The following is a 141,479-nucleotide window of genomic DNA, read 5'->3' on the forward strand; positions in this document are numbered from 1 at the left end:
AATAACCAATGGATCAATGAACAAATTAAAAGAGATCAAGCAATATATGGAAAAAAATGACAACAACAACACAAAGCCCCAACTTCTGTGGGACGCAGTGAAAGCAATCTTAAGAGTAAAGTATATAGCAATTCAAGCATATTTAAAGAAGGAAGAACAATCCCAAATAGTCGAATGTCACAATTATCGAAATTGGAAAAAGAAGAAAAAATGAGTCCTAAGATTAGCAGAAGGAGGGACATAATAAAGATGAGAGAAGAAATAAATAAAATTGAGAAGAATAAAACAATAGAAAAAATCAATGAAATCAAGAGCTGGTTCTTCAAGAAAATAAACAAAATAGATAAGCATCTAGCCAGAGTAATTAAGAGAAAAAGAGAATCAACACACATCAACAGAATCAGAAATGAGAAGGGAAAATCACGACAGACCCCACAGAAATACAAAGAATTATTAGAGAATACTATGAAAACCTAAATGCTAACAAGCTGGAAAACCTAAAAGAAATGGACAACTTCCTAGAAAAATACAATCTTCCAAGACTGGCCCACGAAGAAACAGAAAATCTAAACAGACCAATTACCACCAACAAAATTGAAGCAGTAATAAAAAAACTACCCAAGAACAAAACCCCTGGGCCACATGGAATTACCTCGGAATTTCATCAGACATACAGAAAAGACATAATACCCATTCTCCTTAAAGTTTTCCAAAAAATATAGGAGGAGGGAATACTTCCAAACTAATTCTATGAAGCCAACATCACCGTAATTCCAAAACCAGCAAAGACCCCACCAAAAAAGAAAACTACAGACCAGTATTCCTGATGAACATAGATGCAAAAATATTCAAAATATTCGCAAACCGAATTCAAAAGTACATGAAAAGGATCATACATGATGACGAAGTGGGATTCATCCCAAGGATGCAAGGATGGTACAACATTCGAAAATTCAGCAACATCATCCACCACATCAACAAAAAGAAGGACAAAAACCACATGATCATCTCCATAGATGCTGAAAAAGCATTCGACAAATTCAACATCCATTCATGATAAACTCTCAACAAAATGGGTATAGAGGGCAAGGACCTCAACACAACAAAGACCATATATGATAAACCCACAGCCAACATCATACTGAACAGTGAGAAGCTGAAAGCTTTTCCTCTGAGATCGGGATCATGACAGTGATGCCCACTCTCCCCACTGTTATTCAACATAGTACTGGAGGTCCTAGCCACAGCAATTAGACAAAACAAAGAAATACAAAGAATCCAGATTGGTAAAGAAGAAGTCAAACTGTCACTATTTGCAGATGATATTGTATATAAAAACCCCTAAATACTCCACTCCAAAACTACTAGAACTGATATTGGAAGTCAGCAAAGTTGCAGGATACAAAATACACAGAAATCTGTGGCTTTCCTATACATTAACAATGAACTAATAGAAAGAGAAATCAGGAAAAGAATTCCATTCACAATAGCATCAAAGAGAATAAAATACCTAGGAATAAACCTAACCAAGGAAGTGAAAGACCTATACCCTGAAAACTATAAGACACTCTTAAGAGAAATTAAAGAGGTCACTAACAAATGGAAACTCATCCCATGCTCTTGGCTAGGAAGAATTAATATTGTCAAAATGGCCATCCTGCCCCAAACAATATATATAGAATTGATGCAATACCTATCAACTTACCAACATCTTTCTTCAATGAACTGGAACAAATAGTTCAAAAATTCATATGGAACCACCAAAGACCCCAAATAGCCAAAGCAATCCTGAGAAGGAGGAATAAATTGGGAGGGATCTTACTCCCCAACTTCAAGCTCTACTACAAAGCCACAGTAACCAAGACAATTTGGTACTGGCACAAGAACAGAGCCACAGACCAGTGGAAGAGATTAGAGACTCCAGACATTAACCCAAACATATGTGGTCAATTAATATACAATAAAGGAGTCATGGGCATACAATGGGGAAATGACAGTCTCTTCAACAGATGGTGCTGGCAAAACTGGACAGCTACATGTAAGAGAATGAAACTGGATCACTGTCTAACCCCATACACAAAAGTAAATTCAAAATGGATCAAAGACCTGAATGTAAGTCATGAAACCATAAAATTCCTAGAAAAAAACATAGGCAAAAATCTCTTGGATGTGAACATTAGCGACTTCTTCAGGAATATATCTCCCCGGGCAAGGAAAACAAAAGCAAAAATGAACAAGTGGGATTATATCAAGCTGAAAAGCTTCTGTACAGCAAAGGACACCATCAATAGAACAAAAAGGTACCCTACAGTATGGGAGAATATTTTCGCAAATGACAGATCCGATAAAGACTTGACATCCAAAATATATAAAGAGCTCACAATCCTCAACAAACAAAAAGCAAATAATCCAATTAAAAAATGGGCAGAGATGCTGAACAGTTCTCCAAAGAAGAAATTCAGATGGACAACAGACACATGAAAAGTTGCTCCACATTGCTAGTTATCAGCAAAATGCAAATTAAAACCACAATGAGATATCACCTCACACCAGTAAGGATGGCCACCATCCAAAAGACAAACAACAACAAATGTTGGCAAGGCTGCAGATAAAAGGGAACCCCCCTACACTGCTGGTGGGAATGTAAATTAGTTCAACCATTGTAGAAAGCAATATGGAGGTTCCTCAAAATGCTCAAAATAGAGTTACCATTTGACCCAGGAATTCCACTTCTAGGAATTTACCCTAAGGATGCAGCACTCCAGTTTGAAAAAGACAGATGCACCCCTATGTTTATTGCAGCACTATTTACAATAGCCAAGAAATGGAAGCAACCTAAGTGTCCATCAGTAGATGAATGGATAAAGAAGATGTGGTACATATACACAATGGAATATTACTCAGCCATAAGAAGAAAACACATCCTACCATTTGCAACAACATGGATAGAGCTAGAGGGTATTATGCTCAGTGAAATAAGCCAAGTGGAGAAAGACAAATACCAAATGATTTCACTCATCTGTGGAGTATAAGAACAAAAGAACAACTGAAGGAACAAAACAGCAGCAGAATCACAGAACCTAAGAATGGACTAACAGTTACCAAAGAGAAAGAGACTGGTGAGAATGGGAGGGTAGCGAGGGATAAGGGCAGGGAAGAAGAAAGGGGGTATTATGATTAGCATGTATAATGTGGGGAGTGGGGGAAAGGGGAGGGCTTTGCAACACAGAGTAGACAAGTAGTGATTCTACAGCGTCTTGCTATGCTGATGGACAGTGACTGTAATGGGGTTTGTGGGGGGGACTTGGGGTAGGGGAGAGCCTAGTAAACATAATGTTCTTCAAAAAATTAAAAATAAATAAATTTTAAAAAAAGATGGTGCTAGCTGCCATCCAAAAGACAAACAACAACAAATGTTGGCGAGGCTGTGGAGAAAGGGGAACCCTCCTACACTGCTGGTGGGAATGTAAATTAGTTCAACCATTGTGGAAAGCAGTATGGAGGTGCATCAAAATGCTCAAAACAGACCTACCATTTGACCCAGGAATTCCACTCCTAGGAATTTACCCTAAGAACGCAGCAATCAAGTTTGAGAAAGACAGATGCACTCCTATGTTTATCGCAGCACTATTTACAATAGCCAAGAATTGGAAGCAACCTAAATGTCCATCTGTAGATGAATGGATAAAGAAGATGTGGTACATATACACAATGGAATACTACTCAGCCATAAGAAGTGGAAAAATCCAACCATTTGCAGCAACATGGATGGAGCTGGAGAGTATTATGCTCAGTGAAATAAGCCAAGCGGAGAAAGAGAAATACCAAATGATTTCACTCATCTGAGGAGTATAGGAACAAAGGAAAAACTGAAGGAACAAAGCAGCAGCAGAATTACAGAACCCAAAAATGGACTAACAGGTACCAAAGGGAAAGGAACTGGGGAGGATGGGTGGGCAGGGAGGGATAAGGGGGGGGAAGAAGAAGGGGGGTATTAAGATTAGCATGCATGGGGGGGAGGGAGCAAGGGGAGGGTGGGCTGCACAACACAGAGAGGACAAGTAGTGACTCTACCACATTTTGCTAAGCTGATGGACAGTAACCGTAATGGGGTTGTTAGGGGGGACCTGATATAGGGGAGAGCATAGTAAACATAGTATTCTTCATGTAAGGGTAGATTAAAAATTTAAAAAAAAAAAAAAAGAAAGAAAGAAAGAAAGAAAAGGGGGATTACTCGTTAACAGGATAAAACTATTGGTAAATCAAAGATCAACGCATGCTTTAAATATCCTTAATGTTGATCACTTAAAGGGTGTCAGATGATCAGCTATGGAGGTACTCTTTTCTGATAATATTCCTTTCTCTTAATTAAAAAAAAAAAAAAAAGCAGTTACTGTGTGCTGACCTCCAATGAGTTCTGCACAGTGGTATAGAGGGCATGTCAAAGTGTGGGCAAAGGGTCTGTTTGTTTCTATGCAGAAGATCAAGGCCTAGCTTGGATACCCAGAAAATGAACTAAGATACGATATGAGGAGGAGCTTCCGGCATCAGCACTCTCTGGAGGACTCGTGCCGGGGGATGATCATCAAAAAGCCTCCACAGGGATCCGGGCGATGCTGCGGTTGTGGCTGCATCCAGCCCACCGTCTCCTGGACTTGCCATAAGAAGGAGGAGGGAGATGTCTAGGCTGGCATGTGCATACAGTGAGACAACGAATTTGACTGGATCTGTACTGTTGGAACTCAACCAGGAGTTGGGAGGGGTGCAAGTTGTAGCACCCCAAAATCTCATGACTATAGACTATCTATGGTTAAAAGAACATATGGGATGTGAACAGATCCCAGAAATGGGCTGCTTTAATTTGTCTGATGGTTCAAGTACAGTTCGAAAATATCCATCATATCATAGATAAATTTTCACAAATGCCTAGGGTGCCTAAATGGTTTTCTTGGCTTCACTGGAGATGGCTGGTAATTATAGATTTGCTTTGTTTATGTCACCGTATTCCTATTATGTTAATATGTGTGTGCAAATTAGTTAGTAGTTTAAAACCTATACATACTTAAGGTACTATACAAGAAGATATGTCAAAGAAATAATCAATCCTCCCAAGTTTCCTTCATATGCTACATCTATAGCTTTTCTTCTTCCTTTCTAATTACAAACCTTAAATAGAATTCGTGCCTCATATCGAATTTACCGAGTATCATAATTCCTCCAGGTGGTAAAGATACCTCGAGACAAGTGCTGGGCATAGAAGCCACAGGGCATAAATCTGCAAAGAAGTAAAAAGCTAACCTTTGCAAACAATATGGCTTCTCTCTCACTTACCAACTTTACATTTCCCTGTATGGCCCCGGAAGATGACTGGTTAGCCAGAGACGGGTAAGATTCCTCAAGGGAGGAACAACCTAAGACAGGCACAGTCGCAGGGGGGCCATCAGGTGAGAATTTGGGGATCAACAGAGGTGAGGCTCAGAACCTCACCCCCCCTGCTTTGAGAGAAATCTTCTGCATCCGTGGATGTCTTGCTGCCCTTGTCTAGCCTGGATTAATACTTAGTCCATAGGCACACACCTGATCATCTGATCATCTACATTTGCCTTCTTACAGCACTAAACTATGTTTTCTACCTTTATCTTGCATCTACCTACCACTTCAGCATTTTATTAAAAATAAAAATAATAATAATAATAGGAGAAATGTGGGATCAACATATAAATCAAGTACAAAAATCAAATGAATATTCATATTTGACCTGATGGTTTATAGGTCATATTGCATGATCAAAACCGAAAGTTTCTGTGATGAATGCCCTTGTACTGTTCACCATGTAAGAATTTATTCACTCTGTAAGAATTCGTTCACCATGTAAGAACTTGTTCGTTATGCTTCAGAAGATTGAAGACTGACGAGAATTAGGCTTGAGATGGATTAATGATTGTACATTGAGCATTGACCCCCCTATACTGAATTTTATTGTTGTTAACAACCATTTGATCAATAAATATGAGAGATGCCCTCTCAAAAAAAAAAAAAAAAAAAAAAAAAACTAAAATATGCAGGGAAGAACAATTAAAAAAAAAAAAAAAAAAAAGATGGTGCTGACAAAACTGGACAGCTACATGTAAGAAATGAAACTGGATCACTGCCTAACACCATACATAAAAGTAAATTTGAAATCGATCAAAGACTTGAACGTAAATCATGAAACCATAAAACTCTTAGAGAAAAACATAGGCAAAAATCTCTTAGACATAAACATGAGTGACCTCTTCTTGAATATACCTCCCCAGGCAAGGAAAACAAAAGCAAAAGTGAACAAGTGGCACTATATCAAGCTGAAAAGCTTCTGTACAGCAAAGGACACACACCATCAATAGAACAAAAAGGTACCCTACAGTATGGGAGAATATATTCATAAATGACAGATCCAATAAAGGGTTGACATCCAAAATATATAAAGAGCTCACACACCTCAACAAACAAAAAGCAAATAATCCAATTAAAAATGGGCAGAGGAGGTGAATAGATAATTCTCTAAAGGAGAAATTTACATGGCCAACAGACACATGAAAAGATGCTCCACATTGCTTGTCATCAGAGAAATGCAAATTAAAACCACAATGAGATATCACCTCACACCAGTAAGGATGTCTGCCATCCAAAAGACAAACAACAACAAATGTTGGTGAGGCTGTGGAGAAAGGGGAACCCTCCTACACTGCTGGTGGGAATGCAAATTAGTTCAACCATTGTGAAAAGCAGTATGGAGGTTCCTCAAAAAGCTCAAAATAGAAATGCCATTTGACCCAGGAATTCCACTTCTAGAAATTTACCCTAAGAATGCAGCAGCCCAGTTTGAGAAAGACAAATGCACCCTATGTTTATTGCAGCACTATTTACAATAGCCAAGAAATGGAAGCAACCAAAATGTCCATCAGTAGATGAATGGATAAAGAAGATGTGGTATATATACACAATGGAACATTATTCAGCCATAAGAAGAAAACAAATCCTACCATTTACAATATGCATGGAGCTAGAGGGTATTATGCCTAGTGAAATAAGCCAGGCAGAGTAAGACAAGTACCAAATGATTTCAGTCATATGTGGAGTATAAGAACAAAGAAAACCTGAAGGAACAAAACAGCAGCAGAATCACAGAACCCAAGAGTGGACTAACAGTTACCAAAGGGAAAGGGACTGGGGAAGATGGGTGGGAAGGGAGGGATAAGGATGGGGAAAAACAGGGCAGTACAATTAGCATGTATAGTGTTGGGGGGGGGGTTATGGGGAATGCTATACAACACAGAGAAGACAGGTGGTGATTGTACAGCATCTTGCTATGCTGATGGACAGTGAGTGTAGTGGGGTGGGGGTGGGGGACTTGGTGAAGGGGGAGCCTGGTAAACATAGTGTTCTTCATGTAATTGTAGATTTATGATACCAAAATTTAAAAATAAATAAATAAATAAACTCAAAATAGATTTAAGACTTAAAAACTTGAAACCATAATACTAGAAGAAAACCCTAGCAGTAAGCTCTTTCACATTGGTCTTACCAATATTTTTTTGATATCTGTCTTCTCAGGCAAGGACCACAAAAGCAAAAATAAACAAATGGGATTATGTCAAATTAAAAGGCTTTTGCTCAGCAAAGAAAACAACCAACCACGAAAATGAAAATTCAACGTACTGAATGGGAGGTGCTCACAAATGATATATCCCTTAAAGGTTTAACATCCAAAATATATAAGGAACTAATAAAATTCAACATAGAAAAGAAACAACCTGATTTAAAAATGGGCAGATGACCCAAATAAACATTTTCCCAAATAAGACATACAGATGGCCAACATGCACATGAAAAGATGCTCATCATCACTATTTATCAGAGAAATGCAAATGAAAACCAGAATGACAAATCACCTTATACCTGTCAGGATGGCTAGTATCAAAAAGACAAGAAATAACAAGTGTAGGTGAGGATGTGGAGAATACGGAACCCTCATGAACTGTTGGTGAGAAAGTAATCTGGTATAGCAGTATGGAAAAGAGAATGGAGTTTCCTCAAAAAATTAAAAATATAACTATCATATAATCCATCAATTTCCCTTCTAGGCATTTATCCAAACAAGATGAAAACACTATTTCAAAAAGACTAATGCATCCCTATGTTCATCACAGTATTATTTACAATAATTTATAGAAGCAAACTGTCTATTGATAGTTGGATAAAAAGGATGTGGTGTGTGTGTGTACACACACACACACACACACACACACACACACATATATATATATACACAATACATATGGAATGGAATGGAATGAAATACTATGGAATATATAGTATACAGTGGAATACTACTCAGCTATAAAAAAGAATAGACCATTACCATTTGCAACAACATCAATGGATCTAGAGGGTATTATGCTAAGCGAAATAAATGAAAGACATATACTGTATGACCTCACTTATATGCAACAACTAAAAAGCAAAACAGAAAGACTACAATAATTTATAATTATATATTTGGTTATTCAGATTGCCAAAATATATTTCACAGATATATTTGGTTTTTATCCAGTTTCTAAAAATGCTGCAGAGCCATAAAGGTGAAATGGGTGTCTTATTAATGAAGGTACTTTTTTGACCCCACCCAATGGCCAGGGCTAGTTGCCTAGAGGATCAACCACATGACTGGAGGGTTGGAACTCTCAGTCCCCACTCCAACCTCCAGAGAGGGAAGAGGGATTGGAGGTTGAATCAGCCAATAGCCAATGACCTAGTCAACTATGACTATGTGATGAATCCTCCATAAAAATCCAAGAGAACACCTTTTTGGTCTCCTTTGCAGGGTGCTTCAATGCTTGGAGAACCAAAGCCCTTTCACATGCCATTGAATCAGGCCCTAACCTCAGGACAGAAGCTTCCTTGTCATCAACTTTATGCCTTTCTTCATCTGGCTATTGATATGTATCCTTTAACATATACTTTAACAAACTGGCAAACATTAAGTATCCCCATGAGTTCTGTGAGCTGCTCAAGCAAATTAATCCAACCTAAAGAGATCACTGGAACCTCAAATCTCTACTTAGTTGGTCAGAAGCACAGTTAACAGCCTGGGGTTGGGACTAGCATCTGAAGTGGGGGTTGAGGAAATGTAGCCCTGGATGCTTAACCTGTGGAATCTGATGCTATCTTTGGATAGATAGTGTCAGAATTGAATTGAATTTTCAGCCTGCTGGTGTTTTGTGTGTGGGAACAGTTACTCAGATAATATTTATTACTCCATATCCACACAAATACACTCAACTGATCTTTGAAAAAGCAGCAAAAGCAATTTAGTAGAAAAAGGAGTACTTTCAACAAATGGCGCTACACCATATTTAAAAAATACTTTAGACACAGAGCTTATACCTTTCACAAATATTGTCTCAAAGTGAAAAACACACCTAAATACAAAACACAAAACTATAAAAATACCTAGAAGATAACAAAGGAGAAAATGTAGGTGACCTTTAGTTTGGCAATGACTTTTTATATATAATACCAAAAACATAATCTGTGCAAGACAGAATGGGTAATTTAGATGAATAAAATAAAAAACTCTGCTCTGCAAAAGACAAATGTTAAAAGAATATGAAAAGATACTCATGTCATTAGGGAACTGCAATTTAAAGCAAAAGTGGCAATACCACTACACACCTATTTGAATGGCTAAAATCCAAAACAGATACTAGCAAGTGCTGATGAGGATATGGAGCAACAGGAACTCTCATTCAGTGCTAGTGGCAATGCAGAATGGCACAGCCACTTTGGAAAACATTTTCTTACAACATTAAACATACTCTTACTATATAATCCAGCAAGTCAACCCTCCCTCCTTGGGGTGTACCCAAAAGAGTTAAAAATTTATGTTCACACAAGATCTACGCACATACGTATCTTGCTGGTATATGCATCATTGCCAAAACTTGGAAGCAACCAAAATGTCCTTCAGTAAGTGAATAAATAAGTGTGGTACAACCATACAATGGAATGTTAATTAAGTGATAACTTAAACATAAATCTGCATAGCAGCTTTATTTGTAAACATCCCAAAACTGGAAAAAAAAAAAAAAACAGAACTCCAGGAACAACTGAATGGATAAAAAATAATTGTGGTATATCCCTACAAGGTAATAATACTCAACAATACAAATGAACAAACTATTGATACATGCAACAAGATGAATTCTCAAAATAGTTAAGATTAGTGAAAAAGACCAAAGACCTTAATCTCTATAAAGTATTCCACATGATTCCATTTTTAAAACTGTAGAAAATGCTTGCTGTTGCTTGGAAATTATGGGGAAGAGATTGCTGGAAAGGACTGGGAGGAAAAAATTATTACAAAGGGACACAAGGAATCTTTTGGTTGTGTTGATATGTTCATTATTTTGATTGTGGTGAAGCCTTCACAGGTATGTACACATGTTAAAGCATAACACATTTTATACTTCACAAATGTGCAGTTTATTTCATCTTAATAAAAGCTGTTAAGAACTAAATGTTCCCCATAAAAATCCATATTTACCATCCCTCTCAGAAAGTCACATCTGCCACCTAGTTTGGTTGTATCATATCACTCTCCTTGTAATTTGGGAGGGTGGACCCTGCCTCAATGTCAGCAAAAACTGGACAGCAATGAAGTCCATGGGTCAAAAAAGCCCCATCCTATCATCTCTGTTTTGTCAGTGCTTGGATCCCCGCCTGTGCAGATTGTCATAACAACAGTCAGAGAGGTAAAGGAATCCACAAACCTTTAGATAATTTACTCTAATAGTGGCCTTGGTCCCAGAAGACACAGATGTAGGAAATTCCTTAGAATTCCCATACGCTCTTACCCCATACAGCCAAAATTGCATGGACATGTGTAGATGCCTTCTTTAGGATAGATACCTCCTCTCATTTGTCACAGTCATTCCTACCCCATTACCTCAATGTTTCTGTACCAATTATGATTCCCACATAGCTCTTCCAGTCAATGGCAGATGTATATGCTATTGTAGACATCAAGGACGGGCTCCTGTACAGGTCCAGGAGAGAGAAACCGCTCAAAAGTGCTGGGGGAAATGGGACAGTCCCTAGAAACAAGGGACCCAATTCATGTTGCTTCCAGAAGCACTGGAGATTTTCACACCACCTATGCCCTCCTCAGAATGAACTCTGGGCTCACAGGAAATCCTGACATCCAGGTCACAGGATCAGGTACACAAAACTCTTCAGTCTTTCCCAGAAAGCCTTGGGCAACAATGCAAATTACACCAATCTAGATTGAGAACTATTCTCTTCCATCCTGCTATCCCTTCTGAGGTACATAAAGTTGGTGTTGACAAAAGGTGTTCCTCCCTTCTTGGTGGCAGAACCCAATTTTTTCTCAATCCATTCCACACAGTGAACAGCTTCCCCTCCCTCCACCCCCAAGTAAAGACTGCCACACCAGGCCTTTATCACTGTGCAAACTGGAGCAGCATACAGCAGGCAGTTCCAAAGCTGGGTGATTTGGAAGTAGGACATATAAGTCACTGCTATCATGTTTATAGTCAACACTGTCCATGAAGGGAAATGCCTGGAGACCCCCAAGAGACTACAGGTCAGATCCTTTTGGCCGGCAAGCGGTCATGGGGAAGGAAATGAGGACCTTCAGTGGGCTCAGATGCTCATGATTCCCCCTACAGAATAGGAGAGAAAGTGCAAAGGTCTGCCTTCCCTGAGCATACCAGAGTGACTGACACACACTTTGGGTGGAGGATCTTGACATTTGGCAGCAATGAGATGGCTTCTACCCCAGGCACTGGCAGGAATGCAAGTCTGTCAAGAGCCCAGAACATTTTAGAAAGTGCAATGTGCCTCATGAAAGCTTCTCACATGGGTGGTACTTTTTAGGACTCTCCCCAGGATGGATGAATCAATGTACAAGGTTCACCTGCTGGCTGCTGGTTCCCTCACAAAGGGTACTCACAGAGCTTTTCTCTGGTATGACTCCTATTTGGTTGAACAAGGAGATGGCATGTTTTCCACATTCATAAGGCCTTTCTCTAGTATGAACTTTCTGGTTTAAACAAGTTTAAGAGATGCAGTTAAAGATCCACTGAAACTGTTGCATTCACGAGGTCTTTCCCCAGTGTGAACTTTCTGGTGCCGAACAAGATGGGAACTTCTGCTGTAGGCTTTCCCACATTCTCTGCACACATAAGGCTTTTCTCCAGTATGAACCCTCTGGTGTAGAATGAGGCTAGAGTTGCGGCTAAAGAACTTACCACATTCACTGCACTCATAAGGTCTTGCTCCAGTATGAACTTTCTTGTGCTGAACAAGGTGGGAGCTACTAATGTAGGCTTTTCCACATTCACTGCACACATAAGGTCTTGCTCCGGTGTGAACTCTCTGGTGTAGAATGAGGCTGGAGTTGTGGCTAAAGCACTTCCCACATTCACTGCATTTGTAAGGCTTTGCCCCAGTGTGAATTCTCTGGTGAACAATAAGGTTGGAGCTATGGCTAAAGAATTTTCCACATTCACCACACTCATAAGGCCTTTCTCCAGTGTGGATTTTCTGGTGCTGCACAAGGGTATCTTTACGGCTGAAGGCCTTCGCACATTCACTGCACTCATAAGGCCTTGCTCCAGTATGAATTATCTGGTGCTGAACAAGTGTGTCTTTGCAGCTGAAAGCTTTCCCACATTTGCTGCACACGTAAGACCTGGCTCCTGTGTGGACTCTTCGATGTTTAATGAGACTGGAGTTATGGCTAAAGAACTTCCCACATTCAATGCACTCATAAGGCCTTGCCCCAGTGTGAATTCTCCAGTGCTCAATAAGGTGAGAGCTTTGGCTGAAGAACTTCCCACATTCACTGCACTCATAAGGTCTTTCTCCAGTGTGGAATCTCTGGTGCTGAACAAGTGTATCTTTACGGCTGAAGGCTTTTCCACATTCACTGCACTTATAAGGCCTTTCTCCAGTGTGAATTCTCTGGTGCTGAACAAGGTGGGAACTTCTGCTGTAGGCTTTTCCACATTTGCTGCAATCATAAGACCTTTCTCCAGTATGAACTCTCTGGTGCTGAACAAGTGTGTCTTTGCGGCTAAAGGCCTTCCCACATTCACTGCATGTGTAATGTCTTTTTCCAGTATGGAATTTCTGGTGCATTTTTAAGTGGGACAGGTGAATGAAGGTCTTTCCACACTCCTTACAAACATGTGATGTTTCTCCACTGTGAATTTTTCTGTGATTAAGAAGAGCTGACTTCTCCTTGGACATACTTCCATATGGTAGGCAAGGAAAGGGTCTTACTTCAGTGTGAGGTATCTGGTTGTCAAGGAGAGTGACAGTGTTCAGGAAGGCTCGCCCACTGTCACTGCAACTGAAAAGCATTAATCCCTCTTGGTCTCCCTGGTTTCGCCCGAGACTGGAGCTGGGTGGGAAAGACTCTATGAACCCAATCCTCTTGTATGGACTCATCCCATTGTGAGTAGTCTGGTGCTGGAAGAGGCCAGAGCCGTCCGGCAAGTCCATCCCTTCTTCCCTGTAGGTAATGGGTTGCCCGAACATGTGGACTGCACAGCTCTTCCCAAAGGAGGCTCCACCATCATCCCCTCTGAAGGGAGCCTCTCCACTGCATCGCTTCTGGAAAAAGTCGGCACTGCACAGGCATCCTCTCCCAAACAGGCCGCAGGTGTATGGTTTCTGAGAGGGGCGGGATCCCTGGTGCTCAACCAGCTGCAAAATGTCTTTCAAGAGTGGGTCACACATCTCACCTGGCCAGGCTTCCTGGGTGAGTGGACCTGACTCAGGAGCCCTGACCTGTGGCACTCCTACAGAAGCGAACTGCTCAGAAGGGGCCCCTTCATTGTCTGCTTCACGCCAACAACCTAAAAGCAAAGAAATGCTGGTGAGGTGCGTGCTGACTTCGGCCGGAAGGAGCAACTCCATCACATATGTGTTTGTGACATACCAAAGGATGAGTCCACTGGCTTGTTGGCAGCACAAGAGAGCCAGGATCAGGGTGTGAGAGGGCCCACAGCCAGTCACAGGCCTCTGAAGATCACAGCGTGGGGAAGGGTGGGTGGAGACAAGACGATGAGCTATGGCATCGGGCAGAGAGGCAAGGCGTGCAGCGCGCGCTCTCCTGAATGGGCCGAGCAGGGCCTCGGCTGCTGGTGGCAGGTGAGCTCTGTGCAGGGGGCGTGTCCAGGCTCAGGAAAACCTGACCACAAGTAGGTAGCTGGTTCTTCAGGCCAACTTGAGGGTGCCACTCACTGCACACTCAAGTGAGCCAGCATTGCCCGGCACTGGGAAGCGAGCAGAGGAGAATGAGACACGGAGGCAGGGAAGCGGGGAAACAGCCAAGGGATGGAAGACAGAAACGAAATGACAAGGAGGCCAAGTGCCTAGAATGGGGAAGGAGAGGCAGAAACATGGTGTGCGGTGAGCCTTGCAAAGAAGACACTGGTGAAAACAGCGCAGGCTGAAGGTACGATGAGCCCTGACATGACTCTCCCGCAGCTCCCACACTGATGGCCAAGCCCTTCTGGGCCTCTTTCACTGTGGCTGAGTTGGGTCTGCCCCACCAGGCACCCAGGACTTTTGACCCCCTCCAGCTGGGCCACTATGTGGGACCTGGGAGACAGAAGTTGTAAGACACACACAGGGCAGATGAGACGTCTGAGCAGGACTATGTCAGTACATGCAGTTCCTGGCACAACCCATCCCCAGGAAATGCTCGCTAGGGAATGAGAGCATAACCTGGGACACAGAGGTGCCACAGAGACAGTCACCAGCCAGGGAATACCCAAGCCAAGTAGAGTCTGTCGAGCAAACTGAAGAATCCCTGGACCCCTAACTCATTCCTGCAAGGCTTCAGGCAGCAGGTGTTGGGACTGCTCAGCAAGGAAGGGGATACTGCACATGGCCCAGCCATGGCACCCGAGCACCTGCGGTGGGAACCAAAGAAGGGAGGCAGGAGTCACTGATCTGGCTGGACAGAATGAGCTGCCTCTAGGGGAAAGGAGAATAACCAATCCCTAAGGACACTGTGGAAGGCAGCCCCTAGGATGGCCCCCAGGAGTGTCTACCTCCCAACATTCTTGCCCTAAGTAAGCCTCTTCCCTTGATTGTAGGCTGGACTGAATGACCCATTTTCAAGGAATAGAATATGACAAAAATGATCAGATATCACTTCCAAGGTCAAGTTAGCTAAGGACCAGCTTCCACCATGAGCATTCTCTCTTGCTTCCCTTTCTCACAGAGAAGCAGCTTCTGTGTTACAAGGGACACTACAGAAAGGTCAATATGCCAATGGACTGATGGACTTTGGCCTAAGCCAGTGAGAAACTAACGCTCACAGTTCAACGAGTTGCAAGAAACTAACTCTTGCAAACAACCACATTAGTGACTTTTTAAGGGCCACAGTCTCTTCCTGAGACTCGTCTTCAGAAAACACAGCTCTTGCTGACAGCCTGACTGAACCTCATGAAAGACCCTAAGTAAGTAGCACCCAGGTAAGCTGTGATCAGATTCCATACTGAATCTAAGAGAATAAATTTTTATTGTTTTAAGCCAATAAATTGGGGTGATCTGCCATGTACCAATAGACAACTTAACCCAGTTATCTATAATAGGGACTTACCCAGTGAGGTCACAAGTGCAAAGTTCTCCAGCATCACATCGCGGTACAGGCATCTCTGAGCCTCCTCAAGGAGCCCCCACTCCTCCTGGGAGAGGTACACGAACACATCCTCGAAGGTGACACCGCCCTGTCACGATGGCAATAGTTGAGTCCACAAGCAACAGGACGCCCTTGTCTGTCTGCTCACATACCCATGCCTTGGTCCCCCTCCTCCCCAGTCACCCACCTTAAGGAGACACCAGGCCCTGGCACCACTAGCACCTGCTCTCATATCCCTCTGATCACTGTGCCCAGCCCAGAGCCGAACCAGGCTCTTGGGAAGACAGATAGTATATAAACCATGGGTCTGGCATAAAGGGCACCAGATGCTCTCCTGACAGCCAGGTTCTGGTGTCGTCCAGACCACGCCTCCAAGAGACAACCTTAAGGCCCGCAGTTCCCATGCCTCCCAGTGGGCGCATCATGCTTTGAATCACACCTTCCTCACATCTAGGACCCCCACTACCACCACCAACCTTCTGGTGCTCACCTTATGCACCTTCAAGGCACCCCCCACCATGCCACTCTACACACAGAACCTAGGAAGTGCTCAGATGTCTTTATGACAGGCACCCCTACCACCCAAGTACCTAAACAAAAGACCCAGTCCTCAGTCCCAAGTTTCCACTTTTTTGTTATTAACAGCACTTCCACCATGACCTGAAGATACTCCTACATGTAACCCACAGCTCCACCCCACCTCCACACCTTTTGAACTTCTTCAACCAGAACCTCTCCCCATAATTAAAACCCTCTGTCCAGCTTGATGCCTCAACTAAGAGGTCCCTGGGACTTTTAAACTAAACATGACAAAAACCTAAATCTAACCTTCAAGATAGCCACTGAAAATAACTCCTGTCACCAACTTCTCTGTCTCTGTTGATGACACTTCCATTATTCTACCTGCTAAAGCAAATTAAAAAAAACACCCTGGAGTCATCCACGACTCTTCTCTTTCTCTCATTCTCCCTTCCCATCAGAAAATTCAGTTACCCTTATTAAGACACAGACTTAAAACCCCACCTACTTATCTCACTTCCACAGCCACCTCTCCTCTGCTCATGTACGGGGAGAGGTACTCCAGCTGGGCCACTATGTGTGGGCCGCTACATGTCTTTCACCACCGTCAGAATAGACGCCCAGCTTCTCAGCCTGCCATTCCTGCCTGACTCCTGTTCCCAATAGACATAATTAAGACCTGTGCTTCCGTAAAGACGCCCAACATTCATACATGCCGTTCCTGGGCTGAAAAAACCCTTCCACTCCTCACTGGCTGGCCAGAAGTAGGAACTTCTCCCTATAACTCTAGGCCAGGTTCCAGGATGCTGGGTTAGAAAAGACCCCTCTTTAGGGCTCCCAGCTTTAAGTATAAAGAGAAGAAAAAGTTAAGATTCCCCAAATATCACAATTTCTCATCAGAAAATCTGGCCGGCCCTGCTTTGAAAGCATATACAAAACCCAAACTCTTCGACTGCCACCATCCTGGTCCATCCACCACGGACAGGCACCTGGATCCCTGCAGTAGACTACGTCCTGGTCTCCTGCTCACCCATATACTCCCCAGCGCTCCCATTCTTCAGCCAGAGGGAGCCTGCTAACACCTAAGTTAGGTCACTTTGTTCTCAGTTCCAAACCTTCCACGGCTCCCACCGCCGTCAGAACAGAGGTCCAGCTCCTCAGGCTCCCACTCCAGGCCTGGCCCCGTGGCCACCTGCTCTCTGTTCCCACTGAACCTAACAAAGGCTTGCGGTCCCCGAGACACTCCGAGTTCACTGTCACCCTCAGGTGTTCTACCAACAAGCTCTTGGGCCTTAGAAACCCCCACACCTCATCCTATCGATATAGAAATGGGAACCTCGTCATACAGCCGTCGGGTGCGCCGTCCTCCACCGCCTTCATACTCAGAGCGGGGAGCGAGGAAGATGAAGTGGTGACGGTCCTAGCACACACCAGCCCCTACCTCCGAGTCGTCGAAGGCTCGAGGGACCCTCCACTCACCTGAGTCCGGTCCACCGGCGCTGCGGCCGCCATGGGATCCTGTGAGCAGAACGGCTCTAAAGAAGGGCGAACAGGGCGCGCCCTGCAGGCTCAGCCGAAGCCCCACAGCCCCCGGACGGGTGACCTCTGGCTGACCGTCGCGCTCCGAGCCTCCGTGTCTCCGCATACAAGGCTCGGGGGGCCGCCCGCGGGGGCCGCCGAAGACAGAGGGCGGGCGAGAAGGCCTGGGAAAGAGCGCAGCCCCGGCGGCGACCCCTGCGCCAAGACCGCCAGCCCCAGGAAGAGGATCGTGGATGGTGATACAGACGCGGAGCGAGGTCTGTCCGTTCTGCTGTTCTTCTCTGCTTGGTTCCGAAGAGCCGCTTGGACAGATCACCCCATCCGACTCGGAGCCTCCACAGCCTGTGTGGACAGCCCCGGCGCAGGCATAAGACATCACCGCGGGGACGCAGGAAGTCCCGCCCCGGCCGCCGTATCAGGAAACGCCCATCTTCCGGGTTGTCTATCGCTCAAGGCCGATGCACCGTCGGGCACAGACTTCTGGGTAATGTAGTTTGTGCCCTGTATCGACCAGGCAGCGGGCATGTTTCTGTTTTGCCCTGGCAACAGGAAAACCGGAAGGCCAGTCGCTGGAAAGAGACCGAGACCGCGAAGCTCTAGGGTCCCGGAGTGTCAAAGCGCCTCTTAAAGGTGACGCTCCCAGATTTCCACGCATGGTCCCCTGCGACGATGCCACGTCCTCACAGGTGTCCAGCTGTTTCACCTCTTCGAGCTTTCGAGGCTGAGATTTAAATTGAACAACGAATACACCTCGCTCGTGGGGATTTTGTGTAGTAACATTAAATGTTACGCGAATTCGTTGATTCCCAAATTCAGGACCCTGATACGGCGATATCAGCATCACCTGTCTGTGAACCTTTTAAAATGCAAGTTCTTGAATCCAGTCTTCATCTTCATACACAGAAACCCTGGGTCTGGAGCCTTAGCTCAAGCTTGAGAGCTGGAGTTCTGTTTAAAGTCATTCACACCCCACCCCCACCAGAGCCCAGTAACTAAAATGGGAAAAGATACAGCTGACCTCACGGGATGTAAGACGAAAAGTCTTTAACACAGAACCTACTACTAACCACATACAAACTATTACTGGTATTATTCATTGTCAGCGCAAGGTTTTCACATATACTGCTATAGGGGAATGTCAGAGGCCCCTTTTTAAAAATACAAATTTTAGTGTAATTTTAAAAATATAAAACAATCGCTTTTCACATATACTGCTATAGGGGAATGTCAGAGGCCCCTTTTTAAAAATACAAATTTTAGTGTAATTTTAAAAATATAAAACAATCGCTTTTCACATATACTGCTATAGGGGAATGTCAGAGGCCCCTTTTTAAAAATACAAATTTTAGTGTAATTTTAAAAATATAAAACAATCACTTTCTCAGCAAGTAGCATCATAGGTAATGGTTAGAATTTTTGCATAAAGTACACCTTATGTCTTCAGACTCATTTAGTCTTTTTTAAACTAATCACATTCAGTAGAGCTTCATCAACTACAGGTAGGTCTGTTGTCCCATGACTCAAAACGTAGGACTATCAAGATTAATTGCCTTTAGGCTTAAGTGGACAACGGAGCTAACATGGTTTCATATTATCTTCAAGTTTTGTTTTGTTTTGTTTTTAACCAGTAAAAATGGGTTTATTGGGATTAGCAGAGAACTACGATTTGGACAACCAAGCTATGGCAAAAACCATAGGCTAGTCCAACAAAGGAGAGGAGAGTTATTTTATGGAGGAGAAAATTGGGCCGGTTTGTTTGAATTAAAAATCCATTGAAGAAAAGCAAGAATTCAGTGTGATGGTGGCGTCCCCCTGGCTGGGCTGTCGGGGTAGCTGATTTCTTGTGGGTGACTGACACAAGGTACATCTTTTCCTAGTGGGGCCTGTAGTGGATGATTCTTTGCTGTTGAGGATTTTGGGGGTTCTGGAATTGACAATGCTCGAGTAGTATGGTGTGAGGACTCCCCCTACTGGCCTCCTGACTCCATTTCAGTGTGGTTTCTCTATTAATTTTCATCTTTTCCTCTTTTGATCAACATCTTTCTCTGAATGCATGCCTGATAAAAGTCAGGTTTTCTTAACTTATTGCCCTTTTGTCCCTCAGTACCAGGAAGGATCTTTTCTGAGTGTCATGTCCCATATTAGAGGAAATTGTACAGACTGGAAACCTACTGAGGTCACATGTAACAAGGAATGTATATAGTACCAAGTAGTAGCATTTAAGAATTTCTGGTAGGGATGGATTGTTATTTGATCCAACCAGAGTTCTTTTTCTTGAACCAACAATTATTAGACTATGAGATTTCCAATATTGTTTTTCCTTTCTGGGGCCAATTATTGGACATCTCTTGTCAATTTTTCTAAATCATCATTTGGCAGGACATCCCTTTGTACCATAACAGAGGTGTGGCTACTGATTCCCTTGAGAGCAGCATTCTGGCACAACTATAGGCGAGGCGGATTCCTCTGGAGTGATCGAGTGTGGTATGCCCAGGAAATTTAAGAATAGCCAGAACTGCCAGCAAAGGTATGGCATTTCATGGACTTTGGACATAGAAGCCAATTTTAGTTTTATCCTCATTGGAAGTTAAGGAAATCTCGCTGTTACTGTAACATTCCAAAGTCATGAGCTATGCCAAATGCATACTGACTATCAATATAAATGTCTGCGTTTTCACCCTTGGCTAAGGTACAAACCCGAGTAAGGGAGTGCAACTCTGCCTGTTATGCTGAAGTAGCTGGGGCAGAGGGGCCGCCTCAGTGACCGCAGGGGTCATGGTGGCACGCCCAGCATGACACTCGTCATCTTCACCCTTTAAATAAGAGCCACCAGTAAACCATGAAAAATCTGCAGTGGTTAGAGGAGTTTCTTGTAAATTGCCACCGGGAGCCAAAAGGTGATCTGTCAGCATTAAGTAGTCATGAGGGGTTTTGACCTTGAAGGAGGGGAAAAGAACGGCAGGGTTAAGATTATTGTAGTGAGAAAGGGTTACATGCGGAGCAGTTCATAGGTATAAGATGACTGGCTGAAAGGTGTTGCATAGGATAAGAATTCAAGAGGCTTCTACTGTGTGCGGCACAGAGGTGACTAAAGGGCGTCCCGTGACTGCTTCTCCAGTGGTCTTAACTAAAAGGGCAGTGGCAGGAACGGCTGATTCGAGGGGAAGACCCCTGGGCCGCAGGCTCTGATGTTGGCTACAATGCACTATGCACTGATTATGGTCTGTTTTTGGGTGAGGACTCCAAGGGCAGTCCCTTCCTTCTCACATATGAAGAGAAAAAGGAAAGATGATAATTAGAATGCCCAAGGACAGAGGCTTTATTAGGCTTTTCTTTAAAGTCCCACATGCTATGTCATCCTGATCTTTCCAAATAATAGGGTCAGGTTTGTCATTTTTTAGTAAAGCATACAGAGGTTGAGATTCCTAAGTGACCAGTTTGGAATCCAGTTTCGACAGCAGCCAGGGAATCTAAGAAAACTGCAGTAATTGGCATTTGCTTTAGGGTTGGGGAAGGAAGTTTAGGGTGCCATGGAGACAAACAGCAACAAGGTCACAGTTGGCCTCTGACTGGACACGAAGTGAAGACTAGCTGGTTCAAATGGGGAAAAAAATGAGGGAACAAGCCTCAGGGTCATTCATCCCCGCTAGCCCAGGTCTCTGAACATGCTGCCTTGTCCAAAGAGCTCCCAGGCACAGGAAGAAACATCCTGCTCAGCACTTAACAGACCCAGGAGCTCAGCTACAGGTACAGCCACACCACAGCACAGCACAGTTCTCCTGAGAGCACAGACGCGGGGGGAGCCCATGAGAGGCAACGCTCTTCCCCAGGTTAACAGAAAACTATACGTGTTGTCATTTTAAAAGTGTTAAGTATTGGGCCTACTGATCCGTTTGGAAGTGCATGCGTGGTGAAATGTGGTAAAGCACCACAGAATGGCTTTGGCCCACCACAGTGATGCAAAACTACGCCAGCGGTCACTAAAAAGGCTCTGAGGAGGGCCCAAAGGGAGAATGTAATTTCTTTTATATCAAAAAAATGCACAAAAAAATTGTTTTCAACATAAGTAACAATAATCACGTCATGCCGCTTAACCTTTAGCCTCAGAGAATCCCCAACACCCCACCGGAAGAGAGTACCAAGGGCAGAAATCCACAGGGGAAAATGTAAATCTCCCGTCTACCTGCTCACACCCATCTTCACTCCTCCGACAAACTGCAGTCACTTTTCTTTACACCAACATTTGACACAGTCTTGTAACATTAAACAATGAGATTCTTTATCCATGTTTATTTTTTCATGACTTATCAAGAATTTAAATTGAATGTATGTTTTGTTTTTAAGAAATGCCTTGTCCTTTGCTTTGTTTTAAATTGAAGCCTTCTCTCACCACTCTTATTCAACACAGCACTCGAAGTCCTAGCTGAAGCAATCAGGCAAGATAAGAAAATAAACAGGGATCCAGATCACAAAGAAATAAAACTGTTGTGATGAGATGATATGATCTTATATATTGAAAATTTCAAAGACTCAACTAAAAAACTGTTGGCTTTAATGAATGAAATCAGTAGTTACAGGATATAAAATAATTATACACAAATCAGTTGCATTACTATATACTAACAATTAAGCATCTGAAAAATAAGGAAAACCATCCCATTACAAATTGCATCAAAAACAATAAAAGAATTGGGATAAATTTAAGCAATGAAGTGAACGACTTGTACAATGAAAATGGTAAGATTCTGTTGAAGGAAATCAAAGGAGCACAAGCAAATGGCAAGACATCCCATGTTCATGGACTAGAAGAGGTAATATGAAAATGTTCATGCTACTCAAAACTGTCTATAGATTCAATGAAATCCCTATCAAAATTCCGCTGGCATTTTTCATAGGAATAGAAAAAGAAACTAAAATTTGTATAGAACCACAAAAGCCAAAGCAGTCATGAGAAAGAACAAAACTGGTGGCCTCACACTTCCTAATTTCAAACTATACTACAAAGCTATAGTAATTAAAACAAGATGATACTGGCATAAAAATATACAATGGAACAGAATAGGAGTCCAGAACTAAACCTCCACATATACAGTCAACTAATATTTGATAAAGGAGCCAAGAACACTTCAGTGGGAAAAGATAGTCTGTTCAACAACGGTGCTGGGAAAACTGGATAAGCCCACGCAGGAAGGTGAGACTGGGGCCCTCTCTTACACCACTCGCAAAAAATTGTTTTGAAATGGATCAAAGATTTAAACATAAGATCTGATACCACAAAACTCTTAGAAACAAACAAGGAGAAGCTCCACAAAACTGGTTTTGGCAATAATTTTTTTGGATACACCAAAGGCACAATAAACAAAAGAAAAAAATGAACAAGTAGGACTACGTCAAACTTCAAAGCCTTTATACTGCAAAAGAAACACCTAACAAAATAAAAAGGTAACCCATGGAATGGGAGAATATTTGCAAACTATGTGTCAGATAAATGGTTAATATCCAAAATTTATAACGAGCTCAGATAGTTCAGTAACAAAACAAAAATCTGATTAAAAAACAGGCAGAACTAAATAGACATTTTTCCAAAGAAGACATCCAAATGGTCAATGAGTACAAGAAAAGAGGCTTGGTATCACTAATCATTAGGGAAATTAATCAAAACAAGGAGGTATTACCTCACACCTGTAAAAATGACTGTCAGGAAAACAAGCATTGGCAAGGAAGTGGAGAAAATGGAACCTTTATGTACTGTGATGATGACCCGGCCCAGCTACTTTGGAGAACAGTATGCAGGTTCCTCAAAAAATTAAAAATGGAATTATCATATAATCCAGCAATCCTACTTCTGAGTATATATATCCAAAGGAAATGAAACAGTGTATCAGACAGGTATGTGCACTCCCAGGTTTACTGTAGCATTGTTCACAACAGCCAAGTTATGGGAAAACCTAAGTATCCATCAAGAAATGACAGGATAAAGATTTTGAACACACACACACACATATATATACACATACGGTGGAATATTACTCAGCTATGAGAAAGAAGGAAATCCTGCAAGTTGTGACAACATGGATGGACATTATGCTAGTGAGATAAGTCAGAAAAAGGTAAATATTATATGATATCCCTTATACGTGGAATCTAAACAAAAAGGAACTTGAAAAAAGGGGGCAGAATGATGGTTACAAAGCCTAGGAGGTGGGGCACAATAGATGTTGTTTAAGGTTACATACTTGCAACTAAGAGATTAAGTCCTGCAGATCTAACACACAGTACAGGGATTACAGACAACAAAATTGTATTATAAACATCAAACTTGCTAAGAGATTGCATCTTAATTGTTCCCACCACTGGAAGAAATAATTCTGTGACATGAAAAAGGTGTTAGCTGGCACAACAGCAATCATATCGCGATATGTAGCGTATTGTTGTACACCTTAAACTTACATGTCATATGTCAATTATATCTCAATAAAGAAATAATTGAAGCCTTAAATGGTACAGTAACCATTCATACGTGTGTCCTTAGGCATAGTTACTTTAGACAATATTTTTAATATTCTAATTTCTTTTAAGTTCTAATTGCTTCATAAATCAAGGCTTAACACTTTTCAAAGACATATGCTCCTCAATGTTTGGGACAAAGAAACATTTCAATGACTTTTGCAGAGCTTCCCTCAAGTGTCCAACTCTCTCCTACCCGGAAAAACAGAGAGTGTATATAGTCAGAGGGAGGGAATGAGGCCTTTCCGTCTTTCAAGCTCCTCTCCTGCCACCCAACAGAAAAAAACAATCAACAAACTGCCATGGGCGTCAGGGAAACCTGCAAACGCCCCGACTGTACTTTTTGTTAAATCTGCTTATTTTCTTCCTCCTCCCTTATGCCTTTTTCTTTCTCTAATATTCCTGTGATTTCTTTTCAGTGCATACCAATGGTAAAACTATACTTGACAGTTTTGTCATTACACAACAGCCACTGGTTCTCTCTCCTTCATAAATTCTCAGATACAAAGTAAGGTCCCAGATTGGATCAATTTCCTGTAAGACCCTTTAGCTGACAGCAAGGGGCGACCTGCCTCAGATCCCCTCACAGCAATGACACAGGGTTTCTCTTTGGTATAATTTCTTAGATGCCAAGTAAGATATTCCCTCTGGCCAAAAGATGTTCCTCATGAGTTACATTCACAAGGTCTTCCCCCAGTGTGAGTTCTCTGATGCTGCCTCAGGTAGTCTACTTGGCAAAAGGCTTCCCCACATCTCCACGCACATGGTTTCTCCCCAGCATGAATACCTCCAGACTGGGGGAGACAGGAAGCAAGCCTGAGGTCTGTCCACATTCACTATGTCCACTGGAGGTTTCCCTCAGTGTGACTCCTCACGTGCTGAGTTAGCAAAGAGTTGTCACAAAAGGCTCTCTGAATTCTTTTAACTTAAAAGGCATGTTCCCCAGGGTGGATCCTATTACGCCAGGAAACATGAAAGGATGCACAAAGGCCTTTCCACACTCCCTGCACTCAGGGCTTCTCCTGTGAGACCTCTCAAGTGATGAGTAAAAAAAAGCTGTCACGAAAGGTTTACCCACATGCTTCGCACCTGAAGAAACTTTCACTGGAGTGTAAAATACTGTTTTGGACAAAAACAGAGCTCTTACAAGAGACTTCCACATGTGCATTTGTAAATTCTCCCATGTGACTCTGCTAGAGCTACCTGAGCTCTGACGACGGCTGAAGGCCTTCCCACGAGACGCACTCACACAGTGTCAAGAGTGTAAAGCCTCATGTTGACTAAGGTCTGCCCTCTTGAGACTTTCTCACATTCACTGCAGTCACAGGGCTGCACTTCCGTCTGATCTGCTGATGCTGAACAACACAGCAACACTTGCTAAACCCTTCCCTGCATCCCTTCCACTTGTGCAGATTCCTCCCATACAGACCATGGAAGCTGTGCCTGGTCCCTGTGAGTTCTGGTCATGAAAGCGTCTCCGGGAGACTCACTCCTGCAAAACTCTTGAGCACAAATTACATCAGCCCCTATGCAACTGTGTCCAGAGTTCATCTTTCTAGGGAGAAGTTCCCTGTGGGAAACTATCCCTGGGCTCATGCGCACTTCAAGAATCTGATGGTCCTCATCATTCCCTGGTTCGCCCCAGCTGGGTATCCCTTGAGACTCTCTGAGTTCAGCTGACCTCGGAGCGAGGCTCCCTCCAACAAGGGCAGCTAAGGAGTGGAAGGCATTGCAGTGTCAGGTTGTGCTGTCTTGACCAATGGGAATCCAATACACAAGGGCCAGCTTAGAGAGGCCTTCCTACCCAGTGTGCCTGTGTGGCTCCTCTGCGAGGGGCCTAGCGTTGGTCAAGTCCAGAGCTGGCCAAGAAGTTCTTGTAGCCTTCCCTGCACATGAAGACCTTCTCTGATACATGGCATCTGCAGCTCTTCACAGACGAGGCCTGCCCCTTTGCCCTTCTGAAGAATTCTCTGCACTTCACTACCTCTGCATCCGGTCAAGGCTGACACTACCCCAGAAGTCTCTCTTCCGTTATTCACATGTTGGTATACGCGTGCTGCCCAGACAGTGTTCCTTGTAGCTCATCCAGCTGCAAAAATGTTTTTCAAGCCTGAATCACGTGTGTCACAGGGGTGGGCCTTTTGGGTGGAAGGCCCTGTCTTGGGAGCATCTGTGACCCTGCCCACAAGGTGTAGTGTAGCCTCATCCTCCAATCCATGCCAACAACCTGAAGGAAGATAAGTGTTGGTGAAGGGCATATTTAATTGGTGGCAAGTGGCATCCTGTAACAAATGTGTGTCTGATACAACCAGGAACTAGTCTATGGAGCTAGAGGCAGTGCTCGAGCCTTAGAGTTGGGATAAGGAAGGGCTGCTGTGCCCTGCAGGGTGGCCAAGGGGATGGGGTACAGGGGGGGCAACTGGGTCTCCAGCCCCCTCCTCTGCCACTCATCTGACAGCAAGGACTTGGTTCTTTGCGACAGGTGGGTGCTGTGCAAAAGGGGCTGTCCAGGGCCGGAAGAATCTGGCTGAAACCGAATACTTTGTCTTCAAGGGAAACTCAAGGGTATGTGCACAAGTCATGACATAGTAAATGAAAGCCAGTGCTGTGGAGACCGCAGACAGCGCCCACAAAGGGACAGACACGGTGCGGAGCCCAGAAGGGCGCCTCAGGTCAGAGGAGAGATGACAGTGAGCAAAGCACCAAAAAACGGGAGGGAGTGGCATGAGGTCACTGGTGTGGGCGCCACGGCACAGCACACCTGGAAGACTGCTGGGATGACGTGAAGCCAGCGCTGGTGTCTCCGCTCCACAGCTTCCACTCACCAGGGCCAGGCATCTGGCTCTTCCCTGGGGCTGCAGCTGGGTCTACCTTCTCAGGTACCCTGAGCTCCCCTCTGGCTCCATTTGGGTAACTGCATGGGGCCTGGAAACCTCCAGTCCTGAGGGGAAAAAAGAGCTGGTGAGTGGACAGCAGTGAGCCTCTCCACAGAAAAGGAAATTATTGATTTAAAAAAAGAGTCTTGGAAAAGCATCTTGCAGGAACAGCTTGTTGTTCTTTACAAGGAGTGACCACCTCAGTGCCAGCAACTCCTGGAACCGTAAGCCCCACAAGAAATACCAACTTAGAGGAGGGGGAAGAAATCTGGGCCCAGAGAGGCCAAGGATTTGGAGTCACCCAGCCAAGGGGTGGCCAGGCCATCTGGGGTCTGCTGGGCAGGCTGCACGACTCCTGACCATATCCTTGCTCTCCAAGGTCTGGGACAGTAGAAGTCGGGGCTGCTCTGGCACAGGAGGTGTCCACTGCCGGCCCTGATACTCACACCACCTATCCCAGGAATCCAAGGAGCGGAACCACGATAGAACCGTAAGACAGAGAGCTGCTCCTTGGGAATAAAGGGAGAAACAAAATCCAGCCCCGGAAAGTGGCTATCATAAATGCCGTCTGGTATCCGGGTCCTTGTTAAGTCCCTCCAGCTGAGTGTGGGCTGGACCTAAAAGCTCTTTTCAAATGGCAAAAATGATGAGCTGTCACTTCTGAAAATAGGTTACAAAAACACCCGCTTCTTAGATGCTGGCTCTTGCTCACGCTTGTGGACACCGGCTGCCGTGTTATGACCTCCTTACAGAGGAAAAAAACCATGTGGCAAGAGACTCAGGGAGGGCTCCGGCCAGCAGCTGGACAGAGACCGACAGTGTTCCAACAGCCTCCTGCTCGTGCGTGACCCTGAAGGGAGATTCCCCTCCAGCCGAGCCTTCAGTTGAGACAGCGGCCTACACAGCCTGACAAGGTCACGAAGACCTTCAGCTAGCCGTATCCACGCCAGGTGTGCCTGATTCTTGACCGACAGAACCGTGTTTGTCTTTTCAACTCACTAAGCTTTGGGGTAATTTGCCACGTACCAATGGATACCGACGACAGAGGCTTACCTAGCGAGGACACAAGCGCAAAGTTCTCCAGCATCACATCGTGGTACAGGCTTCTCTGCGCCTCCTCAAGGAGCTCCCACTCCGCCCGGGAAAAGTACACGAACACATCCTCGAAGGTCACACAGCCCTGTCATAAAGCGGACAGCTGGGCCCAAAGTCAGCGCCTCTCCCCAGGTCGTGCTGCTCCCACAGCCCCCAAATGAGGGCACACCAGGCCTTGGTGCCACTAGTGCCCGCTCTCCTGCCCCTGTGATCAGTATGCGCAGCCCAGAGCAGAACCAGGAGCACGGGCAGGTATTACAGGAGCTGCGTGTCTGACACGAAGGGCACCAGACGCTCTCCTGCCGGCCGGTTCTCCCGGTGCCCTTGAGACCGTGCTTCCCAGACACGACCAAACTGGGCTCAGCCTTCTCCCATAAACTGCCAGGACTCAGGCCTTAAAGTCCTCGGCGTGCATTCTCCTTGGTCTCCCGGCCTCCCCGCCAGTTCCCACTCTGTAGCCAGAGGGACCCCTACTGAATGAGGTCTGTATCAAGTCACCTCTGTCCTCTGCTCCAAACTTTCATTTGAGAAACCCACTCTCTAGGGCTACCATTCCAGGCCCGAATTCTGCCCCCTGTTGTGTTTCCATAAAAAGCAATTTAGCCCCTGGTCACTCCCAACTCGGTCTCACCTCCCAGTATCTGTACATACCTGTTCCCGTGACTGGGACACCCTTGTGACGTTATTTCCCTGGTTGCCAGTAACGCGAACACAGCCACATAATACCTGACCTGGGCCCGGGGCCCTGGGCCAGCAGGGACTCCCTCCTCGGACCCCGTGACCCAGAACCAAGGAAAGGAGGGGGAGAATCCCAGCACACCCGCAGCTGTTTGGAGGGGAGGCGCGGTGGCCATGCAGGCGTTGCCCTAGGGGACCCTCCACTCACCTGCGCTGGATTCATCAGTGCCACCGTCCCCGCGGGGCCGCGGGAGTGGCGGCGGCCCGGAGAGGAGGGCGAGCAGGGCAGGGCGGGCCCGCAGGCGCTCCTCGGCGGGGTCACCTCCGCGGCGTGTCGCACTCCGAGCCTTGCTACAAAATGATGTAAAATGCTCACAAGGCCCCGGTGCCGCCCTCGGGGGCGCGGCGACGGAGATCGGGTGCAGAGGCCCCCGAGAACGCGAGGTCCCAGGGGCGCCTGGTGAACACGAGGCGCGAGGGCGCCTGCCCCACGGTCGCAGGCAGTCTCCGGGGGATGGAGCCCGTGCCCGGGGGTCACGGTTCCTCCGGGGCGCAGGGGTGCTCCCGCCCCGCCACTCGCCCCCTCAGCTCGCCCAGGGAGAAGCGCCCCGTAGCGCTCCAGTCCACGTGGCCGTAATCCAACCAGCAACTGCTCACGGAAGGATGTTCTCATGAGGCGAGGCCGGAAGTCCCGCCCCGACGTAGCAGGAAACGCCCTTCTGCTGGGACGTCATTGGCCCACGCTCGAGGCTGAAGCTCGAAGCAGCTCCTTCTGGGTAATGTAGTTTGTGCTCTGCCTGTGCCCACGGGCGTGCGTCATTTCCCTTCTCCCAGGCAACGGTCTAGTGGCGCTGCTGGAACCGGTTGGGAAGTGACATCCCAGGTTTCCTACCACTGGGGCGGGGCTTCGCTTCCTCCTAAATAAAAGACTCCAAATTTCTGTGGGCTTGAGGACGATGCTCCGCCCGCAGAAATCAACCGTCTACAGCGCCTGGGAAGCTGTTAGAACTGTAGGCCCTGTGGTTCCCTTGGACCTAGTGAATCAGAAACTATGCAAATGGCTCAGCGCTGTGTGCTTTTAAGAATCCCTTTGCTGCTCACTCGTTTAAGAACCATAGCTATATTGTGATTAAAATGGGGAATACTAACTTCCTCATGGGAATTTACTTAAAAAGTGCCTATTACATAGTGTCCCATAAATATTAAAGTTATCGTCACAACGCTTTCACGTACAATGCTGTGGGAGGCGAAGTCTACGATAACTCTCTGCAGGATCCTTGGCATTATTCATCTGCAAGTTCAGGGAGAGAAAATTCCGGGGCGAAATACCTCTAAAAGCTGAAATCAGTCAAAGGGAGAATTAAAGTTCAAAACTCATTTATTGCTTACAAACTGCAGTCTGGTGCCTTTTCTCTCTTTACTGCTCCAGCAGAAAACCGGCCCTCCCCCTCACCTCTCAGGTACAGACAGATAAGCTCTCCAGGCCCAGGTATTATCCATTGATATGGAGATGAGCTTCTCTCTAGCCTTGAGGATATGCAAATGCCCTAAAGCCATACTTCTTTCCACCTCTGAACACCTATTGATATGCAGATGTACTAAAGCCAGGCGAGATATTCTGGAAATATTACAATTTTACCCACATTATCAAAGACTCCTTGAATCAGAAAATAGCCTCAAAATTATTAAGAAGTTGTACACAAACATTTATGGTGTTGGGTCCGTGTAATCGATCTCCAAATAACCGGGAGACGCGTGGATGCAAAAGCAAGAGCGTTTACTGGGTAGCCAGTATGCTGGGGTCTCGCACGCGCAGGTGGAGACCCCAAAGTACAAGTTTATTCATTTTTATACTAGAGTGGGCCGTGCGCAGAGCGGGTGTGACCTGGTTCTCACAAAACGAAGTCCAGAAAAAAAAAAATGGAGTAGCTTATGCCCAGACTCTTTAGTCAGGACTCTTTCTTCTTCATTCCCCCCTTGAGTTTTGTTCTATTTCAAATCTTTGAAGTAACGGAATAGGGTCTTCCTTATTCGAGATCTAAGGACCATGAGCTGGATGGTGGAGATCCGTTTCTGTACAAATTTGAGGAGGGCATTGATAAGGCAGGGGCCACATGTAAGAGCCAGTATCAGAAGTAAGAGGGGGCCTGCTACTGCTGATAATAAAGTTGTTAGCCAAGGGGACCAACTGAAAAGGCTTTCATACCAGTTTTGGGTGGCTGCTCTATTTCTCTGCCAGTTTTTAATTCTAGTTTTTAGTTCAGTCAAAGAATTTTGAGTAACACCTGAGTGGTTGGTATAGAAGCAACACTGTCCTCCTAAGGCCACACGCAGTCCTCCTTGTTGCAAGAGCAGTAAGTCAAGTCCTCTCTATTTTGTAGTACAACCTCTGCTAGGGAGGACAAAGACTCTTCTAGCCGGGCTAGAGTAAGATCTACTGTTTGGAAATCGTGGTCCATAGCATCACTGAGGGCTTTGTAATTTTTATCTTGGAGGACTAGAGATGCTATGCCTGTACCAGCATCAGCCAGACCGGCCCCCAAAATGGCAGAGACTACTATGGTGGAAATAATTTCTCATTTTTGCCTGCTTAGACTCCTTTGACTTAGGGAATAGCTATCAATTATTTCTTCTTCACCGTGCACTACTACCCGGGGTATGAGTTGCACGAGAATGCAGACATTATCATGAGTTCTAAGGGTGTCAGCATGGATACAAGCAGTTATTCCTGTTTTACAGGCCCACCAAGTGTTGGGAGGGTCTACTAGGTATGATTGGATCTCGGAATTAACATTTGGGGTCCGGCTACATAAGTGAGGGTAAGGAGACAGTCGGTTGGTGGCAACACAAAGTCCTTGCCCTGTGAGGGCCTGTAGGGTAACTCTAGGAGCACGCTCAGAGTTCCCTTGGGACCACCGGCATTTGGAGGAGTCAGTCTCAGTAGAGAAACTGGCTACTAGAGCACTGCCATCATAGAAAGGGGGTCTAGAGTCCGGGCAAAGCCAGCAGGATCGGGTTACTTCTGGTTTGGAGATATTTAATACCTGACAAGTGGCCTTTACTAGGCGGAAGAGACGGGGTCCGGTTAGGGACGGGGAGAACGTTAAGTGGTGTAGCTTTGAATCTGACCTTGGATCTGTCCCAGGTGAAGGGTAGGCAGGTCCTGCAGTAGATTTCTGAAGTTCCTCCGGGAGTGGAGGAGGAGGCACTGCGTTCGGTCCCCCAGTGACTGGTGGTTTATTCAAGAGTGGGGCCTCCCGGAGCATAATTGTAAAAGGGGCTCCGGGTCTGCTCCCTCTGCATGAAAGCGAAGGCCCCACATCCTCCCTGATTTCCACTCTTCCCACTTAGTTTTTCCTATGGAGGTGAAGTGAATGCGGATCAGGTTACAGTCTGGGTCACTCCAGCAGGCAGGCCCCTTAGATTGGCTAACTTGTATCCAATCACCTTGTACAGAGGGTTTTGGATCTATCTTTCCCATAGACTCACAGCCCCAGATGGCACAGAAGAGGTGTTCTGGACCCCCACATTTAGCCTGCTGAGACTGACCGGCTATGTCCGGAACAGGCATAGAAATTGTGTCGACGTGTCAGGTCTCGGTACCCTGGGGTCCTACACCCTATTCCTTGGGTTGGGCGTGGATACTTGGGGTCCCCTCTTAAGCCTCAGTTTGTCCCAAACAACTTACAGACACCGAAGTACAGATCGGGGAACCATGACTTAGGCTGTCCTCCTTGTTCTCTGGAGTTGACAATGTCTCCAGTCTCGGACTTGATGATGATCCACTCAAGTCTCCTTGGGAAGTGGGGACTTCGGCCACTGCTGCCACCATTAGTTCCAGGGTTAAAGCCTGGAGAACTAGAAGCGGCCACATGTCGGGTAATTTTTACTCTCAGAGAGTCAATTGGATGGGCACGAATTGTCCATGTAGACTCTTGATCTCTAGGAGCGGCCTTGACCTGAGTGTGATGGATCCACGCTGCTATCCCATCAACTTTGATCGCCATGGGAGTTGCTAGGATGACTGTGTGAGGTCCTTTCCAATGTGGCTCTAAGGTTTCTTTTTGACGCCTTTTGATCAGCACCAGGTCTCCAGGTTGGAAATTGTGGGGCTCCGGGGGAGGCTTGTAGTTCACCGCCTGTAAGTTCTGATGTAAGGCTTCTTGGACCTGAAACAAAGCTTGTAGGGAGGAAAGAAAGTTTTTATCTTTTTGCTCAGCTAACAGATCAGCTCGCAAGTTGGGAAGAATCAGGGGAGGCCTGCCAAATAGAATTTCAAATGGGGTCATGCCTAGTCTATACGGAGTGTTCCTGACTTTGAACAGAACAAAGAGGAGAGTCACCCAGTCACCACCAGTTTCTATGGTTAATTTGGTTAAAGTCTCCTTAATGGTTCGATTCATCCTTTCTACTTGACCTAAGCTTTGGAGATGATATGCACAGTGTAGCTTCCAATTAGTCCCCAATATATGGCTCAGCCCTTGTGTTACCTGAGAGACGAAAGCTGGTCCGTTGTCAGACCCAATAAAAGCAAGAAGACCGTACCTTGGAATAATGTCTTCCAGGAATTTCTTGGCAACTACTACAGCAGTTTCTCTTTTGATTGGAAAGGCTTCTACCCATCTGGAAAAGGTGTCTACAAATACTAGCAAATACTTGTAACCATATTTTCCTGGTTTGACCTTGGTAAAGTCTACTTCCCAGTAGGCTCCAGGTCTTGTACCTCTTTCTCGGACCCCCTTTTCGGTTGTTCCTCCCTTTGCGTTGACCAACTGGCAAACTTTACACCGAGAGACTACCTGATTGACTAATGATCGGAGGCCACGGACCCGGAGATGGGAGCTCCGGAGTAGTTCTGTCATTTTATTCTCTCCCAGGTGTGTGACCTGATGAATGTGTGAGACTAGTTGGGCAGCTAGGAGGGAGGGCAGAATGTAGTTCCCTCTTGGGTCCCGATACCATTGTTCATCTTTATGAGCATAATGTGGTCCCCGCTTCTGGATCTCAGACAGGTCTTTCTGAGTGGGATCTGATGCTCTGATGCTTTGCAGGAGCAGAAAGCTGCAGCTCTACCAGGTACGCAATCATGAGGGTGAACAACCAATACTCTATGCTGGCCACAGGTTTTTGGATACTGTGTTTTTGCGCCCTATCATGTCTACAAAATATCCATGTCTCCTGCTCTTGCTGAAAAGAGGAAGGCAATTACACTTCAGATGAAATGCAACACATTTGTCCAGCATAAAGGCAGCAAGCTCATAATAGCTATCATTTTTGAGTTAGGGCTTTCACAATGATCTCAACCACCTTTAAGGATAAGAGGTGAATCAGTGATGCGGTGAAATTGTCAGTATTAGTTAAAGCCACTCCATCACAGAGAGCTGGGTTGACTGATACAGAAGAATTTGTCATGTGATATGTCTTAGCCTACTGATGATCCAGGCTTAAGGCAAGGAGTATTTTCAATATGCTAAAAGAGCATGTCAGTGATCTTACACATACACAAATGTTTGCTGCAAGTCTTGGGTGGGCCTAATACTTCAGAAGGCATCATAATTTCCACGTGTTGGTCAGCTGTAGGGCAGCAAGTGCCAGCACTGAAGGCGCTGGAGCTTTCAAGGGAGAGCTGCATCGGTTACATGTGGATGAGAAATGTTCGCCAGAACAAGTATTTCATGTCAATGAAATCAAATTGTTCTGGAAGCACATGCTAGAGTGTACATTTATTCATCAAGACTTCAAGACAATGCCAGGATTCCAGGCACTCAAAGCCTGTAACTCTTTTTGAAGGGCTCCAATTCAAGCTTCTTAGCACCAGGTAACTCTATAGAGCACTCAAGAACGTGAACAAGCATGTGCTCCCCATTTATGACTGCCAGGACAGGCCTGAAGGACATTACCATCATCTGAGGGCTGGTTTTGAACTCTTTTATTCTGTAGGCAAGAGAATACTGTAGGCAAAACAACACCTCATTCAAGATTCTGATCTTAGAGAATGCTCCAGGGCATCCCCAGCACACTGGTGACATGCATCTTGATGTAAAGGTTGTGTATCTGCCACCAACACGACTGTACCCATTCAACCAATGGACCTACACACAGCAGCTACATTCAAAGCATATTATTTACACAAAAGCTGCTGCAGGCAGTTGAAGCACTGAATCTGGGCAAACGATCTGAGAGTTTTGGAAAGGTTGCAAACTCTAAATGCTGCCCGGACCATCAATGAATGATGCATGGGAAGACACACAAAGCATGAATGTCAGCTGGAAGGTTTGAAGATATGTGAACACATTCAAAATATTTAGCAAAGTCTGCTATTGATGAAATAGTAACAAGATATTAATGCTTGAGATACAGAACTGGATATTGATGAAGAGGATATTGATAACGTTGTTGGCATTGGGGCTGAAGAACTTTCCAACAAGGAGTTAACTGGAGAAACAAAGCATTTGAGGCAAAGGAATAAGATGTTATACCTAAGGAACCAAGAAAGTTCACAGCAAAGAAACTGGCAGAGGCATTTGCAACTATGAGCACTGGTGTACAAATGCTAGAAATAAACATCAATTACGAGAAATTTGCAGGAGTTGATGGGCAGACACAGGATGCTCCTGCTTGTTACAAATATATAATGAAACAAATTATTCACTCAAGACTTTATTGTTTTCTTAAAGAACACAAGTTCTGATGCCCCAGTGCCTTCTATCAGTTATTCCTGGGTCATCAATAGGGAAATTGATGACCCCATCATCGTAGCATCCCTATCATCTAGCAATTAATTTTAGTTCAATGCTTCAAACATTCTTCAGGCCCAGTGAGCTATCAACTGTGTATGTTGAGTATCTATACCACCATTCTTTTTTACTTTTGGTACAGCAGTCAATAAATTACACGAGATATTCAACATGTTATTATAAAATAGATGATGTTGCCCAACTTTAGGCTAATGTGTTCTGAGAACATATAAGGCTGGCTAGACTAAGCTATTATGTTCAGTACGTTAGGTGTATTAAATGCATTTGTGGCTTATTTGATATTTTCAACTTTATATGGGCTTATTGGGATGTAACCCAATCATAAATCAGGAAAAAAAGAAAAAGGAAATGTTAAAAGAAGAAATCTTGTAATTTCAAGAAGTAAAAAAGAACAATGGGTTAAAATAGAAGTAAACAGACTATACTTCTCATGAGTTTTGTAAAAATTGCTTGACAGTTGAAGCAAAAAAGACCATCATCCAATATGGTGCTTTGGTGTATGAAAAGGAAATACTTAAGACAATTATAGTAAAGAATGGGGAATGTAAATGTAAAGGGACTGAATGGAGGTAAGGTTTCTACATACCAAAGTGCTAAAATGTTGATACCATAAACTGTGATAACTTATATACATACAATACAATTGGGATACAAAGAATTATACTCAAAAACATCATAAATACATCAAATGGAATCCTAAAAATTAGAGTAGCCACAGGAAGGCAAAAAACAAAAAACAAACAAACAAACAAAAACCCAGGTAAAAAGGGAACAAGAAAAAACAAATCATACAGTGGCATCTGTAAGCCCTAACATATCAATAATTCTTTTAAATTTAAATGGTCTAAATATACCAATTAACAACAGAAATAGTAATGGATAAAAAGAAAGCATGACTGCAGCACATGCTATTCACAGAAACCTACTCAAATATAACACTACAGGTAAGGTTGAAAATAAAATTATTGAGAAATATAAGCCATGCAAACACTAACCAAAAAACACAATAGTGACTATATTAATATCAGGGAGAGTATACTTCAAAGAAAATTTACAGGGACAAAAAGGGACATTACATAATGATAAAAGGGTCAATACACCAAGATGACATAGCAGTGCTAATGGGTATGCACCAAACAACAGAGCTTTGAAATACATGAAGTAAAATCTGATACAACTTAAAAGGAGGAATAAACAATTCTGGGAATTATATTGAAGTACTTCAACAACCCCTCTCAGCTACTGATAGAAATACTAGACAGAAAATCAGCAAGGAGACTGAAAATCTGAATAACATTATCAACCAACAGGATGATGTCGATATTTATACAAACTCCACCCAACAGTAGAATACACATTCTTCTCAAGCAGGGTTACAGAACATTCATCAAGACAGACCTTATCCTGGGTCATAAAACAAACCTAAACAAATGTAAACAGCCAAGTCAAACAAAAAACAAATCAATAAGAAAAAGAGAACACAAAATACTCCAGACACTAGGAAATTGAGCAAAATACTTATAAATAACCCTTGGGTTAGAGAGGAAGATTTGAATAAATATTTAGAACTGAATGAAATGTAATTAAAACATTAAAATTTGAGGTAAAGCTAAGACAGTGCTGAGGGAAATGTACAGAATTTAATGCTCACATTAGAATAAAAGATCTCAAATCAATAACCTAAGCACCTACCTCCAGAAACTGCAGAGAAAAACACCACTGACGCAAGTAGGAGAAAGGATATAATAAAGATCAGAACAGAAATCAGTGAAATTAGGAACAAAGAGAGAAAAAACAATGCTATAAAGTGCTGGTTCTTTGAAATGATCAAAAAGATAGATAAATCTCTACAAACACTGGCAAAGATAAAAAGAGAGTTGACACCTTTCCAGTATCAGGAATAAAACAGTTAAGTACACATTTGGCTGCCATCAAAAAGATAATAAAAGAATACTTGAAACAAAAAAGAAAATTTAGATGAAATGGATTAATTCCTAGAAAAAGATACATTGAAAATTCATCCAATATGAAATACTCTGAATAATTCTATACACATTAAATAAAATAAATACATAATTAAAAAGCATCCAAAGAAAACTCTCCAGGCCTAAATGGTTCACTGGAGAATTGCTAACAAATATTAAAATAACAAATAAAACCAATTCTACACACTATCTTCAAAATAATAGAAGGAACATTTCCCAACCCATGTTGGGAGGCCAGTATCACCTAAACACTAAGTTCAGATACACTACCAAAAAAAAAAAGGAAGCTAGTTACATATCATTATTACTCATGAAGGAAAATCTCTTCAACAAAACACTAGCATATTGAATACTGTAATATATAAAAATAATTATACCCCATGACCAACTGGGGCTTATTCCAAGGATACAAGGCTGTTTCAATATTCAAAACTCAAATGTAATACATCATTATCAATAGGCTACAGAAGAGGAAAAAATGATTATAACAATTGATATACAGAGAAAGTATTTGACAAAATTCAGCACCCATGCACAGTAACTAAAATACCTCACCAAATTAGAAATAAGGGAAACTTTCTAAAATTGGTAAGAAAACTCTATGAAGAAAACTTTACATCATAATTAATAATGAAAAACTGATTATTTTTCCCTTAATATCAGAAGCCAGGCAATGATATCCTTTTTTACTACAACTATTCAACATATTGGAAATCCTAGCTATTGCAGTAGGACAAGAAAAGGAAATAATATTTACACAGGTGGGAAAAAAGAAATAAAATGGTCTCTATTTGCAGGTAATATTTCTATGTGGAAAAATCCCATTATCAAAAGAAATGGCTACAATTCAGCAAGGTTGATACTAAAATAACACCCAAAATAATTATATTTCTGTATACTAGCAAAGATTGTGTGGAAACTGGAAGTTGAAAAACAATACTGTATAATCACTTAAAAAAAACTGTACATACAAATCTTATAAAAAATTGTATAGGACCTATTATTGAAATTTGTAAAACAGTAATAAAACAAATCAAGAAATACTTAAATGTAGAGACATATTACATTCATGAACTGGAAGACTCAACACAGTAAAGATCCTAATTCTTAACAAACCGATTAGCCAATTTAACTCAGTTTCTATCAAAATTCAATATATATATATTTTTTGTAAAACTAGACAAGCTTATCCAAAAGTTTATGTGGAAATTCAAAGTAATAAGGGGCACTTAATAGGTTTTTAAAAAGAATAGAGAGGAATAACTACCCAATTAAAATATTTACATGTAACTATAGCAATCAAGTAAACCGACAGCACAGGACAAGAAAAAGTCTGAATATTAGTTATTTAAAACACATGAAGAAAAGGTTAGTTTTTTAAATACCAAAGCCTTAAGTAGTCTTAACTGGTGCAAATAAAATGTGCCCACTCATATGTGTATTCTTATCTCCTCAAAAATAAATGTATTTGATGGCTCAAGCTTTAATGTTTCCGGCAAAAATTAAGTTCCTTAAGAGTAGAGAAAATGTTTTAGAACAAAGCTGTTCAATGAAAGTTTCCAAACCTGCCCTCAACTGTCTAATTCTCCTGACATCGGACAGGAGTGAATGTATATACATGACACATAAAGAATCTAGGTCCTTTGCCTCTGAAAGAAAACTCTTCTTCTCCAAGTAAACTAAGGAATCCATGACCACAGATGAAGTGCCATAGTCTTGACAAAGAAGTCTGTAATAAACTGTTTGTTGTTCATTTTCTAAGTTTATCCTTTAAAAAAAAAATTTCCTGAGATAACACTGCAGTGTAAACTAAGGAGAAAGGTGTAGCTCAAGATTTTCCTAAGGGCATAATAACCACTGGTCTCTCTAGTGGATGAATTCTTGGATGTAGAATAAGGTTCTAGCTGGATCAATTTTGAATATGATTCTTTAGATGACAGTTGGTATCCTACAACATAAAGTTTTCTCATAGGGAAGAGAACTGTGGGGTTCCTCTTTGGTATGAATGATCAGATTCTGAGTAAGATGTTTCTTCTGTGGTGACATTCAAAAAGTCCTTCCCCAGTAGAAGCTCTTGGAGGTCGACTGAGGACTGCCCATTTGTGAAGGGTCTCCCCACATCTGTTACACTGACAGGGTTTCTCCCAGTATGAACCCTTTGATGCTGAGTGAGGGATGAGCTGCGACTGAAGGCCTTTCCACACTCACTGCACTCATAGGGCTTCTCTCCAGTGTGTATGATGGAGTGTCGAATGAGATTTGTGCTCCAGCAGAAGGATTTCCCACACTCAAGGCATTCATAGGGCTTCTCTCCACTGTGAATCCGCTGGTGTCTTGTGAGGCCTGACCTACGGTTGAAAGCCTTCCCACATTCCATGCATTCATAGGGCTTCTCTCCAGTGTGAATACTGAAGTGTCGAATGAGGTCTGCCCGGTTACTAAAGGCTTTCCCACATTCTTTGCACTCAAAAGGTTTTTCTCCAGTGTGGGCCCTTTTGTGCAAGATAAAAGTTGAGCAGTGGGTGAAGGCCTTTCCACATTCAGTGCACACATAAGGCTTCTCCCCAGTGTGAATGCGCTGGTGCCTCTTGAGGTATGACCTGTGGTTAAAGGCCTTCCCACACTCGAGGCACTCAAAGGGCTTCTCCCCAGTGTGAATGACATAGTGGTGAATGAGGGCTGCACTCTCACAGAAAGCTTTCCCACACTCACTGCACTCATAGGGCTTCTCCCCAGTGTGACTCTGCTGGTGCCACATGAGGTATGACCTGTGTTTGAAGACCTTGCCACACTCAAAGCATTCATAGGGATTCTCGCCACTGTGGATGATGTAGTGTCGAATGAAACCTGGTCTATCTCGGAAGGCTTTTCCACATTCTTTGCACACAAAGGGTTTTTCTCCAGTGTGGCTCCTATTATGCAAGACAAAAGTGGAGCGGTGGGTGAAGGCCTTTCCACATTCATTGCACTTGTAAGGCTTCTCGCCACTGTGAATCCGTTGGTGTTGTGTAAGGTGTGACTTGCGGTTGAAGGCCTTCCCACACTCCATGCACTTATAGGGCTTCTCCCCCGTGTGGACCATGTGGTGCTGAAGAAGGTAAGTGCTCTTACTAAATGTTTTCCCACACTCTGTGCATTCATAGGGCTTAACTCCAGAGTGAATCCTCTCATGTCGAGCAAGGAGGCGTTTCTTGTTAAAAAACTTCCCACATTCATTGCATTTAAAGGTATTTTCCTCTTCCTGCATCACGGGATCTTTACCTGATCCACATGAGTCATGGTCACCAACAGCATGTCCTGGGGGGACTGGCTCTGGGACAACCACTGAACACACACCATCTGTTGTCTCTAAGCCACCATGTTCAGAGCTCGCCTTCCCAGGGAGCTTCTCCTTCTGGGGGTCTATTTCTGGTTCCAAGTGTCTTTCTTGCATTTCCAATGGCCCATTCTGATCCTTGGTTTGGTCCACCTGGGAGTCCCCTGGAGCTTCTTGTGATAGTTGTTCCTGGCGTGAGGTTCCCTCAGACAGGGCTGGCTTACAAGTGGTAGTTTCTGCAGTCTTAGGTTTTTCTTTGTCACCTGGAAGAAATCCAATACACAAGGGCCTGTTAATAATGCCAACACAGAAGAAAAACCAGTGAAATGCAGTGAAAAAAATGAAAATGTAAACAGTGCCTCTGTGTCTGATGTCTGCTACCTTTGAATCCAAGGATAACAATTTCTTTCCTGGTCCTTGGACTTGAAAGGGAGGCTCAGGGGAGTGGCTGAATTAGAAGACAGAGCTGGAGAGGAGACAGTCAATTCCAGACTGGATATTTATGCAAATAGGTGACTCATTTGGACCTCTAGATAGTTTATGTTGAAGAGATAACTCAGGGCAATGCCTGGCTGCAGTAGAAAGATCAATGATGTGATTAGAAAGTTGGGGCTTTGAACCATAACAACTGGGCTTCAGGAAAGAGAAGGAGAGAGGGCAGAAAACTGAGTCATGTAGGCAATGATTCAATGAGGCTCAATAAAACTTTAGACTCTGAAGCCAGCTGACACCCCCCCACTGGCAATGCCAGGAGAGTAATGAGTCTCTGAGAACATGATAGCTCACATTAGGTATTTGTCCAAAAACCGTTCCTGAAAGACACCTAATGCAGACTTACTGGACAAAGACTACAAAAACCATCTTAAGCTCAAAGAGCTAAAGAACGATATAAAGTCATGAAAACATGCATAAGCAAAGTGGAAATACCAACAAAGAGCCAAAAAACCTAAAAAGAAGCCATAAAGAAATTCTGGAGCAGAAAAATGTTCAATAACTGAGGTAAAATATTCCCTAGAGGATTTCAAGGAAAATTTGAGCAGGAAGAAGGATCAGCAAAGTTGAATATTAATTAGACAACAGAAATGATTGAGTCTAAGGAACATGAAAAAAAAAATTACCGAAGAAAACCAAACAGGGCCTAAGGGACATGTGATACATCATCAAGCAAGTGAGATTCCCAGAAGGAGATAGAAAAGGTCAGGGAAAATATTTGAAGAAATGAATGAAAACTTCCCAAGTTTAATGAAAAACAGCAATATAAACATCCAAGATGCTCAATGAACTCTTAAGAAAAATGAACTCAGACTCACACTGAGAAAAAAATAATCACCAAACTTTTCAAAGTCAAAAACTGAGTATCTTAATACCAAGTGTGAAGCAACTTATCACATACAAGAAGTCCTTAATAAAATTAAAATGATTCTTATCAGAAACTTGAAAGGGCAGAAGGCAGTGGGTCAATATATTTAAGTAGAAAAAAACCCAAAAACCTATCAACTAAGAATCTTATACCTGGCAAAACTGTCCTTCAGGAGTGAAGGAGAAATTAAGACATTCCCATATATAAAAGTTGAGGCAATTTGTTACCACTAGACCTGCTCTGCAAGAAATTCTCAAAGGAGTCCTGTAAGGTGAAATGCAATGACACTTGACAGTTAACTCAAAACCATTTAAAGAAATAAAAATTTCAATAAAGGTAAATACATGGGCAATAATAAAAGCTAGTACTGAAACAATGGTTTAAGTTCACTTTTGTTTTATATATTATTTAAGAATTAATTTTTCACAATTGTCTAAAAGCTAGTATTATAACTTTAGTTGATAACTCCACAGGTAACTTCTTACATAATTTAAGAAACTAAAGCATTTGTAAGAGTTATTAGTTAAGCTTTAGGGTATATGATATATAAAAATGAACTGAAAAGGGTGAGAACAGAGCTGTAAAGGAATATTTTTTGTCAGTGAAATTAAGCCAGTATAAAATTAAATTCGTATTATGATTTTAAGACATTAAATGTAATCCCCACGAGATGAACAAATTTCTCAAAACACAAAACCTACCAAGACTAAATCACAAAGAAACAGAAAGCCTGAACAGACACGTAACTAGTAAGGAGCTTTAGTTAGTAATCAAAAATCTCCCAACTAAGAAAAATCTAGACCTGAAGCTTCACTGAGGCTACACACGTGAACTGTATCAAACATTTTTTTAAACTATTGCTGATCCAAGTTTTTATTTACAGATTGAATACTGTATCAAACATTTTTAAAGAATGAATACCAGTCTTTCTCAAATTCTTCCAAAAAACTAAAGAGGGGGAAATACCTCAACTCATTCTAAGCATTACCCTGTATTACTGTAACACCCAGGACCACCCTGACACCAAAGCCAAAGACGACCACAGAGCAACATCCCTATGAACACCACTGCAATAGCCCTCAGCAAGATATTAACAAACCAGTTGGCAGCACTCTAAACGGAGCTCACACCATGACCACCTGGGTTTATCCTGTAACACAAGGATGGTTTAACACGAAAAATGATCAGTGTAATACACCAAATTAACAGAAAGGAAAAAGTCATGTTTTTTAAATTTCATTTTCAGATGGTTCATTATCAGTGTCTAAATAAAACTGATTTTGTGTTGACTTTGTATCCTGCTACTTTGCTGAACTCATTTATTAGTTGTAACAATTATTTTGTGGCATCTTTAGGGTGTTCTACATATAAGATCACATCATCTGCAAAGGTAATTTTACTTCTTCCTTTTAAATTTAGACACTTCTACTTTTCTTTCTTGCCTAATTTCTCTGTCTAGAACTTCCAGCATTATGTTGAATAAGTGATGAAAATGTATATCCTTGCCTTGTTTCTGATCTTAGAGGAAAAGTTTTCAGTATTTCCCCATTGAGTAAGAAGTTTTCCATGGGCTTTTCATATGTGGATTAGAAGAAAACATAGGGCAAAACTTGTATGATTTTAAATCTGCAAAGAAGTAAAAAGCTAACCTTTTCAAACAATATGGCTTCTCTCTCACTTACCAACTTTACATTTCCCTGTATGGCCCCGGAAGATGACTGGTTAGCCAGAGACGGGTAAGATTCCTCAAGGGAGGAACAACCTAAGACAGGCACAGTCGCAGGGGGGCCATCAGGTGAGAAATTGGGGATCAACAGAGGTGAGGTTTAGAACCTCACCCCCCATTTTGAGAGAAATCTGTATCCGTGGATGTTTTATTGCCCTTGTCTAGCTTGGATTAACACATAGTCTACAGGCACACACCTGATCATCTACATTTGCTCTCTTAAAACACTAAGCTATGTTTTCTACCTTTATCTTGCATCTACCTACCACTTCAGCATTTTATTAAAAAAATAATAATAATAATAAAGGGAGAAATGTGGGATTCACGTATAAATCAAGTATAAAAATCAAACGAATATTCATATTTGACCTGATTGTTTATAGTTCATAATGAGTGATCAAAACCGAAAGTTTCTGTGATGACTGCCCTTGTACTGTTCACCATGTAAGAACTTATTCACTATGTAAGAATTTGTTCACCATGTAAGAACTGGTTCGTTATGCTTCAGAAGATGGGAGACTGACGAGAATTAGGCTTGGGGTGGACTAATGATTGTGCATTGAGCACTGACTCCCCTATACAGAATTTTATTGTTGTTAACAACCATTTGATCAATAAATATGAGATATGCCCTCTCAAAAAAACAAAAAAAAACTTGTATGATTTTGGTTTTAATAATTTCTTGGGTATGTACCAAAGGCACAGTCAACAAAAGAAAAAAATTAACAAATTAGAGTTCACAAAAATTAAAAATCTTTGTGCATCAAGACTGCATCAATAGAGCAAAAAGTTAATCCAAAGAATAGGGGAAAATAGTTGCAAATTATCTCTGATATGGGATTAATATCCAGAATAGATAGAGGACTAAAACAACAAAAAAAGCAAACCAATTAAAAAACAGACAAAGTACATGAATAGACTTTTCTACAAGGAAGATAATACAAATGGCTGATAAGCACAAAAAAGATGTTCAAAATCATTAATCATTAGGAAAATGCAAATCAAAACTATGAGACACTATATCATACCTATCAGGATCGCTGCTATCAAAACTACAAAGTAACAAATATTGGTGAGGATGTGGAGAAATCAGAACTCTTGTGTACTATTGTCAGGAATGTAAAATAGTATAGTATCTGTATAAAACCATATGGCAGTTCATCAAAAAATTAAAAACGGAATTACTATATGTTCCAGCAATGCCATTTCTTGTTATGTATTCACGAGAATTGAAACTAGGGTCTCAGGGATAGATATCTGTACATCCATGTTCACAACAGCATTATTCACAATCACTAAAACAAGGAAGCAACCTAAATATCCGCTGAGGATGAATGGATAAGCAAAATGTGGCCTACACATACACACATACACAAAGGAGTACCACTGAGCTTTAAAAAGGAAGGAAATTTTGACACATGCTATGACATGGACAAACCCCAAGTACAGTGTGCTCAGTGAAATGAGCCAATTGCCAATAAAACAACAAAAAGCCCAAGAACTTTGTGATTCACTACAGGACATACTTAGAACGCCCACATCAGATACAGCCAGTAGAACTGGCTGCCGGCGGGGGCGGGGGGGGGCCAAGAGAGGCAGGGAAATAGGGGAATTATGGTATAACGGGCACAGAGTTTCAGGTTTACGTGATGAAGAGTCACAGAGATGGATGTTGGTGATGGTTACAGGACATCATCAATGTATTAATATCACTTAGCTAAACATTTAAAAGTGGGTAAGATGATATTTTATGCTATGCACTTTTACCACACACACATGCACAAAAGATAACATGAGGAATGTACAAAGAATTCCTATAAACCAAAAAGAATGGCCGATAAGCACAAAATAGGCATTTATCATGAAAGCACACTTAAAATACAGATTGGCCCACATCATAAGGTGCTAAAGCTCCTTAGCAATGAAGGAAAAACAAATCAAGACCATAGAAGGTAGGACCTCATGTTCCTTTGATCGTCAAAAACTGAGGAGCCCTACAGAACGAGCACCGGGCGAGGCGCAGGCAGGAGGCGCCTCCGTTCTCTCCTGGTGGGGGTGTCAGCCTGTAGGGCCCCTGTAGGGCCCCTTCAGAGCACAATGCGAATAGTCTTGTAAGACTTAAAACTTTCCAAAGCCTCTAATTCAACAATTTCACTCCTGAGAAACATCAAAACACGCCCGCAATTCCGTGCAAGACGACCAGTATGTAAGGGCTCTTGGCAGCACTGCTTGTGAGAGTGACAAGATGTGGACAATTAAATGTCGCAGGGAGTGGACGAATACAGCGTGACACAGAGTGTTTTTTATGGCTCTTCTTCAACTGTGAGGAACACGAGCCTATTTTTATGTTGAGTAGAGAAACAAGAAGAACGTAAGTGAAGGAAACCTTTCCCTGAGAAGGTGTGACCTAGACTCCGGGTCAGGAACTGGCCAAGGCCAGTGGAAGACCTTTGCCACAAGGGAAAAGGAGCGGCTGCAGACGTGTCTCAGGAGTGCAGACGGGTGGGGAGCGGGCAATGGGGGGGCGGGCTTGCCACCCCCGAGCGGACACATCAGTGGCCACGTGCTGACACCCAGGGCCGGGGAGCTGCTACGTGCTGGGAGGGGTGGACGCAGGTGGAGGTGGGGGGGTTCTCTGACGCTGTACCCAGGCTCTCAACTGCCCAGATGGCAGGACGACTGGCTGGAACTTGGGAGGTGGGAAGGGTTCCTTGCCAGGCACTGCTGCCTCTGGGTCAAAGGGCTGTGTGGCTTGAAACCACTAGAGGCCAGAACAAGCAGCTCCCGAGGGAACCAGGAGCAGCGGTCTCCCGGCCTCAGGCCTGCAGGCCCTCCTCCCGCCCGCCTCTAGGCTCCTACCTGCACAGGCGCTCTGCGGGAGGCCTTTCGTCACTGGCCACAGCTGCTGCCCGTGCTCCAGCTGGTACATCAGCTCAGGTCCGGGAACAGGACAGCCTACTCATGGAGAAAGAAAGAAAGAAGACATAAGTATTTTTGTGAAAAGAAACAAAATCTCTCAATCTATTCTGGGACTGCTGGCTCCCATCCGCACAAAATGGTGACATGCAGACCTAGAAACAGAAGGCATCCCATACCGAGTGGAGGTTCAATTTCTAATATCACGTCAAAAACTAACTATACGGAGGATTATCATATTCAAAGGAGTATATGTACAATTTAAATGCATCATGCTATTTCAAAATTGAAATAAATTTATGAAGTTAAACAACTGACATATTTAAGATACTGACTCTTTTCATTCAAAACAAAGTACGTGTCTTCATTGAGCTAGGCCCTATTTTTAGATCCTAAGCAAATTTTTATATTGCTCTTCCTACAGACCATAGATAAGATCAGGCTTCCGCCCCCGGATTCCCCACTATGTTCCTGGCACATACTGTGATCAACGCCATCTCACAGACGGGGACACGAGGGCCCAGGTAGTGCTGTGACCGGCCGAGCAGCACAGACCCTGGGCTCTAGCCGACTGTGCTCGTGTGCGGTCTTCCTCAGAGCTACGCATCGCTGCTCCGGAAGGCACTGCGACCAGGCCTGAGGGTGCGGTGCGCCCCGAGGAGAGACGGCAGCAGGGGTGCGGGGGTTCTGAGCTGCTAAGGCGCGCAGCCCACGTGCCCAAGCGCTCTCCTGAGCCCACTCTGGGAGCCCCCTCCACCCCTGCTGCAGCCCTGCGGGGTGGACATGGCACTGCCCGGTTGAGCAGCGAGCACGCCGGGACACAAGCAGGTGCAGTGTCTTGCCTGGGGCCAAGCAGTTTTTAAGGGACAGAGTGAGGACTGAACACCAGGGGTCTGGCTTCAGACCCTGGGCTTCCAAACACTACACTATGGAGGACACGGGGAGCACCCTCACGTGTGGCCAGCAGCCTGAGACCGCGGGGAGGGTGGTGGAGAGGCAGGGTGTGCGCGCGGAGATCCATCCTCAGGGCACGGGGGCTGGGAGTGGGGCACCCTCATCGGCTCCGGATGTCAGCAGTTCACAAACTACTAGGAAACAATCCAACTGAGAATGCTACACAGTGGGATGGCCACAGACGGACACTGACAGAAACATCGAATGTGGCCTACTGTCATCATTTCAACAAAAGACGTTTTTTTACTACAAAAAACAATACAGAGGAGAGCTTCATCAAATGAACCCATGTGCTCTACACTGAGTGAAGCTGTGTGAGGGACTCGCCGCACCGGCCGAGTGCTCCTGCCTCCGGGGAGGACCGCGACAGCACGAGAAGGAAACGGGCGGAGCAGGAGCAGGGCCTGGGGCAGGCTGGACACCTGGCCAGTGCGCCACGGGCCTAAGTGAGCTGTGACTGCATTAACCACGTTTTGTAAAAGTGACCCACTTTTTAATTTTTCTTAAGATTCCTTCAAAAGCTAAATCTTACTGCTTCGGTGAGTGGGGAGCCCACAGTCACTTTCCTTGCGGGCAGGTCAACCTGAAAACGCAGCAATGAAACCAAAACACACGTTTTGTCCCAGCGAGCTCACACTGCGCTCCCTCTAGTGAGAAGGGGGAAATTGGCAAGTTGGGGGGCGTGGTGTGAAGATGCAGCACTGAGCCTGGGTCGCCCCTCAACAACCATCAGGAGGCAGGAAAGGGAGAGAGGAATGCACGGCCCAGGGTGTCTCCCGGCACCCCTGCCGAAGCGCCCACGCACGCTCTGACTGGGTCACTCAGCTGCTGCGTGACTGGCAAGAACGTCCAGCAAATACTTTGATGGGAGAAGCAGGAAGTGTGTGTGTTTCTGTGTGATAAATGTCTGCAGCAACCTCCAGCCCAGGTGTGACAACAAAAAGTGTGTTCAGACACTGCCAAGTGTGCCCTGGGAGGTAACATCATCCTTAAATGACAAACACTGGCTTGAAGGATAAAAATAAGGTGATGGGAGGAAGCAGGTATAAGGAGACCTCCCAGGGGAGGCGGCCGAGTCCACGGTGGGCGAGGACGCGGGAACTGTGTGGGAGGGGCGGCCACGGGAGGGGCTGAGTGATCAAGCTCCTGGCCTCACCAGGGGGAGGGCACAGCAGGGGAAAGAGCCCAAGGCCCAGGCTGGCAAGGGAATGGGGAGCTGGGGACAGAGGTGACGGTGAGCGCTGAGGGCGGCACGGCCAGACGGCGGACCTGCAGACAGTTTGTCATGAAACCCCCAAGTGTACCTGACCTTTCCCAGCTCTGTGCCATCTCCTCTCGTTGCCAGAGAACATGGCTGCAGGTCTCCAGGGACAGGCACGTCTCGCCCTGAGCCCCAGACCCCCAGCCCTGCTCTCCCTCAGGCTCAGTGGTCTGTCGCGACCACCCTCAAGCGGAGAAACGGGGCAGCGGCTGCTTCTCAGCCTGGGCACTCCTAGCATGGTGGGCTGGATGAGTTCTTTGTCGAGGGGCCATCCTGTCCAGCCAGGGTGCTTGGCACCATCTCTGGGCTCTAACCTAGATGCCAGTGCCACCCACGCCCACGTGCGACAACCGAAGCGGCTACACACACTGCCAAGTGTCTCCTCGGGCACAGCTGTGGAGGGGCCCTACTCTAAGTTCCCTCTCCCGTCCTGGCAGAGGATCTCGGCCCCAGAAACAAGTGGCGACCACCAAGGCCCAGAGCCGAGATGGTGCAGAACAATACCCGCTGGCAGTGGGGGCAAAGGCCTCCCGGGGGCCTGACTCAACCCCTTCCTGGACCCCGTCCCCAAGCGCGGCTCTGCCACCTGGGCTGTGGGGACACTGAGCCCACAGGCCCGCTCAGTCAGCTATCTTCCCAGGACACGAGGGGAGAACCTCAGACAGAGGCCAGTCTGTGCTGGACAGTGGGGTGAGGTCCAGGCAGGAATGGGCCACGGGGGCCTCAAAAATGCCCCACAGAGCCCAGCAGCAGCGTAAGAAGAACCAAGCGCAGACAAGCAATCTGGGGACACACGGAGCAAGGACGGGGCGGCCAGTCCTGTCACAAACCTGCCCTTCTGAAGAGTGACACGACCTAAGCCAGCCAGCACCCAGCACGGGACAGAGGCCCACAAGCCAGCGCAGAGTCCTGGTGGGCCCGGGGCCCCTCCCAGCCCCTCCCAGGGGGACCGGAAATCTGCCCTTGGATTCTGCAGGGCGGCCCGTTTCCCCGCCACTTTCCAGGAGCCGAAGGGGGACCATGTGTGTTGCCCAAAAAGACAGGGCAGCAGGAGGTGGGTCTGCAGAGTGGCTGACGCGTGGGCGGGAGGGAGGGAGGGAGGGAGGGCTGGCGCTGAGGCTCCCTGCGCAGCCGGATGGAGCCACAGGTTGCAGGCAAGGAAGCGCTGGGTGGGGAGGCCTTACCCAGGGACACCAGGAGCCCACAGTTTTCCAGCATCACCTCCTGGTAGAGGGTCCTCTGGGCTGGGTCCAGCTGCCCCCACTCCTCCCGGGTAAAGGTCACGGCCACATCATCGAAGGTCACGGACACCTGGAAAGTCAAACAGAGGTAGCAGCGTTGGCCTTGGGGCTGCTGGGTGGGATCAGCACCTGACTGCATTGCTGGTGAAGGTACAGCGTGATCAAGGGCCGAATCACCAAGCGCCTCCCAGGGCTGAGCTCCGTGCTGGGCTCTCGGGGGAGATGGATGATGCTCTGGGCAAAACGCAAAGGTAGAGAGTCACACACAAGACAGTGGAAATGACGTGCAGTGTGAGGTGCAGTGAGGGCTCTAGGATGCCCAAGGAATAAGTAAATAATGGTGTGACTGTATCAGTAATGGTAACAACACAGCACCTGAGCCTCATCACTCTGCTAGCCGCCCGCCCCGTGCTGAGGGCTCCACATCCTGGTTAAAGCCACTAAAGGCCCCAGCTTAAGTCATCGTTTTCACCATTGTTCTCCTGGCTAAAAAAACTTCATTTGGACTTTGCCTTGCTAATGTTACTCTCACTACTATAGTTTACCTTCACCTCAATAATCAGATCTCCAGCAGATGTAAGACCACATGCCCATAATAACTGGACCCACTAAACACAAGAAACTCAGCCACCCCACACTCAGAGGAACAGCCTGTGTTCTGTGATTTAAATGCTCCAAGACACTGGCTCACGGCACCTCACCTGCACCTTCACTACTCACATCTCTGCGCTCTCTGGTTTCGCCTTATCAGTTTTCTTGGGTCAATGTTTCAATTAAACACTTGGCAACTGATTCATAAATAAGAACTCTGTGATATTACTCATTTCTGTTGCTGGATAGACTCACAATACTGGCACATTTTGGGCAGAGAGAGGATAGAAATTCAACTAGGAGGACCTCAATACTGACTACTAGAGGTCATATATTTAAACAATGAAAACTCTCCGACATGCAATCACATGGCATCCGAAAGGGGCAGTCAGGGGTGCACGTACAGCTGACACTGGTTGGTCTTACGTTAGAGGTAGGAGAAAAATGACGGAAAGAGTCAATGAATTAATTAATCAAGTCTTGGACGTTTACCGCCAACTGTTAGAAAAATATCATTGTTTTGTTTCCTGGGCTGTCACTAGATGGAGTAATCTGGCTTCCGGCAAGCGAGCAGGCCTCCGGGGTTGTTGTTTATGGTGGGTAAGGGGTTGGTCTCCTGCGCAGGCTGTGGGTCAGGGCTCCATCCTCTTATATGGTCTGCCTACACGATAAAGTGCCAAGCCAGCTGCACTTGTCGAAGACAAAACGCAACTGCAAAGGGCAACCCCGTGCCTTTGCTGCCCTCCAGCACGCCCGGGCGCCCTCTCCCCACCAGCAGCGCAGCAGCAATGCCCGAAACATCGTCCACTCACCTGCGCCGGGTCCATCCACGCCGCCGCCATCACGGGACCCTGCGGGGCGAGCGGCGCGGAGCGAGCGGCCCTGACCTCGGGCAACAGAAGCGGGTCCCGAGGGCTCGTCCGCCCGCCACCCCTTCGCTGTCCTGGGCGGGGTGACCACGGGTGCCTTTCGACCTCCCCGGTCGCGGGCAGGCTCACGACTCGTTCGAAGGCGCGGACCCGCTTGTGCTCGTTTTTCAAGAGCCTCACTGGAAACGGCCACAGCGCACCGACCCGATTCGCACAGCTGGCGTGGACGGAACCGGCGCACATGAGTGACGTACGCCGCCGGAGCCCGGAAGTCCCGCCCCCACACGCCAGCCGCGGGAAACGCCCCTGTTCTGGACTTTCACTAGCCCAGCGCCGAGGCCTGGGCACAGCCTTCTGGGTAATGTAGTTTTCCTCTACAGCCCACCAGCAAAAGCAGCGCATTCCCAAGTTGGTCTAACCCGGTGTAAGAGTTCCAGGCCCTGGTCCCCGCGTCTGGCCCGCTCTTCACAGTGGGCACAACCCGGGGGAACGACGAAGGAGCAAGACTGTCCTTTCTACGCCCGGGAAATTGGGGCGCAGGGGTTGCGGGCATTCCCCCGGCGTCAGGGCAAATGCAGGCCCTCGGCTGGGGTCATGACCTCCCCGTGCACCTTACCTCCTTTCTGGATCATCTCAGAGGGGATTCGGATAGATGAGCAGTTAGGTAACCACGGAAGGGAGGACTCGGGAAGTCTACCTCCAGCCCGTGCGCACGCTCAGACCGGACTCCCGGGACGCCTTTGGCGCAGCGCCGCTTCCACGTGGTGCAACAGCCGTGGAGTGAAGGAGTTGGGCCCCAAGAGTGCGTTTGCTTCTCTGGGGGTGCAAGTAAGAGTGGCTTGGAGGGAAGCTCAGGACTCCAGTTTTGGCGTCACCAGCTTGAAACATACGTAAGACCGCAAAGTGTATCACATACACTTCAACCTATGTCTGAACAGTGGGAGAGGGGTCATGCCTGGATACATAAATTCGGGAGTTGTTAGCGTCCTCTTGTTATTTCCAGTCCTGCTACTGGGTGAGACCATCAAGACAATGAGTGTAATTGGAAAAAGGAATGGACAGGGGTGAACTCTGAACCAACCCAATATTAGTTGCATACAGGAAACCAACAAACTAGTGCTTAGAATGCTAACATTCCTACCAGATTAGTATTGTGCAGTCTGTTGTGCCCAAATTGCAAATCCCAGAAGACCACCAAGGAGCCAACACCGATGAAAAAGCAAAGAGCCTTTATTCGAGCTAGCTCGAGCTCAATCTCATCGACACCAACGCAGTGGCAAGATGCCAGAGAACGAGAGCAAGGTTGAATACCACAAAGGTTTTATGGGGTTCTAGGGCAGTTGGTCGGGTGGTCGTGGCTCTGGCTGATTGGCTGGATCTAGGCGTAGTTGGTGGGGTGACAGGTCGTGGCTCTGGTCAATTGGCAGGGTCTAAGGGTGGTGGATGAGCTCTTTGCTGACTGGAGAGAAGAGAGACCAAGCTCCGATTGGGTGAAATAGGATCCAGGTCCCGATTGGCAGAGGTAGGATCCGGGTCCCAATTGGCTGAAATAGAATCTGGGAGCTTGCCCTTTCAGTCTTAGAAGTCACCAATAGTGACTTCTTTTCTTTCATGACTATGAAGGTGAGAGAATAAAACCCAGCGTCTGATGAGCTGAGAATACATAGTTACAAAACTGGAAACACGACGTGCAGAAAATGGCCTCAAACAATTTAAAGGTAGAGAAAAGCATAGTGACATGTTAATGGAGTCAAGGATTAAGGTGGAGTTAATTTTCTAGAACATGCTACTCACAAAAGGTGGAGAAATGTGGCTCAGTACACAAGAACAATGTCATCCATCGTTGGCAATAAAAATTAGCCCGTATTAAGAGCCACAATTATCCTTTTCACATGTGATTGACTCTTGATTAAATTAAATGGTTTTGGGTTAAGATAAAACATTAAGTGGTTTGGGGTTAGGTAAAACATATTAAAGATTTTTATATTCTGTGTCATGGGAAGCAGAATGTCTGGAATCAGGGCAAGTGGGGAAAGCTCCATCGCTATTGGAGAAACTGTGAAGCATATCAGACTTTTCATTACTTAAATACATATCATCTGGTTACCAACGTTCAGGCCTTTTGTATCCTTATCTCCCTGCCTAAAATGTGCCCAGTGCTGAGTCTATCCAGCACCATAAATGACATTGTAAGGGTTCATACTGACTTTTCATGTAACTTGATTTAAGAATGAAATAATTAACTTCCTAGGAACTTCCAGATGTTTAATTGAACTTTTAAAAAATTAGAAGAACGAAACTAGAGAGATGTGAGCACTGGAGGTGCAGGTGAGGTGCCATGAGCCAGGGTCTTGGAGCATTTAAATTAATATCTGCAAAACCGGGCCGTTCATCTGAGCAGGGTGGTTGAATTTCTTGTTTAATGAGTAGGTCCTTCCAGTCATTACAGGGATGTGGCCCTACATCTGCTGGACATCTGAGGAGAATGTGGAGACTATGGTCCTGGGAGTAACATTAGCAAGGCAAAGTCCAAATGAAGCTTTAGTCAGAAGACATAGTGAAAACGATGCCTGCAATGCACAGAAACTGTTTGAGTGCCCAGCTAAGAAGTCCAGGTGTTCCCTCTAATGCACTCAGCTTCTGGGTGAAGGGAGCAGCTGCCACACGAACCTGCCACAGGATAGAGGGTAGAAGAGCATGCTCTAAATTGCTGCAGGCAGAGGGTGTTATTTCATAAGAGGCAATGTTCTATTAGGGATAATTTCTTCTGATACAGGCAGAGTATGGCACACCGTGGAGGTGCTAATGGTTTGAGAATTGGGGGGCATTGATGTGCAGTGAAACCTTTTCTCTCAAAGACGGCAGCGTGTTGGATGTTAGTATAAAAGGAGTGGACCTCTGGGTGGATCAGAGTCCTGTTTTACAAACGGCAGACTCCTGAAAACATGGGGAACAGTAAACTGAGTCTAGGAACCACTGTGATAGGTGGTAGGTTAAACCCCACTGGTTATCTGTAGAAATTATTTCACTAGTTTCCAAGGAGAGTCACCATTCCTGGGGGCCATGAGGGGCATCATACTGGGCTTTCATGGGAAAGAGAGGTGTAGAAATTCTATCCCAATCACACACCAACTCACTCAACTATAAAGACCTGGTACAAAAAGATTCCACTTTTATTAATTAGCATCTCACATCTAAAAAGAAAAAAACCGAAATAGAAGAGCACAGCAAAGAGAGGTCCCTGACCAAACACCGAGGAACAGGACGGACAGCTCAGGAGGCCATCTGAGCAGATGGAGGCAGCACCCTCCGAGAGTGGGCCTGGACCCAGGGGTGGTCCAGGATCTGGGCTAACGGCAGCCGCTCGGAAGGCTGGTATCTGAGAAGCCTGGAGATCAAGTCCTGGGCTCCCGAAGGTATTGAGGGGGGAAACCTTACGTCTACCTGGTGAGGCCAAAGAATAAAGAGCAGTATGGTTAATTTCTTAGGTCTACGTTCTGTTTCATGAGTCCCTTGAAGACGTTGTTCTGGATCTTGGTAGGCAGACCTCTGTGTGCCTCAGGCTCCACAAGCCCACCAGCCACCACTGACTGACTGACTCCCCAGGAATGCCCAGTGTGGTCAGCCCACCTTGAGGATCCGTCTGTAGGTCTCACTGTGGGAGCTGCTCTCAAAGGGTGGATTTCCCACCAGCAGCTCATAGCAGAGCACCCCAATGCACCAGAGATCCACGTTCTCATTGTATGTTCTCCCTTCAATCATTTCTGGGGGCAAGTAGTCCAGAGTCCCACACATTGTCTTTCTCCTGGAGGGCAGAGAAGGGGGCACCATGCAGAGGCCCAGAACAGAGAGCAGAAGTCCTGAGCAGTCTCCTCCCAAGCACAGGAAGTTGGCAACACCAAGTTTTAATGAGGATCATGGTTCAAAGACAAGTACAACGCCTCATCAAATCTGTATTTTGGAATTATTCATAGTTATTTAGCTCAGGATCCAGGATGTTTTCACAAGAATATTCTAGTCTTCAATAAAGACTTGGAACTGATGATGCAAGAGGGGCCAAGTAAATTCATTATTTATTCATATAGTAAAATTCCTACAATTATGGAACAATGGTTCTTTATTTACACAGAAATTTTCTGATAAAGTTGCATGTTAACAGATCAAAAAAATAAAAGATTCGGTGAACCACATTCTTTCAATCTACAAATATGTACTAAATACATGCATTAGAAAACCCATATAAACCCAGGATTGTATCTGGTCTTACATAGGGAATGAGTTAAATTGGATCATTCCTAACTGGTCCCCAGGGCCCACCACCTGACCTACCTCAGAGAAGGGGTGTGCACAGACCAGCCAAAGTCTGCAATCTTCACCTCACCCCTGAACCCCAGCAGCAGGTTCTCCGGCTTAATATCCCTGTGAATCACCCTCTTCTTGTGGCAGTAGGTCAGCGCATCTGCCAACTCCTCCATTATCTGTGTAAGGGGGGAAAAAAAAGCAACCTGGAAAATTAAGCCTTCTGCAATTTCCTTGTTAGGTAAAATGCTCACCATGCAGTTTACAGTCGGAGTGCAATCTTCTTTTCCCAGTTATCTACCTCCATGACCTCCTAACAGCACCAGTTGTTGGTGGGGAAGGATTTCCTCTCCCTGTTTTACGGGTCTCATAGAATGGATGGTAACACGGACAGACCTTTCCTCTTGCCCTGGCATAGCAAGTAGCCAACACAGGACCTATGCTGAGTTGAGCTAATCAGGTATCTCCCACAGGACTTCAGGCTTGAGGAAATGGTAGAAAACAGAAAAATTGGCAGGTGGGTCCTTCAGAGAGCAGACTGGGCCAACCATTGCTGCTGGGCTACCCATCACCCCGGTTCCCCATTCAGGGCCCTCCAAAAACCTCGTTTCCTATTTTTAAGCCAGTTCCACTCATTTATTCATTAAATTCCCTCACAGCCTTTCAATGTTTCTTTGCATAAGGTAGTTGGGTTAGGTTCTGATGCTTGCAAAGAATCCAAATGGATCACAGTTTATTAATATGCTGGGGCAATTAGGTATCCAAGTGTGAATCTGTTCGGATGTATGGGTGTCATTATATAAAATTCAAAGAATTCCGAAATCAGCTTTAGAAAACAATAGGCCGGACACTAATGACAGCCGCAGGCAGGAACCCCCACCAGGCCACAGTGAACTCACGGGCCCCAGGGCCCTCAAGGCCTCCCACCTCACCGTGGCTGCTCGCTGCTCATCTAACGTGTGGCTCTTTTGCAGCTCCTTGTAGAGCTCGCCCCTTGGAGCATATTCCAGAATGAGGTACACCCGGCGTGCGTCATGGAAGTAGTTGTACAGGCAGAGGATATTGGGATGCCTGGAGGTAATGGAGGGTCAGACTCCTAAGGCTATTTATTACAAGGGAATGGCCACAGCAAGGGCATATCGTGCTGGGACCAGAATAACGACAGCCCATCCGGAAGTGTGCGAGGGGCGAACAGACATCAGGATTCAGGAGGGAGGGACGCCAGAAGGGAGCTTTACATATGCAACTGGGGTGGATTGCAGAGAAACTTTAAGGCGGAAGCCAAGGGCCTATTTGGGACTAGCAGGGGGTTCGGGCCTGGGTCCAGAGGTCAGGGGTGTTAGAGGGCACAGGGCAGGAGGGAGGGGCCGGGGCCGGTCCTTACTGCAGGTGGGACTGGATTTCAATCTCCCTGCGCAGCTGGTGCTCCAGTCCTTCCTTCCCTATCTGGGACTTGAAGAGGACTTTCAGGGCCACAAGGAAACGGCTTTCCTTGAGCCGAGCCAGGTACACATTCCCAAACTTCCCCTTGCCCAGAGGGCGCCCGATTTCGAAGTCATCAATGGTGAGACGCCTCCTGGGAGGGGAGGAAGCACCTCGTTTTGGGAGGGCGGGTGGAGGGAGAGCCAGGGCCTCGGAATGCTCACCTCCGTCCTTACGGAGCCCCCGCCTTGCCCCTTTCCCTCTCCAACGACCCCGCCACGTGTCGGTCAAGCTCTGGGTCCCGCGAGCCAACGGCCCACAGGCGCAGCCGCTTCGCCCCCCGGTCCCACGTCCCGTCCCGGCCGGCCGCGAAGCCGAAGACTCACGCGGTTGGAATGCTGGGCTGCGTCTGACCTGCCGCAGCTTCTGGAAAAGGGGAGACGGAGGCGAGGGGGGCCAACGCTGCCTTCGCTGCAGCGCCCCCCCCGCCAGCTGGCACCGGTGCGTCCTTCTCAATCCGGCCTCTCTGGGGCTGGTTCTCATCCCCGCGACCTGCCGGCTGAACGGCGCCCGGCTTCATCACAGCCTGTGGGGGCCTCGGGAGCAGAACGGACGGTGGAGAGAACGCTTTCCCGAGCGCTTCTTTGACCGGGCGCCCAGCTGCGGGCGAGCCTGGACAGGGGTGGGGGCGGGGAGCACTCGGGCCGACGTCCTGCCGGCCCCCGCGGCCTCGGGCGGCGATCGGCACCCAAAGGGTGCCTCCGTAGAGACAGGGTCGGGGAACCCACCGCAGCAGCTGGGGCTCTGGCCGCTGGGGCTGGCCTTTATACACCGCGCCCTGGCCCCATTGGCTGAGCTGGTAGTTCCCGACCGACTCCTATTGGGTGACACTGCTGGCCGTAGGCAGCGGGCCCAATACAAGAGACAGAAATGGGAGAACCGCCGCCGCTTAGCCAATGAGACGGCAGGGCGCGAAAGGAAGAAGGCGGGATGCTGGGCCTCGGTGGACGCGGCCGGTGGGGGCCCGGGAGGGGAGCGAAGGGCCCCTGGACGGCTGCAGAGAGCCTGCGCTGTAAATGGCCATAAAGAGGTGAATAGGTCAACGAGTGAGTGGGTGCATCCCTGAGCAAAGTGACGTGACGCACGTATTAATGAATATAAATCAACCGAAGGGAGCTGCTGGGTTATCCTTGTGAAGTTGGAAAACCCCAAAACCACACGCGCTCCCAGCTGACCCCCTGTGGATAAAGTGAAGGTTCCTGTGGCCAGGATTCTCGCCTGGCCCTGCTCGGCTAGCTCACTACACACGTGTGGGCAATGCATCGTTACTGACTCTAAAGAACCGCACCCAGTGCTCTGGACGACGCGGTGGCATGACTGCAAGGCTGCAGGAGAGCAGAGGCTGGAGTGGTGGCAGCGCCAAGGACAGAGACTGGGACAGCTGTGGGGCAGAGGGGCCCAGGGACAGAGACAGGCTTGCTGCACGCAGACTCGCTCTGAGTGGACGGGATTCTAGTGAATGACCTGCCACCGTGAGAATAAAGTCATCCCAAGAACATGTTACTGTCATTTCTTTGGTTACACTGAATCCCTAGCGAACCTGCCTGGGGCTGAACCCACTGGCAAGACAGCCAGCTTGAAGGTTGTCACAATTCAGGCCATTCCCCAGGGTCCTCTGCCATCACACACACATGAAGGTCGCTGCGGGGAAACTTTCTGCAGTGGGTGCTTCTGTCCCCGTGTCCTACTGCTCATGTCCTCCCCCAGGCCCCCCGCACACCCCTGGGAGCCTGCCCACCCCATATGGCCTGGCACAACGCACAGATTCACAGCTTGCTCTGTGTATTATGTGTTTGTTGGACCTGTTGCCCTTAAAAATAAGGTATTTTACCAGCAAAATGGGTTTATTCAAGTAGAGCAGAGACTTGCAATTTGGAGCAAAGAAGACAGAACAACAAACATAGGCAAGTCCCACAAATGTGAGAAACACACTCACTGGTCCAAATTCAGTAAGTGGACACGGAGACAAAGAGAACAGCGGGGCGGGGCTTTAATGACGGTCTTGCAAGATCGGGTGTCTGGTGGGCAGGCACACCTGGGGAGTTTGGCGCCAGGAATTTACCTCCTAGTGCGCGAGTCCCTCCCCTGGTTCCTCATTGGCTGCGTACTACAGGGTTCACGTTCTTCCCCGGCCGTCGCCTAAGTCAGTTATATCTTTCCTTTACATTTGTCTTAATTTTATTGGTAGGTTTAAAAAACTCAAACAGGTATCGCCAGGCCCTTATCAATTCCCCCACCCCCACTCTCAGCCCCAGCAGCTTCCACCACCTGGCCCTTTGATAATACTTTACTGTTAAAATGTTTAAACATCCTAGTGGGAATAAATCACATTTAGGTTTTATACTCTTTCCTAACACAAAGGAGCGAAAGTTTGTTCTACGGAAAAGGAGGAGGAAGATGGAAGGGATTGTTCTGAAAAAAGGTCCACTGCAGAAAAAGCAAGAGGACAGAGAGGTGAGGGCCTCTCGTTGGCTGGGTTGCCGGGTGGTGATGTCTTGGACCCGCACTGGGCACCTTCCTGCTTGGGCCTGCGATTGACGACTGTTCTCTGTTGAGGCTTCTTTCAGGTTGAGTGATTGACAGTTCTTCCCGTCAGAGCTCCGCCCTCTCACCGCCCCACCCCATTTTAGCGAGGTTTCCCTTCATTAATTTTCACAGACCCAGTAATCAGTGTGTCGTTTGGGCCTCAAACAGTAAAATCAATGCACGTATATATTTGTTGGGCATATACATAAGTTTAGAAAAATTACTGAATACTTTTAGACAGGTAACAAGATAAATTGTTTGGGGAAATATAACTTAAAAGGAAAAAAAATCTCCCAACCCAGCTAACCTCTTCACAGAGATAGTAGAAAAATAGAAGTTTGTTATTGAATAGGCCTTACACCAGAATGTGATGCACTTCACATACAACAGCTAAGAGGCTGCAAAGGCGGAAAGAAATCTCACCCTTTTCATGTAGCCAATCACATACAGCCCATTACATGTTTTCAAGATAAATAATAATTAACGCATAAGGAAGAAAACGCGACAGCACCATTTGTTACACATAACTCATGTTAAATTCCTCTGGTAATTGGGATTACTATCTACTCTCACACTGGGTTTTTAAGAAGGAAAACCAACTTCTCATTTCTTCCTGACATAAGCTACTGTTAACCTTAAAAAAGTTATTTCACTAGCAAAAATGGGTTAATTCAGGAATAGCAGAGAATTGCGGTGTGTGACATGCAGGCTATGGCAAAACCATAGGCAAATCCTGCAAAAGACAGGAAACACCTCTCCTGCTGGGGTCTGGCATCGACAATCTGTTCTGTGATTGACATTGCAGGGTCCGATGCAAGCTCCTCCTGATGCCCTTTTAAAGGAGGTTTTCCTCCATTAACTTTCACAATACTTTTGCAACTTGAAGCAAGGGGTCCAGGGAAGTCAGGCTCATACTCTCCATGGAAACTGGGAGACAGGAATGCTGTCTTCCTTGATGTCCCCATTTCAAAGAGATGGCTCCTAAGTCTTGGAGAAACATTCCTGGGTTGTGAGAATTTGGGGCGTTTGAGGAAAAGCAAGTCTACGGCAGCTGGCGCTGCATCTGTAGGAGTTAGAGTGGCACAAGGTAAGTTAGAGACGAATGGGGATCAGTTGTGTGGTGTAGAACCTTGTTGGCCATTGTAAGGAGGTCATAATGTGTCCCCTGTGCCTTCTACAATATACCTGGGATTTGTTTAATCGGCTGTGGTAAGACATGCAGACCTGGAAGTGACTGTCAAGAAGGAAGAAGTTTGTGCTCACAGATGCCTAGCAAACAGGTGTCAGGACATGCCACACAGGGCCACGCGGGGAAGCACCAGCGTGGGTCAGGAAGAGAAGCAGCGAAGGAGAAGGCCCAGCCCAGCACCTTTGTTGTGTTTTCTGCAGGAAAGGAGAGGCCAGGCAGGCCAGTTTAGGATTGGCTGGTCTGAATAATGTTGTAGGGCTTTGGGGCATAGGAAGTGTCACTGGCCGGCTGGCATCTGGCCCTGGTATTTTAGGACAGAGGTATGCTGTCTTCTGGAGTGTGAAGAGCCAGAGGAGGTGGTTAGTTTACATGTGAAAAGCAGGATTCTGGGCAAGTTGCTTGCAATCTCTAAGAACTGGCTGGCCCTGGGATGGGTGGTGTGCGGGAGGCCCCAAATACCAGAGCAAGGATACAGAAGATAAAAAATATGTAGTTAGTATACTGTGACAGAGGCAGCCATGTGGGGCTTTGAGCTGAATGGTAATGGATCTGATTTGTGTTTTAAGTGGATCAATCTGGATGCTGTGTGGACGTTAGGACACAGAAGGGACAAGAGAGGAGGGAGGGATCTGGTAGGCTGCTCTCCAGCGGGGTGGGGGTGAAGGCTTAAAGCAATGTACTGCCAGGGAAGGTGGTTGGTCACAAAGTACAGGTAGCAGCTGACCAAGGAGGACAGCGAGTGATCAAGTTCATCCAAAAACACGGATACGCATGTAGCAGCTTCACAGGACGGATTGGTGGTTTCTTTGATCTACCCATGCCCCACGCAGCCTCCGCCAAATGTTAGGCATATTCCCGATGGTACTACGGTGTGTCTGTTACAGAAATGCTTTCGTTCCTGTAGGTGCTCAGGCAAATGTGACTGTTTTGCTGGAACAGAGCCTAGGCCCAGGGCCAGGAGGGTGGGCTGTGCAGGCAGGGGTTAGCGGACCAGGCTTCGGCTGCTCAAATACCGCGCACTCCAAAGGAAGGTGGGCCCCCGCCCACCTCCAGGAGGACCACCCCTGGGTCCTCGGACTGCCTTCCCTGTGAGGGTGCCTTTCATGCCTGAGGCCTTGGGTCCCACTGTACCACTCTGACCAGATAATTTATGCTAACAGTGTGACTTCTGGTGAACGTTCATGTGTGTGTGTCGGAGACCCTGGGCCGCACTCTGTCGTATCCGGGGTCAGTCACATAGGTTCTCCGTGACTCAGTAAAAAAAAAAAATGTGGACACTGAAGCTTGGGTGAGCTTCCTCGTTGGTCACACATCTGTGCTGAGGTGTGTGACCCCGATGCTGAGTCCCCGCCTGACTGCACTGGGGGCAAACCCCTGGAGGCTTGTCTGGCCCCTCCTGGACTTGACCTTACGTGCTTTTCCCTTTGGCGATCTCGGTCTGCATCCTTTTGCTGTAATAAACTGTAGCTGTGGGTATAACAGCCTTTCTGAGCCTCGCGACGCTTTCTAGCAGACCATGGGGCCTCAAGGCGGTTTGCAGAGAGCAGGAATACATAAATTAATCTATTTGCTTATTAAATAGAAAGGTTATGATCCAAATGGGTGTTCTGGCCAGGGCCTCCCTGAGGCAATGCTCTCCGAGATGAGATGTGGGGGACAAGCACCCACCAACCGCGCGGAGTGGTGGGGGGGGAGCCTTGTCCAGGCGCGGACGGAAAGGGAAACAGGAGGGGAAAGGAGAAGAGAGGTGAGATTTGTGCGGGGAGAGAGGTTGTGAATCAGGCCAGTCCCACAGCAGGGGAAGCCCCACGGATGGGCCATGTTAGGGATCCGTCTTTCATCCAAGAGCTAAGGGCCATCGTGAAACGCCTTGGGGAAGAGGGTGCGCTTTCAGGGGGCGGAGGGAAGCAGGCGCAGCATCTCATCTGAGCTGAACCTCTAGCTTCAGTGGAAACCGACCGGAGAGGCAAGCACGGGAAAGAGACCAGCCTCCACAGCTTCCCGGAGGGGTAAAGCCCGGAGTGGCCGTTTAGGTGATGGTGTCCACACCTGGGGCGCTGTTCCCCACGGGCGGGAGGGGATGACCGCCCGCCGCGGCCCGAGGCTGCAGCCCCGGCGCCTGGGAGCCCGGGCCGCGCGCCCCTCGCGCTCCCGACCGGGGGCCTCGGGCCGAGCCGCCGCCGCCCTCCAGGCGCCCATCCTGCCCACTGGCCCGTGGGTCCCCTCCGGGCCCGGGGGAGGGCGTTTCTTCCGCGGCTGCCGGGCGACCGTCGCAGCACCGCGGCAGCGCGCGGACTCGGACGTCACGGCCTCGGCGGGCCCGGCAGGCGCGCGGCCGGTGCACGCCTGTCGGAGGGCGCGGGTTCATGCCGACGGCGAGGAAGGGGATGGTGAGGACGCCTGTTACGGGGAGGCCAAGGGCGCGATGTGGGCGGGAGGGGGGGCACGGCGAGGGCGCTGCTCCCCTCAGAACGCTGGGGACAGTGTGGGGACCACGGGGATTGCCGCTCAGGAGCCTGGGGTGTCTAGCTGGGCTCGGTCATGGCCAGAAGCGTGGGGGCACGAGAAGGGCATCGGAACAATCTGCTTAAAATACCAACCTTGCGGGAGAGAGCTGGAATCTCACTGCCGCCAGCCACCCCGAAGCCTGGTTTCTGCGTGCTCACCCGGACACCCCTCCTCGGCATTGCTCCCCAATGTGTCCGCGGCTCTGCTCCTGGTTCTACCCTAAGAGGTCCCCACTGGCTTGGTGCCCGACACCCCATTTTTGGGAAATGACATCAAAGTGGCTGATTTGCTTTGCTACATTCTTCATATTTATCACCCCATTAATGCTCTCAGCTGTGTTGTTTAAAACGCACGCTTTATTACTCTAGTATGAGGAGGCCCGCAGATGGGACGACTGCATTGAAGATGGTCACAGCTCCCGCCCAAGAGGGGGCGCGCCGGGCGCCCCAGGGCCACAAGGGGGCGCCCCAGGGAAGGCGTACGGTCACTGGGCCTGAAGGAACGAGCAGGACGAGGCGAGCAGGCTGGGCAGGCTTCCGGTGAGCCGGTGTGGGCGATGTCAGCGGGCTGCGGACTGCGGGGCCTGCCCCCGGGGGCCTGGCACCTGGTACTGGGCTGGTCGGGGAAGGGTGTGTGTGTGTGCTCGACCCGGGACAGCTGGAGAGGAGAACGGGCTCCAGCCGGCTTTGCGTGGCTCCCTTGCTGTCTGCAGGAATCGGCTAGCCCGGGAGGGGCAGTCTCTGCAGGATCAAGGTCCCCGCAGTGAAAACTTCAGAATAAAAACACATGCTTAACACAGGGATATAAAAAATACAGGCAGACAAGTAGGCGTTTTCAAAAAGCCACGCAGCAGGAAAGAGCAGGACCAGGAAGTCCTCCCGCAGGTCCCGCTTTACTCCTGACTGCGCTCTGAGCAGGAAACACCTTCCCTGCACAATTCAGCTTAGCTCACTCAACTGTGAGCTGTGTTTACACACCTGTGGGCAAACAGATTACACATCTTTAACCCTTGAAGTTTAAGGACATCATCGACCATTTCAGACCCCACACCTGCGAGGGAAGCCGTCTTTGGGCCGAGTGTGCGCGCAGAGCGGAGCTGCACGGGCCCCGAGAGGCCTGGCTCCCGAAGGAAGGTCTCCAGCATCAGGTCTATGCGAAGGGCTCCCGGCTGGGGCCACGTGCCTGCACTTCCCAGGGTAACACACACAGATCGGTGACTGTAACTCAGCTCAAACAATGTATGTCTCGATCTTAGGCGCGCTGGGTGACACACACTCTTTAGTTCTCTCTATCGAAGCCGTAAGTTAGAGTATCGACAGACAGGAACAAAGATTAAAAACTGGGGACATATGTGCTACAGAAACACACAGCCTTGATCTGGCCAGTACACGTGTTATAAAGGTAAACAATGGGTAGGTGTATTTGCAAGTCAAACCACTTGAAGCCATATAGCTCATATATATATGTGTACATAGATATTCATAAATGGTAAATGTATACATACACTTTTATATACACATATATGGGCCCTAAGTGGTGTGCACCGTCAGCACCACAAAGAGGCGCAGTCCTTCACGACCCCTCTGCGCCTTGTCGTCACTAAACCCTGGTTAGCTTCTAAGTTCTACCTGATGTTGATTTTTCTGAGGTTACAATGGTTACACTTCACCTCAAAGTTCTAACTCGTTGTTATAGAAGTTTGAATTAATCAGCATTTTAGTACCATTTAAGTCCCTCTGAAAAAATAACACAGCAGACCTGAGACTGCTATACTCTTTTGAGTTTGCAAGCTTTGCCCCTGGCCAGGGTTGGGACCTTAGATATTTGGCAGGTTTCCCTCCATTCCCAGCAATGCGTGGCGAGCGTGACCAAGTCTTCTGTGCAAATATGGCTTATGCTGCACACCTATCCTTCTGAAGCCTTGAATTTGCTGTGCTAGCAAGAGAGCACCCCCCACTCAAGACCCTCAGCACTGAATCTCCGGGGGACCTCCTTGGGTGACTTCTCAACTGTGGTGACCCCACGGAGCTTACACTAAGCGTGTCCTTGGCGACCTCCCTGGTTCCCTCTGGACTTGTCTTTGCGCCCCGTTCGCTTTGTATCCTTCAGCTGTAACAACTCCTGGCCGTCGGGCAGGACATCAGGCTGAGTCCCAGGACTCCCAGAGAAGGTAACTGAAACGGGCAGATTTGGTGATGCCTGACATAAACATTCCTTATGGGTTCTAACATCTTACTGGTCTGGCCACAGAAGCCGGTAGGTTCCCGTTAAGGTCAACATATGCTATACAATGTGCTCACGATCTACACAGCTTTGTGGAAACACTTTCAAGGGACCTAAGCATTATCATAAATACATCCTGCTGTGTGTGGCCACTCACCAGAACACACATTATCTATGAAATAGACAGGCTGGATGTAGGGAAGATAATGGCTGCAAGTTGTGTGACCTGAACAAGGCAGAAGACAGTGGGATTCACTGGGATTTCAGGCACTTCAAATGGTACACTGACAGCCAAACACATGCCTGCACCCTGACCGACCTCCCTGCCACCTCAAGCCATCGTCTGTTTTCTAGTCACAACAGATTACACAGCCATTAAAAAATGAGCTTTTTACCTCACCCAACCTAAAGGGGTGGTCAAGATGTATCGTCAAATAAGGAAATTTACAAACCACCATGGTTTGGTTTATTTTGAAGCAGTGCACAGAAAGCCACAGAGACGCAACATAGGAAAGTAAGTGGTCAGGAAAACGGAGCCATTCCACCTGACCCCCAATTCCCAAACTCCCACTTCCTCATCAATTGGAAAAACATGGACAAATTCCTTAAACTTTATGTACCTTAGTTTTCTGATCTATAAAACAGGGATAACATTACCTACCACACAGACTTACTGCAAAGATTAAGAGGTATGTTAAACGTTCAAACAAGAGCTGAAAATACTGTTCTGATGATTGCGGTTCCTCTCCATGGCCGCAGCCCCGCGACACATGCGTATAGGCCCGGTGTGTATGATCCAGACGTGTGGAAGGGTGACCAGTGGTAACGTGCAGCCTGCAGACAAGGACTTGGAATGATGTACCTGACCTCAGAATGCCTCAAGGGGGAATTCACTCACCCATGGAACACATCACAAGTAGCAATGGCCATGGATGGACCCTGGGAAGCACAAGTTTGTAGATGGATGAAAGGAAACACAGATCCTTTGAAGAAAGGGCAGAACTCACAGGAACCGGGCAAGGCGAAGCCAGAGGGGCGGCAGCAAGAAGGAGGCCCAGGAACAGCTGAGAGGGATGGGGGGGGGACCGGAAGGGAATATGACAGACCGACTGAGTCCCTTGACAATGGCATAGGCTGTCCGCTGGTTGTCAGTGCACTGAAAGGGACGAGAAGGGGTGGGGACGGTGGACAGGACAGTATATAGTGTGACTGAGAGAAGGGAAAAGGGCAGAGGCTCAAGGGGCATGTGAGGCATCAAGTGCCAGGGGGCGAGGCTAAAGACCTGAACACAGGCATCGAGTATGATAGGAGGGGATCAAGAGGGAGAAGTTAAAGACCAAGGAGTCAAAGAATAAAAAAGCTGGAAGCCCTGGACAAGCTGGGGAGGGGTAATGTGTCCAACCACAAAGAGGAAGACTGTTCCTCCAAGAGGTGGTGTCTCCAAGAGGTGTCCCCTACGATGGTGTCTTGCTGCACACACACACACACAGCAGTAATAGTAGTGTGACTGTTCAGGTTCCTGGACTCGATTCCGATGTATGTGTGTGTGTGGGGGGGTCTTCTCACGTGACGCAACACCAGGCAACTCTCCAACACCAGCAGGGGGTCTGAGAACTCAACCCAATTCTGATGCCATCTGCCCAGAGACAGCACCAGATTCGACGACGGGCTCCGTCCTACAGCGTGGGCCCTCCACCCTCAACTCCAGATGCTGGCCACAAGCCCCAGGCAGTTAACCTGCGCTTCTGACAGACTGGAGGTTCCGACAACCTCCCCCTTGGGTTCGATTAATTTGCTAGAGTGGCTCACAGAACTCTGGAAAATACATTTACCAGTTTAATGAAGGATACAAGTTAACAGCCAGCTGAACAGATGCATAGGGCAAGGTCCCAAATAAGAGTTTCTATCCTGGTGGAGCTTGGGGCCTGGCTCGGTGGCACCTGAAGGTGTTCTGGCTCCCCAAGCAGAGAACCAGATTTCTCATGGTCATGAGACCCTTAGGAGGTGTCAAAATTCCCTTTTGGTAAGCTCTTCTCAAGGGGTTTTCTGAGGTCTTGACTGCATAGTCACGATTGACTAAATCACTGGCCACTGGCTGATCCAGCCTCCAGCCCTGCCCCTGGGTGGGGGTCCAAGAGTTTTTCATTAACTTGACAAGACGCCCGTTTCACCTCTAAGACCCTGCGGTGTTTTCAAGAGCTGTGCATGAAGACCAGACATACCTGGGAAATATGTAGTTGGTCATCTGAAAATATTGTTTTGGTTCTCCAAATATGTATTTCTTATGACTCACTACATCACACCCCGTCCCCGCTGGGACTTGTAACAAGGCTTAAAGAACAGAAAATTTACACACCCATCTTCCCAAGAGAACACAATTCTGAACAATCTGCAGATGACCCTCAGCTGTAAGAGCTGTTCTTAGAAATGTGTGTGGATAACAGGCCTTCCATTCCTCCACGTAATTCAGATTTTCACTCCAACATCAGGCTAAACCACCGGAGAACCGTGAATCTGGACTGCAGTTTTGCCTGTTTCCTCAGAGTCCCTTCTTTGGCATCACAAACTAGGCAAGGAAGCAGAAGATGTGAAAAAGTAACATGTACATTAAATAACCAAAAAAATAACTCACTGGACAAGCTCAACAGCATATTAGATATGGGAGACAAAAGAATCCGTGAGCTCAAAGAAAGATCAGTGGAAATCAATCTGAGCAACGGCGAAAACAGACTGGGAAAAAGAAGAAAGCAGGAAGGAGCCGCGCCCAGAACGACACGCTCAAGTCCCCGGAAGAAAGGAAAGAGGGCTGAAAGCTATTTGGAGACAGACTTATGGAACACTCGCCAAATTTGGCAAAGGCCATACACTTAGATACAAAAAGCTGGACAAATATCAAACAGTATAAACCCCCAAAATCCCATGCCATAACATCATAATCAAACCTCTCAATACTCTAGACAAAGAAAAAAACTTTGAAAGCCCTTGATAGAAAGGATGCACTACAGAGAGGGAAACAATGGGCTGAATGGCAGCAGGTTTCCCGTCTGAAACCACTCAAGACAGGAGGTAACGGGTTTTGTTGTACTGAAAGAACTGTGGACCCCCAATCTTACATCCCACACAAATACTTTTGGGAAGAGAAGGGGACATTTTTAGATGAAGGAAAACAAAAATATCTGTCAACAGTAGACCTATCTTAGAAGAAAGGCTACATGTAATCTGCCAAACAGAAGGGAAAGGTTACTAGGAGAAACTACAATGGAATGGGAAAAAGTAGAGGCAAACAGACTTATGCTTTTTATGAATTTTGTAAAAAATGGTTGACAGCTGAGGCAAAAATTACAACCACATCCAATATAGTGCTCAGTGTATGAAGAGAAAATACTTGGAACAACTATATTAAGAATGGAGAATATAAAGAATAATGCAAGTAAGGTTTATATACATCAAAGTGCTAAAATGCTGATAATGTTAGACTGTGTTATGTATACGCAATGCCTTGAGTAAAAAAAATTAAGACATACTTAACAAAGGTATCAAATGGAACTCTAATAAAAAATGCTGAAGTAACCCAAGACAGACCCCTCCCTGGAAAGCCCCCACCAAAACAACAAAACCACCAGAAAACAAGAGGAACTATATCAAGAGAACACAAACAAAAAAACAAATAAAGTGGTATGCTTAAGGCTCTAACACATCAATTATTTTATATTTAAATGACCTAAATAAATCTACCAATTTTAAAAAGTGGCAGAATGGAGGAGAGAGTATAAGCCAACTAACTATAGGTTGTTACAAGAAACTTCAAATGTAATATTACAGATAAGGTTGAAAATAAAGTTATTTATGGAAAAATTAAATATATAAACAAAATGCAGTAGTGACTACATTAATATCAAAGTATGCTTTAAAGGTAACAAGAGGAAGTGATAAAAAGACATGTAACTATCAAAGGGTCAATACACCAAGACGACGTAGTACTACTAAATGTATATGCCCCAAACAGGTTTGAAATCCTTGAAGCAGAAACTGACAGAACTTAGAGGGACGGACAATTCCACAGTTACACTTCAGGACTTCAGCACCCCTCTCCGTAACTGACAAAAATACTAGACAGAAGGTCAGCAAGAATACAGAAGATCTGAATAAAACCAATACTTAGGAAACTCAACAATGTACTTCTAAATAATCCATGGGTTACAGAGGAAGTCTCTAAAGGAATGAAGAAATACTTAGAACTCAGTGAATTAAAACTTGTAATTAAAACTTGCAAAATGAAGCTAGAACAATGAGGCGAGGGAACTTTGTAGTACTTTAGTGTTTACATTAGAAAAGAAAAAAAATTCAACAATCACCTCGAAAAACTGAAGAAAAATACAACCAAAGTAGAAGACATAACAAAGATCCTAAGAAAAAACCAGTGAAATTAAGAACACAAATAGAAATCAATGAAATAAAGTGCCAATTCTTCAAATTGATCAATGAACCTAATGAATGTCTAAGAACACTGACAAAGATAAAAATAGTTGACCTACTTCCAAAACCAGGAATAAAATGGGATGTAAGTACAGATCCTGCTGAAATTAAAAATAACAGAATACTTCAAACAATTCTGCAAGTTAGAAAATTTAGATGAAATGGAACAATTCCTTGAGGAACTATCCAATTTGTCCAATATGAAACAGATACCCTGAATAGCTCCATACTTACACCAAGTGATTTAAAAGAATCCAAAAGAAAAGTCTCAAGGTCCAATTGGTAATGGAGAATGCTATCAAACATTGAAATAACAAAAACAATTACACAGACTTCCTAAAGAACAGGGAACAATACCTCCCAACTCAACTCGGGAGGCCACTATTACCTTGACACCAAAGCCAGACAGTGACAGTGGTCAAAAAGAAACACAAAAAAAGTGAGAACTACACACCAATCAAGAAATTAGAGGAAAAATTCAAGGAAATACAACCAAACAGAAGGATTTAATATTTGATATATGAAACAACTGACACTCCACAGCCAAGTAGGTTTATTCCAAAGATGCAAAGCTGGTTCAATATTCAAAACTGAATACAATACATCATATAAACAGGCTTTAGAAGAAAAAGCAAATGATCATATCAGCTGATGGAAGGTATTTGACAAAAGCCAACACTCATTCATAACAAAAAAATCACAGCCAATTAAGAACAGAAACTTTCTAAACTTGTTAAAGAACTTTGGGAAAAACTTAACATTGTACTTGACAAAAACTGAACATTTCCCCCATAATACAAGGAATCAGCCAAGTATATCCTTCACTACTATTGGAAGCCCTAGATAGTGCAGTAAGAAAAGGAAATAACAGATCCAGAGAAGGGAAGAAAGAAATAAAACTATTTGCAGCTGACATATCTATGAACAAAATCCCAAGGGCTCTATCCAAAGAAATGGCTAGAAATAAGTGGGTTCAGCAAGATTGCAGTATACCAAAATACCATCCAAAAAACAGTGATCTTTCTGTATACTACTAAAGATCATGTGGAAAATTAAAGTTTGGAAGTCAACATCATGTATGATGACTAAAAAAAAAAAAAAAAAAAGACCACCCAACCTAGATACAATCTTAAAGAATGTTACCGAAACTGTATGCTGAGTTATGAAATGGTAATAAAATTATCAAGAATTACTTAAAGCATACCATGTACTGTGTTCATGATGCTGCTAACTCAACTGATCTACAAATGTAAATCAATTTTTATAAAAATGTGAGCAAGATCCTTTGCATCCTAAGACTTATATGGAAAAACAAAAGGAACTAGTAAAGCAAAACAATATAAATAATAAAGAGAGAGGAATCACTTTATCCAATTTTAAGATTTACTGTATAGCTACTGAAGTAAACAACAGATTGGATCAAGAGTGTCTGAGTGATGCTTAAAACCATCAAAGAACAGTTGTTTTTTTGAGAGCCTTAAGCAGTTTTAACTGGTGCAGTAACATGTGCCCATTCATATGGGGATCTAATCTCCTTAAAATACCTGCCCTAAGTCTCCTGACACGGCAAACCAATGAATGTATACACAAGACACATAAAGGGTCAGGACCCTGGCCTCTGAGACATTATCTGCCAGTCTCAAGTAAACCAAGGAGTCCATGACAAAGTGCAATAAACTAGACAGAGAAGTCTCAAAGAAACTGTTATGTTTGTTTTCTAAGTTTCCACCTCTTTTTACAAAAATTCCTGAGATAACACTGCTGTGTAAACTAAGGAGAAAAATGCAGCTAAAGGTTTCACTTAGTGCACAATGAACAGTGGCCTCTCCCTCCTGGATTAATTCCCAGATGTAGAATAAGGCTCTAGGTTGAGACAATCTCTACGATGTGACTACTGATGATCTGTGATAGGTTTTCTCAGTGTGAAGATACCTGTGGAGTTTCTCTTTGGTATGTACGATCAGATGCTGTGGCTGATGTTTTCTCTGGCAAAAGCTTTCCTTCAGTGTTTACATTCAAAAAGTCTTTCCCCAAAAGGAGTTCTCGGAGCGTGACTGAGGACTGCCCGCTTGTGAAGGGTCTTCCCACATCTGTTACACTGACAGGGTTTCTCCCAGTATGAACCCTTCGATGCTGCGTGAGGGATGAGGTGCGACTGAAGGCCTTTCCACACTCATTACACTTAAAGGGCTTCTCTCCAGTGTGGATAATGGCATGGCGAATGAGGTTTGTGCTCCAGCAGAAGGATTTCCCACACTCCATGCATTCATAGGGCTTCTCTCCACTGTGAGTCCGCTGGTGCCTCGTGAGGCCTGACCTGCGGTTGAAGGCTTTCCCACACTCCCTGCACTCAAAGGGCTTCTCCCCAGTGTGGATACTGAAGTGTCGAATGAGGTCTTTCCTAGTGCTAAAGGCTTTCCCACATTCTTTGCACTCAAAAGGTTTTTCTCCAGTGTGGGTCCTTTTGTGCAAGATAAAAGTAGAGCAGTGGGTGAAGGCCCTGCCACATTCATTGCACACAAAAGGCTTCTCCCCAGTGTGAATGCGCTGGTGCCTCTTGAGGTATGACCGCTGGTTGAAGGCCTTCCCACACTCGAGGCACTCAAAGGGCTTCTCCCCAGTGTGAATGACATAGTGGTGAATGAGGGCTGCACTCTCACAGAAAGCTTTCCCACACTCACTGCACTCATAGGGCTTCTTCACAGTGTGACTCTGCTGGTGCCACATGAGGTATGACCTGTGTTTGAAGACCTTGCCACACTCAAAGCATTCATAGGGATTCTCGCCACTGTGGATGATGTGGTGTCGAAGGAATCCAGGCCTATGGCGAAAGACCTGCCCACATTCTTTGCAGACAAAGGATTTTTCTCCAGTGTGTCTCCTTTTATGTAAGACAAAATTGGAGCGGTGGGTGAAGGCCTTTCCACATTCACTGCACTTGTAAGGCTTCTCACCACTGTGAATCCGCTGGTGTTGTGTAAGGTATGACTTGCGGTTGAAGGCCTTCCCACACTCCATGCACTCATAGGGCCTCTCCCCTGTGTGGATCATGTGGTGCTGGAGGAGGTGTGTGCTCTTAATAAATGTTTTCCCACACTCTCTGCATTCGTAGGGCTTCACTCCAGAGTGAATCTTTTCATGTCCAGCAAGAAGGTGTTTCTTGTTAAAAACTTTCCCACACTCGTTGCATTTAAAGGTATTTTCCTCTTCCTGCATCACGGGATCTTTACCCGATCCACAGGAGTCACTGTCATGGACAGCATGTCCTCGGGGCACTGGCTCTGGGACATTCCCTGAAGACACACCATCTGCTGCCCCTGAGCCACCATGTTTGGGGCTTGTTTTCTGAGGGAGCCTCTCCCTTTGGGGCTCTGACCTTGGTCTCAAGTGTCCTTCTTGCATTCCCAGTGGCCCACCCTGATCCCTGGTCTGGCTCAGCCAGGAGTCCCTGGGGGCTTCTTGTGTTAGCTGGAGTGAGGCTCCTTCAGACAGGGCTGGCTCACAAGTGGTAGATTCTGTGGTCTTGGATTTTCCTTTGTCACCTGGATGAAATCCAACACACAACAAGGCCCGTTAGTAATGCCAACATGGAAGAAACAAAATCAGCATTTCTGTGGGGAAAAAAAGAATGAAGATGATAATAATGTTTCTGAATCTGCTATGTTTTGCTACTTCTGAATCCCAAGGTTACAGTAGCTTTCTTTTCATGGGGCTTGGCCGTCTGATACCTGGAGAGGGAGACCCTGAGGACAACCCTGGTGAGGGGACAGAGGGGACAGAGTACAGACATCACCACAAGGCCACAATGGCCGTGGCTGGACAGGGTAATGATGTTGCTGTGTTTTCAGTTTCCTGGAAGGATGTCCATGTTGCTACAATAACACTAGTAAAGGTGCCCAGTGCGGCCCTGACGGAAGACAGGACGTGGGTGACGCACAACCAACTTTCTCCAAAGAGAAGTCTGGGTAACCTCAAAACCCTGGGTATTTCCAGAGTGACAGGCATGTCTTAATTACCCAGGGTGGGCGAGCCCCAAGGAACATACCTGACAGTTTACGACAACAGTAACTCATCAGGGGCTCCTAGATAGTGTATGTTAAACAGATGACTCGGGTTAAGGTCTGGCCACATCAGAAAGACCAACCTTACAAAGTTGGAGCTTTGAGTCATGAGCTAACCAGGTGGCCCTCTGGAAAGTGAAGGAGAATGTGCCCTAAGTGAAATGTTTCGATCAGTCATGCTAATATAACAAAGGCCCAATAGAACTCTAGATGCCAGGGCTCTGGTGTGATCCCTGGGTTGGAAACGCACCATGCACACACTGCCACACGCTGACACTGGGAGATGACAAGTCACTAACGACACTGAGGCTTAGTGTTTGCACACTTCCACCCCCTCTTCTAATTTGTATCCTTTGTTAACAAACATGACTGTGAGTATAGTGAGTTTTATGGAGTTTGTTGAGTCTTTCCAGCAAATCACTGAACCTGAGGGTAGTTTTGGAAAATCCTTCGACTTGTAGTTGGTGTCATATAACCTGGACACTCCTGACTATTGTGGAGTTCTGCCCTGCTGACCTGGAGTTCGACTAACTGTGTGCAGGAAGAGATCCCAGGAGTCTTCCAGGAGGAGGTGCCCCGTGATGTGTGCCTTTTAGCGCCCAAAGAGTTGCCACAAAGAGAAAGTGTGAAGGGCACGAGCTCCAGGAGACAGAACGTACAAAGGCACTGCGGAGCGTGAGAGCAGAGTGCTGATGAGAATCCAGAGCAGGTGGAGAAAGAAGAGGAGCAGGTTTCCAAGGTTCTGATTGGGGGACAGGAAGAACCCCCAGAACCAGGCTCACAACGCAAGCGGTGAGAAGGACTGGACTGAATACACTGAATCAGATATGCCGAAGCGACAGCTTTGTGAAAAGACTAGCAAAACGTACATTATTTAGATGGAGAAATTGGTACTTTACTTGAAGACATTAGAAAAGAGCTACATCCAAGAGGAATTTGATGTGGGGGGAGAGGGAGTTGGTAGTTGGAAGGTACAAACCTCCAGGTGTAAGGTGAGCACGCAGAGGGGTGTGATGTGGGACAGGAGGCCTGTGGCTAACACTGCTGGCTGGGGTACAGGAAAGCTGGGAGAGCAAGTGAGAAAAGTTCTCACCACACAGAGGGTTTCCCCCCTTTTTCTTTACTATTTATTGTGTCTGTGTGAGAAGATGGATGCTAGCCAAGCCCACCTGGCGATCATTCCACAGCACATGGAAAGGAAACATGCTGTGCGCCTTAACCTCATACAGGCTTTCGCCGCTTCTCTAAAGTTCACGCTACACCGCTCACTTTTATGAAATACCTGCTTTAGTATCTGGTCTCCTAACTGAAAGCAAGTCAGAGAGGATTTTCGCTTTCATGAAAAAAGGTGAAACAAGTGGAATACTGTCCCGCATTTGTTTTGCAGCAGGTGTTCGAGGCAGCAGGCGCCCCGGGAGCTGGGGCTGCCTCACCCATCTCCCCTTCCTGGGGACCACACTGGGTACCTCGGCATCAGGCCACCGTTGCCTTGAGCTGTGTCTTTGAGCGTCTGTGCTGTGCAGCAATTTAGTCTGTGAACTAGTTAGTGAGAAGTGTCCCAAGGTAACAGAAAAGCCTACAGGAGGTTAGTTTTGGGGTCTGGGAACACTCAACATTTTTCCATATAAACTAATGCCAACTACTTCTTCGCCTTACACCGTTCTGGTTTATGAGAGCTTCCGCAGGAATGAATGCTCCACTATCAGGTAGCAGGGGAAACCTGCAGTGATGTGTGTCAATTATTTCTCAATAAAACTGGAGAAAAAGATAATCTGCTGACATAAAACTGAGAGTTCTACCCGAGTAAGAAGATAAATCAATACAATGCCCTATGAAGTGTCCACTGGGTCATCATGGAACTCAGTGGTCTAGTTGTGGGTTCGTATGACAGAACAAGCAACGAGAGTAAGGACACTGGGAAGAGTGAAGGCCACCTCACCACGTAACACATGATGGAATGACAGACTGTCCTGCACTGTGGCCCTGACAGAGAACAGCCAGACGGGCAGTGAAAAAGAACCGAGTTTGGAAAATACGCTAACATCTGTGTGGAGCCTTGGCGGAAGGCAGAGGCGGCAGAGCGACTCAGTGGTGAAAGGAGAAAACACAGTAAAGAAGGAAACCAGAAAAACTGGTCGATGCCAGGAGTGAAAAAACTACCCCTCTCCCCACACTATACTCAAACTCTATTTCAAACTGAAAACAGTGAAATGTCAAATGCCAAGTTAAGAAAATTTTAGAATAAATAGTATCTTTTTGATATTGGGGGTAAAGCAAGACTTTTACGTAATACACAAAATCAGTAATCATATAAGAAATGTTGCAAACTAGATTACACTAAGAACATCTATTAACAAAAGACACTTTTAAGAGTGGAAAAATTAAAAAGCAGAAAATTATATCTTCAACATCTGTAACTGATAAAACATGCATGATGTACAGAGTCCCTACAAATCAAAAGGCGAGCAGGTTAACAGAAAAACAGGCATTTATCATGAAAGGACACTTAAAAGAAGAAAATACAGATTGGCCCACATCATAAGGTGCTAAAGCTCCTTAGCAATGAAGGAAAAACAAATCAAGACCATAGAAGGTAGGACCTCATGTTCCTTTGATCGTCAAAAACTGAGGAGCCCTACAGAACGAGCACCGGGCGAGGCGCAGGCAGAAGGCGCCTCCGTTCTCTCCTGGTGGGGGTGTCAGCCTGTAGGGCCCCTGTAGGGCCCCTTCAGAGCACAATGGGAATAGTCTTGTAAGACTTAAAACTTTCCAAAGCCTCTAATTCAACAATTTCACTCCTGAGAAACATCAAAACACGCCCGCAATTACGTGCAAGACGACCAGTATGTAAGGGCTTGGCAGCACTGCTCGTGAGAGTGACAAGATGTGGACAATTAAATGTCGCAGGGAGTGGACGAATACAGCGTGACACAGAGTGTTTTTTATGGCTCTTCTTCAACTGTAAGGAACACGAGCCTATTTTTATGTTGAGTAGAGAAGCAAGAAGAACGTAAGTGAAGGAAACCTTTCCCTGAGGTGTGACCTAGACTCCGGGTCAGGAACTGGCCAAGGCCAGTGGAAGACCTTTGCCACAAGGGAAAAGGAGCGGCTGCAGACGTGTCTCAGGAGTGCAGACGGGTGGGGAGCGGGCAATGGGGGGGCGGGCTTGCCACCCCCAAGCGGACACATCAGTGGCCACGTGCTGACACCCAGGGCCGGGGAGCTGCTACGTGCTGGGATGGGTGGACGCAGGTGGAGGTGGGGGGGTTCTCTGACGCTGTACCCAGGCTCTCAACTGCCCAGATGGCAGGACGACTGGCTGGAACTTGGGAGGCGGGAAGGGTTCCTTGCCAGGCACTGCTGCCTCTGGGTCAAAGGGCTGTGTGGCTTGAAACCACCAGAGGCCAGAACAAGCAGCTCCCGAGGGAACCAGGAGCAGCGGTCCCCTCCCGGCCTCAGGCCTGCAGGCCCTCCTCCCGCCCGCCTCTAGGCTCCTACCTGCACAGGCGCTCTGCGGGAGGCCTTTCGTCACTGGCCACAGCTGCTGCCCGTGCTCCAGCTGGTACATCAGCTCAGGTCTGGGAACAGGACAGCCTACTCATGGAGAAAAAAGAATGATTTCTGTGAAAAGAAAATCTAGTCTGGGACTTGAGGGGGTGGACAAGAACTTGGAATGACATGGCTCCTGCCCACCCACACAGAACGCTGACCTGTGACCTGGAAGCCAAGGGTATACGCACCAAAGACTTTAGTGCAGTGCTTGTTGTGCAGACAGCACCTGCTCCCTCTGACCTCCACGCCCCGAGCCCACACTCTGTTCAGCTGCAGCCATGAGACTCAGCGAATACGACCCTCTTCTTCCAGAAGGTGTTTCCTAATTACTAGTTCTAGACTATTTACTGATCAAAAAACAAGCCCCCAGATACGCAGGGAGAATAAAAGGTATCTAAATAATATGCAATATATAACTGAGTTATAAAATACTGCCTATAGACCCAACTGTACATCCGAAATTTGTATACTAAAAACTTACATCATTTACATTAAAAAATTATATACAATAGTTACATACAGCAAAACAGAATGTATATATTTAGAAGTTACATTACCAAATTAGGGCCCTGGTTGGCTTTTTTGACTACAACACAGTTTCTAAATTAACCTTAAAATTTACTAAAATGCACCAACTGACAAAACTTCATGAACTTATTAATACTGGGGCTCAAATCACAGCTCTACGTGGGGGAATCTCACTAAATTCAAATTTTTTACTCTCCAATTATAAAAAGTAACTAAATATAAAAGGAAAAATAGGTATACTTCCCTTAGGCTGTAACCTTGCCTGAATTTCCCAGTTACAATACTGTCCTAAAATATCCTGTATTGAGCACAGATGCTATGACATGACACACAGTTAAAACTGTTGGCACTTAGTAACCACATTGTTTTTTCATGTGAAACCTTCATAAGAGTGTATATCAACCATACCTTAATAAAAAACAAAACAAAACAAAAAAACTGTTGACACTTACAAATTGGCTTGATAAAATGGGACCCCACAGACTCCAGTTAAAACAGCCCACTGTGAGTGGGAAAGGAGCCTTGGGAGAAGTAAATGTATGACACAAAACCCAAATAATAAAAGGGCGTCATCCCCACGCTTCCCCATCTGGCAGCCCAATCACACCTGTTCTCGCACCTGCAAAGATAAAGGACACCTTCCCGCAGGCTGCAACAGTCTTGGCCACCTCGTCCCCAGCGCGTCTGAACTGTGCCCCCGCAGACTTTATAGGTCAAGCCCTAGCCCCCAGTGTGATCATCTTTGAGGAGGTGATTAAGGTTGAATGAGGTTACGGGGTAGGGCCCTGGTCTGGTAGGACTGGTGTCCTGAGAAGAGGACCTCTCTGTGCCAGGGGAGCGGCCAAGGGAGGGCACAGCAAGAAGGTGGCCAGGAAGACACCTGTCAGAAACCGCTGGTGCCCGCACCTGGGACCTCTGGCCTCCGGGCGTGCGGGCTGAACCTGCTAATGAAGCCCCGCGGCAGCGGCAGCCTGAGCTGACTAACACAACCTAGAATTACTGACATCATACCCAGCCGACAACCCAGTAATTGTTTAGTGCACGTAGATTAGGCTAACGTGTTCTGCTCATGCCTATTTCAACCACCTCTCAGCCAGGCTGTCCTACCGCTGAAGGGAGGTGGCGCTCCTCCCAGGCTCCCTGGGGTAGGTGACAGCTCTGCCATCGAACAGTCTGCAGACGGGACCTCACCGCACCCGCCTTTCTTTAGGAAGCACAGGTACAACATTACCCTGGCGACAACCTTGTCCAAGGAGACTCACTTGACACACTTACGGATATGTACAGCCATCATCCTGTAGTCCTTTTGGGGACAGTTTTGGATAATATTGTTTAGTATTATTTTGGGTCTGGAGGCAAGATACCACTCGTTAATAAACTATTTTATTTCACTGATGCTGAAGCTCACCACTCAGCTCCCCTTAAGTGGGGCTCCCTCCAACAAGGGCTCTAAAATATGGGCAAATACTGTTCACAGTCACTCCCTTGGGGCCCTCAGGGACGCCTTCACTACAGCGGCTTCAAGAACCTCTTCTTGTGCCTCCCAGCACCTCTGAGCCATCTGAGGGCTGTAGGGTGCCCAGTGGCTTCTGATTGGAACCAGTGTTCCCCCGCCCAGCCTCTGGCTATACACTATTAGAACAACGACTAAACTATATATTGTGTTCTCCCGGAAACAGAGTCTCCCAAGCCCTGAGCCTGTGACCTCCCACACCCAGCGGCTCAAGGATGCTTTGGGTCTGAGCTCAGCAGAGCCACGGAGGCCTCAAGACAGGATGAAACCCACCCTGTGCCTTCTGGCATATTCCACTTGTAGGTGGTGGTGGCCTCTCCTGTCCTTGGCCCTTGCCAGATGCCCTGGTGCTGGAGGGGGTCACCCTCGCCAGGCCCCTGGGCTTCTTGGGGAGCCCGTGGGATTAACTGAGTGGGCAGCTGTGGGACCTCCATGAACTGTAAGACACACACTGCTGTGCACCATACGGGAAGGGGCTCAGCCGGACACTGCTTCTACCCCTATCCCAGAACGTCCTAATACAAATGGACCAGGAGACAATACTCGGCCAAACTTCAGGGGGTCGCAGTACCACCAAATGTCCATCTTCATTCATTATAAAGTGCTGGGCTGCTGCCTAAAAACCGTCTCCTTCAGGGTAAGGAACGGAGGCTCTCGCCTCCCAGATACCCCCAAATAAGCCAACATCGCAGACGTCTACACACACGAAGGCCACACACAGGCCTCGCCAGGCCACTCCTCAGTCCCTTTGGAGGCACAGACAATACTGATTATAACCTAGACACAAATTCTGCTTTTCCAGTTACCCAATGCTGGGCTCTGGAAGCAGACATTCAAAATACCATTTACCATTAAGGCCTGAATGGGCCCCAAAGAGCTGATTTAACTAAAAGACATAATGGTCTCTTCAAACAAGGCTCTCCTCAAACATTTTCAAATTCCAGTCTGACAGACAAACTCTCGGCAAGTCTCTGTCCTGCCTCCCTGCCCCCCCGCCCTGATTCAGGGGCCCCCTGGAACTACTTAGATCTCATGCCAACTTTACAAACGGGTCCCACTGCCTTTTCCTATACTTAAAGGAAATGTATACGAAGCCTCACCTCCAAATATATGAAGGTCTATTCTACACAAGGCCACTTAAAATGTCACGCCAACTCCAGTGGGTACCCACATGCAAAGGATACCCCAGTCCCACATTCCAGACCAAGACCTCAACGATGCCAACTTGGTCTGGGACGCTGAGACCTTCACCCCATCAGATGCCGGGAGACTGCCTCTCCTCAGACAGAAACCAGCTACGGGACCTCTTTGCTTTCTCCTATCAGGAATCCTGCTTTGCTCCCGAGCTTGCTGCCCACACAGCTCATGATCCTGGAATACCCCTTCCCTTCTGCCCGGGCAATCTGGGAGAAGCTGCCTTTTCATCTCTCACATTAAATTAAATCTCTAGTCAATCTCTTGAATCTCGAGAGGGGCACCCACTCCCCAAGCCTTCTCCTACCTCATGCCCCAGCTCTCCACCAGGACCTCCCGTCCGGCTTCTCAGACAGTGACCGCTCATTCTCTTGATGACACGCTGTGGTACACAGTAAGAAATATGTATCTGGTCTTTGTCCCCATTCCTGGCACAGAGCCCTAAAATCCTTGTCAATTCCTAAGCAATAAAAACATCCTTTGTTATAATACTTGGTTTTTGTCCCCAATTTCTGAAATATCTCATAGCAGATAAAGGTGAAAGGAGCATCTTTCATTATTTATAAAAAGCCTCTTTCTACCGCACCTGTGTTTACGTCAGTAAGGTGACTTTTGGACTGATCCTAAGGAGAAAGGGCTGGTTGCCGGGAGGACCAGCCACCTGATCAGAGGCTGGGAACTTCAGCCCCATCCATGACCCGAGGAGGGGAGGGGCTGGAGATTGAGTTCAATCACCAATGGCCAATAATTTCAACAATCACTTCCATAAAAAACATTAACTAGAGTGGCTGGGCATCTCCAGGCTAGTGGCCACCCTGAGGTGCTGGGAGGGCGGCAGCCCGCAGAGGGAGCAGCAGCCCCGCAGCCCGTCCTGCGTACCTTGCCCTCTGCATTTTCCATCAGGCGGTTCCTGAGCTTCATCTTTATAATGAATATGTAATGGTTAGTGAGGTGCTTCCCTGAGTTCTGTGAGCCGTCCTAGCAAGTATTATACCTAAGGAAGGGATTGTGGGAGCCCGATTTACAGCTGGCTGGTCAGGACAGGTGACAACCTGGACTCCTGACTGCATCTGAAGTGGGTAGGCGGGAGGGACGGTCTTGAGGGACCCAGCCCTTGACCTGGGGGGTCTGCACTAACTCCAGTCACTGTCAGAACTGCTTGGTGTGGAAAACCCTCACATTTGAAAACAGAAGTGTTCACTAGAGAAAAGAAGTTTTCAACTCCACTAAAATATTGTCAGATGCCCCCCTCAACTTTAGAGGCTCCTCCTGGCTAAGGCTGGATAAACGGGCAACTTCCATCAGGGGCCGGCCTGCAAGGGTTGCTTTTATCTCCACTTGGGTCCCTTGCTCTCATAACAAAATGCTTTTCCATACTCTTTAGGGCAACTTGTGCCATCTTTCTAAAAATCTCCGTGGGCATTACCCCAAAGTTGCCTTAACATGATATCAAAATATCAGAGGACCCACTACTGAATCACTAAAGAACGTCGCTTTTTTTTTTTTGTTTTTTTTTTTTACAACCTGACACCTTCAGGGCCTTGGAGCTAGCTAGTCCCCACGACCTGCCTCAGGGCACACCTTTCACAAGCGGACTCAACAGCCACAGCCACACCCACCTCACTTCACTCCGCCCACCGGCATTCCCTGCCCCACATCGGCCCGGATCCAGGTTCCAAAGCACTGCGGGAACCTCAGCTGCGCCCCAAAGTCCGCTGAAACACTCAAGCCAGCCCAGCCTGAACGCCGACCCTGCGCCCTGCCTTCGTGCAGACGGCACGGCAAAGACTCTGCGCCCCCCTCCCACTCCTCCCGACCGAGCTGCTGCCTCCCCTTGGGGCCCTGGGAGGCCTGACTGTCCCCTTCTGAGATCTGTAACGTATTCTTTTTTCAATGGCATTAGCCTCTCTCTCTGTGCCATCCCTCAGAAGTCACCCCTACAAACTGGAATCCCACAGGCACAGATCAGTGGGCTGGGGGTGCCACCTGGGCATGAACAGTGCCCGACGGTCCCAAACAGCACAGTGCTCAGCGCATCCATGCTGCAGTGGCTGACTACCACTTAAAAGGGATTAATCTAGGTTTTCTTCAAAATAGGAGTCATGCATCATCACTCTGGTAAGTGGGAAACCCAATCACTTCCCTTATCGGCAGGTCGCCATGCAATGAAATCAAAACGCTGTTCAAAGTCACAAAGAGCTCATGCTGCTCTCTCAGGCCCTGAGCACAGGCTCCTCCTTCTGCTGAACAGGGGAAAGTAGCGACAGTTGAGGGGAGTGGAGGAAAGAAGGGGTGTTAAATAGTCAGCATTAAATCCAGTCCTCCCATCAAAAAAAATAAGGATGCAGGAAAATAAAATACTGGAATGGGCATGTCTGGCTGTCTCCCGGTGCAGCTGCTGACGTCTCCTGGCGCACTCTGCAACACGGTTTCTCAACCTGGCATGACTATGTAGGTCAAGGCAAGTCTCTACTGGAGGGTGGGGAGGATCTGCCTGTGTCCACGAGGATGTGCAGTGGCCTTCCAGGTCCCCAACCCCCAGGTGACAACAGCACCCACACCCCAGTTTAACAACAAAGGCCTCCTGAGGTCACTGAGTTTCTCCCATGGAGCAGGATCATCCCTGGGGAGAACGACTGGTTTAGAAGGTTACAAATAGGGAAAGAGGAAGAGGGGGATTGGGGAGACCTCCCACGGCAGGCGGGCCAAGTCAACAGCTGGTGAGGACGCGGGAACTGTGCGGGAGGGGCCGCTGCGGGAGAGGCTGAGTGACCAAGCTCCTGGCTTCACCAGGGGGAGGGCACAGCAGGGGAAAGAGCCCTAGGCCCTGGCGGCTGGTGAGGGAACGGGGAGCTGGGGACAGAGGTGACGGTGAGCGCTGAGGGCTGCACGGCCGGACGGCAGACCTCCAGACAGTTTGTCATGAAATCCCCGAGTGTACCTGACCTTTCCCAGCTCTGTGCCATCTCCTCTCGTTGCCAGAGAACATGGCTGCTGGTCTCCAGGGACAGGCACGTCTCGCCCTGAGCCCCGGACCCCCAGCCCTGCTCTCCCTCAGGCTCAGTGGTCTGTCGCGACCACCCTCAAGCGGAGAAACGGGGCAGCGGCTGCTTCTCAGCCTGGGCACTCCTGGCACGGTGGGCTGGATGAGTTCTTTGTCGAGGGGCCATCCTGTCCAGCCAGGGTGCTTGGCACCATCTCTGGGCTCTAACCTAGATGCCAGTGCCACCCATGCCCACGTGTGACAACCGAAGTGGCTACACACACTGCCAAGTGTCTCCTTGGGCACATCTGTGGAGGGGCACTACTCTAACTTCCCTCTCCCGTCCTGGCAGAGGATCTCGGCCCCAGAAACAAGTGGCGACCACCAAGGCCCAGAGCCGAGATCGTGCAGAACAATACCCGCTGGCAGTGCGGGCAAAGGCCTCCCGGGGGCCTGACTCACCCCCTTCCTGGACCCCGTCCCCAAGCGCGGCCCTGCCACCTGGGCTGTGGGGACACTGAGCCCACAGGCCCGCTCAGTCAGCTGTCTTCCCAGGACACGAGGGGAGAACCTCAGACAGAGGCCAGTCTGTGCTGGACAGTGGGGTAAGGTCCAGGCAGGTATGGGCCACGGGGGCCTCAAAAATGCCCCACAGAGCCCAGCAGCAGCGTAAGAAGAACCAAGCGCAGACAAGCAATCTGGGGACACACGCAGCAAGGACGGGGCGGCCAGTCCTGTCACAAACCTGCCCTTCTGAAGAGTGACACGACCTAAGCCAGCCAGCACCCAGCACGGGACAGAGGCCCACAAGCCAGCGCAGAGTCCTGGTGGGCCCGGGGCCCCTCCCAGCCCCTCCCAGGGGGACCGGAAATCTGCCCTTGGATTCTGCAGGGCGGCCCGTTTCCCCGCCACTTTCCAGGAGCCGAAGGGGGACCATGTGTGTTGCCCAAAAAGACAGGGCAGCAGGAGGTGGGTCTGCAGAGTGGCTGACGCGTGGGCGGGAGGGAGGGAGGGAGGGAGGGCTGGCGCTGAGGCTCCCTGCGCAGCCGGATGGAGCCACAGGTTGCAGGCAAGGAAGCGCTGGGTGGGGAGGCCTTACCCAGGGACACCAGGAGCCCACAGTTTTCCAGCATCACCTCCTGGTAGAGGGTCCTCTGGGCTGGGTCCAGCTGCCCCCACTCCTCCCGGGTAAAGGTCACGGCCACATCATCGAAGGTCACGGACACCTGGAAAGTCAAACAGAGGTAGCAGCGTTGGCCTTGGGGCTGCTGGGTGGGATCAGCACCTGACTGCATTGCTGGTGAAGGTACAGCGTGATCAAGGGCCGAATCACCAAGCGCCTCCCAGGGCTGAGCTCCGTGCTGGGCTCTCGGGGGAGATGGATGATGCTCTGGGCAGAACGCAAAGGTAGAGAGTCACACACAAGACAGTGGAAATGACGTGCAGTGTGAGGTGCAGTGAGGGCTCTAGGATGCCCAAGGAATAAGTAAATAATGGTGTGACTGTATCGGTAATGGTAACAACACAGCACCTGAGCCTCAACGGTCCTGCTAGCTGCCTGCCCCACGCTGGGGGCCTCACATCCTGACTAAAGGCCCCAGCTTAAGTCAGTCTCTTGTGGTTTGCATCCAAACGCTTGTAACCCGACACTTGGGAGCTGTGTTACCTTGGAGACAGCACTTTGTTTCTCTGAGACCCAGTTTCTGGATCAATAATAGTTCCCACTTCACCAGTAACAGTTGCAAGATTTAGACAAATCATTCAATGCTCAGCGTGCTTTGGGATTTTCATTAGGAGGCATGATTTTAGCGCGGGCTGATCTAGCACAGGGTCTAAGGAGTAATCGGGCATGCCTCCACTGTCACAGCGAATACACAGTACACGGTTGTGAACCACTTCCACCAATTTCGGCTGTTAAATCCACTTTGGAAAATATTTCTATGAATAGGGACAGAGCATCGGAGCCCTCATCACTGACCTCTCGGGAAAGGCCCCTGGAGGGCTGGCACATACTTGGGTAACAGTGGGCCGGGACCAGCTCCCTACGTGCCGCTGGGATCCCCTGGATCTCCCAGGCTCCCAAGGAGACTCCACGACGAGCCGTTGGTCTCGTTTTCCTTCCTGAGCCCTGACAGCACTTATCCGTGGAGCCAGGTTTCTTCAGATTAGGGAACGCAAATGGCCAAGGAAGACACGGGCCTCGGCCATGAGAGCACGAGCCTTCGGCCACGGCCGCCGTCCTGACCGAGGGCGGCTGAAATACCCCTACAAGAGACCGCAGGGCCTGGCCTCCCCAGACACCCTTCTCGGCGGCTGGGAGGCGCTGGGACCACCCCACCCGCCACCCGGGCCTCTTTCAACGACCAACACACCTTGCCTCTGTCGCGCACTTCTCGCCCGGAAGCCCTGTCCCCCGCCAAGCGCCCAAGATCGCGTGTTGGAAGACGACGGAGGTGGGCTGAGGACCCTTGCAGAACACGATGGGCTGGGGGGTTACTCTGGGTATGACGGCAGCCCCTGGGGGAGGCATCACCCACTCTTTCAACATCTTATCCGGCAAGTCAGAAACCACACGCGTTTTGGAAATGCGGATGATTTAGGAAGCAAACCAGCGCCACATGCCCAAAAGCACACCTGCGGAGATGAACGCGGTGGTTGTCTGGGCTCCCCGACCCTTCGGGAACCGCCTCCGCCCTTGCAGGGCAGCAGCAGCTCCTGAATCCCCGTCCACTCACCTGTGTCCGCCGCGCCGGCGACGCCGCCATCACAGGACCCTGAGGGCCGAGCGAGCTGGGACAGGCGAGTACGGGGCGGCCTGCCGGGCGGCCTCGACGGCCCGCCGCACTCCGAGCCGCAGCGGAAGGCGCACGGGACCCAGGGCGCCGCCCTTGGCTGCGGCGGGGACGCAGGGCGGGCGCGGAGGCCCCGCAGAGGCCGCGCGGCGCGACGGGCGAACAGGGGACGCGCCCGGTACAGGGAGTCCCGGGCCGTGTGACGCACGAAGGTGATTATTCCCCTTCTCGGCTCCGCGCCGACGAAAGGCCGGAGAAGCGGCGCGGGCCCAGTACTCGGCGACTCCGGGCCGGCGGGACCGGGCCGGAGAGGCAAATGGCGTCCGCGGGGAGCAACCCGGAAGTCCCGCCCCCGTGGGGAGCCGCCGGAAACGCCCCCGCCGCGGGCCGTCCGACACGAGGTGCACGGCTTTCTGGGTAACGTAGTTTCTCCTTTCTAAGCAAAGACGCGAAGAACCCCTGAACCGAGAAGTCTTCCTCCGATTTAAGGTGCCCTTCCCGGACCCAGACCTGACTTTTTACAGTGAATCGACTTCAGGGGAGCCAAGGGGAAGACGTGGGAGCGTCCATCCTATGCCGGAGTGAAACTGAGGCTCGGGAGGCAGGGCCATCAGCCCTGGATGGGGCAAAGTGCAGGTTCGCGGAACCAGATCCTCGGCTTCCCGGGTGACTTTCCCCTTCCAGGATGATCTGGGAGAGCAAACAGGAGTGGCTGAAAGTCTTCCCCAGGAGGACGCCTGAAGTCCCACCTCAACCCCTTGCGCACTAACCAACCGCACTGTACTGGGCCTTCTGTGGCCTTGAACCCCTTCCGCGAGGTGGGAACCTCTTGAGGCACGTGGTTGGCCGGCCGATCACCGGAGGAAAGGATTTGCGGTCCCCTGCTCCGGGGAGGCCGCTGGCGGAGGAGGCTTGGAGGGAAACCCAGGACTCCAGGTTCAAGTGTGGATTGGTCTGCGAGACCACGAAGGGCATGTCATGTACACCCTATGACTAAGCATTGGGGAGAGGGTTCAGTGTCCGGTTGTATAAATTTGGGAGTTGTTAGCTTACATTTACTGCAAGCCCTGATGCTAGGTGAGCGCTTCAAGAGAATGGGTGTAGATTGGAAGAGAATGGACGGAGCATGAACCGTGGAACAACCTGACTTCATTTGGTGGATGATGACAAAAAAACAACAAACTCTCTTTAGGGATTCTAATGTCCACCCAGAGGTATATTAAGCAATCTTAGAATATCACCACTGACGGTATTTTTTTTCCCCTCTAACTGTGGAGCTGAGAGAATACAAGGCATCTTTCGTGATTTAAGGATGCATACAGACTTGAGAAATGGAATCAGAAGTACAGAAATGTCTTTAAGAGATTTAATTTTTTTAAGATGAGAGAGAAGCATAGTGACAGGATGTTAATTAGGTCAAGGAATGAAGAGTTCGTAAGTTCTGCAGAGAAATAGTAGGATATACATATTTTATAAGTATGTATATACATCTTCGGTAACTGTGTATATGTGTATTGTGTATATATGTATAGGTAATATATGAGGTTTTATTTCAAGGAATTAGTTTATGATAATGGTGGGCCAGACAAATCCTAAATCCATAGGGTAGAGGGCAGACTAGCCGACTGGAAACTACAACCAGAGCTAATACTGCAGTCTTGAAGCCAAATTTCTTCCTCAGGGAACCCTTACTTTTCCTCTTAAAGCCTTTCAACTGATTGGATAAGGCCCACCCATATTACCAAAATAAAACACTTTGCTTAAAGTCAACTGATTATAGGTGTTATGCAAATCTATAAAATACCTTCACAGCAACACTCAGGTTAATGTTTGAACTAATAAATGGGTAACATAGCCTACCCACTGTTTACACATAAAACTAGCCATTATATCCTACTCTCTTGTCAACCATCTCTTTAAACCATACTTAATCTCCAGATGGTAAAAAAGACATACTTCTTAACCAGATCATATCTGGTATTGATCCATTGTTATGAAGAAGTGACATATGATCTATATGTAAGATGGATTACATATGAATGTAATAGGATACATATGGATTTATTAAATTCTCTGTGACTGGAAATTGTCCTCTGTGTAAGATACTGTCTTTGTCCTCAGAAAAATACAAATATTTAGGATATGTATATATCACTGATTAACTTCTGGTATATACTTTACCTGTTTATTAAAACTATTATTTATTTTTTGTCTTCCCCTCCAGATGTTTCATGAGGGCAAAGGCCTTTGCTGTGCTACTGCTGTATCCCAAAATTTCAAAAAATTGTCCAGTACAAAGCAGACACACTATAAAGATTACAGTAATATATAATGGAGTCCTGGCTCACAATCTTGATAAATTGTTTTTTTTAAAGCAATACAATAGATTTAAATAAAAACATTTTTTGAATAGAGAACAAATGGTACAAAACTAAAATAGTGTGAAAAGATAAGCATTGGGAAGCTTTATTCCTACTGCCTTACAAGTAAGCAACCGAGTGGCTTTTCTTTAAGCAAAGACAAATGTACACTAGAACTTTCCTGTTTTATTACCCAATAGGTAGCATAACATGTTCACAGTCTTGGACTTCAGGTGTTTCACATAATACCATATCCCAGAGATAATTCCATACCAGTACCTGGTGTCCACATTTTCTTAAAAGCTCTTTCAGGCCCTTTAAACTCTGAAAAACGAGTCTGTAAGATAAATAGAAATAGTCTGTGTCCTTGCAACTACAAGGAAAGCGGGTGTGGTTAGTTATCAAACTCTGAAGAAGCAAATGCTTATAAAGGAGTTATGTACACTATGAACTGGAAAAATAATCCCTAACCTCTGAAAGGTCTATTGTTTTTACTGATTTTTTTTTACTTAGCATGCATGGTTATTGTTTTTCTTTTCTCAGTGGTATAAAGCCCTAATAAATGCCTTTGTTAGGGACACAGTGGATCTCTGGCAACTTGCTGCACGGATGGACAGTGACTGCACTGGGGTATGGGTGGGGACTTGATAATATGGGTAAATGTAGTAACCACATTGTTTTTTCATGTGAAACCTTCATAAGAGTGTATATCAATCATACCTTAATAAAAAAAATAATAAGCAAATAAATAAATAAATGCCTTTGTTAGCCAGAAGTGCATCCATGGTGTTCCACGTAGTACACAGGCAATACAAAAAAATCACTCTGCAGATTGCTTAGGTAAATAAATAGCTTGACGATTATTGTTCACTGAAGTGAAGAGCAAACATCTTTTGGGTTCCACAATTTGCCATGTTCTTTCTTTGGGATTTCAATTCCTTTCTTGTTTTCTTCTAATTTAATTGACCAGGTTTATTTTTGTAGAGCAATTTTAGGTTAACAGCAAGAATGGAGAGTACAGAGTGCTCCCACCTCCGCCATGTTCCCACACACGCACGACCTCCCCCCCATTATACCTCACATCACAGTGGTGTGTTGTTGCTGATGAACCTACCATCACATCACCATCACTCAAAGTCCATAGTTTACATTAAGGTGTACTCTTGGTGTTGCGCAATCTATTGGTTTAATAAATGTTTAATGACATGTATCTACCATTAAAATAGCATACAGAATGGTTTCCCGGCCCTGAAAGTCCTCTGTGTCCTACCTGTTCACGCCTTCCTCTCCCAGTGGTTGCACCGGTCTTTTTACTGTTGCCAAAGCCAAAGCCGCTTCACTCTGGAGAGGCTCCCTGCGCCAGCTGAGCAGCGCCCAGCGCAGAACGGAGTGGAGCCGAACACACTCGATAATACAAGGAGGGCATGCCATATAAAACAAGAATCCGTGGTCCACATAGCTTCCAAAATGACGACTCTCACAAGGGCGGGCTGGGCCAAGTCCTGTACGGAAGAGCGCCAACCTAGAAATGCGCGGTGGGAAGGAGTGCCAGGTGCCACGCGAACGGTCGTGGCCGTGGGAGGGCGGTCCGCGAGGCCTGCGGCCCAGAGCCCGGGCACCCGGCCGGCCCGGGGCAGGGTCCGCTCCTGCCCTCCACCCGCCTGGAGGGCAAAGCCTCCGCCGCCGGCGCACGGCCCGCGGCCGGGTCCTCCCAGTCCGGGGCGGCAGCTTCCCGGGTGGTGGATCCGGGGCACGGGAGGTGTGAGCCGAGCGGCCTGCGGGGCTGCTTCCACCCGCGCTGCCGGCGCTCCCCGGAGCAGAGGCGAGGAAGCCGGCCAAGGTCGTGGCCATGACCTCGGTCCTAATATTACTGCAAAATGGAAAGCTGGAAAACCGGAATCCTGCTGCTCATTAAGATGACACCTAAAAAATAAGTACATGTTAAAAACCCAGCAGGATTTCCCTTTATCGTTGCTCTGTGTAGCACTGGCGTTATTCATTAACTGTAGACAGGTCAACGATGTACAGCAAGAATTAAACAATGAATTACTTCTGACTGCTGCCTCAGGGGGTGACCACTTTAAAAAAAAACTGAGGTACGTATAATAAAATGCGCAAATTTAATGTAAAGTGTAGTGGGCTTTGACAGGCGTGCACACTCGTGTAACCATCACCCAGATCGAGATAGCAAACATTCTCACTAATTTTTCCCCCTCACCTATTACCTTTCATTTACGTCCTTCCTCACGACGTAATCTCCTTTTTTACGTACAAATAGATAGGATTTTCGATACGGAGTCGGAAATGGGACCATAATTGTGTTGTTTGCTAAACATTAATTAAAACTCATTGCATCTTGTTCTCCACTTTCAAAAAATATACTTCCTCCTTGTCAGTACCTTAACCAGCATCAACACCTTAACCCGGTAGTCATAACCAGTACCTTAACCAGTTAACCTGATCAGTTAGAAAGTAAATTAAAAATAGAACAATTCAGAACACTATAAATACATAAAATACATAGAAACGAAAAGATCAGTTTAAAATAATGAATTAGGAAAATGTACTTCCAGGACATAGGACAATGTAGCAACAGACAAGTCACAAAAAATATTTTAACTAAGAAGTAAGTGAAAGGGTTTAGAATATGCACCCCAAAATAAGGATTATGGGCTAAATACTTAGAAAAGAGCAGGTGCAAGAAGGGCGTGCTGATGAGCACTTTTTCTCCCTGAAAGTAGAAGACGCTCATAGGAAAGACCCTCTCTGGACTACGAGGAAAGAAACCTTCCTATCACCAGAGATGCAGAGACAAAGCTGAGAAAACCCAGCACAAACAGACGTTGTTAGAATAACTTACATCCTTCTTCGTCTCCCTGTATATTTTAGTTTCTTGTCTCTCTGTTCAAGCTAAAACATGAGCACTTAGGTTCTACTGGTTTTTGGGGTCTTCATTTCCTTACCAAGTCTCATGTTAGATAGAATGTATTAAATAAATGTATAGCCTTGTCTCCTGTTAATTTGTCCATGTCCGTCAATTCTCAGGCCCAGCTTGGGCCCCTAAGGGGATAAAATTTTTGCCTTTTCTATGTAAGACAAGAATCTGAAAAGTTCATCAAGAAAGAAAATGTAAAATATGACCAATAAATGTAGTTAAAGGAGTTCAAACACACTAGTACTCAAAGAAATTAAAGCAGTAAGATATTATAGTTTACAGCTGTAAGATTTACAATGATTAGAAGATTGATAATATACCATGTGAGCAGGTATGAGACAAAGAGAGAAAATATAAATAACATGGAAGATGTATATGACATTTTTCCTGAATTACATGTAGAAAATTTCAAGTAGAAGCCAAAACACTGAATCTGACAATAGGGTGAAATAAAAATATACTACTTTTATATATAAAAATATGGGACCTGGTGTTAGGGGATCTCAGTTTGTGAAAATTCATCAAGCTCTATACGTTTTTCAACATTTATATTATAGCTCATAAGAAAGTTAAAATATTGGTGAGAGGGAGGCTTTCTAGGAAAGATGCAAGAAATAATCTTTGCTATAAGTGATAACAGTAACTTATCCCTCAGGGACATACACTTCAATGAATCATGATCATTGATTTATTATATATTTTCATCATTGTTTCTTATTTTATGACTCATTTCATTTTAAAAAACTTAATACATGTGTAATGATCACCAGAATTTACCACTCAACTCACAAACTAGAACATTACTAATGAATTACATCAAATATACCTCAGAGATAACCACTATCATGAATTTTGTGCATATTACTTAGGTTTATAAAATTACATATGTGTGTATGCCTAGACAAGAGTATTTCACTTGACTTTGAGCAATAAAAGTGGGGTAGCTTGTGACATATCATTGTCTGGACCTTGCTTTTTGACTAACATTATGTTACACTGATTCATTTATTTGTCTTCACAGCTGTGTAGTTTTCTGTCATATGGCTGTATCTCCGGGTATTGTGACCTGTCCACTCTCAATGGGTACTTGAATCGTTTGCAGGGTTTTTTTGCTCAGAACAGTGTGGCAGTGAACATATGAAAAATTTCCCTTTGGTCTCCAATCACGATGAGAATTGTTGCATCGTGGCAAAGTATACAAATTTTCAGAATTTAAAGATAATATAGTGTTTTCCAAAATGTTTGGAAGTGACAAGAAATGTCATTAATTTATATCTTCTCCAGTACTTGGAATTGTCAAACTTCTCCTATTTGCCAATGAAATCAGTGTAAATGGAATTGCACAGTGGTCTTGATCTCATTTCTCAGATATCGTTGAGGTTGAGAATCTCTCCATCTTTTCGAATTGTGTTTCCTCCTTCCTGAAATGTAATATAATCTCCACAAGCTCAGAGATTTTCACTGATTAAAATTTTAGGGAATCTTTTTCATGATGATCAATGATTTTCAAAAGAATGTTAAAAAAAATGTTCTGATGACAAGTTGATTGGTCATGACTGGTTCATTTACTCCAGAAAATAGTTATCTTTTTTCCCCCATGTATACTTTTTAGCAATAATACAAGAGAATCAAACATATGCAGGTCAAAGAAAGGTTTAAAAAAATTGGATGAATTTAGGTTTTGTGATGGTGAGAAGTCCATACTTCCTGGTGATGTTTTTCTAAAATTAAAGCTTAAAAACTACATTCAAATTGACCATTTCATCAGTGATGCTTTTCAGAAGACTATTGGAAGGATTAAGTAATCTTTACAAAATCACACAGAACTTAAACAGGAAAGCTGGTATTCTCAGAACCATGTGTCTTGCTCCAAGGTCTATATTCATAACTACTATACTATATTGCCCACCCAGTGTTGCAAATATTTTTCCATATTTTTATCTTTAAATGCCAAGGATTTAAATTTTTTTTATTGCTCATGTACCTGGGATCTATTTTCATGTGATACATCGTGAGCTATTGCTATTTGTAAGAAAACTATCAATATTGTAGAAATTTTTATTTATCGATAAGAAGGGTGTTCAGTATATTGGTATATGAAAAACAGCCTAGCAAACTATATATACATACCTGCAGAGAACTGCAGAACTGTCAGCATCTAAGGACTCCATTCAAACCTCTATACTAAGCGACTTAAGCAAGTATTAACATGGCTTCTAGCAGCTTAGGGCTGTGCCCTTAGCATGATGACAGGCCCTCTCAAAATGCCTGCCTGACAAAGCTCAACACTGCCAGAATTTACTAGGCGGTATCTGAGACGGCCCCTCACCTCCATCTCTTGAAACATTCTTACCAAAGAGGGCTTGAATCTGTGAATCTCTCCTCTGCCCCTGTGAGATGTCTGTGTCCTACAGCTCAGAAGGATCTTTCTCATTCCTTTGAAATGCCATCTTCAGGAAGGAGAGGGTTGCTGGCTCCCAGTGTCTGTGGGGGGACAGAAACCTCACTTTGATAGCTGCTGTCAGACCCAGCAGGCCTGGTCACATTTACACTGTCCAGCCTTTGTGATTTCTCCCCTCCCTGCAACCCCCTGGCCCTGCCCCCCAGGCTCCAATTACCCCCGTTATGCTTAGGCTTTCCAGTTGAGGGACCGCCATTCCTGCTGCAAAGTCTGGCCTACACACAAGACTGATTACGGAGCTCTTCAAGGACGTAGGGGCTTCCCTCACCAAGTCACTTCTCAGAACACGGGTGAAAGCTCTGTCTTCTGGGCTCTCCTAGTGCAGGTGACTAGGTCTTCAATGATAAGTCCGTTCTAACATCCCAATCTCCCTAAGCCTTTCTCTACATTAAATTCTGGAAGGTGGGTGTTTCCAGGTCTCTCAGGGTGGGCCAGCGTTTGCTCCACAGCTCGGCCAACCAGCCAGCCCCGCTGTGAGCAAGACTTAACTCCCGGAACCGCAGCATTAGGTGCAGAGCCTCTGCTTTGTGAGCCCCTATCAATAAATGTCCCTGATGCAAATCTGTGCTCTTTCCTCCATTACCCCACACCCTTACTCTCCACTCCCACAAATTAGACAACCCAGGTAGTTTTTTGAGCATGCAGAGTACCTTCTCAAGGGTCACACTGGGCACCTGTTAGCTGCGATTTGAGTCTATTTATAAATCCAAAAGCAATGGAGGTAGTTGGGTGGGTCCCGAGGAGATTCCCCTTATCTTGCACGGTGACTGCCTCAGGGAAGGCCATTACTGTTTCCTGGAGCAAGGCGGGTTAACGCAGGAAGGGCGCTACCCCTGGGCGTGGGGAGGCCATCGCGCTGCGGGCAGGAAGGACCTCTGCCCCTCGCAAAGAAGACTCATCAGAATTCAGAGCCTCAGGGTCCGCATTCCCATCTGGGTCTCCCCACATGCCCCCAGGACCCTGTGCCTCCCCACAAACACCCTCCCTTTAGGAGGAGACATCTTGTGAAGCTGGAAGTTCAACTTCTCCTGTAATTCAGCCAATCACAAGATGAGAGGTTTTGTATCTGCTTTTCAGCCCCGTGTCTATGGGAGACAAGGGTCCTCTTCAGGATGGGGGCTCTGAGGTCAGTCCTGTGGTATGTGAGTTTGGAATAAAAATCCCTGAGCTCGTCCTTTCGCTTGACCGCTTTGTCCACCAACAATAGGAGCCGTGACCGACGTCAGCATGTTGCTTAGTTTTCCAGAAGAGCTGGTGAGTACAATGTCCAGAGCCGCTTAGCACCTTCTCGATCAGGAACGTCCAATGCAGATACTTCCCGCAGCTCCACACAAGCTCCTGCCACAGATGGTCGGTGTGCCCTCCTTTCTTCTGGAAACGTGATCCAGATTTCAAATCCAATCAGAGGGCCAATTTCAGAAACCCCAGAAACAATCCAGAAAACTCATCCTTAAAATTCTTTTCCTCCAGAAGCAGTCTTGGTATTCAAATCTTAATTAACCAGGGTTCTCTGGGGAAACAGAGCCAAAGAGGTATGTGCAGAGACACAGAAAGGGCTTTGTCATGAGATCGCTTGTGTCATCATCCGAGCCCCAGAGGCAGAAGCAACGGCCCTTTCCGGAGGACCTTGGCGTGGCACGTGGCACCTCTTCAGGAGAGAGATCTGCTCTGCCCCTTGGACGAGGTAAGGCCCGATCGGACATCTGCAAGCGGACGCACAGGAAGTCGGTGGTGCAGGCCCAGTCCAAACCTGAGGGCCTGGGAACCAGGCCAGCCAACGGTGTAAGGCTTTGAGTTTGAGTCTCAAGGCCCAGGAACCAGGGGCACCGATGTTGACGCCCAAGAGGAGGTGGTGTTGCCGGCTGCTCACCGGTATCCCAAGGAGGCACCGCAACACCCTCAGTGCCGCGTGACTGTGATTGGCAGGTGAAAGGAAATCCGTCAGAAAACACTGGTAGCAGAGGCTCATGCCAAGAAGCAGCTATTACGCTCCTCATTTAAAAAAAAATCAGTTTGACTCTCTTTTTAAGGGGTTTTCTTCCAGTTACCAGATGGCTTGGGGGCTCCATCAGGGCCTCGGCTTCCTCGTCAGTCTGGACGGTCACGTGTTTGTCTCTGAGGTGCAGGACTGGCCCTACGGGACCGTCGTGCTGCTGCCACAGACAGTCCTGGGCCTCCGTGGTCAGCTCGCCGCCGCTGTGGATCCTCCCGGGTCACAGAGGTGGAAGCCACAAGCCGGCCCTTTCTGGGGGGGCCTTGGCGTGGCACGTGCTCCCTGCTTTAGGAGAGAGATCTGCTCTGCCCCTTGAACAAGGCAAGGCCATGAGACTGGCCGAACTCGCAGCAGACTTTCTGCCCACCACCCTTCAGGGACATCCAAATGCGCCTGGGCACGGCTGCCGGTAGTGTAAAGCCGTGTTCCTGCACGACCCCAGGCCTGCCCGGCAAAGCCCAACACTGCCAGGAGCATTTACTAGCCCGACCCTGAGCCAGCCCCCACCCCCACCCCCACCCACCCCCACCTCCCTCGGGAAGCGTTCACACGAAAAGGGCTTGCATCTGTGAACCTCCCCCCCTGTCCCTTTGGGAGGCATGTGGATCTCCTACAACTCAGGAGTGTCCTTCCCAAGGACCGGAAAGCCATTTCTTTGAAACGTCATCTACCAGAAGGAGAGGGCCGCTGTCCCCCCACCCCCATCTCTGCAGGGGGACAGAATCCTCACTCTGATACCCAGCTGGCCCGATCACATCTGCACTCTCCGATGTTTGTAACTTCTCTCTTCCCTGTTCTCTGGAGCCCTGCTGTCTGTCCCCACCCTGCGTCACCTTCCCCTTAAAATTCTCTCATTTCTGTGCAAATCCGAAGGAGCTCCTCTCTTTCTCCTAGTGTGCTTAGTTGGTGAACAAAATCTGTTTTCACTGCTTTAACTAACACCTGGCTTTCTTCATCTCTGACAGCGGGTAGCCATATGTACAGTTTTATCAGATAAAGACTCTATTAAGTTTTGCATATTTTCTTTAATTTTTATTCTGAGTACGTATATGTTTTACTCTGAAATCTGATTTCACTTCATCATCGGGTGAAACTCAATAAATCAATGCAAAATGCACGAATGAATGTCTGTTCATATATTTTGCTGATTTTTCTATTTGGTTGTATGTTTTATTCTTAAGGATTTGTAGAAGATTTTATGTGTCCCCAGTACTGTTAACTTTTGCACAGGTGATGTGTGAGATATGATACTGTAGAAAAATCAGAAAAGTAACCCTGAGTTAAAAAATAAAGTAACATGTTCCTGAGTTAAAAAATAAAGTAACATGGGGAAGTCCTTTCAGACTGACTCTGTAGAAAAGGTGAATTTGAGTTGTAAATGGAAAACAAAATAAAGACAAAGATTCTTTGGGGTAAAAACCCAGTCGTGATGAAGCAGCTTGTCTTTAGAACACTTTTAAAACACCAGCGTTTTGAAAATCGTTGCCTATCCTGTAGAGTAGATTTTCTAAAATCTGCATCTTGTCCTGGTTCACATCCATTTATAGTAAAATCACTTATATTTTATGGGAAATTGGAAGCTCTAGTGGCGTATTGCTCAAACTGATTTCTAACAGTGTCTTCTTGGTTTCTTACTCATAGTCATGTTTACCAGGGTCTGAAAATCTAGCTGTTTCATCTCTCCATTATATTCTGCATATGAGAAAAAGAATCTTTAACTCTGAATTTGATTATTCTGCTTTCATAGCATCAGTGTTGGATATTTGATCATTTTCAGTATCTAGGATACCTACCGTTTTTCTAGTCAACCTTGTAACTGCTCATCAGAGCTCTGGATCCGTTTCTTTACTCGTTTTTCTTCTTTTCTTGAACATTGAACTAGTTGGCTTTTTGGATGCCATGTATATACTTCTAAATGTTTCATATAGATTTAAAACATGTATCTTAAGATAAATATAATATTTAATTGGAGTAAATGTGATATACATATTTAATATAGATCCGTTCACCTAAGTCATAAACTTATGATATTTAACACCCGAACAGGTAAATAGAAACATCTGTATTAAAGAGAGAAAGAAATGTTAGTAAATACAAATAGCAGAAAGTTATGCTCTAGCTTTCCAGACTAATTTGGTGGAAAAAAATGGTGAGAAAGATCTCCTATATACAAGTGAGTGACATACAATTTGTCACAGTTGTGAGTGAATAAAGTGTGAAAGTTTCTTGGTAAATACACTACTTTTCTCATTAAAATTTTTTTCAGGAAGCGTTTGATAACTGAACAAATTTTATTTCTTAAAAGCCAAATATATGTATCAATAAATAAAATTTGTATTGCTCACCTAATTGGTCTTAAAAATATTTTATAAATCAGACATGTGTAATAAAATAAAACTTTCCCTTTTATCCCACAGTACAGTGGATTGCAGCTATAAACAATTAAAAGAATTTGTCAACTTCCCAGAAGACTGATCAGTGACCTTGAGAAGAAACTGCAAGGAGAGATCCTCTCCATCGCACTTGCGCCGCCCGCACTTGCTTAACCCCTGCAGTGCACGGTAGGATTCTGCTTTTATTTACAATTTTTATATTTTGTAAATGCAGACTTTATGCAATTAATATTTTTAAGTTTCACTCAACCATTACCTATCCTGACCATGCAATTTTCAGCACTCCCCTTAAATGGCTCCTGAGGGAGGTGACGACCTTATTCGCCTCTCCTTAATCCTGGTATTAATGAAAAGAACCCTTTCAATAAAAAAGAAAAGATTACCACTTCAAAACGTAAGTGAAGAACACCAAAAGTAATTAAAGAAAGAGTGTATGTGCATATAATAAAGATTGAAAAAAGGATGTGTAAATCCAAGAGTGCTCAGAAATGCTCTTGTGATGGGTTAGGTGTACAGGTTAGTATAAATTATTAAGTCTTCATTAAAGGAAGAAAGGGAGTCCTAGCTAGTCCTTCCTAGATTGAGTCTATGCCTCTACGAAACAATGCGATTAGTAAGGTGGGACTTGAGAACCATTGCCAGTGATTAAATAAACAGGAGGGGCCATCTGGGCTGATTGCATAAAAACCAGCCTAGAGGCTGGTTGATTGACTCTGGGCAGGACAGTCCCCCTCCTCTGGCGTCCGTCTCCTCCAGCATGGCCCAGGAAAACGCTCCAAGTGGTAAGCGCCCCAGACACCGGCCTCCGTTTTGGTGTCATTGGTTTGGGGAGGACATTGGGCTAAAAGTCCTAGTGGGCTTGTCAGAAGGTGTGGGAATTCCACTGTGCAAGCTTTTATATCACTGTACTGGGCTTCAGGGGGCAGAGCCTCTGGCCAACTGGGAGCAGATGCTGTTTTTGGTGCGTCGGCACCGTGGGGATTTCAGAGATGCAGGCATTCCACAACTGAACGGGACAAAGTCTGGCTTCAGGCCGGAGGGTGGGAGGGAAGGGCGGGTGGGAAGAACTTGGAGATGGACTCCGGGAAACTCCGGAGGCAAGAGGTTCAGAGACCAGAACGTCTTTGGACTCCAGGAGCTCCCAGATTTCTCCTGATGGACCTTTGCTCCTGAAATTCAGATTCGTCCAACTGCCTGCTGGTCTCTCCAGGGGCACCTCAGACTCCCCGTGGCCCAAGCTGGCCTCCCGACGCTCACCGCCTAGCCCCCTCCCACTGCTCCCTGGCTGAGGAAATGGGGGTCACTATGCCACACGTCACACGTCTGGGAAACATTTTGACCCCAGTTTTTCTCTCATAACCTTCGTCTAAGCAGGCTGGCAATTCTGGAATTCTGGAATTGTAATAAAATAAAACTTTCCCTTTTATCCCACAGTATTTCTTTTCATTAATACCAGGATATTCTCTCAGATATTCTAGGTGTCTGGCCATTTCTTGGCCCAGTACCACCCCTGCCGCCTGGGTCACCACATGTCCTCCCGACTAACCGGCCTACTGATCACCTGGCCCCGATTCAGTCTGTTCCCAATGCTGCAGCCTCTGGGATTTGATTAAACTGTCAGTTAGATTATGTCTTCTCTCTGGGTAGAAGCCCTTGTGACTTCACAGTAAAAGGCACGTGGCCCTAGGAGACCCCCCGGCCCCAGCCCCGGCCCCCCCAGGTCTAGGACCTCATGTGCTCCCGCTTCCTCTTTCCAGACTTGCTAGCCACCTTCTGTACCTTGAACAGGCCAGGCAGGCTGCGGTTCGCCGAAACCCACCTCCTGCAGTGCCCCTACCCCACCGCCGTCGGGCCCCCTCCCCAGTGACCTCCAGTCAGCTCAGGTCACCTTCTCTGCAGGCAGGTCTTCTGCAGCCGCTTCACTTAAACCTGGGACCTTATTCTCTGCGTTCCAGCCTGCCTTCTTTCTTGCCAGGAAACATTCAGCATCCGACATTTTAATATATTTTACTTGTTTGCTTTTTATCTCCTGGCTGTCCACCCTATCTATTTTGTTCACAGTGCCTAGTTTTTCATAGATGCTCTAGAGATTATTTTTTTTTCGAGGAACATTATGTTTACTAGACTCCCCCATCACCAAGTCCCCCCCACATACCCCATTAGTCTCTGTCCATCAGTGTAGTAAGATGCTGTAGAATCACTACTTGTCTTCTCTGTGTTGCACAGCCCTCCCCGTGCCCCCCCCCACATTACAGATGCTAATCGTAATGCCCCCTTTCTTTTTCCCCACCCTTATCCCTCCCTTCCCACCCATCCTCCCCAGTCCCTTTCCCTTTGGTAACGGTTAGTCCATTCTTGGGTTCTGTGATTCTGCTGCTGTTTTGTTCCTTCAGTTTTTTCTTTGTCTTATACTCCACATATGAGTGAAATCATTTGGTACTTGTCTTTCTCCGCCTGGCTTATTTCACTGAGCATAATACCCTCTAGCTCCATCCATGTTGTTGCAAATGGTAGGATTTGTTTTCTTCTTATGGCTGAATATTTAATATCATGTAATGTGGAATTTATTTCTTATCACAAGGTTCTACTGAAAGCATGGAATTTCTCAGTTAATTTTATTTCCCTGTAGTGTTTTTAAGAATATTTGGAAACTGATCCTGTTTATCTGCTCTTGAGGGCAATGGACTTAAAAATGAATGAATATGTATGTAGAATTTTCACCAGAAAGCTGGAAGGGTCATAATGGCACCTGCATCATATGCTTTTCATTTTCTGTGGGTTCATTCTCGTAATGACGCACCACATGCGTTTTCCTGACTCACCCTGTTCTTGATGCAGGTGAAAAGAGCACATTGGTTTTAAACAGTTTTTGAAAACAGAAGACCTTGCCTCCCGGCTCACAGTATTCAGATTCGCTGGAGAAGTTCAGCAATCACCCTTGTGGGTTTAAGAAATTTATAATTATGAGAGATCCTTCCTAGGGGTTCTGTGTATTCCAAACAAGAAGAGGAAAGAAGAGACTCGCCTGGACCTGAGCTTTGAATGTTTAGGTTGTCCTGTCAAATGCTTCTTCTCTCCCAATCTTTACACAGAGTCGGCAGCAATGAACCGTAGGCGCAGCCGCACCAAATTCACAGAAGACCAACTGAAAATCCTCATTGGTGCGTTCAACCAAAAACCGTACCCAGGCTATGCAACCAAACGAAAACTTGCCTCAGAAATCAACGCTGAGGAATCTAGAATCCAGGTGAGTCGCAAGTTCTCCGAGATTCTCCGAGAGAAGTAGGAAGCAGGGAGGGGGCGATAATCGAGCACCAGTCGTGTGCCAGCGTGCCAAGGGCTTTGTGAGGAGCGTCTTGACTGACAGTGAGCTCACGAGGATGTCGCCCTTCGTCTCGCAGACGCGCATGGGGACGATGAAGGCTCGCAGGAGTGGGGAGGAGGTGGGTGGGAACAGCTCCCGAGAGGAGCAAGTGCTTGAGCTGGTTCTTAAATGAAAAAGAATCGCAGCGTCACTGATACACCTAAACAGATTATTGCAGCGGATCACGTGGGCACCGGCGGTGAAGGTGCTGGATGCCAAGCCACGCACTGGGCAGGGCGGTGGGTGTGAAAGACAGGAGGGCAGCGGGCACAGCCCTGGGCGTGGGCCTAGCGAGGGCCACCCCTGCCGGAGAAAGGCGGTGGTGGGGCGCAGAGGAGCGACGGCGTCTCATTCCCCATTCTGTTCCCTCACTCAGATCTGGTTTCAGAATCGAAGAGCCAGGTACCGACCCCAGAGAGTATCGGGGCCCGAGAAGGCCTTGGAATCAAGCCGAGAACAAGACGGCGCTGAAAAGGAGATTCAGAGTAAACAGTCCGCCCCGGGCCTGCCCTGGAGCTCAGCCGGGCCCTCTGCAGGGGGGAGAACGTTCTCGCCCTCGGGGCTTCCCGCTCAGGGCCTCCTGCCGGTAGGAGGCTCCACAGGCCCCGGGGACCTCTTCCCCGCGGAGTCCACGGGCATTCTGAGACTGGCGCCCTGGTTACCTTCCTTCACCGAAGTGCAGCCACCCAGCCGAATACTCTGTCCCCTCTAGAGCCTTCCCCCGGGGACGGCTGGGCCACGGCTCCCCAAGGAGGGGCAGCAGGTTCCACCTTAGACGGAGGTGGTGGGACGTGCCTGGGCTCCTTGTCTGAATATGTAGACTGATGTCTAAAATGTTCCTTGACCCTCAGTCTTTTTATTTATTTATTTATTTTCAAAATTAAGGTATCATCGATATGCACTCTTATGAGGGTTTCACAAGGAAAACGATGTGGTTATCACATTCCCCCTTATTATCGAGTCCCCGCCATCCCCCACTGCAGTCACTGTGATCAGGGCAGGAAGGGGCACAGAGCCCCTGCTTGTCTGTGCTACACTGTCCTTGACCTTCAATCTCACACCCACCCTAGGCAGGGAAGACAGACGGTGTCGGACCAGCTACACTTCCTTCCAGCTACACACCCTCATCAAGGCGTTTATGAAAAACCCTTATCCGGGGGTTGATTCCAGAGAGCAACTTGCTCAAGAAATTGGGGTTCCAGAGTCAAGAGTCCAAGTAAGTGATAAGGAATTTGTTCCATCTGCTGGGGATGCGATGTCTGGCAGGGGAGCCGTGCTGGCCTCCAGCTGCCTGTGGCCCCCCGGCACCCCCCCACCCCAGGGCCTTTCAGGGGAAGGTCACTTCGTCTGGCAGGTCCCACCCCAGGAGCCCGGAGACCCACTCTCTCGGCCCTTTCAGCTCTTACCCATCTGCCAGGATCAGTGTTGTACTTCCTGTGATCCCAGCAGTGCCTGGCACGTGACACTCAGTAAGAATTTGTTGAATGAATGATGAAGAATGAATGTTCCTTTACGCTGGATATGAGCCAGGCATTCGGCTAAAGCCTTCATATCTGCCGTATCCCTCAGCCTTTCTAATGATCCCGCGAGGTCGGATTATTATGTCTGCCTTAGGGATTAGCATTGCGCTCAGAGGAACCCAGCGGCTGACGGACCGTGATTCTGCTGGAGGGGCGCCTGCGTGCGTGCGTGTGAGCCGGGGCCCCTCCTGCAGCGCGAAGCTGACGCATGTCCTGCTGCCCCTCTCTCTCCTCTCTGCCTTTTCCTTTCTCTTTTATTTTGCATTCATACTGAGGACCTACTGTGTGCAAGGAACAGTACTACACAGGGATGTACTGAGGAACAGAAGTAGCTTAGAAAATAATAAGGGAGATGGGCAAATAAATCAACAGTTTCAAAATGTGATTAAGTGGCGCACGAAGATCACCTCCCAGACAAGTAAGAATCAGTGGATGTGTTTGGTGTGAACAGAGATGTTACCTGGTCAGAAACAGCTTCCAGAGGAAAACCGTCCCCAGGGCTTGTAAAACAAGTCGACTGGCAGAGGAGGGGTTAACAAGGGCAGCATTTGTGGAAGACTGGGGTCCCCAGGACAGTCCTGTGGCCTCCAGAAAAATTGGGCCGGAGCACTAGGGTGACGTGGGGAGAGGGATGGGGGCCCCAGGTCCGGCGTGGTGGCTCCTGGCCTATGAATCACGGTCTCACGGGGGCACTTTGCGTGGGCGTCTTCCGGCAGCCTGGGAGCTGTGAGATGCAGCCCACCTCTGAGTAACCCCTTCAGTAACCCCTGCATGCCGAACGGAGAGCAGGTTTCCTGAAGTGGATCAGCCACTTGGAAAAGTGCTAGAAGAGCTTGTTCTTTATCCTTTGGGCGGCGGGCACCAGAAGACCTCAGGCGCCGAGAGAGCATGCTGGGGGTTTAAGATCCGCTCTTCCTCCAGAGCGAAAAATGGTTCCACTCTGGACACAAGCACAGGTTTGACAACAGGTGAAAGGTCGTGAGGATGGTGAGGAGATGAGGTCTGTCTGAGGAGCAAACGGATGTACAGGGGCAGCCTCTGCACAGACAGGTCGTGGACGGGGACAGGGGACAGACACGAGACTGCCGGGCGGGTGCGCGGCTCAGTGTGGCTGGCCGGCTGGGGCAGCTGTTGTCCAGCGGGAAGACTGGGTTCTGGGGGAACATAAGGCGCCCCATGGGGCCGGAGGTCAGAGACATCCCGGATAGATATCTAAGAGGCAGCTTCCATGCAACCCCACAGCTCTGGGGAGGACTGGGTGGACGAGAACGTATCCACCGAAGGCTGGCAGACTTCATAGTGAAGATGGATTTAAATGGCAGGCTGATTTTGAGCGGTTTGGTGTGATTCCAGAAGAAGGGGGAGCGTGAGCGGGGAGAGAAGAATCCGAAGGCAGTGGTGTCGTGTCGTGGTGGGGTCGCCCTAATATCCTCTGGGCTGGTATTCTCGCAGATTTTAAAGCTGAGGTTGTTTTCCTTGCCAAGTCCGGATATGGGTAGGTACATAAAGAATGAGCTCTGTGAATGACTCCCCAGCGGGGGACTAATTCTCACCGGCAGCACAAGCAGGGCCGATGGAAAAGGGATTTCTGATGTGGGTGTATGAACGACCCGAGGCTGCCTCTGAGCAGCCCTTCCAAGCCAGCTGCTCCCTGACAGGGCGGTGTGTGCCTCTAGGAAGGAGGTGGACCTTTCAGCGACACTGCGTGACTTTCCAAGGTTCGGTTTTGGATTCCAGACCCGCGCAGATTCTGTTCGCAGCTTCAATGGAGACCAAACGGGGACTGTGGACGGCGAGGGACATGTGCGGGTGTGACCTTCAGAGTTGTATCATTATAACTTAGAGTGTGCACGAGTGCATGTGATACATGTCTAATGTGCATATGTGTATAATTCACGGGCACAAGCGAGTAATTAATTATGTCTTGTGGGATAAAAAGTGTTTCCCCAAACCGATACTGCTGTATCCTGAATCATGGAAGAAAAACAGGCATTTCTGAGAGGAAGAAAAAAAGGTGGAAAGAGAATTCCAGGCACAGGGAAGAGCTGCAGTGGCCCTTTGGGGAAAAACGAGCCCTTGTAATGAGGGGCTTGGGGTCCTTTCAGGCAATGAAACCTTCACTGGGCCGTGAAGGTACTCGATGTGAGGCTCAGAATTTTGGGCTTTATCTTCAGGCCTGATGAGACTTTCCTAAATGTCATGTGGAATGTCAGTGATGTTGGGATCATGCCTAAAATAAACCCCTTCTTTCTCCTCGTTGCCTTAAGGAAAAAGCAATGGTGAGGCCTGCATGACATCCGTGTTTTAGTTGATTCTCTTTGCTTTACCCTCCTAGGTTTGGTTTCAAAATCGAAGGTCTAGATTCCATGTCCAGAGGAAAAGAGAAGCTGCTGAGGTCTCAGGACAGAGCCAAGACTGAGGACAAGAATCTCTGTCAAACAAAGAGCTCCAGGTAATCAGCCGGCGGCTCCGGGGCCTCCTGAGCCACTCACGGCGGAGTCACTCCAGCTTCCTCTTGGGACGCAGGAGGCACGTCCCGCTCCAGGGCCTGTCAGGCTCCGGGGGGTTGGGGTCCGTCCAAGTCCCTGAATTCTCTTCCTGGGTCTGGTCTTCGCAAGAAACTCCACCACCCACTTTGCCAGCTGAAGTCTAGAGACCCCATTACAATGTGGGTTTTGTTCGAGGACGTCTTTCTAAGGCCTGGCACACAGTAAACAATAAGCTTCCCTGGAAGGTATGATTGAGATAATGTAAGACTGAGTCCTCAGGCGTGTTCTGCCCGGGCTGGTGAGTGTGCGACTTTTCCCAGGAGGTATTGGTTCCATATTGGCCTGGAAAGGTGGGAAAGAGTTGACTTCTGTGTTTGTGTGTATACACTGGCTTCTTCTGTTTTCCTCTCCCCTTATCTTTCCTCTTCAGGTATAGAAAATACACAAAATGGCCCCAACGTCCCTGGTGACTGTCCTATTTCCCTGGAGTCAGGACAGGGCGTGGAGACAGTTGTCAGCCTGGCCTCCGAATCCTGGAAACACGCCCTTCTAAACACACCTTCAGCTTCTCCAGAAACTGGGCCTCCGGGGGTGGTTCACGGGACCCTGGGAGACCCGGAGGCGCACACAAGGCGCCCCCAGCCCCACCGACTGATCCCGCCTCCACAGGGCCTCGAGGACAGTGAAAACCGAGTTACTCGTTATCATCTTCCAGTCTTCATAGTTATTGTGGTATTTTAATAACAAATACATGCATCTGTTTGCTCTTGGCCCCTGGCCTGGCACAGAGCTCCTGGAGCCTTGGCATTTCCTGCGGGGAGGGTGGTGAAGGTGCGTGGGATGTGAGCCGGCCCCCACCCCCACCGCTTGGCACACCCACTCGGTTGGCGAGTCGGTGTTTCCGTATGGTCAGCGCCTGCTTGTGCACTTCCCTCGGCATCTCCACAGAAGAGACAGTGCCCTCTCTGGTACCTGGTGATGGACACAGTTACTTCCATTTCTGAAGCAGGATATTTTTAAAAAAGTAAACAATGTGGCCAAATAAGGATTTCTCTGAGGAATTAGGTCATTTTAAATATTTAGTATTTTCTATTTGGCTGATAATTATATTATACAAAAATAAAATTTTTGATCAATATGATAGATGGAAAACCTGCAAAATCTATTTTTATACGTACATACAATGTATGAGATGTAATATATGTTATTTTTAAATGGGATCATAGTCTAGATCAGTACTGTCCAGTTGAAATTTCTGTGCTGATGGGTATGTTCCATATTAGTCTGTCCAGTAGGGTAGCCACAAGCCCCAATTGACTACTGAGCACTAGAAATGTAGCCAGTGTGACAGGACGGGAATTTTTTACTTATTTTGATTTTGATTTAGATACCTAGAGCCACATGTGGCTAGTGGCTACCCTACGAACAGCACAGATCTAGAAAGCATTCTGTGAGCCATCTCATTCAAGATTACATGGGCAGCATCTTTCCGATTTAAGAAATGTCCTCAAACACTGGCACCTGTTTGTATGATGCACTATAGGTTAGAAAGTATAATATAAATCTGTTTCAATGACAAGCGAACCAAAATTATAAGGATGCGTTTTAAGAGGATGTATGTGGCCCAAATGAAACCTAAAACACTGCACTAAGGCACAGGAAAGAGAACATGAATGTTCCTAGTCTGAGCATCCAACCCAGAAGTTAGAAAAATAAGATAAAGCAAAAGCACAAACACTTAGGAAGATGGGCGTAACTCGGTGCTTGTGGGGCAAGGGTTCCTTGAAACGACTGAGGCAGACTTCCCTGGGGAGGTGTCACTTTGAGCCAACAGAGTAGGAGAATGAATTGTGTGAGGATCTGGAGGAAAATAATTCAAGATAAAGACTGTTCAAGAGGCCTAAGGGGGCAGAGAAGCCAAATATCTAGGGGCCAGAAAAGACGGTCTGATAGGTGCTGGCAGGGTAGGCAGTGCTCAGTGCGAAGGCCCCGGGGTGGTAGAGAGAAGGACCACACACGCAGCCCTTCATAGAGTTGGATTCTGAGAAAAGGAAGATACTGAGCCATCCAAGGGTTTACAATCTGTGTTGATGTTTAAAAGGGCATCAGTTTGGAGAATAAACAGTTCAGGTAAGCGTTTGGAGGCTCATGGCAGAGGAGTGGGGCTGTGAATTAGGGGACACCAGTCCTGGACCCTAAGGGCAATGTGGAATGTCCTGTCCATCTCGTTTGCAGATTCTGCCTGTGGGACAGTGGCTTTTAAGGTAAAGATACTAATGAACACATACAATTACTTTGCCCCAACACCCTCAGAGTTCTTCACATCAGTTAAACCACCTAATGCTCACTGCCTTTTCTGCTGCCACAGACCGTTACAGATGAGGCAACTGAGGCCTGGAGGGATCCGGTCACTTGCCTGCAGTCTGACAGCTAGTGCAACAGGGCTCTCCAGGGCTCGTTGCTTAACCACTAACTACCTAGCTTCTCACAGTCTTGTGCAGATTTTCAGGGTAGGTAGCCTTCAGAGGACTGGTCAGTACTGAGGGCTATACGCTTCCATATGGCATAAGCTGTAGCCTAACTGTCAGGAGATACGTGGGAAAGTTCCTTGATCCTATTCCCAAAGTGACAGCTTGTAATTCTTTTCAAATCATTTTTATTTAAGGAAGATACTTCATCCCGAGTACCAGTTCTGCAACCTGGGGGCAGTACTTACGGATGAGACGTCATGATCACTTTCAGGGTATGGACTGGAGTTAGAGGTGTTTTCAAGTGGGTTTCCACACAGACAGTAAACTGTCATGTGCTGCTTCTGTGTGCCGGCGGCCGGCCCAGCTGCGTCAGCACTTTACCATTTACACTCCTCTGAAATTCTTGTCCTTACCATGTGGAGATAACAGTGATGCTGTCACATTAGGCCACGAGTCTATATATAAACTCCAGAATGTGTCTGCAGGTTCTCTCACCACTTAATTTTCAAACCATTAATCTTAAGAAATCCTGTCCACTAATATTAACATTAACCCCACATCCCAACACTTTCAGTGGATGAGAAAGCAACCTCCCCATAGCAATTATTGCCTTTGCCACTGTTGGGGAAGAAAATGATGTGAATCATCCTTCCATTTCACCCCTCAAATTGGGGCTGATTGGTAGAATCAGGTCATTTTTTGAAAACAGTATTTTAAAGAAAATATTGAGAGGAAGGTACAGAGATTTCCCGTATGCCCCCTGCCCCCCAACATGAATAGCCTCTTCCCTTATCAACTTCTGCCAACAGAAGGTACATTAGTTACGACTAAGAACCTACAGTGACACATCATCACCCAAAGTGCATAGCTTACCATAGGGTTCCTCCTGGTGTCGTACATTCTGTGGGTCTGGACAAATGCATAATGTCATGTATCCACTATTAAGGTATCATACAGGGAAGTTTCACTGGTCTAAAAATCCTCTGTGCTTGGCCTATTCACCACTCCTCTTGATAGTCAGGTCATTTGAAAAATATCCATCTTCATGACACAAATAAGTGGAAAAATATACCATGCTCATGGATGGGAAAAATTAATATTGCTAAAATGGTTATCCTGCCCGAAGCAATGTGCAGATTCAATGCAATCCCTACCAGAATACAGAGCGAGAGCAAATAACCCTACAATTTGTATGGAACCACAGAAGACTCCAGATGACCAAAGCAACTTTGGGAAAGAAGAACAAAGCTGGAAAAATCATGCTCCCTGATTTCAAATTATACTCTACAACTGTAGTGATCAATTTCCAGTATAGTACTGTTCCCTTTAGAACAGACCCCTAGATCGATAGAACAGAATGGAGAGAGCCCAGAAATAATCCCACACTTAGAGTCAATTAAGCTATGAAAAAGGAGGCAAGCATATACGATGGGAAAAAGACAGTCTCTTCAATAAATGGTGTTGGAAAAACCGACAGCTACATGCAAAAGAATGAATTACATCATTCTCTTACACCATACTCAAAAATATACTCAAAATGGGTTAAAGACCTGAAACCATAAAACTAGTAGAAAACATAGGCAATAAACTCTTGAACATCAGCATTAGTAATTTTTTTCTGGACATGTCTCCCAGGCAAGGGAAACAAAAGAAAAAAAAAAGAGTAAGTGGGACTACATCAAACCAAAAAGCTTCTATGCAGCAAAGGAAACCATCAGCAAAACAAAAAGGCAGCCTGGTGAATGGGAAAAGATATTTGCAAGTGATGTATCCAATAAGGGGCTAATATCCCAAACATATAGAGAACTAATACAACCCAACATCAAAAAAACACCCAAATAATCTGGTTTAAAAATGGGTAGAGGACCTGAATAGACATTTTTCCAAAGAAGACACACAATTGATCCAGCAGGTTACATGAATGTACACACTTTAGAATTCATCAAGCTGTACACTAAGATTTGTGCATTTTATGTATCTTGATACAAAACAAAAGAGGCCATGCAGATGGTCAACAGACACATGAAAAGATGCTCAATATCAACAATCCTCAGAGAAATGCAGATCAAAACCAGTGAGATATCATCTCACACCAGTTAGAATGGCCAATATTAAAAAAAACGAGCAAAGAAGTAACAAGTGTTGGTGAGGGTGAGCGAAAAGGAGGTTCTTGAACACTGCTGGCGGGACCGAAAATTGGTGCAGCCACTACGGAAAGCAGTATGGGGGTTTCTCATGATAAAAACAGAAATACAACCCAGTAATTCCACTTCTGGGAATTTACCCAAAGAAGACAACATTAATTCTGAAAGATACATACAGCCCTGTTTTTATTGCAGCTTAATTTACAACAGCCAAGATATAGCAGCGACCTAAGATTCCGCTGGTAGATGAAAGGATAAAGATGTGGTACGTACACAACAGAATATTACTCAACCATACAGAAACAATGAAATCTTGCTATTTGCAACAACACGGATAGACCACGAGGGTATATGCAAAATGAAGTCAGACAGAGAAAGACAAACATCATATGATTTCACTTACATGTGAAATCTAAAAAACAAACATACAAACAAAAAATAGAGTCATAAACAGAGACAACAGACTGTGAGGTGTGGGGAGCGGATGCAATAGGTGAAGGGGATAAAAAGGACTTTAATCTGTAAAGTAAATTAGCCATAGGGATGGAAGCACAGCATAGGGAATATCGTCAATAATATTGTAATATCTTGGTATGGTGACAGATGGTCACCCCGTATCCTGGTGAGCATTTGCTAACTGTCCAATCACTATGTTGTGCGTCTGAGATAATACTATATATCAACTATATTTCAATCAATTTTTTTAGAAAATCCATCTTCAGATATGTTTATAGGGAGATGGAGTCTCTTGCAGCCTGCCTCATCCAGTCTGGGGTGATCTCGCAGCCGTCAACGGGACGCTCAGTTTTGGGGAGCCGCTGATAATAAGCAGGGGTCGTGCAACGTATTTACGTCCAAGACCCAGGCGAGGGTGGGACCCATGGGAGTCCCCGCGCGAGCTTCAGCCGGGAGCATGCGCACTGCCCGGAGGGCGGAGGCGCGCCTCGTTTTTCCCGGGGTTCCAATGCGCCGCTGCCTGCGTGTCACCTGCTCGCGTGGCCCTTCACCTGGCTTAGCAGCTTAGGCGAAGGGTTTTCTCTTTGCAAGTGATTTTCAACCAGAAGCAGCGAAGGTTTCTGAAGTTAAGACGTTAACTTTCATCTTTACGTCAAAGCGGATGTAATGTTGAGGGGGTTAAACAATCTTTTAACTTTCCGTAGCTAAGATGTTCTTGTGACCGTTTTAATTAATTTCACCTGGCCTTCCATCATTTGGATAAAGACTGATGTTTTTCTTCTTCACTGTTTCAATTTGAGGTGAAAGATTGTTTTTCTTGAAAATTTTACTTTGGAAACAGGGTTTCTAAGTGCTTCTAAAGTCACGATTTTTACGGGAGCTCCTTAGGCTTGGGGGAAACTGGCGGAGGAGGTCTGGTAGGACGGGGTCAGGCGGGCTGACCGCTCCTGCCTGGATTGCAATGCGGGATAGGGTAGGTCTGGGGCGATTAAATTAATTTTGGTCCTTAATTTAGCTTTTCGGTGGACATAGGCCTTCTCATTCCCAGGCCACGAAGGGAGACAAGGGCACAGGCAGCGAAAGCCGACGTGCGGTTCGCACTGGGTCCCGGGCAGCGAGGTGGGGTCTGGTTTTCACTCCCCGCCCCTTGGAAGTCAAACGGTTTCGGGTTCTAGGGAGGGTGTTTCGTGCTCCCGTTAGAAGGTCGTGCTCCCGGGACGCCGCCCATCCCGGCCTCCCTCCGGGGCTCAGCGCCCCCGGCCCGGGGCTCCGCTCCCGGCCTGATGGCTTTGCGTTCTCCGCCCCCTCCCTGCGTCCTGACCGAGCCCGGCTCCACCCCAAGGCCTCAGCGGAGGCGCGTTTCGGGGACGCGGCAGCCCGGTCCGCGCGCAGCTCTGGGCGCCTCTGCTGGGCGCTGTGCAGACCCGTCCCCCGCCCGGCACCGTGCAGGCCTCGCGTGTGCCCGAGGCCCGCGTCCCGGAGCCCCGGTGCTGCTGGGGACAGCTGGCTCCCCGGGCTTGCACACAGCTGAAGGCGCGGGCCTCCCCTGCGCCCGGCTCCCCAGGGATCCCCCGTTTTCTGGAGCTCTCCTTCTTGGTTTACTGCCTCATTTTGCGCGCCGGCTCCTCCAGTAGTTTCCGGTAGGAACAGCATGCGGAGGGAAAGCTTTACAAAAAAATACTGTTTCCGCGCACTTTGCTTTCCAGGAGTTCTTCACGTGGGTGACAGATCTCTATTTTTGATCCCAAACTGCTTCTAATAATTTTGTTTTTGAATTTCTGGGGAGTAAGAAGGTTTTTTCTTTTTTTTTACGGTTTTATTTTTCAGAGCAGTTTTAGGTTTACAGTTAAACTGCAAGGCAGGTACAGGTACTTCTTTGCCCGGCCCGTGGACACTCCCCCATTGCAACATACAAGGACACGGCGTTATCACCCAAAGTCCATGGTTTACTTTGGGGGTCGCTCTTGGTGTTTTGCCACCTATGGGTTTAGAGAAATGTACGATGGCATGTGTCCCTTGTTTCATCACACAGTATTTTCTGCTGCCCTAAAGATCCGCTGTGCTCCACCGATCCATCCACACCCCCCCGACTAATCTACTGACCCTTCTAATCTTTCTATCGTCTCCATAGTTTTGCGTTTTCCAGAACATCAGAGAGCTGGAATCATACAGTATGTAGCCTTTCTGACTGATTTCTTCCACTTAGTGACATGCAGTCAAGTTTCCTTCATGTCTTTTCATGGCTTGACAGCTCATTTCTTTTCAGTGCTGAATAACGTTGCATGGTCCACACAATCCTGAGTGGCTTCGCAGCCTGCATGCCCGTGAGGCCGCTGGGCCCTAGGGGGCTCCTCTGTCCACACCTCCCTCTGTCTGCTTATATTTTCTGGTCTCCTTGGTTCTGAATGTCCAAGGCACCGTCCCCTTCTGGTCCGCTCAGGCCTGGCTTGTAGCTCGGGATTCTCTGGCCGCACTTGCCCTGCAGGGGGCCATCCCCCCACCCACGGTCCGGTGTCCCCGTCGTAGGCCCCCAGCCTTTCCCCTGAGAATGTTTTCAGATCCATCTTTGACCTTCACGCCTGCCCGGCAACCGGGAGGGCGTTTCCATGTTTCCGCTTCGTGCGTTTCCCCTCAGTAAGGTCTCCTTGGTTCCGCCTTGATTTTATCATTTTGAAAAAATTTTTGGCTTACAGAAATATGGAACAAATACTATGAAAAATCACTGCATGCCCTCCAGCCAGGTTCCCCAAACGGTAATGTTTTATCACCTGTCTGTTTTAATCCACGTGTGTGTGTATGTCAACACACACACACACAAGCACACACACTTTTCTTTGCCTGAGCTGAAAGTTGCAGCTGGGAAGCCCCCTAGACTGGAGTGTTTTCCTTAAAAACAAAGACCTACTCTTACATGATCAGAGTACAATGATTAAAGCCAGGTACTTAGCATCAAATACAGTGCTAGCATTAATCTATAAGCTTCCCTTGAATTAGCAGCTGCCCCAGTAATGCTCTTTGTGGCAAAAGGGGAAAGAAGACCGGACTCAAACTTTGCTGCTGTGAAGGTCAGAGCCCCGTCCGTGGGTGGGTGGGCTGGGGGGGCCCGAAGCTTTAAGACCATTTATCTGGACATGAGTGCAATAGAGCCTTAGGAAACTGAATGTCATTTTGGGATATGGGGAGCCAGTGTGACGGGACGGGGCGCTAAGGGATTGTTAGGGCTCATTCGCAGCTGGCACGGCGGGAACGTGCGCAAATGGGCTTGGGGAAGCCTGACCTGGTTTGTGGTGATTTCACATGACTTTCCCAGACTCTCCTCCCGTCAATTCTACGTGCATATTCTTTCCATCCCATTGTCACTTGTGCATTTTTCTTTTCTCTTTTTAACTTATTTTGTGCTTTTCAGAGTCACATGTCCCCATACATGTAAGTTTCTTCAGTAGTTGTGTTATTCTCAGAGCTCCTGGCCATGGGGCTTCTTTTATATTCGGACAGATTGAGGAAACAAGAAAGGGAGACTGAGAGAAGCACGCCGGTTCATAAATACAGACTTAGCTCTGTTTATTATTTAGGAAAACCCCCCAAAAACCCCAGCGTGCACGCATTGCAGGTAACCTGCTGATGACAGTCTGTGGTGGGCGTTCGGCTCTCTTTATCTGAAATGAGAGCTGTGTAGTCGTTCCGCAGCTCCCAGCTTTGAGCAAACTGTCAGCAGTTATTCATCTGTGTCTGTTGTTACATTAAGCTCCCTCTAACGGCCTACTTTTTGATAATTCTTGATCAAAGCCATCTGAGATTATATCCACTCTTTCAACCTTCCTCAATGGTAGATTCAGTCCCATCTCCCCCAGACATTAGGTCCCAAACGGGAAAGACTGCCACAGTCGAGTGTTTACGCCATTTCATTTCGGTCATGTGTGTGGAAAGAGTCACATGGGATGCTGCTTTGTACCCTGTTTCAGTAGGAGACTGGGGCATGGAAGAGCAGATCTGGAGATTCCAGGATGTGGAGCAGAGTCTCGAAAGAGAAGTGACATTTTCTTTTCTCTTTTTAACTTATTTTGTGCTTTTCAGAGTCACATGTCCCCATACATGTAAGTTTCTTCAGTAGCTGTGTTATTCTAAACTATATTTCAGACTCAGCCTGAAAACATGTTCCTTCAAGACTCAGACTCCTTGAATGCAACCTGTTTGGAAAACATTTGAAATATAGTTTAGATATGGAACTCTGTGTGGAAACAAATTCTGGTAACATACAGAAAACTAGTTGGCCATAATCCATCCAAATTTGAAGAAAAACAATTTGAAGGGAATGCCTGTCAGAAGTTATTCAGTCCCAAGTCATGCCTTCAGAGTGACCTAAGGATGCATGCTGGTGAGAAATCCCCCGACAGTGACAAATGTGGGAGTGTGCTCAGGGGGAACGGGGGATCGGTCAGCATCAGAAAAGGGGCACGGATGGCAAATCCTATAAATGCAATGAATGTGGCAAAGTCTACACACAAGAGCTAGATCTCATCCAACATCAAAAAACTCATACTGAGGAGAAGAAGCCCTACAAATGTAAAACACGTGGAAAGGCCTTTTCCTTGAAATCATCCTGGGTCAATCACCAGAAGAGGCGTAATGTAGAGAGAGCCTCTGGGTGTAACGAACGTGGGAAATCCCTCAAGCAGAACTCCGCCCTCCTTCAGCAAAGGAAAACAGCTGGACAAAAGCCCTGTGGCTGGAATGTCCACGCAAAAACTTCCACTTCCAAGCCAGATCTCTTGAAACACCAGAGGACACACACAGGAGAGAAACCTTATAAATGCAGCATATGTGAAAAGGCCTTTGCCCAGAAATCAAATGCTGTGGACCATGAGAAAATTCATACTGGGGAGAGAGCTTATGAGTGTGATCTATGCGATGATACCTTCATCTAGAAGAAAAACCTGATTCAGCATAAAAAAATCCATACTGGGACCAAGTCCTATACTGGTGATAGATGTGGGAAAGCTTTCATTCAGAAGTCAAACCTTCACACCTATCAGAAAGTTCACAGTGGAGAGAGGGCCTACAGCTGTCAGAAGTGTGGGAAATCCTTCAGCCGGAAGCTAAGCCTCAATTTGCATAGAAAGACCACACAGGACAAAAACCTTACAAATGTTCTGAATGCCAGAAGGCTTTCATTGACAAGTCCTATCTCATTAGGTACCAGAAAAGAATGCATAACAGAGAGGAATCCTGTGCACACGAAAAATATGGGGATGCCTTCCCTTGAAGGGTAGCCAGGAATAGTTTCCCAGGAATTCAACCTGAGCTGGCCTGTTATTAGACGAGGACAGTGAGGACTTAATATCCGAACTCTCCCTTGAAAAGTAATTTGGCTTATGTGCTCAGCAACCATTTATTAAATGCCTTTTGCATACCAGGAACTTTTAAACACTGAGGATGTAGCAATAAACCAAACCTGCCAAAAACTCTCATGGAATTTCATTCAAGCAAATAATGACCAATGGTATCCATTTCTTTAAAAATGTAAATACTTTTCACTCACTGGGGTTGATAAACATAAGAAAATATAAAAGCATAGTGTTGCATCAGTAATATGTTCCAGATTGAGTATATATTTTATTTGGGAACACGTTAAGTAAATACATTTAGAAGCCCAGGAGAAATAGTAGTAAAAAAACCTGATAAATCTACAAAATTGGAAAAGGAAGAGTACATGGACACTTCTACCTGTAAAAGTATCTCCTCCTAGGTTTTCCAAAAGAAAGTGGGGATGAGTCAGCTCACTTGATGGGTGGGAGAAGAAACCCCAGCACGGTCGGCTCCAGTCATCCTGGGGTTCCTTTCCTGTCTGCTGGAAGCAGTCTGCCCCCAGGCAGCTCCTTACCTCTCCAGGTCTCACGTGTGTGTGTCTGCTTGGCAGGCCCAAGGCCACGTGTGGACCAGGGGATGTAAGGTGGCCTGGAACATAAGCATTGTAAGCTATCCAGTCTTTGCAACTGTGCTGCCAGTTTTCTAAGCCATAAACTGGGAATAACACCACCTACCCGTATTTGTTGTGGAGATTGAAGACTGAATGACCTCATAAAACATAGGATAATGCCTGGCATAGAGGAATCGCTGAGGAAATATTTATTATTATCAGGCATGCTCTGAGATCTCTCTTGGCTCTGACATACTATAACTTTGCACACAATTTGACTGGTTAATTTGTTAGAAAAGGCATTATTTCCAAATCTTTATTATGCCTTGCTTGACATACAAATGGCATAGTTTATTTATCCAACATGGGAGATAATTTTAAGGCTATATATGGACACATCTGTAGTAATATTAGATCGCATTGATGGCATCAAAAAGAAAGCTCACCTTTGAATACTTATGTTGTTAAAATGTCTCATAATTACCCATTTCCCTTTTAGGGAGAGTGCAGAAGGAAAACGGCTCCTTTCTGGGAATCTTAGGCACCTCGCGTGTAATAGCCTGTTTCTCTCTCTCTGGCGTGCGTAACAGTGCTGCCAGTTTCCTGCTGAAAGTGACGGGCCACTTCGTTTTATAGCACATTTGTTTGTAAAGTGAGTTCATTTAAAGACGAACTGTTAGGCAGAGTTAGATCATGTGGGAAATTTGCAGTGGTGGTCCTGCAGAGTCTAAGGTGTGGGGATTCTTGACTGAACGGGGTCAGAACCCACGCTCGCAAAGGCAGCCTCACCGGCGTCTGATTCCTGTCGGAACAGCCGGGAAAGCCACTCGGTGCCTGGCCTCCAGCACCACCCAGCGACAACATGCAGCACCTGCCGCAGAAATGCACGACGCAGGCCCGCCCGCCGGAGCGACGGGCTCAGGCAGCCGAAGGGCGCCTGCCTCCAGAGTTCCTGCTCTCTCCGGACCTGTACGCGCATTAAAGGCTTAGCAAATTGCAAACGCCCGGACGGGCTCTTAGCTTACCTCCTTGTGTTGGTGGCCTCGGTCCTTCCTGGCCCGTGAAGCCTACATGTAAAAGGAAAAGAGGAAAGAAATCTCGATTACTTAGAGCTGAGCCTTCTCAAGGTAAGTTTTCGGGAGCCCCCGACCCAGGACCCAGCACTGTTTACACGGCCCCACCCGCCACGTGACTCTGCTCGAGCCCGCCGACCGGGAGCGCCGTCCTCACCCAGGGGCGATGCTGGGGGGACGCCGGGGACACTGGGTTGTCACAGTCGGCCTGGGTGGGGGCGCGGGTGGTGCTCCTGGCACCCGGCACCCGGCGGGTGGAGGCCAGGCCGCGGCCCGTGCAGGACGCACGGCCGCCCAGCCCCCGCCCGCAGCGCCCAGGCTGCGGAGCCCGCCGTCGGGGGGCTTCCCCCACACCGCCCGCTGCCCCCCACGCTCCCCTCCGCCAGCGTCACCCACCGTGCGCCGGTCCCGGCCCCGTAGGCACGGAAGGTGCCGGAGGAGGCCCGCGTTGCCCGGGCCCAGCCGGGGGCGGTTTGCACAGCCTGGGCTCATCAGCCCCGCCTGGGGGCGTCTGCCCTTGTAACCAGCCCCTAACATCCAGCACGCCTCAGATCGATGATCTGTGAAAACCAGGGCCCGCCATGACCAGTGTAGGGGAACACAGGCGCCCGGCAGGGGAGGCCCAGGTGGTGACGCCGCGTCCGTGCGAACGAGGGCGGAGTCCGCGAGGGGCCGGGGAGCTCGGCCCCGCGTGCTCACGTGATAAACGCCGACAGCGGGGCCAGAACAGGGGAGGAAGGCGGCCCAGGATGCTGAGAAGCGTCCTGACGCACAGGCAGCGTCTGGTGACGGAGGCCGCGCGAGGCTCCTGCGGGGGCCCACGGAAGGCTCCTCGGAAGCGGTGATGCCGGCGCCGGGGCGCGCAGGCCCCTTCCCCCGCGCCAGAGACAGAGAGGCCGAGGGGGACAGGGACAGACAGGCACGAGGCAGAATATGACTGGGAAGGAGAAGAAATCTCCGGTTTTGTCCGGGTTTTTCCGGGTGGGGGTTGCATTGCCCAGGGTAGCGGACGAGTCGGGAAGAGGAAAATGACTTGAACTGTGGAAAAGCGCAGAGTGGGGCTGGTGGGGTCACATGCCACCGGGACCCTGTGCGCGCGCCTGGCTTATTTCACTGAGCGTAATGTCCTCCAGCTCCATCCATGTTGCTGCAAATGGTAGAATTTATTCCTTTCGTATGGCTGAATAGTATTCCATTGTGTGTATGTACCACATCTTCTTCATCCACTCATCTACTGATGGACACTTAGGTTGCTTCCATAACTTGGTTATTGTAAAAAGTGCTGCAATAAACATAGGGATGCATATGTCTTCTTGAATCTGAGAAGTTGTATTTTTTGGGTATATTCCAAGGAGCGGGATTCCAGGCTCAAATGGTATTTCTATTTCTAGTTTTTTGAGGAACCTCCATACTGCTTTCCACAATGGTTGAACTAGTTTACATTCCCACCAGCAGTGTAGGAGGGTGCCCTGTGTTTTTACTTGCTAATCTGGCAACCTTACCCCGGTTCAATAGCCCAGATCTGCATTTCAGAGCCACCGAGAGCCCAGAGAGCTCACCAGGGGCAGGCGCACAGTTAAAGACCAAGGTCAGGGGGTGGAGGTGCGGTCGCGGGGGTGTTCCTCTGGGGCACGTGGCTGGTGGCTCTGCCGCTGCCTCCTCTGTCCCCCAGCCCGCCTCGGTTTCCTGTTACAATGGAGGGTAGAGCTGTGCCTGGCTCGAGGGCTCTTCGGAGGGGAAATGAGATGGCTTTGATAAAGCATTTCTCATCCGAATCTGGTGCCCAGAATCCAGACTATGAGAGTTCCCTTCCGCAGAATTATCGGCCCAGTCGTATTTACGCATATGCCTGCACATGCACGTACAGACGTGTTCCTAGGGAAGCAACAAATACATCCCAATATTTTTAGCAAGAGGGTACAAATTAGGTACTGCAAAACGTCTCATTCCTAGGGAAATTGATTCCAGAAGCGTTCTACACTTAGTGTGGCCAGACAGCACTATAAAAGCTTCTAAAATACATAAAGCCTGGGATTAAAGAAGGCATGTTGTCAGTTCCCACACTTTGGATGGAAGCTGGTGGAGGACTGAATCCAGGGGTAATCTGCAAAACAGGTGGGTGTTCACATCAATGTGGTTTTAAACAGATGTCTCTGGATACTGCCAGTATTGTTTCATGTCTAAGAGAAACCTTCCCCACCCTTAATTACATGGCGATGTATAGAATTCTTGGACTCCGGCCTGACCTTCAGCTCAGTGGAAAGCCCTGTCGATGATTTTCGAGCTGGGGTTTCATCTGGCCACTGGGGAGACACTAATGTCCTGATATTTTCTCCCAGAGCACAAGCTTGCTGTGCTTTGTGCTTTTCACGCCTCAGTGGTAGGCCTCCAAATCCTTCTCCATTCCCGCTGCCCCCAGCAGATCCACACCTCCCCCACACATCCCCACATGGCCGGAGGAACACCGTGATCTCTCTCTGTTGGTGCCAGGCAGGCCCTCTTGGCAAACCCCACTGGGATCCACCGAATCGCTCGAGGTGGAAACCCAGAAGTGATTCCTCATTTATGCCCTTGCCTGGAACCCATGCGTGCAATCCATCTGCAGTGGCCATCGCACCGACCTTCTCCTCACCTGTTGTCTCCAAAATACAGTGTGCGGCCCTCTCTCTCCTGCGCCAGATCACCATCACCTTAGGCCTCTGTGTGAGGCCGGTGCCCTCGTTTCATTCAGGCCTCTCTGTCTCGCGACTGCTTGGGTGTGAATCAGGTCCTTTTCTCAGTCCCTGCAAAACCACTAATTTGAACCTCATCCTGTTGCCAAGGGAAGAAAATCTGGGGAGAGGAAGAGAAGGGCCGGCCTCATGAGTGAGAAGAACGTGGGGACTGGAGCCAGTGGAAGCTTCAGGTCTCTCTGAGACGGAGCCAGTATTGTCCGTGGTTTGTGGGCTGTGAGGTTTCTGTTAACCCCTGAAGACACCAATTCCGGCCCCTCACTGTCCTGGTGCACCTACAGACATGTGTGTGTGTGCACTCATGGGAGCTGCACGGGTCCGTGTGAACGTGTGCATTGTCATAAACACAGAGGGTGTATGAATCTGCTGAGGCTCCTATAACAAAGTGCTACAGACTGGGTGGCTTAAACAACAGACGTGCCTCACAGTTCTGCAGGCTGGATGTCCAAAATCAAGGTGCCAGCAGCCTTGGTGTCTGGTGAGAAGCCCTTCCTGCTTCGCAGGCGCCTTCTCACTATGACCTCACATTATGGGAGGGGACAAGCGAACTCTCTGGAGCCTCCTTTTAAAAAAAAAAAAATTGAGTGGTAATTGACATATAAACATTATACTACTTTCAGGTGTACAATGTAATGCTTCCATTTGTATATATTTCAAAATGATCCCCAAAATAAGTCTAGGAACATCCATCACCACATGTGGCTACAAATTGTTTTCTCCTGTGAGGAGAACTTTTAAGATCTACTCTCTTAGCAACTTTCAAATATGCGATACAGTATTACTAACTATAGTGACCTTGTGGGGCCCCTTTTATAAGGGCGCTGATCCCATTGGGGAGGGCTCCCCCTGCCACCCTCCCAAAGGCCCACCTCCTAACTCATCACTCTGGGGAGTAGATCTCAGCCTATGAATTTTGGACAGAAACATTGGTCTATAGCATCAACCTAAGTCACCACCCCATCCACCAGCCCCCATGGTGTGCAGAGACAGTCTCTACCTGTATGTGTACTTATGTATTCTATTACATATTTTACATATTGTTAAAATACTTTTTATTGCATTGTATATATTTTTATATGTTACATGTTCTTTTTCCCCTTTTTTACACAATAGTAGCCACCCTTCACATTATTAGGCACCTTGTTTTCACTTCACTGTAGATTTTACCCTTTGGTTCCTAAAGAATGTCCTTAGAATTTCACACAGCTGCACAGAATTCCATTGAGTGCATTTATCAGCATTTAGCTAGTCCCCTCTTGTAGAACATCTGAGTTTGTTCCCAGCAGCTTGCTATTACAAGCTGTGGTACAATAAAAACTAGAGTTGATAAAAATTTAAGTTTGCATTCACCAAGCAGAGCCTGTCAGCAGGACTGTGGCCCAACGTCCCGGGCTGACGCTGACTCCCCGGACTCCATGGATTTCAGACGATCTCTCTGCATGCATGTTGTAATAATATCTGAGTTGTTCGTCCCACTGCCTGGGACCATGACATAAGCACTTGGAAGTGTATTCCCCACATACTTCTGTGCAAATCTTCCCCTCCAAGCCACCATCTCATACTTCGGACCAGGATATTTTAGAGCCAGAATGGCCATGCTTTTGAAAAAACAGTCTGTGAGCAGGCCCCTCATCATTAGAAGAAAATAATGACAAGAGTTTATGCAGTTTTGTGGGAAAAAAAACAAGCCTGCACTTGCTCAAGCAGATGTTCACCGCCCTGTCCCCCACACTGTCTGCCTCCCTTCCTGAAGCCACAGAGACTTTGCCCAGGCACCGAACGTCACACTGGGAAGTGCCTGTTCTGAGATTTGCAATTGCGATTAATCATCTCAGCATCTCAAATCAACAGCCATCATTTTCTGGATGCGCTGCCAAAAGTCTCCATGTACTTTTTGCTTCCACTGATCTTGAAAGTAGTCATGCAGGATTCTTTGGTTTCATTCAAATTACCGTTGGTTTCTTGGGCTGGCTGGGGGCTCACAGGTACCGGAAGGTTGCCCGATATGTTCTGAAACAAGGGTAAGTGGACCCCTCAAATGTGTGTTCCTCCGGAGAAAGGCACTGCGAGCTTTTTCAGCCCCATTGTCATTCCTTACAATAAGTGTTTTTTTTGCAATTATATTCAAGCGCCTACAACGCCCCGGGCACTCAATCATCTCACGTAGAAGGAAGAATGAGACGCTGTTGAATGGCGAGAGCAGGCCCGTAGGGCCCCACAGCTGGGGCAGCTGCAGAATGGCCAACCGTGACTCCTTTAAGTCAGGAGCAGCTTGCGTGGCCATTTTCTTTCTCAACCCCCCTTTCTGCATAGACCCCATCTAAGGACACCTCTTAACCAGCACTAAAGGATTGAGTGCCCAGTAATAGGGGTGGTGGGAGGGACTACGGGATTTAAACCCTCCCTCACACCATCCCCACCGGCCATTGTGATGTCCACCCTCAGGGGTTCTCAGCAGGTAGCCACTGACTGTTGCCATGGAAACTAGCTGGTGTGGGAGACAGGAAGCCAGGAGGAGATGCAGTGGGCAGCCCAGAGGCTGGCATTTCCTGGACCCTCCCATCACACAATGTACGGAGCAGAACCCTGTCTTGGCACAGAGCAGGCGGCCAATAAACACCTGTATTTCTTGTGAGTGCATGAAAATACAGGGTCTTTGGTAATTGACTCCACCTCTCTGAAGCCTCAGTTTACTCTTCTCAATGGGTATAATCATCTTTCCAGTTGGGAGGACGGTTGGGGGGATCTGATGACCCCCTGCCCACCCAGGGCCCACTACCCAGGCGGCCAGCGGGGTCATCTGGGTGGGTGAGGCCTGTTGAAGTGCAAATTCCTGGGCTACTCTCCACACTTCCTGAAGCAAAACATCTTGTCCGAGGTACCCATCCCCTGGACAACCCAGCACGCTTTGCCTCTTTACTCCGATAATTTTCTCCACAGCACTTTGCAGAGCTGTGACTGCCGATATGGTAGCCGCAAGCTTCTTGTGGCTGTTGAGTGCTTGGACTGTGCCTAGTCCAGGTGAGATTCGCTGAGGCCGTGAAAGACACACCAGAGACTGAAAACCTAGTAAAAAAAGAAAAAGTAAGATATCTCATTGTCTTGCCAATGGGCTTCAGCCCTGGGCAAGTTCAATATGGATTCGGTGTGACCAAAGAAACGACAGTAGGATGTTCTTGGGGTGAAAGGGTTACAACCAACTTTATTTCTAGGTGGCAGGTCACTCATTAAAATCCCGTCCACTCGGAGCGAGTCTGCGTGCAGCAAGCGGGTCTCTGCCTCTGGGCCCCTCTGCCCCCCAGCCATTCTCTGGGCCTCTCTTCTCAGTAGTGCCACCACTCCAGCCTCTGCTCTGCTCTCCTGCAGCCGTGCCACCGTGTCACCCAGAGCACTGGGCAGGGCTGAAGCCAATAACAACACATTGCCCACATGCATGTAGTGAGCTAGCCAACCAGGGCCAGGTGAGAATTCTGGCCACAGGAACCTTCACTTTATCCACACTCTGATCATTGTTTTATCCTGGTGTCATTGATTTAAATGATAGCATTTTCCTTATGTTGGATTAAATAAAGCCTGTTGTTAAGATGAATTCCACCTGTGTCTTTTTACTTTCTAAATGTGGCTACTGGAAAACTTAAAACTGAAAGCATGGTGTGGTGTGCATGTGTGGCTGGGATTGTATTTCATCGCCTGGTTTTAGAGTCTGGAATGGTCTTGCCAATTTATTCTGTAATTATTGGCTTTCCGCATCCCTGCATGACAGTCGTCTATCCTGTTCATCCTGCATTCCCAGCACTTAGGACAATTAAGTGCAAGTGGCCCTTTGGGGACTGGGCAGATCCTTGAGTCACGAAGCCACAGAGGAGGACCCTCCACACCTCTCCTCAAGAGGGCAGCAGTTTCTCGGCACAGGAGCCTCTTCACTGGTCGTTTGCATGTCAGCGAAAGCTGGGTCTCATCTGACCTGTGAAGTTCTGGACCCCGAGAAACGGAGAAACGAGGGACGTTAGGGCCGGGGTCTGAAACCACAGTTCCGGTTTGGGTCGGCAGGTACAGCTCCTTCCGGCCTGTCAGTCAGACAGCTGCCTGCTCACCGGTCCCCTTTACCTTTCCTCGTAGGTGCCTGACCGCCTCCTGCGCAGGCGGCCCCAGCCTCTCCCCGGGTTATTCTCCAGAGGACATGATACTGTCGGGGTTTTAACGTATCTACACAGATGAATACAGACACAAACGTGTGTCATGTACATGTATGCACATCTACTTACCTGTAATCAATTTACATTTATGTATATATATGTCACACTTACAGATATTATTTTTAGACATAAATACAGATCCCTTTGTATTTGCTCCCTCTTCCAATCGGACGCCAAGTGCCATGAGAACAAGGCTGTGTCTTTTTGGACGCCCACCACCCGGAACGGTGTCCGGCAAACAGCACACAGTGAATACCTGTTGAAGGAAGGACTCGGTCAAATAACGTCACCGGGGAGAACAAAGGCCGCGCTGCGCAACAGCAGCCTATGATTTCCACACGACACACAGGTTTGGGGTTTCTTTTTCCCCTTTCTGCGAAGACCCCATTTTCCACGGGATGCGCCCGTCCCAGAGGGGAGGCGTCAGGCCTGCGCCCCCCGCAGCTCAGCGGGCCCGGGGCGAGCGACCCCGGTCCTCACGAGCCACCGCGGGTCTCGGGGACGCAGGCTGAGCCCTGTCGCCATGGGAACTGCGGCTGGAGCGGCGATGCGGAGGCGGCTGGGAGACTCGCGTGGAACTTTCCAGGCCGTGTGGGGCTTAGAATCCCGGCCGCCACAAGAACGGTTCTCAGCACCTATTCGAACGAAGATATGGGGTCACGAGAAAGTGACCCCGCCTTCCTCAAGGCTTGGTTTTCTTTTCGAGAAGTGGGCAATGTTTTTTCCCGGAGCCCAGGTTGCGGTGCCCGGCCCAACAGGCTGCTCTCACGTCACGCGGCGCCACGCCGGTCGGGGTGCGGCCGGGGTCCCCAGAAAATGTGTGCTGGACGCCCCCTGCCTCAGAACGGGGAGGGGGAGACGGGCCACGCAACGCAGCGTGCGGAGCCCCGGGCTGCCCCGCGCCCCCTCCCCTGTCCCGGCTCTGCTCAGGCGGCAGTCACCGCAGCACCTGGAACGGTCTTCATTCCTTTTTCTGGCTTTACCGACATACAGTTGACAAAAATTGTATACACAATTTTTTACAAGCCTCTTTTATTGAAATGTAGTCGGTAGATAGTGTTATAATGGTTTCCGGCACACAGCATAGGGATTTGACCATTATCTACAATACCAACTGCTCACCACCTTAAGCGTAATTACCCCCTGTCGCCATACTAAGTTATTACAATATTATTGGCTCTATTCTCTATGCTGTACTTGACTAATTTATTTCGTGATTGGAATTTTGTCCCTTTTGTTATAACAAAGGATTGGACCCAACCTCCATATCCATGAGGAGGGGCCAGGCTTAATGAGTTATGGGACATCCATACAATCATATACCCTGAATCTATATGGAAAACAACTAAGTCATTTAAGTCCTGGTATGGAATGATCTCCAAGGCTTACATTTGAGCTAACGTGGACACAAATCTTAACAGGCCCCACTCTAGGACCTTCGCAGACATTAACTCATGCAGCCCTCACAGGAGTCCCCCTTTTAGAACTGAGGAAATGGAGGTGCAGGGCAGCTAAGAACCTGTCCCGAGCCCCAGTGTACCGGGTACAGATGCTGGGAGTCAGACCTACACAGGTGGGTTCAATCACATTTCTAGCCACGGTGCTGCCATCATCACATTACATGGAACATAGAAAGTTGCAGAAAAACAGGTGCAAAAATCATTCATGCTTCTTTCAAAAATAAATAGTGGTCGCTGACAATGCAGTGTGCTTAGAATTACTCAGAAATACATAACTGACGTGGCTTCCAGGGTGGCATGGGACAAGGGTGGGAGATGGGATCCTCAGTGCAGTGCTTCCCACGAGGTGGTTACGTTTGCAGAGTTAGGGTGTCGTCCCCATTTAAGATGGGGTTTCAACTACCGTTAAAAATGAGAAAAATAGAAATAGAAAACAATGCTGGTGGCTGTGTCTTCCAGAACTTATCAGTGCCTGCCATCATGTGGCATGTTCAGTTCCTCATGTGTGCCACTGCATGTAAGATGTAATAAGCAGCCTTACAGGAGGCATTGAGGGTTTGTCCTCCATCCCCCAGTGTCCTAGAACAAAAAGCCTGGAGCTTAAAAGGGGTACAGAATTAATGTATTAACAGAATTATCTATGTTCATCATCTAATCAAATACATGTATTTGGAATAAATAATTGGCTTAGTTAATGAACAATTTGGTGCATGGGTGAGGTTTATGTCACTGGCTCTAATGGCTGATTTGGGATTTCTTTTTTTATTGGAATGTAGTTGATATACAATATTATATTGGTTTCAGTGTACAGCGTAGTGACTGGGTATTATATACATTAGTGAATTCACCAGGTAAGTGAAGTTACCCCGTGCTACGATATCACGCCGTGCAGTATTATTGGTTATAGTCCTTATGCTGCACTTCCATTCCTATGACTAACTTACATTTTACGATTTGACGTCTGCACCTCTTTATCCCCTCCACCTATTTTGCCCATCCTCCCCCCGCCCCGCGGTGGTGTCTCAGAGGCTGCAGAACCTCACGTGGACTTCCTTCTCTTTTGCAAAGATCCCTATGTGGGAATGCATTTTAACTGCGTGAGAGTCGTGGGAGGACTGCTAATTGGGACCCATCCCCGCAGGCTGGCGCCCTCGGCCCAGACCCTCCCGTCCTTCTCAGCCTGCAGAGCCCGCCTCCCGCGACCTGCGTTGCTATGGAAACCACAGCCAGCGACAGGGGCGGGCAGGGTGGGGGGCTCAGCGAGAAAGAGAATTGTCACGGGAGCCGCAGGCGCGTTTAGAACTTCGAGTCCTCATTAGGCACGTGCAGGGAAACAGGCGGACTGGTTGAAGACCGCCTCGCATTCGCCCAGCATACGCAGGATCCTGTCACATAACCAGCTGGCGATCGGTACCGAACTGTTCACGGGACGTGTGCATTCCGTTTCTCACAGGGAGTCTTTGACACCCGGACTGTGCTTTGTGTCAGCAGGTGGGGTCCGCGCTGGCCTCCCCCGCCCCCCACCCCGGCGGCCTCGCCCGGCCCCCCGCCCCCCGGCCCGCCCCCGGCCCGTGCCGAGAAGAGGCCGGCAGAGGGCGCGGGCAGGGAGCCGCGGAGTCGCTCCAACACCCTCCGAGCCGCAGAGGATCCGGTCCGCAGGGCTCGCGCAGGCGGCTGCGCTCCGGGGCCGGGGCCCGCCGCGCCGGGGAGATGGGGCGGCCGGGCGCGCGGCCCCCGAGCCCGCACACCGGATCCCAGCCTCTCTGCTCCCTCCCCAGGCGCGTCCGTCCTGCCGGCCCTAGGGCGTCCTGCCCTCCCCAGGCTGTCCCCGCGTCCCCCTGCCTCCTGTCCGTGGGGCTCCCCGCTGCACTCGGGGTGAAATCCGAGCTCTGCAGCCTCGCCTCCACCTGCTGCTCCCACCTGGGCTCTGGGCTGATGTAGGCCGGGTGGTGACCCCCAAATTCACGCGTTGAGGTCCTAACCCCAGGATCTCGGTATTTGTATTTGGAGATGGGGCCTTTAAAGAAGTAATTAAGGTAGACGGAGGCCCTGTGGGGTGGCCTGAACCTGGCGTGACCGGTGGCCTCGCAGAGGACATTGGCGTACAGAGCGCGCGCTGCGGGGCGGCCGGGGCCCGAGACCCCAGCCCTGCCCGCCCCGGTCTCCGACGCCTGGCCCCCAGAGCCCTGGGGAAACACACTTCTGCCGTTTAACGGACCTAAGCAGCGCCCGCCCAGCCCGTGGCGCACGTCCGGCCCCCGGGGCACTAGGCAGGCCCGCCGTCCCCGCGGGTCCTGGCGGCGGGGGCCCCGCGGTGACGGGCTTGGTGGCTGTGGCGCCGGAAGCAGACCAGCCCTGGCTGCGCCCGCGGCTCCCTCCCCAAAGCCGTGGACGGCTGCCCTCCGGGCCAAGGTGGGGAGGTCTGTCCCCGAGCAATCCCAGGGACCTGGAACGGTCACCTGGCGGCGACAGGTGAGGCCGCTGGAAAGCAGGGCTGGCGTCTCCTGCTTTATTTCATTTTTATTGTTATTTTCATTTTAAATATAAAATCATTCCTTTTCCGGAACAGGTAATACATCCCAGACGTTCAAAAAGGTGCACGTGATGTGCCCTCCGTTGCGGGGCCGGTGGTGAGGCTGGGCAGGCAGGCCTCTGCGGATCCCCGTTCGCTCCCTTCAGTTGTTTACCTCGCCCTGAAGCCGCCAGCGACACGGCCAGCACTTCTGTTCACAGGGCAAGTGAATATGGGTGCACATCTCCCTTTCTCACATACATCGAGCATATGAGACCCACTGTCTGGTGTCTTGTTCTTTTTTTCATTTTTTTCCCACCAAAATACATTTGGAGGTCATGCCATATTGGACTCTGAAGCACGTGTGTGTTCCTTTTTATAGCTGTATACTATTCCATTTTATGGATTAAACTAGAAATACTATTACCATAACTCTTCACCACGGATGTACGGCTAGGCACTATCCAATCTTTGATGATTAAAAATGACGATGAAATAACATGTTTGGTGAGTGAGCATGGAGAGATTGGGTGTGATGCTGTTGCAGGGAGAGAGTGTTCCATCAGGTGGGCGGCTCATTGACCACACACCCATACTCTGTGAATTTCATATATCTGAAAACATCTGTCCAGGGAATATTAATAATCTCTGGACACTCTGGTATCTGTTCATCCTGTGTATAGAATCGCCCTGTGCTCTGCACGCTGACAGGGTCCTTCTCCCATCACCGATGTCACCGGTTCAGAGCTCTGCAGGGAAGGGTTAACTTGCCCCAAAGAAAGGTTCGACCCTTTGTCCCTTGATCCTGGGGGATGATCTCCAAGCCCTTGGAATGTCCTTTCTGATAAAAGAGTCTTTTTTTACCACCAGAAAAGAGAAAAAGGCTGGCAACTGAACTATGACTGCCATCGCTGCCCACCAGGGCCTGATTTCGGGGCCGTGAAATGTGGGGCAAAGAGGTGCATCTCAGGATGGACAAAAGAAAGTGCTGTATGTTGTCCTTGGGGGAGGGAGGGGTTGTGAGGGGTTGTGAGGGGTTGTGAGGGAAGCATGGAGTGGGCCCATTCAGCATCCAGCATGTGAGTCAGGGAGTAACAGGAGAAGAAGAGAAGCCAGAGAAAAGGCTACGCCAATAGTCCAGGGGGAGGCAATGGTGGTTTGGACTGGGAGGGCGGGAGATGAAAAAGTCTAAACAGGGACAGAAAAGACGGGACAGATGGGAAAGATATTCCTGACCAGTGAGCAGAGAAGTTAATGATTTTTTAAAATAAGGGTGGGCAGCCTAAGCAGACCCTTGTGGGTCTTTGTATGACTTTCTGCTGGATGAGAGGCTTCCCAAGGGGTTTTTGTGTTGGTGCAAGCAAGGAACAGCTATTGTTTAGAACAATGTGGTCAGTATTCAAGAGGCACCATCTCCAAACCATAAAACCTTCACAGTGGAATATTATTCAGCCATAAGAAGAAAACAAATCCTACCATTTGCAACAACATGGATGGAGGTAGAGGGTATTATGCTCAGTGAAATAAGCCAGGCAGAGAAAGACGAGTACCAAATGATTTCACTCATATGTGGAGAATAAGAACAAAGAAAAAACTGAAGGAACAAAACAGCAGCAGAATCACAGAACCCAAGAATGGACTAACAGTTACCAAAGGGAAAGGGACTGGGGAGAATGGGTGGGAAGGGAGGGATAAGGGTGGGGAAAAAGAAAGGGGGCATTAAGATTAGCATGTATAGTGTAGGGGGGGGGCACGGGGAGGGCTGCGCAACACAGAGAAGACAAGTAGTGACTCTACAGCATCTTACTATGCTGATGGACAGAGACTGTAATGGGGTTTGTGGGGGGGGGACTTGGTGAAGGGGGGAACCTAGTAAACATAATGTTCCTCATGTAAATGTAGATTAATGATACCAAAAAAAAAAAGACGTCTGTGTATGTCTTTATATGTGTGTTTATAGACTGTGAATGGAGAGACTGGTGTGATGACTCCAGGGAGTGTGTTTCTTGCGTGTGCACAAGTAGCTCCAGGTCCTATGCCAAGCACTTTAGGAATGGGTCATGTAATTCTTAGAACCTTGTAGGAAGGCACTGTTTTTACCCCCGCTTCAGTCAAACAGCTTGAATCAGAGAGGCTCTGACACCAGCCAGAAGGTGCAGAGCCAGAAACCTGACAGCGCAGATGAGCTACCTGACCTCGTGGAGCTTAAATTCTCAGGGAAGAACAGATGATCAATAACCAATAATCGAAAAGCCAAAGGCTTTATTCCAGAGGGTAACTCTGGAGATGGCCCCTGAGGCTGTGATCTGGGGCTAAAACCTGAGGACAAGAGGAGGGAAGGACGTCCTGGTGGAGGGCACAGCAGGTGCAAAGGCCCTGGGCAGGCACAGGCCACCTGGAGATGCTCAATTGGTCAGATTCCAGGACTGGAAGCTGTTTCTCAGAACGGGGACCGACTAGCTCTTAAAGTGCCGTCCGAGGGGGCGAGGCCTCTCTGCCATCCCCTCCACCAATGTGATGGCCTGGGTTCCCATTGTCTGGCCCTCCCAGGTATTGGCTGCGCATTCTTGGGCAAGTCACTACCTCTCTGTGCTTTGTTTTTCTTATCTGCAAAATCAGCAGGAATGAAAACACCTCTGGATAAAGACAAAGGACCAGTCAGAAAACAGGCAAAAGACTGGAACCACCAGAGTGTCCACAGATGGACAAATGCGTAAAGAAATTGTAGGAACCCGACATGGTGGAACACCTTTCAGGCTCAAAGAAAATCCTTCCATTTGAAGCAACATGGATGAACCTGGGAGACATTTCAAGGGTCTGTGGACAACATGGCTGCGTTAGACCTCTCCTGCCACCCTAAGTTGTAGGAAACCTTGATCCATCATCAAGTATATCTGGTTAAATTTAATCTTCAAAGAGAGATGTGCTTTAACACACACCAGCCTTCCAAACAAAGCAGCGGTCATAGCTGAGATCATTCATCACTGTGACATGAGTGATGTTTTGAGATGGTAATATTTGGACTTCTTGGGTTAAATAAAAATGTTAGAAAGATTTTCAAAAGAAAGAAAATGGTGATGGGCTGGCATGGAAGCAGAATGACCAGTCAGGAGGTAGGTATGTTCATCGAATGGAGAGACTTGGCCTGGCCACACGGAACGGTGCACTTGGGGTGTTCTGGGGGTGGGGATGGACGGGATGAGGATGGACACAGAGGAAGAAGCCACGATGATGAGGTCCCTGCCACCTGGGCTCTTTGCAACTCTGGGACAGTGCTGAAGGGACAGAGCCTGTGTTTGTCCAGCCCCTGGCCAGGACATTGGTGTGGAAGCAGGGAGGAGGGGCTCGGCCAGCTGGGGGCCAGGGGAAGTTGCCCAAGAAACCAGCGGGGAAGTGGAAGGGCCTAAAGGCCTCCCCACCCGATTTTCCTATGGCACCTCCCAAATCTGCGTGCTGAGGTTGAATAAACAGTGCCCCTCGCATAGGTGGTGCTGGGGGTTCAGTCAGCCATGTGAAGGAAGCAGGGATGATGAATCTGTTCCTTGGTCTTGACCCTCATCTGCCAGTTTTCATGCTTTAGATCAGAGATCAGAAAACTGCCCTGTCCACAGGCCACAGCTGGCTCAGCCTATGTTTGTCAATAAAGTTTTATTTGAACACAACCGTCTCTCTTACAGACACAGAACAACCCTGCACTTGGCTGGCTGCCTAACACCAGCCCTCAGCGATGGCCCCACACTGATGCCTTCTTGCTGATGGCTGTCAGACCATCTAGGGGAAGGTCTCCAAAATTTCATGGGATGCTTTCCTGATGAGTTTCTATTGTGTTTCTGTTACAAAAATCACAGCAACACAACGCCCCAGTGGAATGAATGATCCCATGTGAACAAGCTCATGGCACAGACAGGAATTCCTCGGAGCCTTTTGGATGAATTCTAAGGGCGTCACTGCAGACTCAAAGTTCTGTGCGTTCGCCATCTGGGTTACATATCGATCAGTTGCCTATGCGCCCGAGGGGAAATGTGCATGTGAACTTTCTAGCTGTGTGCAAATTCCCTCTCCTGGGTGTTGTCATGGCGAGGACTTTGGATTCATTTTAAGTCCATTGGAGGCCACCAGTGACCTGTGCGCTGGGGCGGCAGGGGTAGGCAGCATGGTCTGATGGGGGACTGACAACTCTCCCTCTGGCCATGGGGAGCTGGAAGGCCAGGGGCTGCAGGGGAGGAGGCGCTGGTCTTCTAGGGAAGCAGTGAGCGCAGCGTTCTCTGCCCCACCCCGAGGCCAGATGTTTTCACCCTCCTGGCCCTTTCCCACAACCTGGGGGGACAACTGTGCTTCGCTTGTCTTCCTTGGGATTTTCAGTAAATACGACAAATGCATTTCGCAGGCTTGCACTTCTGTGGGGAACCTTCTGTGGGATCTTCCTGGTGGTTTCAGGAGCCAGTATTTCGTTTGTGGTAACCTGTCTTCTTTCTTTTCTTTAAAAGAACAGTTTCTCTTATGTTATGATTTGTTTTCTCATCAGTTATACGCATGTTTCCAGACCGTTTCTTGCTTTTTAAAATAAATGGGGGATTGTATTAAGTTGCTCAGGTGCCAGAGCAAAGCTCCACAGGCTGGTGGCTTTAACAACTGAAATTTGTTTCCTCACAGTTCTCGGACCAGATGTCTGAGACCATGGGGTGGGGGGACTGGTGCCTCCCAGGCCTGTGTTCCCGGCTTGCAGGCGCCGCCGGCTCCCCGTGTGCGCCCCGGCTGCCCCTCTGCCATGTCTGTGCCCACATACCCTCTTCTCACAAGGACACCAGGCACTGGGTCAGGCCCACCCCTAGGCCTGGTTTTACCTTAACACCCACTTTACAGGTCCTGCCGCCAACAGAACCACATTCTGAGGTTCCGGGGTTTAGGACCTCCATACATGCATTTTTGGGGGACACAATCCCACCCATTTCGGTGATTTTCCGTGAATTAAAAGAATGTAGCAGATGGAAAGATCTCTGTTTTCAGGGAACGCTGTGGAGTGAATGGAGAATAACAATGAACCGGAAAGAAATTTTTGAGAAGACAGTAATCAGCTAATAATAAATGATGATAAACCTAATGGATATATATCCTGAGACAGATCTGAGTGGGCGATCAGATAGTCGGTCAACAGATTCCTGCCGAAAGGGCAGTTTACTGACCGTGAGGAAAGCCCAGAATCTGGGTAGCACGGCGCTCGCCCTGCACGGTGATTCTCTGCTGTTTTCAACCCGTCACCCTGCAAACCCCGGACGCGGGGCCACAGCTTTAAAACAGCGTCTGATTCTCCCAACAGCCCAACAAGCTGGAAAACATGAGCCCGGTGCCCGCGGCCCGGAGCGCCCTTCACGACCCGCAGCGCGGGCCCGGCGTCCGGCGCAGCTGCGGATCCCGTGGGCCAGTGTCGGCCTGCGGACCGGGCGACCGCTGTCAGCCCCGCCCTCCCCTTCTAGCTGCAGTTTCCATGGCAACTGCCGGCCGCCTGTCCACGGGAACCGATGAGGAGGCCGGCAGACGTCACCCGCTCGTCTCGGCGACGGTTCCCAGTCGTCCCGCACCTGCAGGCCTGCCGCCCACGAGTCCGGGCTGGTCAGTCCACATCGAAAGGCCCCGAACCGAGGGCAGCCTTCCCGGCGGGCCTGCTCGCCACCTGCAGGGCTCAGCGCGCGGGGGCCTGGCCTGAGGCTGCGGCGACAACCGCGAAGTGGGCGGCTTGAAACAACGCGACCCCGTTTCCTTCCGTCCCGGAGCCCAGAAGGGGCCTCGCGGGACCGACGTCGGGGTGTCACAGGGCCGGCTCCTTCCGGGGGCGCCCGGGAGCACGGGTCCCTGGCCCGGTCCAGCTGGCGGCGCCGCGTCCACCCCTCTCCGGCCGTTGCCACACGTCCTTCTCGCCCTCCGGGTCCTCGGCCCTCTTTCCCGGTGGGCCCCGTGGTGCCCCGCGCCCACCCTGGTCCCGAGGGTCATCTCGGCACCACCTCCAAGTCCCTTGGACCACAGAAGATCCCTAGTCTCAGGTTTCGGGCGTCAGGACCTCAGGGGCAGCTATTCTGCCCCCCGCAAACTAACCTCTCGTTAGTGGTGCAGTGACACAATGAGCATCTTTGCTGCGGCGTCCACGGGCCCCAGTGTTTCCCGAGGAAACAGGGCCAGAGTCACATTCCACAGCTTTGGAGGCCGGGCGCCCCTGCGCGAGGTGCTGGCAGGTCAGGGTCCAGCGAGGGCTCCTGGTCTGCCGAAGGCCGCCTTCGAGCCGTGTCCTGGGAAGGAGCGGCTGAGAGAGAAGCCCCCTCCCAGGTGTCTCTCTTAAAAGGACCAATTCCATCATGGAGATTCACCCCCATGACCTCCCCTGCACTGAATTTCCCCCCAAAGGCTCCACCTCCAAATACCACCTCACGGGGGTTTAGAGCTGCAACACCGGAACCTGGGGGATGCCACCAGCGGGCGCGCAGAGCTCCCGATGTGTGCGATTGCGCTCTTCACGCGGTGCCCGGGGCTCGCTGGGGTCGCTGGGTCTTTGTGTTGCTCTGTGACTATTTGCTGATCGCATTAGCTTCTTTTTCTCTCGAGATGTTCATTGATTTTTTTGGAGTTCTTTATATATTAAGGCAATTCATTGTTTCTTACATGGCTTACAATGGGTATTTTGAGTATGTTCATTACTTTAAGTTGCTCTTGGTTTATCGTTTGTTCCCAAGGATGAAAACTTTGTTGATGTGTTTTGGTTTGTGGGTGAACCCTGAGGACACGATGCTCAGAGACAGTCAGCCAGCCACAGACAGGCGACGACTGTATGATTCCCCTCCTACGAGGTGCCCAGAGTCGTCGAATTCATAGAAAGCAGGAGGGTGGGTGCCAGGAGCTGGTGGAGGGGCACGGGGATTGTTTTTTAATGGGGACAGTTTCAATTTTTCAAGACAAAAAGAGTTTTTGTGCAATGATGCCAACGTACTTAATGCCACTCAGCTGTCCACCTAAAATGACTAAGGGTAGATTTCATGTGTTGTGTTTTCTACCACAAATAAATTTTCTAAAAGAGAAACTTGAATATCCAGAGTAGATCGGGGGAGGAAAGAAAAGAAAGAAAACAAAGATTACCAACATTTTAACAAACAAGATTACTGTTTTACAAACAAAAATACACAACAGCTTACCCAGGGGGTCAAATGAAGGGCAACAATGGAATTATTATCATAGAACCCCTGGAGGAGGGCCTGGTGGGGTTTCCTGGGGAACCCGTTCTCCTTTATTAACCTGGGAAATAGTTCTGGTCACACGTTATCCTGTAGAGGTGAACTATAGGCATTCTTTTTCTGTATTTTCTATTTCACGATGAAAAATGTTACGGAAATTTTTTTAAATTAGTGAGTGATCCCTTGCTGTAAGAAAAGACAATTTTGTGACACGGTAGTGGGCAAAAAAGATTAATGTGCTCCTTGCTTAAAAGATGGAGAGAGTTTCTGCTTTGTGACAGCTTCAGAGAAGGTGCCCTGCAGAGAATCACCATTCAGGGATGATGAGTCATTTTCCAAATTATATGAATAATCTAAACACGTGGAGATCAGCTCAGGTTGGAAATTTGCAAGTGAAAATGGCTCTAAGCAGTTCCATAGAAATGTGTTTTTGTGCTGGCTTTGAGACATGACATTTATCACTTAAATGTCAGCCTCTCAGATGGGAATGTCACAGTAATTCAGCAATTACGGGGGTGGAAAATTCGTGCCACCTCTGTAAGGCAGGAAGGAGAAAAACTGATAGGAACAGAGCACAATTTTAAACATACATCTCTTTATCAAATATCATATTTTCTCCTCAAATATATCGAATAAATTTTCATTTCTCTTTTAAAACAGTTCAGAATCAGGGGGATATGGGCCATGTTCTGGGCCTAAAATGTCGTAGCTCTGAGCTGATCAGGTTATCTTGACAGGGAGGCAAGGAGCTTCAAGCATTCTCAGTGAGAGTTTAGAGTCTGCCTGTAGCTGAACGTAGCGATCCAGACACAACCTGGGGTTCTGGAGACGCCACAGGCACATGTTTTCAAATGCACAGAGCACGGGGAGCCTGTGCTGTCCAGGGGCAAGGAGACCGTGGCGCCTCGGGCCAGCCTCTCTCTGTAGGTTTGCCCAGATCTGAACTTCCACCGACAAGTTTGTTCATCTCAGCAGAGTCTGTAACAAGGAGAAATTGGACACACCCCAACTGCTCACAGACAGGAGATGGGTCAAACACATGTCCTGCATCAAGGCACGGAGTATTACACAGCCATGAAAAAGGAAGAGCTGGCTCTCCGCATGCTGCTGCAGACTGATGGCTAAGGTACATTGCTGGGTGAGGAAAAAAAAGCATAATGCAAAACTTGACAAACAGAAACACTATGTTTGGTGCTAATAAAGGAAAAAAATATAAAAGATACTTGTTTTGCATACATAGACTCTCTGAGGATACACCAAGCATTTGGTAACCATGGTTGCCTCAAAAGAAGGGAACTCCATAGTGGGGGATAGAGGATGGAATGAAACTTTGTAATGATTATTGTTTTACATCATTTGACGTTCTATAATGTGAATACATTACCTATTAAAAAATTAAGATTTTTTTTAAAGCAAAACAATGGAAAATCCACTGGCTCAACTTTTCTCCTTGGGTGTGGGCCCTAAATGATGCCCTGGCGTACAATCGAAAGGGATCAAAATCTCACAAATGACTGAGTGACTGGCAGTCCCCTCCACCCCAAGGAGGGCGTGTATAGGTAACCCTCAGGGCCCGGAGCCATAGGGGAATTTGCAATGAGCCATAATGGGTGGTTTTGACTCTGTCAATGGAAGCCGAGTTGCCTTTGAGTTTAGGGGTTACTTTTCCCTCTCTGACGGGCATTTACGTTGTTTCTAATCACTTGCATTTGCAAACAATCCTGCTCTGGATCACTTCCTGCTGATGAATTTTCCTGTGGTCAGAGCCGTATCTTCAGGATAGATTTCTAGAAGGGGTGGGGTTGAAAGGCAGGTGCCCGTGTAGTTCTGCTGTTAAGGATTGCACCACTTTGCACCCCTACCAGCTGAGAGAACCTGGTCCCCACGTGCTCACCAACACAACGTGAAGGCCCTGTGCACGTACGTTTTAAAGATGTTTCAGTCTGATAGGTGAGAAATGGTATCTGAGTATTGTTTCAGTTCACATTTCTCTCATTGTGAGTGAGTTTGAGTATTTCACATTTTTCATATTTTTATTATATTCATTTGTGATTTTTACTTTTGAATTTAAATGCTATTTATTTTTATATTCTATATTTTTGTGAACTGTCTGTTCGTGTCTTGTTCCTGTTGTTCTATTGTGTGTTTGGTCTCCTGTCCCACAGTCTTTAAGAATTCTTTGTATGTTTTGGGATATCAACCTTCATGGCTATTTTATCCTGATGGACACAGTTATTTTAAAAGGTGATTTTATATCATTATTTTGAAAGGAAACCCAGCGGGCTGGGCCCAGAAAATCGTAGTCACAGGGCCTCTCTGCCTGGTCCCCAGCCCTCCCTCCCTCCTGCTCCAGCCGCCCTGAGAGCCCCTCATCCCCCAAGCAGGTTGGTGCCCACAGGGAGGAGGGACCCCACGCCAGCTGGCTGGGAGCCCAAGATGCACTCAGTAGAGAGCTTCGCTATCACTCTGCTGAATTTTCATTATTGATCTGTAGGCATTCCTTCCATATTCCAGTTATACACCCTTTTGCAGACAATCCTGTAACATATGTATGTGGCTTGCGTATTCATTTTTTTAAGTGTATTTTTTTATGCTTGATGTTCTTTTATTGAGAACCATACCATACATCTCTGCAACCCAAATATGTATGTACATTGGAATTTATTAATTTTTAAAGTTTCACATAATTATAAAGTTCTAAGTGAGAAATTTCTTCAGGTTTGAATGGCCACTACAAATATCAGTAACAGCCAATTGATCCAAACAACATAAATATTATTATTTGCATAAGTATTAAACATAAACACAAAAATATGCATTGGAAGGGCATTTCTTAATGAAATGGATGGGCCACTTTTTTATCCCACCCACTTCACATGTTCATAGTTGAATATTACTTATTGCTAGAATGAGACTCCGTTCAGTATCAATTCTAGCCCTGTTTTTTCATTTGTAAGCTGAGAAAACTTGTTCACATGAACAGTTAGATGGGAACCGGGAGAGTTTAATAGAGCCATGGCATCTGAGTTGTTTGCCCCACAAAATCACAGACATCTACTGTGAAAAACATTATCAATGATTTTTCAGCTGACAGTGCAGTTAAGTCCCCCCAGATCTTGAAAGCAAAGATGTTGAAATCTCCCACCTTGAAAACAAAAAGAATTTGTTGTCCACCTTGACCTGTTCACTTTCTCAGCACCCACAGTCCTACACCAGCATTTCACATTGTTGCTTTGTTTATAGTGTTCCAGGAATTTAACCCCGCTAGGTAGTCCATTATTAAAGATGGTGGATGGGTGAGTGGGAGACCCCACTACTGCAAGGGGAAATTATGAAAGAGGAAAGCAGTTTTGGTAAAGAGAACATGTGGAAGTTGAGGGTCTGTGAATTGATTTTCTTAAAACTCCTGGTACCCTAGAGATACCGCACTCCCTTAGAGGGCCATTGATCTTCTCGTCCAATATCCAGAATCCAGACTTCCTGTGCCCATAAATGTCATGCTTCATTCTACTTATGTTGTTCCCATGTTTTCCTACTCTCCTTTCTTTTCTTTTTTTCATTTTTATTAAGGTATCATTGATATACAGTCTTATGAAGGTTTCATATGAGCAACATTGTGGTTACTAGATGCCCCCCATTATCAAGTCCTCCCACAAACCCCATTACAGCCACTGTCCATCAGCGTAGTGAGGTGCTATAGAGTCACTACTTGTAAGTGTATTTTGATGAACAGAGCTGTTTACTTTGATGTAGTCCAACTTGTTTATTTCTGTAATGGTTGGCTTTTTGGTTTCCTAAGAAATTTTTGCCTATTCCAAAGTTATGAAGATATTTTCCTAAGATTTTTTCTACAAGTTGTTCATGTCTAACATCCATCTTGAATTAAGGTATATGTGTGTTCCAGCACTGCTTGTTGGAAAGACTTCCCATTCCCTATGGAATTATCTTAGTGCCTATGTGGAAAATCCATTGACCACACGTGCATGTGATGCTTCTGGACTCTACTCTTTCCCGTCGATCTACGTGTTTGTCCATGTGCTGATACCACAGTTTTGGTTACTGTAGCTTTATAGAAAGTCTTGAAAGCCAGTAGTGTAAATCACCAACTTTGCTCTTTTTTGTTTTTCTTAAGGACTTTTTTGGGGGGTCAATTCTAGATTGTAATTCCATATAAACTTTAGAAACAATGTGTCAATTCCTACCAAAAAAAGTGGCCTGGGATTTGTAAGATCAGCTTCTGGAGAATGGCCATCCTAGCATTATCAGGTCTTATCTGGAATCATATACCTCTCTGGTCACTCAGGTCTGATTTATTTTCAGCAATGTTTTGTGGATTTTTAGAGTACAGGTTTTTAAAAATATCTTTTCTTAGGTCTACACTAGGTACTGCATATTTTTGGATATTAATGTAGTCGGTATTTTAAAATTTCATTTTCTAATTGTTTGTGGATGATCAGTTTCTACATTTTGCTTATATTTTCCCCATGATTTAAAACTTTAGGTAATTTAATCATACTTGTTAGTCTTTTTTATCTCCCTACTGCTGTT

At 47.4% G+C, this 141,479-nt stretch overlaps 7 protein-coding genes and 2 long non-coding RNA genes across 15 annotated transcripts; 2 read left to right on the top strand and 7 right to left on the bottom strand.

Moving 5' to 3' along the window:
* Positions 1-10,500: 10,500 nt before the first annotated feature.
* On the bottom strand, positions 10,501-18,157 carry ZNF304 (zinc finger protein 304). The gene is made up of 3 exons (XM_017645753.3): positions 17,720-18,157; positions 15,683-15,809; positions 10,501-13,925 (listed from the first exon to the last, which is right to left on the bottom strand). Exons 1-3 carry the CDS (start codon positions 17,750-17,752, stop codon positions 12,109-12,111), a joined length of 1,977 nt encoding a protein of 658 aa, XP_017501242.2. The 5' UTR covers positions 17,753-18,157; the 3' UTR covers positions 10,501-12,108.
* Positions 18,158-22,314: 4,157 nt separating this feature from the next.
* LOC118973812 (uncharacterized) lies at positions 22,315-29,623 on the bottom strand. Of its 2 annotated transcripts, none has more exons than XR_005063323.2 (4): positions 29,144-29,623; positions 28,216-28,342; positions 27,048-27,227; positions 22,315-26,513 (listed from the first exon to the last, which is right to left on the bottom strand). XR_005063323.2 is itself a non-coding variant. In XM_037025904.2 (4 exons), the coding sequence occupies exons 1-3, from the start codon at positions 29,606-29,608 to the stop codon at positions 27,154-27,156; spliced, it is 666 nt and encodes a 221-aa protein (XP_036881799.1). In that variant the 5' UTR covers positions 29,609-29,623; the 3' UTR covers positions 22,315-26,513; positions 27,112-27,153. The 2 variants fall into 2 exon arrangements, 1 of the variants encoding a protein (XP_036881799.1); XM_037025904.2 differs by having other exon boundaries at positions 27,112-27,227.
* A 5,956-nt stretch (positions 29,624-35,579) lies between these two features.
* Positions 35,580-52,165, bottom strand: LOC108387459 (uncharacterized). Of its 2 annotated transcripts, XM_037026033.2 has the most exons (4): positions 51,856-52,165; positions 50,396-50,522; positions 46,940-47,035; positions 35,580-41,257 (listed from the first exon to the last, which is right to left on the bottom strand). In XM_037026033.2, exons 1-4 carry the CDS (start codon positions 52,153-52,155, stop codon positions 39,645-39,647), a joined length of 2,136 nt encoding a protein of 711 aa, XP_036881928.2. In that variant the 5' UTR covers positions 52,156-52,165; the 3' UTR covers positions 35,580-39,644. The 2 variants fall into 2 exon arrangements, with proteins under 2 accessions (XP_036881928.2, XP_036881932.1); XM_037026037.2 differs by lacking the exon at positions 51,856-52,165 and having other exon boundaries at positions 50,433-50,521.
* Positions 52,166-55,060: 2,895 nt separating this feature from the next.
* Positions 55,061-58,496, bottom strand: AURKC (aurora kinase C). 2 transcript variants are annotated; one of them, XM_017645721.3, is made up of 6 exons: positions 58,020-58,496; positions 57,596-57,787; positions 57,144-57,282; positions 56,242-56,390; positions 55,543-55,717; positions 55,061-55,356 (listed from the first exon to the last, which is right to left on the bottom strand). In XM_017645721.3, the coding sequence occupies exons 1-6, from the start codon at positions 58,211-58,213 to the stop codon at positions 55,186-55,188; spliced, it is 1,020 nt and encodes a 339-aa protein (XP_017501210.3). In that variant the 5' UTR covers positions 58,214-58,496; the 3' UTR covers positions 55,061-55,185. The 2 variants fall into 2 exon arrangements, with proteins under 2 accessions (XP_017501210.3, XP_073082882.1); XM_073226781.1 differs by lacking the exon at positions 57,596-57,787 and having other exon boundaries at positions 58,020-58,455.
* A 9,466-nt stretch (positions 58,497-67,962) lies between these two features.
* Positions 67,963-87,964, bottom strand: LOC108387458 (uncharacterized). Of its 4 annotated transcripts, XM_037026029.2 has the most exons (5): positions 87,182-87,963; positions 86,819-86,963; positions 85,546-85,672; positions 78,175-78,270; positions 67,963-74,157 (listed from the first exon to the last, which is right to left on the bottom strand). In XM_037026029.2, exons 3-5 carry the CDS (start codon positions 85,577-85,579, stop codon positions 72,533-72,535), a joined length of 1,755 nt encoding a protein of 584 aa, XP_036881924.1. In that variant the 5' UTR covers positions 85,580-85,672; positions 86,819-86,963; positions 87,182-87,963; the 3' UTR covers positions 67,963-72,532. The 4 variants fall into 4 exon arrangements, with proteins under 4 accessions (XP_036881924.1, XP_036881923.1, XP_036881927.1 ...); XM_037026028.2 differs by lacking the exon at positions 86,819-86,963 and having other exon boundaries at positions 87,182-87,964; XM_037026032.2 differs by lacking the exons at positions 86,819-86,963; positions 87,182-87,963 and having other exon boundaries at positions 85,583-85,672.
* A 13,764-nt stretch (positions 87,965-101,728) lies between these two features.
* On the top strand, positions 101,729-106,767 carry DUXA (double homeobox A). The gene is made up of 4 exons (XM_037025712.2): positions 101,729-102,627; positions 103,121-103,229; positions 103,815-103,960; positions 106,600-106,767. Exons 1-4 carry the CDS (start codon positions 102,484-102,486, stop codon positions 106,681-106,683), a joined length of 483 nt encoding a protein of 160 aa, XP_036881607.2. The 5' UTR covers positions 101,729-102,483; the 3' UTR covers positions 106,684-106,767.
* Positions 106,768-115,368: 8,601 nt separating this feature from the next.
* Positions 115,369-120,076, bottom strand: LOC140847208 (uncharacterized). Its single transcript, XR_012126954.1, has 3 exons — positions 119,211-120,076; positions 118,767-118,808; positions 115,369-116,011 (listed from the first exon to the last, which is right to left on the bottom strand). It is a non-coding gene; the product is annotated as an uncharacterized lncRNA (long non-coding RNA).
* Positions 116,046-117,539, top strand: ZIM3 (zinc finger imprinted 3; the record flags this gene model as incomplete). The annotated part of the gene is given in 3 exon segments (XM_073226318.1): positions 116,046-116,234; positions 116,237-116,942; positions 116,945-117,539. Coding segments are annotated over 3 exon segments (1,038 nt in total), but the record flags the coding sequence as incomplete, so codon positions are not given.
* Positions 120,077-125,319: 5,243 nt separating the features above from the next.
* On the bottom strand, positions 125,320-126,074 carry LOC140847212 (uncharacterized). Its single transcript, XR_012126961.1, has 3 exons — positions 125,854-126,074; positions 125,654-125,752; positions 125,320-125,520 (listed from the first exon to the last, which is right to left on the bottom strand). It is a non-coding gene; the product is annotated as an uncharacterized lncRNA (long non-coding RNA).
* Between the last annotated feature and the right edge of the window lie 15,405 nt (positions 126,075-141,479).

The sequence above is a fragment of the Manis javanica genome, chromosome 17, assembly GCF_040802235.1.
Source record: "Manis javanica isolate MJ-LG chromosome 17, MJ_LKY, whole genome shotgun sequence".
NCBI lineage: Eukaryota > Metazoa > Chordata > Mammalia > Pholidota > Manidae > Manis > Manis javanica.

Bases quoted from the DNA above. Each gene is read 5' to 3' on its own strand.
- AURKC (XM_017645721.3), bottom strand. From the start codon at position 58,213: ATGAAGCCGGGCGCCGTTCAGCCGGCAGGTCGCGGGGATGAGAACCAG. The intron at 57,283-57,595 runs GTAAGGACCGGC...CATTACCTCCAG, and splicing joins GAAATCCAGTCCCACCTGCA to GCATCCCAATATCCTCTGCC. The intron at 55,718-56,241 runs GTAGGTCAGGTG...TCTGCCCTCCAG, and splicing joins GTGCACACCCCTTCTCTGAG to GAGAAAGACAATGTGTGGGA.
- DUXA (XM_037025712.2), top strand. From the start codon at position 102,484: ATGAACCGTAGGCGCAGCCGCACCAAATTCACAGAAGACCAACTGAAA. The intron at 102,628-103,120 runs GTGAGTCGCAAG...TCCCTCACTCAG, and splicing joins CTGAGGAATCTAGAATCCAG to ATCTGGTTTCAGAATCGAAG. The intron at 103,230-103,814 runs GTAAACAGTCCG...CACCCACCCTAG, and splicing joins CGCTGAAAAGGAGATTCAGA to GCAGGGAAGACAGACGGTGT.
- LOC108387459 (XM_037026033.2), bottom strand. From the start codon at position 52,155: ATGTGCGCCGGTTCCGTCCACGCCAGCTGTGCGAATCGGGTCGGTGCG. The intron at 50,523-51,855 runs GTGAGTGGACGA...TTGACTTTCCAG, and splicing joins CGTGGATGGACCCGGCGCAG to GTGTCCGTGACCTTCGATGA. The intron at 47,036-50,395 runs GTAAGGCCTCCC...CTCCATGAGTAG, and splicing joins TGGGCTCCTGGTGTCCCTGG to GCTGTCCTGTTCCCGGACCT.
- LOC118973812 (XM_037025904.2), bottom strand. From the start codon at position 29,608: ATGAGAACATCCTTCCGTGAGCAGTTGCTGGTTGGATTACGGCCACGT. The intron at 28,343-29,143 runs GTGAGTGGAGGG...GCTTTATGACAG, and splicing joins CACTGATGAATCCAGCGCAG to GGCTGTGTGACCTTCGAGGA. The intron at 27,228-28,215 runs GTAAGCCTCTGT...TTTTCCCCTCAG, and splicing joins TGCGCTTGTGTCCTCGCTAG to GACTGGAGGTTTCCAGGCCC.
- ZNF304 (XM_017645753.3), bottom strand. From the start codon at position 17,752: ATGGCGGCCGCAGCGCCGGTGGACCGGACTCAG. The intron at 15,810-17,719 runs GTGAGTGGAGGG...CCATCGTGACAG, and splicing joins CGCCGGTGGACCGGACTCAG to GGCGGTGTCACCTTCGAGGA. The intron at 13,926-15,682 runs GTAAGTCCCTAT...CTTTGCTTTTAG, and splicing joins TGCACTTGTGACCTCACTGG to GTTGTTGGCGTGAAGCAGAC.
- LOC108387458 (XM_037026028.2), bottom strand. From the start codon at position 87,211: ATGGCGGCGTCGCCGGCGCGGCGGACACAG. The intron at 85,673-87,181 runs GTGAGTGGACGG...TTGACTTTCCAG, and splicing joins CGCCGGCGCGGCGGACACAG to GTGTCCGTGACCTTCGATGA. The intron at 78,271-85,545 runs GTAAGGCCTCCC...CTCCATGAGTAG, and splicing joins TGGGCTCCTGGTGTCCCTGG to GCTGTCCTGTTCCCAGACCT.